General features: G+C 41.3%; 2 protein-coding genes across 9 annotated transcripts; one reads left to right on the top strand and one right to left on the bottom strand.

Annotated features, from left to right (window-relative positions):
• Positions 1 to 29,170: 29,170 nt before the first annotated feature.
• On the bottom strand, positions 29,171 to 89,027 carry LOC148031946 (GPI transamidase component PIG-S-like protein). Of its 8 annotated transcripts, none has more exons than XR_015691546.1 (14): positions 88,762 to 89,027; positions 87,765 to 88,623; positions 74,943 to 75,027; positions 68,806 to 68,895; positions 68,492 to 68,565; positions 49,809 to 49,893; positions 49,587 to 49,667; positions 49,388 to 49,518; positions 30,763 to 30,844; positions 30,529 to 30,576; positions 30,379 to 30,451; positions 30,071 to 30,174; positions 29,760 to 29,968; positions 29,171 to 29,628 (listed from the first exon to the last, which is right to left on the bottom strand). XR_015691546.1 is itself a non-coding variant. In XM_087682536.1 (14 exons), the coding sequence occupies exons 1-13, from the start codon at positions 88,907 to 88,909 to the stop codon at positions 29,855 to 29,857; spliced, it is 1,974 nt and encodes a 657-aa protein (XP_087538662.1). In that variant the 5' UTR covers positions 88,910 to 89,027; the 3' UTR covers positions 29,171 to 29,628; positions 29,817 to 29,854. The 8 variants fall into 8 exon arrangements, 5 of the variants coding, with proteins under 5 accessions (XP_087538662.1, XP_087538660.1, XP_087538657.1 ...); XM_087682536.1 differs by having other exon boundaries at positions 29,817 to 29,968; XM_087682534.1 differs by having other exon boundaries at positions 29,171 to 29,633; positions 29,817 to 29,968.
• A 32,524-nt stretch (positions 89,028 to 121,551) lies between these two features.
• LOC148031947 (serine/threonine-protein kinase-like protein At3g51990) lies at positions 121,552 to 123,433 on the top strand. The gene has a single exon (XM_087682537.1). It carries the CDS (start codon positions 121,856 to 121,858, stop codon positions 123,332 to 123,334), a length of 1,479 nt encoding a protein of 492 aa, XP_087538663.1. The 5' UTR covers positions 121,552 to 121,855; the 3' UTR covers positions 123,335 to 123,433.
• The last annotated feature ends 20,746 nt before the right edge of the window (positions 123,434 to 144,179 follow it).

Here is a 144,179-nt window from a genome sequence, read left to right on the forward strand (position 1 = left end):
GATTCATGTAATCTCAAATTTTCCCTAAATCCTATTGATCTCTAGCTCTTCATCTACAATCTATCTAAATCGCTACCTAAGCTTCACAATGGAAGAACACATGTAGAGAAATCCATCTTTGTATTAGTTTGTTTGTATCTTCTCTAATTTTCTTTGTAGTCTCTATTATTTGCTCAAATTTCGATTATTGCACCTTATTATTTTTACAAATGGCCTATATAACCCCTATTGCATCCATCATTTCTATGCAAAGCAGGATCTTTGCAAGAGGAAAATTTACATGAGAATATAATCCCCATTACATAAAAACACTGGACCTAATATTTCTCTATTTGAATCTTCAATGCTATCATTGCCTTCACATAGTAGAAAGAAAAAGGGTCACCAACATGACTAATGCAAAATGAAACCATCCAAATTGGCTACAAGTATATTTATGGCCTTTGTCTCATGCAATATCAAATGATATATATCAACACCTGATCAAAATAAAGATGTGTTCTGTGGAAGAACTCTTCAAAATGAAGGGTACCTGTGGATCGGTATTTTCCGTGTGTGTGTGTGTGTGTGCATGTGCGTGTGCACGCGTGTGTGTGTGTGTGCATGGAGAGAGAGAGAGAGAGAGAGAGCTTGTGTACCACATGGCACTAAAATCCCATGCTTAATATATAATATAGATCATGTGAGTATCAACTTGCTTGTTCTCAACACATTAGCACTACGATGGATGGGCAAGTGTTGTTTGTTCTATGTTGGAGAAGCAATATCTTATTCTACAGCTAAATGAGATGGAAGTGCAAAGTCAAGCAAACTAACAAGAAACCAAACTTCTATTAGCACTAGAACATCAACCTCAGCCACTATGAATGTTACCACTAGCTCAAGCACAACTACATGATCCACCACCATCTTCAAGCACCACCTACAAGCCAAGGTATAATAGGAGCAAGAGCACAACATAAGCCTGAGTACTATTGCTTGCAAGTGAGGTAAGATTAAGAGTTTAAAGAATAGCGTAGCAACAATGAAGGTCTAGTTGATCTAGAAACTAAAGAATAAGAAAATGTCACCCAATAACTCTAGGTTCCTCTCATGTATGAAATCTTTAGTTATTGCCCACATATTATTGCTTAGGGATTCATGTAATCTCAAATTTTCCCTAAATCCTATTGATCTCTAGCTCCTTCTCCTTTTGAACTTGTCATGAAATAATGCAACCAAGTTTGTGAGCTTGAGCTACAACATCGATGTATGTTAACATTGAATATCAACATGTGACAATGTGTGCACAACTTCACCAAACAATTTGATGACGATCATTGAGGAGCAACAACACATGATTAAAATGTGAGCACCACTAACTCATCTTTAGTGCCAATGTATTCATTTTGCAACTATCAATTGTGTGGACCTAATTAGGATTAGTTGATCTCTCTCTCTCTCTCTCTCTTTGAGTACCTGCCACAAGGACCTGCACCTTGTGGTAGCTACATTGAGGAGGCCTGAAGGTCTATTCTCAATGATGGCAATGGTAGATTTTATATACAATGAGGGGATGAAGAAACAAAGAATAATAATCATAAGAAAGGTTTACTCTCTTTGTGTGTGTGCATGCACAATCATGGAAATATGACAACTATGAGCTTATCTTCTAATCATACCCCTTGCACATGAATCACTTTTCTCCCTAAAAGTGAACTGTGGTAGACCCTTTTATGATGTGGCAGGTCTACCAAAGTTAAATCCTTCCTCCCTCAATTACCACTAACAACAAGTCAGAATTTCTCTATGATGCTACATGCTAGAGAGGATTCTCCAATCACTTCAATTTAGACATTCTTGGGCATGCATAATTGTTTGTCAAGCATCTTGCAAATGAATGAAGGCTTTGATTCCTCGTCTCCATTGTCTCTCTCTCTCTCTCTCTCTCTCTCTCTCTCTCTCTCTCTCTCTCTCTCTCTCTCTCTCTCTCTCTCTCTCTCTCTCTCTCTCTCTCTCTCTCTCTCTCTCTCTCTCTCTCTCTCTCTCTCTCTCTCTCTCTCTGTGCACGCATGCATGCGCGCGTGAGTACCTACACCTTGTGGCAGCTACATCGAGGAGTGTTAAAGGTCTATTCAATGATTCCAATTGTAGAGTTTATATGCGATGAGGGGATGAAGGAATGGAGAATAATAATCATAAGAAATGTTTACTCTCCTTGTGTGTGTGCACGCACAATCATGGAAGTATGACAACTATGTGCTTTAATATCTTCTAATCACACCCCTTGCACATGAATCACTTTTCTCCCCAAAAGTGAATTGTAGTAGACCCTTTTATGATTTGGTGGGTCTGTCAAAGTTAAACCCTTCCTCCCCCAATTACCACTAACAATAAGTCAAAATTTCTCTATGATGCTACATGCTAGAGATGATCCTCCAATCACTTCAATTTAGACATTCTTGGGCATGTGAAATTATTTGTCAAGTATCTTGCAAATGAAGTAAGGCTTTGGTCCACACGTTGTAACTAAGATTTCTCATATTTGAGAGCTACAACATAGCTTGATTGATATTGCATTCATGTATTGTTGCTATTGTTCATACTCTCTATGTTAATAATTCTTATGGAACGTGTCATCATCATCCTCTCTCTCTCTCTCTCTCTCTCTCTCTCTCTCTCTCTCTCTCTCTCTCTCTCTCTCTCTCTCTCTCTCTCTCTCTCTCTCTCTCTCTTTGCAAATATCGTGATTTGTGATACATGCAAGTTGAAGCTTAAGTCAGTCAATCATCATCATAATTTTGTGGGTCTTGCCATCTATATCTATTTTGTATTACTTTCATTGTATCTTCAAAGATTTCCAAACCTTCAAAGAGTAGCCCAAACTTGCAAAAACATAGTCAGGGAATGTGTTCTCTACCAACAAATTCGAAATGAGCCGTCTCTCTATTTAGGTAATTAACTCTGTGTGCGTGTGCGCGCGCGCACGTGCACACACATGCATGCAAATATCGTGATACATGCATTAGGAGCAATATGGACTCAAAAGGAGCCTTTAGCTTAAGAGTTTATGACTCTCCTAAAGACAAGAGATTTGAGCTAGACCAATAGGAGAGGGGGTGATGAATACATTTAATTCACTCTCTTCTTTTCCTTATCCCCACCACTCATAAGCTTTTCTCCCTTGATCCCCCCTCCCCCTCTTTTACCACTCCATGTGAAGTGGGTCCCATTGGGCATCCAAAAAGATGACCCAAATTTTAAAATTGTCTCTCCCCCTCCGAAAAGGGCTTTTCCTCCCTCAAAACCACTTCTTATGTCATGTATAGTCAAAAAAAGTTATTTTTGGTATCTCTTTATAAGAGATGCTTCTAGTTTGATCATTCTCTTACCTCTATTTCACAAATCTACTCAGTTTTTAATACTCACACAAACAATTATACAACCCCCAACTTCTCCCAGCCATAGCCACATAGCATATAGTTTCTCTTTTTCTTCCATGGTCATTCTCTTACCTCCATTCCACAAATCTTCTCATCTTTCTATGCTCACACAGCCATAGCCATAGAACCCTCAGCTTCTCCCAACCATAGTCACACAACACCCAACTTCTCTCTTTCTTCTAAGCATAGCCGTAGCCACACAGTCCCTAGCTTCTTCTAACCATAGCCACACAACACCCAACTTCTCTCTTTCTTTGATGATCATTCTCTTACCCTCGTCCTTAAATCTTCTCATCTTTCTATGCCCACACAACTGTAGCCACATAGCCCCCTGGCTTCTCCCATCCATAGCCAGACAACATCCAATTTCTCTCTTTCTTTCATCTCCATACCTGCCACCATTTTGAAATATTCTTACTCGTATTCCTCTCCTTCTAATTATTATTCTTCTCAAATCTATTTGAATGGCATCTATATGTTAGCAAAGGTGACCCCACAATTCTATAACAACTATCTATGTACACAACAGAAAGGATGAGCATGGAAAATGGAAAGGAGCATTATCAATAAGAATTCATGGGACAACGTCAATGGGTCCCATATCAAGTGCAAACATATGGCCTTCAATAGTAAGGCCTCATTGAGTTCATCATTGTGGTGTACTACAGAAGCATTGGAAGAGTAGAGTGCTTGTGCTTCTCAAGGCTCAAGATGGTGGTCTTATTGAACATACAAAGTTCTACATGTGGATCCGGATGAGACAATGATGATTGGAAAGTCATCATAATATCTTTTACATCGCAAGATTTTTTTCTATAATTTCATGTATATAGTGTCTACATCAATTGATTTGTATGATTATATTGAATTTTCCTTGTCCATCTCTCAATTCTTTGAAATGGTTGATTCCGAATGGGTGGACGCTTTAAACATTAAAATTGAAGATTGTATATAACATTCATAGTTGGCTAAAATTCAGGAGAGCTTCAAGATCAGCTGGTCTTTCATGTTTTGTACCAATTCACGTTTTTTATTATATCTTTAAGACCACTAATACGTATCAATGTCCCTTTATATTCATTTATAAGGACATAAGTGAGGAATTTCTTAATTCCAATTTTGAAGAAGGATGGAATGACATGAATTGCACAAAGATGACATCTTGCAGAGTGATAGTCTCCGGTGTTACCTTCCAATATGTGATTGCATGTTCATCATTGTCCATACGCTTTCATTACCAACGTTTGATGAAGAAAGCATGCCAATGGATTCCCTTGGAGTCCACTGAAGACATGGAACAAGCATATAATATTCAAATTTGTATGCTAGGTGGACACAATAAGTGATTGTTGAAGTCTCCTAAATATGCGAGAGCATCTTGTCTTCATGGGAAGTATTTGTATATTGAGAGCTTTAACTTTCGTATTTGTGATAGAAAGGTGAGCTTGTTTAATACTAGAATTTTTTTGTTTTGGTTAGGATACAATATTTCAAAACTTATTTAATTTTTCTTTTCTTTTTAGATGGACAAAATAATTGAGAAAATTTATATGGTATCAAGTGCTTTGTAACAAGTCAAAATTTGTGTGGAGACAAACGATGTATCAAAAATTTACAATAAATAGAACAAGGGACTTTTTTTTTCATTCTTTATATATATTTGAGATTCTCTAACATTGTATATTTTAGATTATTTTGTGGTTTTTAACTTTAAAAAATATATTTCAAAAAACTAATAGTTTTTTTAAAAACTAAAATTTTAAGTCCATTGCTTATAACAACCATTCACTTGGACTCATTTTCATTTTCTAACTCTTCAATCACTTCTTCTCTTCCAAGCACCCTTGTACTTATCTCCTAAACCCCTCTTTTCATGATGGATCACACTGCTACCATCTTCATGCAATTCCTTTAGGGCACAAAATTCACCAAGAGATCAGATCTCTACTAGATCTTTTGTCCCAATATCGGTATTACAACACAGTATTATGGCATGGTTCAAGCCTAAAATACCCTACCGAGTATATGAATACATATCTTCAAGAGTATACTATCGACTTTTAGGATTCTATTGAGGAATGGGTGCCTTGCAATTGAAGTATACAAATGGCATAGAGGCATTTCACAAACAACTAGGTCATTATTGTGCAAATCTCACCCTACCTACTTCAAGCACCTCACTTCTTGATAGGCCAAGGAATATGGCATTGATCAGCATGACATTAAAACTACCTCTCTTAGATGGCCGCCTTCATTTTGTTACTCAATGAAGGTGAAGGATCCCCCTACAGTCACAGTGGGTGTTGAAGAGCATATGGGAGGTTGCTGAAAGATCTCCCTAACCCAAAGCCTTCACCACTAGCCAACGCCAGAGAGGAAGTGAAGGCTGCAAAAGAGGTAAAAGCTCCAGATCTTACGATCATTAGTACTATAGTTACTGTGGACAAAACCTTGGGAAGTGGCTCACATAAGCCAAGAGGACACACCGTCTACCGTTGATGCAAACGGTCACATAGATAGCATGAGTTAATTCTTCATCGATGACAAAGAATTTGTGTTTCTCCATTATATGGAGAAACTTTTGGAGTGAGGGAGGATGGTGAATATTCACCATCATCCCTCACTCTCTATCCTAAATGTTGTTTCAAAAATGATGTGTGCTTTCACCATCATCCCGAATGCACACAAGATAATTTTTGTTAAAAAGGAGTTGATGAAGCGTGTTTTTGGTATACGCTTTCATGGAAGGGTACTATAACCAAGCTATTGGCATTGGAAAAGCCATAAGGACCAACCAGGCCACCATGCAAGAGAGCATCAAGGTTGGGTTACTACCAAAGGTCGAGAAGAGATGCAAGCTGGTTCATAAGAAAAGCAAGCACTTGAAAATGGCCTAAAACTTGTACTCTCTAAGTGTAATTTTAAAAAAAATCCTTATAATCTATCTCTCAAACATATTCTCTATTTTTTGTGTTAAAGTATCATAATATTAAAGTCTTTTACAAACCAATGTTATGCAGTATTCGTGTTAATATTTTCAAAGTATAAAATATGATAAAAATGTATTTAAAAACTTGTGGTGAAAAAATTTGTTGTTTCACAATCCATACAACTTAGTTTTGACTCAAAATGGCCAAAATAATTTTGAAAACGCCAAATGAACTGAGCAAGAAGCCCTTTTTATAAATTTTCATGCACTTAATCACTTGTATGACACATGCACATGCTAACTCATTGTTTAAAAAAGTAGAAATGCTAATTGGCGAGTTATGTCAATAACTAACCACTTATTCTACTTAATCATCAAGTTTTCAATTGATGTTGCAAATTTAACAATTACACCATCATACACAAATATAATATAAGACATTCAAGGTACAATAAAAAATAAAGGTTTTTCATTACATGAAGTTTACAAAGTGCATTGCTTTGCAATGTGTATTACAAAAACTCTAGGCCCTTGGCCTCACTAATCTCTCTCCCATGTTATCCTACCAGCTAATTGTATATCTCTCCGTATGATGGTTATCCACTTGGCATAAATTGTGCATAGATATGCATCCTCAAAAAGGGCAACATGGTATGCTTATGCGGCTTCTTGGGATAGCCTCCATTGCAATCCCTTGCATGCAAAATTGATATCTGTAGGAGTGAAGAATTTCCTTCACTAAGCATGCAAAGGATACTTTCTTGTGATCATCAAGTCTGTGCTCTTCTGGTACTTGTCGATCTCCCTAAGGGCTGCCATGTGATAGTTCTTTATCCATTTTAGCCTTTTCCCTCAAACTCGTCCAAATGGACCTTGCCATGATTGTTGCCATGTCCTTGTTGGTATTGAGTTTGGGGCTTAGGTGCAAGTTTCTCAGCAAGGGCTAGTCCCCTTAAGCAGGGAGGAGGAGGAGGAGGAGGAGGAAGTACTCTAGATTGCTTCATTGGTAGCCTAGGGCCCTTGCCACATGTTGAGTGACCCTCACTTGCATTTGCACTAGCCTCAAGCTAATCAATCCTACCTTGGGGCCTATTGATGTCAGCACCAATGTTGCTTTCATGATCATGGTCTCCACCTTCATTCATAGAAGCGTCACCCATTGTTCTCTGGCTTATTGTTGTCACATTTCATATTCTTACTTGCTTCATTCTCTTCAAAATGATCATCTTGCTCACAAGCTCTTTTAAAAGTCTCCAATGCCAATTTAGGGAGGTCCTTTGAGCCTTTGGATGGATGAGCGAGGGGGGTACTACAAGACAACAAGGTTGCACTACTATTGGAATCACCTTGCCGAATTGAAATTGGGGATCTCTATGCCTTACCATGGTGGACAAGTAAATACTTACCCTTGGCCAGAGCCTGGTAGTGTTGGGGGTAAAGGTGCCTCTGTCTAGCCACCCGTGTATTACTACATTGACAGTACCCGCCATTGCACATTGCAGGTGGTAGGCGCCCATCACCATCACTTTATTCTTTATTCGTTTAGTGACAGTTTGAATAGAGAAAGGCCCGATCACGCATTGTGACTGTTGGAGTCTCTTTCTTGCTCTTGCTCTCCCGACATAGCTCTTCCAAGAAAGCTTTGATCATTCTCACCTTTCAACTGGTATCAGAGCATGGATTCATGACTACTCAAGCTTGGTTCATGGCGTCTTCAGCTTCCTATTAAATCCCTACACTCATTGGGTCTCCTTCTCAGCAACCATAACTCTCTCGAGCTCCCGTCACTCCTCGACTTCCCAAGCACCTTTCCGGCCCCTTTGGGCACTCTCAGGGCATTCCAACAAAGGTATTCATTCATCCTCTTCAGGGTTTCATACTAGTTACAGGTCTACAGGTCTGAGCAGAAGAAGAAGCCAACACAATTGTAACTTGCTAGCTCCATATCTTGACACAGGCCTTTGTGGGGCACTCAAGGCTTGATGTGAGCCTTCCCTGGCAACCATTGAAGCCTTCTACCACCCTAACTCAACACCAAGATGTGATCAACATGCCCATATAATCAGCGTTAGTTTGCACCTGATCTACATTCCCTTGGATAGCTCATCTCCCGCTTGCTCATGTGTTGGGGTAAAAGGCCCTTGGGCCTACCCGTGTATAGTGACCGCTCATATTCTTTATTCATATATATATATATATATATGAAAGTGCAATAAGGCTATCATAACATTGTTAACAACACCTACATTGTGTGTGCTCTTCTCTCCCGCGTCTCTTGCATCCCTTTCAACTGGTATCAGAGTAGGTCCTTCGAGAGCACTTCCCGGCCTTCCCTGGCATCTAGACAACGTATCAGAGCTTGCTTCTCACTCAATTCTCAGCCATTCTTTGACATGAACAGCAGGGTTTCATGAAGAGGCAGCCATAGCTTCCATCATTGAAGCTTGTTCTCTTCACCTCTTGCTTGGACTTGTCCTAGGCTTGTGTAGGCCTATTGTAGGCCTTCATTGGGCTTTTTCTTATCCCCTACTCACCCTGATTTGGCCCCTCAAGTACAACAGCATGCTCACGTTTTAGTTGCGCCTGTTTGCAAAAATGGCTCAAAAATCACTCTTTTTGTCATATCTCGGGCATTCGGAACCTAATTCAGGCAAGGTAAGAGTCTAAGTTGGGGTTTTGGTACACTCCCGACGCGATGGTGATGTCGGATTCGCCAAATTCTAATGATAAAATATTCTGCAATAGATTTTAGGTCAGAGACAACATGTATTTGTATGCCTATGGCTTATGTGATACTTCTACTGATGTCTATACCAGATCACTTGTGGATGTTATGCCTCTTATATGGGATGCATTTGGAGCTGATTTAGCTCAGCCATTGATTGTTTTGAACAGTCCTAGATCTGTCCAACATAGGGCAGCCACCTATTACTTCAATTTTATGCTCACAGGTCTTGGCATTTGATGCTCGATTATGCCCGATTGGTGCATATACATACGGGAATGTATGCCTATGGTTTGCCTATGGATTTGAGCTTGGATTGAGCACTGATTTGCTCAGTTTATAGAGATTATATGCTGTTGGAAACTTTAGGGCTGAAGCTATTTATGCTATAGTTGGATTATGCCTATTGGTCACAGGGTGCTCCCGACTACTTGGTATGATGTGATGATGTATTTGGACTATGCCACATGTCTTGTTTATGCTTCGAAATGATTTTGAGCTAAGATTAGAGCTCAATTTGGGTTTGAATATCACTTCTTTGCAGCTGGCATTTCATCTATGACATGGTTTATGCCTAGGCTGCCCAGTACCGGGTTATGATTTCTTGGTGAATGCTTTATGCTTTGGCTGTGGATAGCAGTTGTTTGAGCTCGTCTCGACATTCATTTGAGTATTCCCTTGAGCAGTTGGACATTGACTTGCCTTTTTTCTTAGGACCTTGGATGCTATATGGGATTTGATGCTCTGATTATGGATCTTGGCTATTACTTGGATGCACTTACAGGTATTGAGTAGTGAACTACTCCCTTGTTTTGGCATTTTCCTATTGAGGTGTCATTGCTCGTTTGCATTTGATATGTGGGATACTTACTGATCAATGGACTTGGATAGTGCTTGGAATTTACAGTTATGGTCGTCCTGCTTCTCTGTTGTATGGCATCTATGCTATTTGGGCTGCTATTGCCCGTGTATGTCAGGGAGCAGTTGATCTTTATGGCTATCGGTATATGCACATGGTCTACTGCTATGTATTTTACAAAGCCTCTTACCTGGATGCTTTTACACAAATATTTGGGATTTTATTGGACCTTGATTCTTGCAGGTTTATTTGCCACCTGCCATTCTTGGTTGGACATGTATGTCAATACATGGTATGAGACACTGCAAAGTTATATATACTCCTATGTTTTGGGGATGCTTATGCATTTATGGCTCTGAGGCATGCTTATGCTTTTATGGCTGTGAGCTACAATGGTTGGATATGTCATGCTTTTGTCTGCTAGGCTTGTTTGTGTGGAAGCTTTTGCATCCGTGGTTAATGCCTTTGTGTTCTCCCCTTCTGGTTTGGATGAGTCCCCTTTGCAGTATGCTATGATGACTTCCAGCTCTTGTAGTCATGCAGACAGTCCTCTTGATGAGCCTGTTCTCTCTGATGAGAGTTCCCCTTATTCTTTGAGCTCCTTGGATGTATTGGACAGCCCTACCCATGCTATTACAGAGCAATTGTCCTCTTCTATAGGTTTTATAGGTTCTGTTTGCTTTCATTGTGGAAAGCTAGGGCATGTGAAGCGTAAATGCTTCAAGTGGATTAGAAAGCAGAAAAGATTGCACCGCACTAGACATGAGAGCAGAGTTAGTGATACAATAGGTGAGACCACTGTTGATAGTGGTATGACAAAAGGGGTATTAAGCATCAGTTGACCGCCCCCTATATCCCACCCTAGAATGGTTTGGTTGAGCGGATGAATAGAACCATCCAAGAGCATATATGCAATATGCTTAGCCATGCAGGCCTCTCACATATAGCTTTTGGGCTGAGGCAGTCGATACAGTTGTGCATATCATAAATAGATCAACTTCCAATGGTTTGGATTTCCAGGTTGCAAAGGAGGTATGGACTGGGAAACCTCTATCTTATATGCATCTACCTTGTAGTGATTTAGATTTCCAGGTTTGCAGAGGAGGCATGGACTGGGAAACCTCTGTCTTATGTGCATCTATGTGTCTTTGGATGTGAGGCATACTGCCATGTGCCCAAGGAAAAGAGTAGTAAGTTGAATCCTAAGAGTGTCAAATGCATTTTTCTTGTTTATGGAGATGCATGCGAGATGGGTTACCGCTCTAGGATTCACAGGTATGGAAAGTCATCCGCAGCCATGATGTAGTCTTCCATGAAGACAAGATGCATAGGTAGCTTGAGAAGATGATAGACATACGCATGGTTATATTATAGGAGGAGCCACATGCTCCTACATAGCCACTTGGACAGCCTACAACAATAGTTGGTCCACATGGCTAGGATGTTGGACGTGCAGCAGAGCTTATAGTGAGATGGTCTACTAGAGATAGACGTCCACTTGACAGATTTGAGCCCTCCATGCACTATTCCTTGGTTGCAGATATAGGAGAGCCTCTCACCTATGATGAGGCTATGCACAGGGGTGACAGTCACTCCTGGGAGAGGGCTATGCAATCTGAGATAGACTCTCGATATAAGAATATGACTTCAAGAAGGCTTTACCGTGCAAATGGGTGTACAAGCTGAAAAGTACCCTTGGAAACCCCATGCCAGCTTATAAGGCAAGACTTATTGCTAAGGGTTTTAAACATGAGCATGGAGTTGACTTTGATGAATTCTTTTCTCCTGTGATCAAGAGAACCACCCTACGCTCGGTTTTGGCCTTAGTACACATCTTGACTTGGACATGTATCAGATGGATGTCAAGACTGCATTCTTGCATGGGGATTTGCATGATGAGATTTACATGGAGCTGCCTAAGAGCTTTGTAGAACGTGGCAGAGAACACCTAGTGTGCAAATTCAAGAAAAGTCTTTATGGCTTGAAGGAGGCACCTAGGGAGCGGTATCATAAGTTTGTTGCCTTTATACAGTCAGCTCTAGCTATACCAGGAGTGCTATGGATCCGTGTCTTTACACGAAGAAAGCCTGTGATGGCTCATTGCTTATTTTGGTACTTTATGTGGATTATGTGGATGATATGCTGATAGCAAGGAAACCTCATGATGAGTTGGATGCTTTTAAATCTCAATTGAAGAAGAGATTTGAGATGAAGGATTTGGGACAAGCCTCTTACATTCTTGGTATGCACATTAAGCATGACAAGCATCAGAGACTATACCTCTCACAAAGGGAGTGCATTCATAAAGTCCTTGAGCGTTTCTACATGCAGGATATGAAGCCTATTGGATGTCCATTACCTTCTTATGTGAAGGTCTCAGAGGCCGGTTGTTCGCATACGGATGAGTAGAGGGCCGAGATGGCCAAGATCCCTTATGAATCAGCCATGGACAGTTTGATGTATGCCATGATAGCCACTCGTCCAAATATTGCCTTTGCAATTGGTGTTGTGGCACACTATATGGCTAGACTTGCCAAGAAGCATTGGGATACCGTAAAGGGTATCATAAGATACCTGAAGGGCATAGCAGATATGTGTATTTTCTATGGCAACCAGGATACAAGAATTGTGGGGTACACAGACTCCGATTATGCAGGATATGTAGATCGTAGGAAGTTTACTTCTGGCTATGCACACCTATGCTGGAGGTGTTGTCTCTTGGATGTCCAGGTTGCAGAAGTATACGGCTCTCTCCACCACAGTGAGGTCAAGTATGTTGCAGCCACCACTGAGACTTGCAATGCGACCATATGGTTGGATTGTTTGGTTCATGAACTTGGGATTGATGCTATACCTACACTACATTCAGATTCTATGAGTGTTATTCAGCTAGCCAAGAATCTGGTCTTCCATGCAAAGACAAAACACATTGAGGTGAGGTATCACTTCTCATATGTGTCGTAGAGGACAGGTCTATTGACCTTGTCAAGATCTCCACTTACAAAATCCTTGTAGATTTGCTCACAAAAAGCCTCACCACTAAGCGCTTTGCCTTCCTCAAGAGATTGATGGGCGTTGGATGAGATGACATTTTTCCTCATCCTGTTGTACATATGTACAGTACTGTCTTTTCTTTTTTCTTTTCACTCCTCACCGGAGAAAATTCGCCTTTAAGTGGGAGGTTGTTGGGGGTAAAGGCGCTTGCCTCTGCCTAGTTGCCTGTGTATTACTACACTGACAATACCCACCACTGCACACTGCAGGTGGCACGCGCTTGTCACCATCACTTTATTCTTTATTCTTTTAGTGACAATTTGAATAAAAAAAGGCCCGGTCACACATTGTGACTGTTGGAGTTCCCATTTTGTGTCTCTCTCTTTCTTGCTCTTGCTCTCCCACCACAGCTTTTCCAAGCATGCTTCGATCCTTCTCACCTTTCAGGTAGTGGATGTCATCATGTAGTTTGTTTGGTATAGGCCATGAGGTGGATTAGAAGATAAAAAGAGAAGACAACAATAGAAGCATGAAATAAGAATGAACTTAAAAATCTCTATTTATATGAAACCTAGGATTAGGGTTTAAGGGGGTTCACATGCAGTTTTACGTACGTGCCCATTTTGACCTTCCCCCTTTGCCTTGTCATGTGCCATGTTGCATGTATATCACTAAAGATGTGTTTTGCCACTTTTCCTTACTACGCACATGGATTTCTTCCTTGAGATATTTAGCCAATGCGACAGCATTAACATTCTCCAATGTGATGGAGTGACCAAAGGTACATCTATAAAACCAATCGAACATTTCTACAAAGTAGCTTTTCTTAATGTGCAACCACCTCCATGGCAAGTATTCTTGAATAAGTACCACGAGCCTTATAGTGAGACTTCTCCATACCTTGGGTACTCCAAATTTCTAAAGACCATACTTCTCCAAAATATATGACCCATGAGCATATAATATATATTGCAAAGGTATGGAGTATTAACATTAGATTTTGAACAATTATATAAATATAAAAGAATATGCAAGTATTAGAGTTGAAGGTGTACCACCTAGTGGGTGACATTGGTTTCTCCCCATGCATTGATAACTAGCTTTGTAAAATCATTGACCATTGTATAAAATTCAACTTGAGTGGAATGATATATATTAATGATTTTAGCATTGTACACACTATCTTATCAAACAAATGCCAAACTTTCACTTGAGCATTCTCAAGACTAGGATCCCTTTCCAACTCTATACTATATTTGCATAAATCTTTCCACATCTCCCACTTTAACTTTGATGGCTCGCCAATCATACTACTTAGGATCTTCGTCTCACTCATTGATATTTTATGTGCTACATCATAAGTAAGGCCTCACTTTTTCTAGTCCTTTTTAATCTTAACCTTGCCTCCATATACACCTAATAGATTTAATAACTACTCGACTTTCTCAATAGACGCTTTACATCTAGAGGGAGGCTTCTTGTGTATATATATATAGTTGATATGTAACTTCAACAGCTTGTCAAATATGCGCATGAGGCAACGCAAAGTACAAAAATGGATATTCTCAATGTTAATTGGAAATATGGCTTTCCAATTCTCATCAAGACATACCCTATTCAGTGGCACCTTTCTATTGCATGCCAGTGCTCCTCCCTTCCATGCAACATTATCCATGATCTCAGAAGGATTGTTTATTTCATGCAAAATGGGCAAGGCAAAGATACTGATGCCTTAGAGTCACAATTGAACATACACTTTAGAGTCTTAAGATCCCCACCCAAGTGCCAATTAACGTTGAATTCTCCAACTCTTTCCACATAGAGCTTCTCACCACTTGTTTGCTTAGAAATTATATTAAGATATGAAGTATGTTGAAAGATCCTAGAGAGAATATTATGGATCTTCTTAGACAATTTAGCTACTATTAGCCACCACCAAATTTTATTTTTCAACTACACACTCAATGGTCAAACAAGCATGCTATCTTTTATATAGGCCATTGTGTAATTCATCAATATAAAACCCACCCTCTCCAACTTGCAAACCTAGCAATTATAGTTGGAATGAACTTAGTAGAAACAAGTTTACTATATTACATTTGTAATACAAGTTAATACCTTCTTAGTATTGTACCTTGTAGAAACCAGCCATGGCACATTGTAACTTAACCAAATTAACAAAAAAATAAAAAAGTTGAATTCAAAGGTGGATTTAGCCTAGTGCTAGGGCCATTAGGATACAAGGAACCACCTACTCAAAGATCATTATTTTTCTTTCTCTCTAAACAATATTGGGAAGCATTTGTTGCATCTAGGCCATGCTTGCTATAAGGGGACATGCAAATCCACCTTCCACTTACAATTGCTTATGTCCCTTAATGGCTCCATTAGGGAATGCAAGGCAAGAGACGAAATGAAGTAAATTAAGTTTTTAGTATAATATTGATTTGGAAGAGTTAGAGAGCAAAAGAGAGCATAAAAAACTACGTAGATACATATATAATATGGTTAGATACTACTAGAGATGGAAAAAACCATATTTTGAGAGGGGAGAAAAAATATCACTTTTTGGGGTCATAATTAGTCTGACCTACTGATATGGCACTTAGGAGGGGTAACGTAGTATAAAGTGGGTATGTAACTATCTTTGCAGGGTCCCAAGTACCACATGTACAAGTATTCAAAAATATAAATTAATTTGGATTGCCTTTAATGTATAAAAGTGTATAGAAAATGAGTATTTCAACTTGCAATATGATTGGGTATCTTTTGAGTAAAAGAAACCCATTTTTTTAAAAGTCACTTTTTGAGTTTAAAAAACCGAGTTATTGATGTGCCACTTTTGGAAAAGTGGTGGTCCCATCTTCGAGGAAGAACTAATTTGGAGGGCATTTAATGCAAAAAAGTATATAAGAAATGAGTATTTCAACTTGCAATATAATTGGGTAGCTTTGGCGAAAAGAAACCATTTTTATAAAATATTATTTTTATTTTTTATGAAAAAAATAAATTTGAGTGATGTGGCTCTTTTGAAAGAGTGGTGGTCCCAACTTGAAGGATGAAAATGGCTAGTTACAAGGGTGAGAAAAAAGGGACCCCCTCCTTTCTAGGTAGGGTCCACCACAAAAGTGGGTGGAGCCTAAGAATGTAGGGAGGCCAAGCAACAAAAAGGCATAAAACGATGACCATTGAAGAGGAGCTAATCTAAGATTAAGGATTCCTAATCAATTTCTTATGAGGTTCTTTTTGAATCCATATTTCTCCTAATGAAGTTGAATCTTAAGTCAATCATTCTCATCATTTCATGGATATCACCATCAATTCATTTGTAGGGGCTCTCTCTCTCTCTCTCTCTCTCTCTCTCTCTCTCTCTCTCTCTCTCTCTCTCTCTCTCTCTCTCTCTCTCTCTCTCTCTCTCTCTCTCTCTCTCTCTCTCTCTCTCTCTCTCTCTCTCTCTCTCTCTCTCTCTCTCTCTCTTATATTGTGTTGAAACTGCCAACGGTGCTTGGTAGGATTGTAGGGAATTCGGATCGAGAGAGCCATATGAATGCTTATTAATTATGATTATAAGTGGGGAAGGGGAAGAACTATATTTGTCTCATTGTATAAGTGAAGACAACATTAGATCAAAGAGTTTCGGGTTAAATATTAACCTCTTTTTATGTTGTATTAGTATCTTTGTACAACTTAACTCAATAATAGATCAAAGTGTTGGATCTATATTAATGTCTCTCTATGGTACTATCTCTTTGTATAGATCATGGTTTATACTTCACAGGGATCTTCATAGAGATGAAGGTTTGTGGTTTATACTTCATAGACCTAATGAGTTATACTTCATTGGGATCTTCACTAAGGTAATGCTTTAAGGTTTGTACTCCATATAGATAATGGTTTATCTTTCATCAAGATAACGGTTTATACTTCATAGGGCTCTTCATAGAGATAGTGGCTTACTGTTTATCCTTCACATAGATGAATGTTTAAAGAATGTTTGTGTTTCATAGACAAAATGATGTGTGCAAATAACTTGTACTAGGAATGTGTGTAAATACTTTGTACTTTCAATGCAAAAGGTAATGGACAAGTGGAAGGTCTGGCTCATAATGAAATGTGGAAGTTAGCTACAAGTAATGGAATGTGCTAACTACTATGTGGCATGTGGCAATTGCTATGCTCAATTAGCATAGTATTTATTTTTGCATGTAGAGTGGATAGACACAATTCTTTCCTTTTCTTGCATGTGTTCTCACAGCATTCCAACAGCAAGATCACAAGTGGCACCTTCCATAGATAACAATTAGCTATTACAAACCTCTCAACTAGACTCGTAATTGTTAGATTTTCCTTCTCAAGATGAAGTGGTCCCAAACTCTCAAACCATACCCACCACAAATCTTGTTGTATGGGAATACATTACAATTGCTAATGCATGCAACTCTTTATGAACCACCACCTTCACAAAAGCCAACAAGGGTTCCCACTACCGTGCCATGGCCTCCTTGATTCACCTACTCCTTTGTCCACAACCTAAGTGACTCAAGAGACACAGCCCTCCTTGGCCACCCATACAACCGCTTCCTTGACAGAAGCTCCACTAGGCCAAAAAGAAAGTCCTCAGAAATTTGGTCCTTATTAAATATAAGTGTGCTACTTGATTACTATGGGTACAAGTGGAGTGACCTCAAATAAGTGAAAGAATATGAAAAAACAAAAATCATGAAAGAATTCCGAAAGGAGGCTTCCTTGGGGGTTGAACTATCGATACAAGAGCACCTTTGCAAAAATGTCAACTTGCTAAGTAGCACCCTAAGGTATCCCAGCTTCAAGGAGGCTTCTTCGAGGAGGACTTTGTGTCTCTAGATGTTGTGTCCTTGGACAATGAGGACATGGCTACAAACTCCAAGACTCATCCAAAGTTGCTAACAATAATGTGACGATGTCCAACCCAATGTTGCAACTTGCCAGCAAGTTTGAGAATAGAAGACTAAGAAGCGAAAGTTAATAGAAGCTCTAGAGGGTCTACAGTTATCTCTCCAGAACGCAATATAGGGACATTTGCAATTGTGTTTAAGGAGGTGGAGCTAAAGTGTATGGAGATGCAACTAGAGATTGTGGAGCTCCTGGCACCAACAAGAAACGACAAAACTAGATTGACATTCTTGTGGTGGATTTGGCCCATTTCAATACTTAGTTTGCAACTACTATTCCATGTTGCTAATGGTTTTTAGTAAAATTGTTGCGATTCATTTTTAGATAGTATTCCCATGTTGTTAGTGTTTTTTGATATCATTGTTATACTTCATTTGCAGCTAGTATCCTTTCCATTATGTTTTTGGACACTAATTTAATAAAATTTCTCAATGCTTGGAGTTCAAGATGGCTTTTTATGTGTGAAGTTTCCAACAAGTACCAAATGACAAATTCCATTTATACACCTTTGAACTAGAAAAAAGAAGTATCTCAACTCCTATTTCAATATATATTTTCCAAGTACAACCCAAAGAATATTTTCACTTGTTAATAAATATTTTCAATTCATGATATGGATTATTAATTTATATGCTCAAACTATAATCCAATGTACACTTTCAAAGTGTAGAAGAAGTGCCATGCCTTTACCACGAAATTGCATAGATAAGTAGAAACCTGGTAATGCATAAACATATCAGCATATCAATGTATAAACATATCAACATGTCAAGATGAAACTATTAAAGAAGCATAAAGAGGAGTGAAATATGGAAGAAAGACCCAAAGGAAGGAGATGACATTCTCTTTGAAAAAAGATTTGTGACACTAGCACAAAAAAAGTTCAGTAACATACTTCTTCAAAGAACAAGACCAACAATCCATTCCTCAAAGAGATTGCTCGATGTAGGTCTTGACCCTCTACATGTTCTAACCTTGTGATACAGCACACTACATCTACATTGTTCTACATGGTCTAACCTTGTAACACTCCACACTACATCCATATTGTTTAGGTGGGCATCAAAGTCATCCTCTCTAAAGTTGTCACTTGCGTTATCCAATAAAAGATTTTGGAGAACACTGTAAGCAACAATGTATGTTGGAACATGATCTACACTCACACCAATGTCTCTAAGAATCCATTATTGATTCTTCAGCATACCAAATGCATTCTCTATGCACACATGACCTCTAGAGAGGTGACAATTGAGAAGCTTCCAATCGCCAAAGCTACATAAAGCAAGTCAGGCCTAATATGCACTCCTTGAATATGAAGAAAAGGCGTATGCAAGACTTTTCACTCCTTGAAATTCTTGTAAATGGATTGAATCTCTCCAATGGCTCAGATCATTACCACCTCCTAGCATCACAACACAAACATCCCATATGCATCTATGCACATCACATACTACTTGAGGGAGGACAGGGTGGAAATGTTGTATGCACCAATATTGGGCAAGTATGTCCTCAATGTTGGGCTTCCTTGCAAGCTTAATATGGCTACCATTGATTGCCCAACATAGATTAGGGAAGAGAGTCAATGCTCGGAAGTTAGCAACTATGTTTCTAAGACAAACAAGATAGAGATGAAGCTAGAGTGTAGCTTTGCAGTAGAAAGGATTTTCGCAATTACATGGCAATACTTTCATACAATGGACTCATCAATCTCAAAGGTATCGATGATATGGTATAAGTGGAGTCGTTATGAGCATGGTGAACTACTGTACCACCACTCAATGCTCTCTCAGGTTCGACAAGGGGGACAGACCTTGTGTCACCATCACCTTCTGTAGGCCAAAAGAGCACCACAAGTCAAAGATGATGTTGAAATGATGCATATGGCATCCTGAAATGCCTACAAGATAGTTCATTGAGTGCATCAATTTCACAAAGCCCAATGTTTTGCTACACCTCAATCCAAAAAGTGTGTTGTTTTTGGAGAATATCCACCACTCTCAAAACTACGGCCATGCATTGAATGCAACTTGTAGAATGCATGGAAGAAGAATAAAGAAGTAGAGGAAGGTCACCAACAATAGTGCTATGGAATAAGCACTATGCACCTCAGGAAATGGCAACACGCTAATCAATTGCCATAGTTCCTCTTCACAATCCATAATCAGCGAAGTTTAGACAAAGAAAGAGAGAGAGGCAGATTGATTGGTGACCTTTGCGAGAGAGAGAGAGAGAGAGAGAGAGAGAGAGAGAGAGAGAGAGAGAGAGAGAGAGAGAGAGAGAGAGAGAGAGAGAGAGAGAGAGAGAGAGAGAGAGAGAGAGAGAGAGGGGGGGAGAGAGGGGGAGAGAGAGAGAGAGAGAGAGAGAGAGAGAGAGAGAGACAGAGCACTTTCATGGGAAAATAAATGTTATTTGGAACTCAAAAATAAAGAAAACATAAATCCTTGAGGCAGCTTATGATAATGCAAAAAACAGATTTAGAAAACAAATACAAACATGTTGAGCTGATGTGACTAGAGAGCTATTATGTGAGGACAAGGTAGAGAGAGAGAGAGAGAGAGAGAGAGAGAGAGAGAGAGAGGAGCACTACATGAATTGTTTGCCAAGCAATGTGCTTTAAAGAGGTTTTGGCCATTCATGGCCAAGGTGATTAAGTCGTTGTGTGTGTAGAATTGGCATGGGACTAGAAACCACCAATCTCTATGCATCCACTTTATGGTAGTTATTAGGTGATGTGCACCCAAACTAGGTTTCAAAGGCCTATTTTTTGCACCAAGACCTATTAAGTTGATTTGTGTAGTTTGTCATCTGCGAAGATAAAGATGACATTGAGGTAGTAAAAGTTCTAACCAGTGGGCACTAAGGGTAGCACATGATTGCAAAATACCTAATTAAGATTAGGCATAATACAATTGGAAGTAGTCAAGGAGTGGGATATTGATCAAGATGGGGATATCATCCACCATACTCCAATTGTATAACACCACCACCAGTCCTACCTCTGATGTCCCATGTCTCAATTGTTCCTCAAGACATGCCAGGCTACTTGGACTGACTTACTTCCAGTGTTGTCAATTAATGGACAAGAACAATCTCTAATTGATCTTGATGGAACAACTAGTGTCTCCCAAATTAGTGATGGAAATTTCTTGACTAGATATAGGAGAGGTCAATCAAACCAAATAGGCCTTAGCCAACTTGGTCCTAGTCAATATCATCTCTAAGACATGGTAGGATCTAGTGGAGCCCCACATGTCCATCAAGTTAGACTATGACTTGGAGTGCATGGTGAAATGGGTGGTTCACATGGCCCTCCATTACTTGTAAGAAAAGAGGGATGCTCAACCTATGATGAGCTATGCTCTCTAGAACTAGAAGTGGCAATAGTTGTTTAGATTGTATCACGCAATTGGAGTTAATAATGTTGGTGTATAAGATAAGAGCATTGGAAGGAATTGTGTGTGTGTGTGTGTGTGTGTGTGTGTGTGTGTGTGTGTGTGTGTGTGTGTGTGTGTGTGTGTGTGTGTGATTTTTTCCAATAGATATGACCAATGTACACACCCCACATCTATTAACTTAGGTCTATCAAAAAAAAAAATTTCAATACTAACTCAAATTTTGGACACCTTTGTATTATGCACATATGCAAATCTAGTTTTTAAACATGTCTAGGATTCCATCAATTCTAACCTAGTTCAATCAACCGAAAAATTCAATATCAACTCAAATTATAAGCACAATAGTCTTAATCTAAAACATTGTATAAAAATGTGTAAAGGCATAGACAAGCAAGTGCACACACACATGTGTGCACATGCACGCACACACACACCCCCCCCCAAAAAAAAAGCACCCAACCATCTTGGTAGATACCTTAACCCTTATTTTTCTATTTGGGCATCTTTTCCCTTATGCATATATGCATGTTTAATTTTTTAGACAACTCTAGGATCCAATCAATTCTAACCTAGGTCTATCAATAAAGCCGCTAAGTATTGATTCAAATTTAAGCACATTAGTCTTACCCTCAAATTGTAAAAATAAATATCTAAAGAAATAGAAGAGCATTCATTTCTAACAAACACAAGCCATGTGTTCATATAGGCAAGTATCAACTCCTAGCAAGTCCCCCCCTCCCCCCCAACACACACACATGCATGCACACATACACACAATGTGCATAGAACATAGAGAAGACAAAGCAAAGAAAGCCTCAAAGAGAGGAAGTGAGCTCCATAATCACTTAGTATGCACATACAAGGACACTCATACATGATAAAATACTAAAGGATGCTTTAATGCTTCATGTTTAATTTGATCCTAATACAATAATTATAACATTTCTTATAGTATAGGTGGATCCTTGAAATGATTTAATAGAATGGTATGCATTGAAATGGATTTTAAGTTGCTTCATGCTCTTCTTTTACATTGCCCACATGCACACATGCATCTCCTATGCAAGTGACACATATGTGTATTAAAAAAAGCCACAATGATACCTATGCACGAATACACATCACATGTCCAAACACATCTAGAGACACACAATCACATCAACATGTGTACATGGGATATCATGGCATGCATAAGAAAAGTACATAGTTATATTACAGGAAAGCACAACTACTTCCCTTTGCTCACAACTGTGAAGCAAGTGAGGTGCAACCTCACAAGCTTTGAAAGCCAACGAACCATACAACATGCGATTAGCAGGCCTAGTGGACTAGGCTAGCTATTATCATTTTATTTGTCTTATCATGCCCCTTATCTTACCCAAGCTCTAACCACATGAAGTCTAATTCTTAAATCACACACTTGCTAAAGATGTGCTACTCAATTATGGTAAATTGATATATTTCTAATCTAGGGTAGTAGCTGCTTCTATTGCGAGTAGCATCATGCTTCATACATATAATCATCTTTTTAAGTAATGTAAGAATGCATTCAAATTTTCTTTAAAGTGGAATTGCCTTGCAATGATATGGGACAACATGGTGTATTAACAAATGCTTAACAGTTCGAGTGTAGAAAAAATAGTTTAAAGACTTGTCATTGTATATGTGTGCTTTGGAAACACTAATCCCTATGCTTTTGAAATGAGATATCTTGTCAAGTCTACTATGGCTTTTTATACATGTGTGATTTTACACCTCTTCGATATACATCCCACAAAAGCATTGAAATAAATCTAAAGTCATCCACATTTTATAGATTTTCCTTGTGAATAAACATGACAAAGTTGGCCCATAACAATCTCTCAATATCAAACATAAAGAATAATCAAGGAACCCAACACTCCTATGAGCTTTTCTAATGGACGAGTATGTCAAGTGTTCTCTATAGCCAAAGAGTTCACAACACTTACAATTTTCAATCAAGATTGAAAACATGGTAGTAGACTAAAACCCACAGTTTAGTTTGTATCAAGCATTCCAAATTTTTTCTAGTTTTCCCAAATTGCTAGCATTGGAATTGCCATGCTTCATGTTTATCTATATAGTGCTAGCAAAAAGCAATGCTTACTTTCACATTACTTATATTCAAAAATATTAAAGTTTCAAATTGTTAGTATAGTTGATTAGCACTACTAAGTTACATTAGATAAATACTAAGCATTTAATAATGGAGTCATTTCCTTATGTCGATATCACATTTAAGCAATCAAAATAGTATTGAAATTGTACTCTTTTTTGAACCATTTTATATGAAAATGGAGAAATAGTCTAGATAACCCTTAAAATTATACTTTCAAAAGTGTTATTTGGAATTTAGACTGTTTTTCAAAAACAAGTCCTTTTTTGTGACTTTGAAGGGAATCTACTTAGGAGAAATGTGCAAACTGCCCAAAAGATTTGTACTTTTGTGTGTATCGAGGTCTCCCTCATAAGCTCTCCTATCGATTCCTCTTTGGTCTCATCCACGTGATTCCTCACAAGTCTCACCTTCCTGAGCCTCACCTATTTGATTGCTTTGGAGTACAATCCCACATGTAGCCTACATAAAAGGAAACTGTATTTGGCATCCCACACATTGTGTGCTGCACTCATTGTCCACTCACTCCTGGTCGGTGCTCCACTCTTGTCTCCTAATTGTTGTCAGCAATCTTGGTGGCTTGCTTTGGGGTGAGTCATGTGTGAAATGCATCATTATTGAGTTGCTTTCCATTGGTCCTCATTGCTCTTAGTAATGCTTCACCTTGTCTTGTTACTAAGTAAGTGCATGAGCTTGTGATATTACAAACAAAAAGACTCTCTTTCCCTCCCAACCTCTCTTGAGCCTAGCACACTTCCAAAATGGTATGAGAGCATTAGGCTCTGGATTCTTGATAGCAGCGAGGCTGAAGTACAAGAGGGGTATCGTGTTGTGCTTTTAACATGTTTTGTATTTGCATTTAGTTGCGAATAGGGAGGAGGGTTTTGCACATGGCATAGTTTGTGAGTTTCTAGCGAATGAAAATGGAAACTATGTTTGGATGGGTAGCTATGTTGAAAGCGCAGAAGTCCCACAATAGATCGTCGTGCGCCCGAGTTGTGAACTCACTCACTCACTGGCAACTGCACCATCTGCGTGGGCTGTCGGCGGGTCGCAAGCCCACCAACCTCGCAGTTGCTGCGCTGCCATCGCACCCCAACCCTACCAATGTACTCCAAAACAATCAAAAGGAGGCTTAGACTGGTCTTAACGTACGCATTCGCAATGCGCATGCCTGCCAGAAGATTATGTGGGAATGGATGGATGGATGAATATTTACGCCTTCTAGATGGCAGAGACCGCTAGAAAATTGCGAGGATGCCAACTTGCTTTAGTCAGAAACGAGGTGCTAGAGCAGTTGCTAGCTTCTCAACGTGGTGTTTCTTTGCTTGGATGGATTGACCTCCTTTCTTTTGTTTGAGACGTCACATGTTCGAATCCTAAATGGACCAGAGCCATTTGGGAGCTACTCGATGCCATTTCTATTCAACATACAACTTGATTCGACTCACACATGGATAGATCACATACTTAAGGGAAACTTTGATGGATACACAACTTCAACAAATAACATTAATCATGTTGATTAGGATTTTGAAATTCTAGCAAAGCATGGCATTAAAGCAACTCACTCACTCGGTGCAAGGGAACAATTTTCAATGACTGGCTCCATATTATCATCCCGGGCCAAGGTGTTTATTCAAGACCTATGGTGAGTGGTTTACAAAATAGGGACACACTTTGCCAAAAAACAATAATAGACACGACATGCTTCTTTTGCATTGCACATCAAGAGTCCCTTCTTCATAGATTTATCAGATACCCTGCAATGAATCTTATGTGGCTCCTATTCTCAACTTTGCAATATACTCAAATAACAAAATGAATATCTAACCCACTTAGCTTGATGCCTTTTACTTTAACAATTTGTGACTATCCTCTAACCAATGTTGATAAGTCTTCAGTATATTTTAATGGACACAACCCCATCACTTGATGCTCGTGAGCCACATATATATGTGATGACTTGCACAATCAAACTCTCATTTCTTGTGGGAGGTTTGCAAATCAGAACATTTAAATCTATAAATGAAATGTAATTGAGCTACCATAGGCCTATGTGAAATGAAAAGGAAGGTTGTAATTCATAACATTCAAGAATTAAGTAGAAATAAGAAACCTATCTGCATAAGAGCAATGGCTGAAAGCTTCCTTTTATGGTTCCAATCACACAATGTGTGAATCTCTTATCTACCCAATTGTCAGGTATAATTTAACTTTACAACTTATGGTAGAGCTCAAATTCAAAATTGACCTATATTCCCAAAATGCTTCAGTTAAGGTCCTTCTAAACCATACTAGCATTGTATAACAATGACCAATCTATAAACTCAACATTTTTACTCTACTAAAATAATTCTAAGAAGTTACATTAATTGAAATAACAGTACCACTAATAATTGGACACCCTCTCAACTCACAAGAGCATCAACTTGTGAGTTATCTGCCATACTTACTAATGTCGCTCTATCCACAAGTTTTATGTATTAATTTAGAGTTGGGCTGCAAATGACATGTATGAAGATCGAGTGGATATGGTAAGGGGAAGCAAGTGTAGGATATTATCGATCAAGAATTCACAAACATACAACATCATCATCATGTCCTAGCACATATTGGCTCCACCTAATGAACTTGTCAATCTCTAATCATTGCTAGATTGTAGATTATACTAACTTTAATGCTCACCCATCATCCTCATGCTCTTGTGTCTCAGTCACTAGATAAATGACCTCTATGACTCAAGCTCCAACCTATAGGGTTCTAGGTTTAGGAAGTTGTGTAAGGTTGAGGCCAAAAGTTGGAGGGTGGTAATAGGCTAACCTACCCTATCTACGAATGATTGAAAAAAGACTGTGAATTTGGTGCATGTTCCTGATGTTTAGACTAATGGATATGGATGCCTTTAAAAATGTTAAGGTCCTAGCATGCCTAAACTCGTGTACCCTAGCTCTAATCGAGAGTGAGTAATATTCACTACAAGATGACCCTCTAACCTATGAGCGACATGTATGTGTCTATGGTTGAAATACCTAAGAATGTAGATGGGGTGTCTATGAGTGGTGTGGGGTAAGTTACCCCACCCAAGAGTACGTGGTTTGGTGAGTCTCTACTCTAGGCGCCTAAAAGATCATCCTAAGGGACAATGACTTAGGGTTGATAATGTATCTAGGGTTCAGTTTGGTGACAAGGCATATATAGGTACGTAACTAGATGCCTCCGATTTTGGGGCATGGGCTTATTCAACTTAGCAACGAGCACCTGCAAGCTAGCTAGCAACTGATAGGAGATCATGGTGGTGGGTGTCTACAATTAATGAAGACACTTGACCCTTTTCTAAACCCAATTATAACTATCACAATATTACTCTATTTGGTTCATGGTATTACATTATTTTCCAACATTCCCAAACACTATTGAGATCTCCTTTTTGAGCTTGAGGCCACTCCTCTTGTAAGCCCACAACACTTGCTTTCCTAGCAAAAAGCTAATTTTTGAAGCTCTAAATTCCTCCAATCACGACTCCTCTAGTGATCCACAACTTCACTAATTGTTCATGAAATGATCCGTGTAACATTAACATCAAATTCTACCTATTGTATCTAGTCTTTTGCACTCCTCCATAGGGTTTTCCCTACACCTCAAAGAGGTGCATGACATTTTGAGGCTCTCTTTTACAAAGCCGCAAAGGGGGATACTCTTTAAGGGTATTTCTCGTCTCCTTGTTAGTTGTCATTAAAGGGGATGGTCAAGTGGGCCAACACCTATATCACCCAACAAGTAAACCTGCTAATGATAGGGTTCAAGTCTATGGCTTAAGTGAGAAAGAAGTTGATTTCGAACCGCACATTAAGTATTTGAGGTTTCTAGGTGCACATTACAGATTTTCTGAACCTAAATAGTAAGGTTTCTGTAAACTATTTAAATTTGGGTAAGCGGGCCAAAAGTTTGGACATACAAGGTAGCGGAAAAGGCTGGAAAAGTGAAATTTTCACCTAATCAAGTGTCATGGCAACATGCACAATTAGTAGAACTACTGCCACATCAAAGAGAGAATTGCACGATTGCTCCCAAATCCGCCATGATTGCTTGCATACATGCCGACAGCAACACGATATATACCAATTCACGACTGTTGCAAAATTGCACGAGTTTGTTGCCATGACACTTGATCAGGTGAAAATTTCACTTTTCCAGCCTTTTCCGCTACCTTGTATACATTTCTTATTTCTCTCTCTTGGTGGGCCAAAAGCAGTGAGCGAAATGTTGCTGCTATTTTTCTATCATTCGCAAGCACCAATTAAGGCTAGACAGCATTGTGTCCATTTCGAATGAGCATGTTCTAAGCTACTTACAGTTGCGGGATGCTTTGGACAGCGTAAACTTGTGTGGCATTGCCTGCAAGCTATGTGCAGCTCGCTCGCTCGCTCTCTCTCTCTCCTCAAAGGGCACCAATGCTGTTGTACAATGCTAGTTGGATTAAGTGCAGGTGCTTTTTCCATTTTTGTGCAGAGATTCCAAGCTTTCATGGCAGATCTAGTAAAATCTCATGCATGTGAGCCACGGGAGGTGAGAGCAGCTCGTCGCTAAATGATTAAGCAATCCACGGCCAATTTGTGAGAACAACTACCATAGAACAAGTTGTTAAGGATTGCTAGGGGTAAACCTCCCAAGTTTAAGAGCAAAATCATGTTATTTGCATCTAGTTGGAAAGACTCCCAATAATCTAAAAGAAATACTCAGGAAATATCGCAAGGTGTTCCAAGCTCTGGGGCCAATGTCTCCACTCCCACTTGTACACGTGCATGTACATGCACGAGGGCATGCATGGCCATGTGCGCATTCGTGTGTGTTATATTTGCTTATTGGTAATTTAAGTGCTTGTAGACTTCTTAAAAAGTACTACCATTAGCATGTCTGAAGGCCAATTTCAAGCAAAGAGATGAGAAACTTCCATGATTCTGAGGCAAAATGTCAAATGGGCCCACAATGCAATAATGAAGTTGGGCAATAATGCTTATTTATACAGCTTCCAAACCATGGGAGTTTAGCGTTTTTATCCTAGACAAAATAAGCGAGATGATTTTTCAATAGCCTACGTAGTTACAACCTCACTTGAACTATCAGAAAATGATTGAGCCTCATTTTGTTCTTTGAAAATATGGTTTTTGCCAAATCCATGACGACAATTGGCAAAGTGAAAGAGTAAAGTGGACCATGAACAACGAAACCAGATAGAATCACATGTGCTAATATGGAGAGCTGAGACAAACATATAGTGTGTGTGTGTATGGCACTGTGCAAGACTAAAGACGTTCGAAGGAGAGCCCTCAGGATCGTTTTTCACGGCACAGGAGAGGCCATCATAGTGCAACGCCAAACTAATCGTTTGGGCACAGATAGAGGCCCAGCGTGTGGTTATGAGGATGTCTAGGTAGTCATTCCTATCTCATCTTTGGTCAGCCCTTGAATAGGATTGCCACACTAGAATTCTCACAATCAGAGTGTGTACTGAGGGCAATGTCACAGAGAGGAGCTGATAAATAGCATCACTGCTTGGTTTCTTTGGTTACTAAATATATACACTCCAGAGACTCTTAAGATTTGGACAAAAATTGAACACGATCTCCATGAGTGGTGGCAGAGACTACGAGATGGGTTGGAGACTACAAGGAGGACTGGCAATTTTCTTAGGATCTGGGGTTCCAGCCCTTTCGCCCATTTTTAGCCACACATGATCTGGCTTCATAAACCTGCTGATTGGTTATTCATTAATGCCGCCTTGTAAAACAGTGCCTTTTTTGTTCTATATTTGTTATTTTTGGGAAGTCCCTTACAGACTAAAATTGGAACTTTTTGCCTTCGACTATCTGTGCCAAGTGGACTTCTTAATAAAATCACCCTTTTGTCTGGAAAACAAAAAGGAAGGAGACCCAAATTAAGGAAACTCATTTTAGAAAAAGTTTTATACAAGGACCCATATTGTCTAGTCATTTAGAAAGACATGCCACCTATTTTCCAACCAAGAGCTCTTTGACCAAAAAACTGACAAAGATAACTGAGCTTCTCTCATCAACGAGCTTTTCCACAAATATGCCCATGAAAATTTATGGCTTCTGGTTTCCATTCCCAAATTCACCACATCCGTGTTGGGCTATGCTAGCACTGGCTGAATCTGCCGCTGGTGTCTAAAGCCCATCAACAAGCTTTTCATCTCCGCAACATGATGCTTTTACTGCACTACTTTAAGCACCAACCCGATTCATGCAAATAAACCACAAGAAAAGATCCAAACATAAGCTACCAAGCATACTGGCATAACAAGCATGAATGTGAATTCTTGATTATCCAAACCATATAGCCTACCTTGCAATCATCTGGCTATTTTCAAATATAAGAGGTCAGTGAGACGTACAAAATTACCAAAGATACATATGGTCTACCCTTGATTCAACATAACACTAAGTGTCGGTAGTGTGAACACAAAGCTGGAAGCTTTGGTGTTCTCTTTTGTATCTCCTGATCTCCTTCACTGCTGCAAGAATGGTGTGCAGCAGCACTGGCACAAAAAATGGCTGTTGGATGCCCACATCAATTAATGAGTTACAGTAATGCTTGCTTTCTAGTCAATGCTCTCAAAAGATGGCATGATTGTCAACACAGATGATCATGGTTACCGTGTAGATAGCAAAATGATGCTCCAAAGGTAAATAAAGCAATGACATTATAGATGGTTGGAAAAAGGCCTCTTCAGCCAAAGCTCTGGCCTTTTGAGCAGCATCTAGAAAAACAAAGATCAGAAAAGGTTAACTACAGCTCCAACTTTACCTTCAATTTGTCCTTTGCAAGAAACACCATTTTCATAAAAGCTTACAGACTGAAATATGAGCTGTCAACTTACAGGTGTGCACTGTGAATGCCAAAAATGCACATCTCAGGGCACACATGCAGTCAAACCAAAAAGATGTGCTGAAAAAGGGTAGACCTGCGGCCATGGTGTAGGAACCCTGTGATGCATTCCCCTCAGCTGCTGTGGCAGCTAGCAGCGAGCTCCTAACCTGCAATACAAGCCAATATTCCAAGAGTGTACCATTCTGCTTGTCAATAACCTAAACATCTGAAGCTTGTGGGATACCTGATCGCCAATTTCTTCCATAATCACCATGTTAGGAAGGGATTGCACCTGCATACATAGTTTGATCAATAGCACTTACCATCTGTTCTAGGTTAGATGGTAAAAAAGAGCAAATCTACCAAGAGTGATCAGAATAGCATGCCAAAAAGCATGCTCGGAACTGTCTAAGCAAGATTACTTTAAAATATCGTAAAACTTTAGAGTAAAAGCCAACTTGTAAAGATTTGAAATCACCAAGCGAGAAAGGGATCTTAATGTCGACGCAAATGAAACCACATCAGCTGCTGCCCGTCTACGTAGCATTACATCCAGCTCCCTACGATACCATGAACAGCTGTCTGTCAGCTCGCAATTGATGCAATGAATCAACACTACATGCAGAATCAAATTTCTACGAGTGTTTAGCATATGGAGTTCAACAGTTTCAAGAGGTGTATCTATGGGGAGATGCAGATTCTGGGAATTGCGCTCTCTTACCAAAGACTTCAAGACTAAGCCATATGTAGACTGCAAGAATGCATGAAATGTAGACACAATGAAACCTCCTTCCACTTAGACTAAAAATAGAGCTTACTCGGTCCATACTAAAAAAAAAAGGCTCACTCAACACAACCATTTGTTTACAATTGCAAAAGCTCTATCATACTGTTCAGCTGAAAATTTTGCATATGGCCTTATGGTCGTTCGATGGCGACCCATGCAAAAACAAGCTGTACCTTCTCCTAGTATAACCTTGATACAGGAGGTAACAGTTCTTATTTTAAGTTGACATCCTTCTAAATATGATGGCTTGAGTATCTCCGAATCACCAAAATCATGTTATGTCCACTCTTAATGCACATTGAAGGACCTACTCTCATCTTAAAAAATACATATGCCATGCAGGTTCCTCATCAGTTCATGACCAACGTGACATGATCGCTGCATTATTCCAAAAAATCTGCAATCCAGATTGACCAATCATATCTTGTGAGAGCTCCCAGGCAACAGCAGAAAAAGGCATTACACTCATCAAAGATGGCATCAGATGCTTCATTCTGATTCTACTTGAATCTCCAGACAATTACACATGAACCCTTTAAGAAGCAAACCTTGGTCTCTAGGTGTGAACTTGCCACATATTGGGACTATGAGGCAATCCTGATCATGATGCACCAATTGCCTAAATGGCACAAAAGCAAAGATGACTGTTAAAAGCCATGAATTGGCTAGTCTCATCATTGAGCCCCTCTAAGATTATATGGATTGCCCAATGAAATAATCAATGAACATGATCCTAAGTCCCTTAGCCAATTGTAGTTAATGGACTTCCAAAAACTAGGGATCTACTTATCTACATCCTGCTCGGAACACATTAATACTGATACATAGACCAAAAGAACAAAATCAAAACATGGAGGGCCTGTTACATGCATGTCTCCGGTCATCAATCGAAGGAGTACTATCTTCCACAGCATATAACACTACTAAGTAGTTGGCTTCATGATACAACAAGTTCATGCTTGTCTACTCTTATGAGCCACAATCTGTCAGACTGAAGTGGTGCGGAAGCATATGACCAAGGCAAAGAGTGAACAGAGAGAGAAGAAAAGAGAGAGAGAGAGTGGAACACAAAAAATCTGCAATGAAGAATGCTGTATAAGGAAGCTGATATATACACGGGCGCAGGGTGTATGTCTGCATATGTCTCCACCTCGAAGATCTCACAATCTGTGAACCTCGAGGCAATCTCCACGATCAGCAATCTGGAAACCTGTGATCCGAATGACCGAATTGTGTGGAGGTTAGGTAGAATAAATAGCCCAAAAGAAATGCCATTAATAATGCAGGTCGGCTGCATTAAATGCAGCCAACTGCACAAAATCTGACTGACTGCACCTACTGTGCAATGTGGCACCTGTGCTGACTGCCGCCTGCTGACATCACCTGTGTGGCCAGACTGCTACGTGTCCTGCCTGCTGCGACTGCAAAAAACTGCTCACAAATGTAGCTGTCTATCTAGGGAATGCCAATCTCTAACACCCCCTCTCAAATCCTGGATAGGGCAGAAGGCTAAGGGATATGGAGTGCTGTCGAAGTAAAGCCTGAGGAAACGCCTTTGTAAACAAGTCTACAAGATTGTCCTCTATCTTGCAGTAGACCATATTAACAGTCTCATCCAAACGCTTGTCCCGAATGAAATGGTACTAAATCTCGATGTGCTTCATCCGAGCATGAAACATAGGGTACCTGGCCAAGGCAAGGTAACTCTCATTATCACACTAAAGAACAGTAGGACAAGTCTGTGGGCAGCCAAGCTCCTCCAAGAGCCTGCGAAGCCACACTGTCTCACATGTGGTAGAAGACACCGCCCGATACTCCACCTCAATCTAGGATATGATAACTGTGGGTTGCTTCTTCCTATTCCATGAAATAGCACCAAAACCCAAGGTAAATCAATAACCTGTCATGGACCTCTGATGATCCACATCGTCAACCCAATCGGAATCGCTCCATCTTGTAAGTACCAAGTCTACATCACCTGTACTTGTTGTATAATAGATCCCAAGATTAGGGGTCCCCCGAAGGAACCTCAAAATCCTCTGAGGAGCAGCCTGCCAATGCACCATCTCGGATCCACTCATGAACCCTGCCAGCACACCTACAACATGACATAAGTCAACATGAGTATTGAGAAGCCAGATTAAGGAACCAACCAACTACTTGTAACGAGTAGCATCCGCCAAAGGAGAATCGGAATGAGTTTAGCCTTCCAGTTTGGATCCGTGGGATCATAATAGACTTACATCCCTCCATCTCTCACGTAGTCAAAAGCTCCAGCACATACCGTTGTTGGGAAATAAAAATCCCCCTCGGAGTCTGATAGATCTCATGACCTAGAAGTCCCATATTCATCATCTCAAACTTCTCATGAAGCGCTGCCTTCGCCTACTTAACCATCTGGGCATGGTCACCTATCACAATCAAGTCGTCCACATAAAGGACAAACAACACACGACCTCCACCTTATGTGTGAGCATAAAGCTGGGATTCGGCCTTGGAACATCAATACCCCAATCTCTCTTGGAGAAACAAATCAATCTTCTCATTCCAAGCACAGAGAGCTTGCTTAAGACCATAGAGAGCCTTCCTCAACATGTACACCTTACCATCAAAAGAACCAAAGCTTGGAGGCTAATCAACATAGATCTCCTCCAACTCCCCATTCAAGAAGGCAGACTTCATATCCAGCTAATCGACCGGCCATCTCGTATAGCTAGCCCAGGCAAGAACTGCACGAATAGTAGCCATCTGAGCCATCTGAGTTGTAGGGGCAAAAGTATCATGGAAATCAATGCATGGGCATTGTGCAAAACCTTTAGCAATAAGACAAGCCTTGTGCTTGTCCAGTGTGTGCCATCATTGCGGTACTTGGTCTTGAAGACCCATTCGACTCTAATTACCTTCTTATGAGCTGGCTTAGGCACAAGGTACCAAGTGCCATTTCTCTCAATCGACTCTACCTCCTGCTCCATCACGGGCCACCAATGATCATGCTCTAAAGCCTCCTTCACTAAGGTGGGCTCACGATCTTCCATGGCATGAATCATCAAACAGTAATTAGTGTACGCAAGCTCAGTGTGGTGTGCCTAGTTTCTCCGAGAACGCCGCGAGCCATCTTGTGGTTGCCACTCCTCAAGGACCCCCTCAATCCCTGCAACACGAAGAGTATCACGTGCCCAACGAGGAGGAGACCGGATCTCTCCTCGTCACTCTCCATCTGCTCAAGTCTCGAGAAGGTCCATCGACTGCTGCGGCTCAACCAGTTAGTTTGGTGGCTAAGAAATAAGCTCCTCATCCAAAGAAGAATCCTCAAGAGGCATGGGCTCCAGAGGAATAGTCACTGGCATTCAACTATCTCCGGAATCTTCAAGAACGGGGTGCTCTTCACCCCCCTTTGAGACTGGAACTTCCATGAACCAAACATTACAGCTCATATAGATATCCCGGTTAATAGGATCATACAATCAGTAACCTTGAGACTATGAGCCATAGCCCACAAACACCTATCTTTTAGAAGCCACATCAAACTTATCACACTGGTTTTCGGGATGTGAATATAGGCATCACACCCAAAGATCCTAAAATAAGAAACATCTGGCTTAGACCCAAAATACACCTCATAAGGGGTCATACCAACAACGAAAGTAGGGGATCAATTAAGAATGTGCACTACAATAGTCACAACCTCAACCCATAGACACTAAGGTGTCTGTCGATGCTCCTCCAATATGCCATTCTCCAAAGGGGTGTTTGTGTTGACAGACTCCTAGTGGATACCATGATCTACACAAAAACGAGCAAGCTCATTAGAAACAAAATCTCCGCCCTTATCCAATCATAAGGTATTCAGTTTCTGGCCCAATCAGTTCTCCTCAAAGAGCAATCAATCCATGAAGTTGGAAAAAGCCTCCGACTTTAGCTTCAAAAAATAAGCCCATGTCATTTTACTATAATCATCCACAATTAGCATAAAATACAAGCTCCCTTTAAGGAACTCTCTCCTCATTGGTCCACAAAGATTAGTAGAAACAAGCTCAAGGGTGATGAAGACCACCTCGAAGCCTTGTTGGGAATAGCATCACGAGTTTGCTTCCCAAAAATGTAGGAGACACACGGCTACTAGCTCACCACAATATCCAACAAACCTCAAACAAGCTGTCCCTTAGACACCTTCCGTCGGTAATCATAGTTAAGGTGGCCAAATCGAGCATGCCAAAGCTCGAACTGTGTCTAAGAGATAAAAAGAAGAGAAGTCAAGGCAAAAGAAAACCACAACTTATAAACTCCATTCTCCTCATAACCTGAGCCAAGGACCTATCACAATCCACAATCAAGAATCCAAAAGGAATCCACATCAAACTCGACCAAGAGGCTGAGGGCACGAATCTTGTGTACCAAAAGCAGATGATATCGCAAGGCCGGCACACTAAGCACCTCAAATGTATGGACACCACCCTACCCATCTAGAATAAGATGCATGTTACCCCGTCCCTAAATAGGGATAGAAGAACTAACACCAATGGAATCTGGCCATGTGAAGGCCGCAGATGAGCAACAATTGCTATAGAAAAAGTCATGTGTCATGAGGAACGACTGTCAAAAATCCACTCCTGATTGTATGGGGTTGTCAACCCAGCATCAAGGGCCTTCAAGCTCGATGTCTCAACCATCTCCAAGTGGAGGAAAGCAGTTGATGAGGGAGCAGCTACCGCTACAGAATCCTTCAAAGATTTCTCCTTCTTCTCCTTTTCCTTCTTCTTCTTTTTCTTCTTCTCCTTGTCAAGTCAATCCTTCTTCCGGTGACATGTCTTGCCACACAGATGTGACAAGTGGACTCCTTTTCCTTGTCCTTTTTTTATTTGTCCTCCTCCTTTTTATCCTTTCCCTTCTTACCAATGCCTTCGATGTAGAAGCATTGGTCCCTTTCAACTACTCCTCTCGGTCCAACACCATGAAAACCAACTCCTCCGGACGAAGAGTCTTCGATCGCCCTCAGGCAATCAAGGCAAAATAAAAACCACTAAAACAAGGCGATAACTAGAAAAGAAGAGTTATCGCCATGTCTTCAGAAGTAATCATCTTCCCTGCATTTTGTACATGCATCTAAAGCTACCTTAGCTTGTTAATATTCTCCCGCATAGAAGATGCCTTGTTGATACTCATAGTCCTCATCTACACTTCCAAAGAAACTTGTTTCATGACAGTCATACGATTGTACATCTGATCAAGCTCCAGCCATATCTCCCAAGACACAGTCAAATGCTCTATATGAGAGATCACAGCTATAGTGCATGACAGAAATAAAAACGAGCGAATGTGAGCATTTAGTTTATTCCAATGTGCTTTAGCCTTTGCCAACTCCAACACTATCACTTGTAGAGACTCTGGTCTTGTCTCACGAAGAACAATGGATAGCCTTTGTAACAAGCTTTGCCAAATTATAGGACTCCAAAATGGCAAGCATCATAACACGCCACATGTGGTAGTTCTCGCCATCGAGCTTTTAATCAGATGTAAGAGCCGGTAACATGGGCACCTTTTGATCCATAATCGCCTGAAACTCTATCTTGGCCTCAAAAGACATCTTCACCTTAAATGCTTGCACCAAACACAAAAAGAAGCCCCCTCTTAACTCTGTATGCAGGCTGCTAGGACTCTTCGCCACTCATCCCGCTCCTCCTTCACCCGCCGGAGGCAATGAAAAGGTAAAATCTGCACTTAAAGGCCCAAAGCGTAACCTTCTTCTTTCTCAAACAGCAAAAATCAGCAGTAGCTTCAACAATTTGTGCTCCTTTCTCTCACTCCCATGCTTGCCTCTGCCTTATTCTGATACACAGCCCTCCTGCTCACCCTTGAACACTGAAAACGCAGCCTTCTGTCGTGTTGAAATCTCCTCTTCAGGTAGGTACCCCTAGGCACCCTTAGTCAGTCCTTCAGGTAGGTCCACCCTTAGTCAGTCCTTCATGTTGGACTGGAAGGCCACAGCTTAGAGAGTTTGAGTTCGAACAGGGGCGTATGAGTATGACGGCTGGAGAGAGTGTGAGCAGAGTGAAAGTACGAGAAGATAAGAGTGTACCAACAATGTGATGGTACATAAAGAATAAAATGTATTTATACTTAGGGCACGTAAAGGGTGCTTCACATGTACAATGTGTGTGTACTATATACACGGAGGTTACCGGGCCTTTATATCCATATACACGGAGGTTACCGGGCCTTTATATTCCAACAACCTTCCACTTAAAGGTCCGATATGAACCTCTAGCTAACCAACTCCCACTAGTCGAATGCAATGCTCGTGTTGAGCTCTGCTTAGACTTTTAGTGAGAACATCTGCAGGGTTATCTTGTGTTTTAATCTTGGTCAATGTGATTTGACCATCTTCTAGAATCTGTCTGATGAAGTGATATCGCACATCTATATGCTTTGTGCCTGAATGATACATGGCATTCTTAGCCAGATACACTGCACTCTGGCTATCACATCCCAAAACTTCAATACCCATAGACATGCCGAGATCATCTGCAAGTCTGCTCAACCATATAGCTTCCTTAGAAGCTTCAGTAGCTGATATGTATTCAGCTTCAGTGGTACTCAGTGCAACAATGTTTTGCAACCTGGAACACCAAAAAACAGCCCCACCAGCAACTGTAAAGACATACCTACTGGTGGACCTACGAGTGTCCAAGTCACCTGCCATGTCTGCATCACAATAACCCTGCAAACTAAGTGCACCCTGCCCATAGCAAATACTTTTTCTTTGTGTACCCTTAAGATATTGAAGAATACACTTGACATCCTCCCAATGTGCTTTGCCAGGATTTGACATAAACCTGCTAACAACTCCCACTGCATGAGCAATGTCTGGACGAGTAGCAACCATAGCATACATAATAGAGCCACAAGCTAATGCATAAGGAACTCCCTTCATAGCATTTGCTTCCACATCATCTTTCGGGCTGTTGGCTTTGCTAAGCTTGAGATAAGGAGGTAAGGGTACCCCAAACTTAGCTTTAACCATGGTAAACCTGTCCAATATCTTTTCAATGTACTTTTCTTGAGATAAAAACAGCAATTTCTGCATTCTATCTCTACGAACCCTCATGCCCAAAATATGCTCTGCATTCCCCAAATCTTTCATGGAGAAAGCTGATTTCAGCTGATTTTTGAGAGCACCCAAGCTAGTCTTTCTTTTCCTAGCTAGTAACATATCATCCACATATAAAACAAGTATTATGGGGCTGCCATCTGTATCCCTTTTCATGTACAAGCAATGATCTGCATGGCTGCGTGTAAAGTCATGAGATAGCATAAAAGTATCAAACTTTTTGTACCACTGCCGTGGTGCTTGCTTCAGCCCATACAGGCTGCGTTTTAGCTTACACACCATCTATTCTTTTCCAGGAACTACAAAGCTCTCGGGCTGTTTCATGTAGATTTCCTCATCAATGTCACCATGCAAGAAAGCTGTTTTTACATCCATTTGATATAGCTCTAAATCCAAAACAGCAGTAAGAGCAAAAATCACACGTAAAGTGGTCATCTTTACAACAGGTGAGAAGCCCTCTTGGAAAATAATTCCTTCCTTTCGTGCATAACCTTTGGCAACAAACCTTGCCTTGTACTTGGGTTTCCCATCAACTGTCTTGACTTTGTATACCCATTTGTTTGGAAGTGGCTTTCTTTCCTTTGGTAATGACACAAGATCCCAAGTATCATTTGCATATAGAGATTTAATCTCTTCCTGCATAGCTAGCTCCCACTTACTGCTGAACTCACATGACTTGGCCTCTTTGTATGTAAGAGGCTCACCCTCATCTGTAAGCATTACATAATGCAAAGAGGGGTCAAACCTATGTGGTTGCCTTCTTACGCGTGTAGACATGCGTACCCAATGATCAACATTGTCAAGAATTGGGTCTACATCAGGAGGTATATTATTTTCAGCATTCATTTGCTGTTGTAGACTATTTTCAGCATGCTGTTCATGCTGTACAGCACCTTCATTTTCATTTCCAGCACCTGCATTTTCATAATCAGCAAGCCTATCTTGCTGTCCATGACCTCCTTGTGCTTCTATTTGCTATCCATCATCATCTGGCTCAAAAGTAACCCGCTGATCATCAGTTTCAGCCTGTGGTACAGCACCTTGAGGCTCATTTTCTGAAGTTATGGGTGGCTGTAAACTCTGAAATTTCACCTTTTTCAGATCTTCATTAGAGGCTAAAGAGCCTTTCAGCAATTTTGCCTCGTTAAACACAACATTACGGCTGCGAATAATTTTCTTGGACTGAGATAACCACACTCTGTAGCCAAATTCACCCTCATCACCATAGCCCATGAAAATGCCTTTGGTGGATTTTGGGTCAAGTTTGTTCCTTAGCTCATCCCGAACATGTACAAAAGCATCACAGCCAAATATACGTAGATGGTGATATGAGGCCGATTTGCCAGACCAAACCTCCTCAGGAATGCCGTTATTTAAGGACCTATTTGGAGAACGGTTGCAAATGTGAACCGCGGTTTTGAGTGCCTCTCCCCAAAATGCATGAGGGAGATTGGCAATGGACAGCATGCACCGCACTCTTTCACATAAAGTCCTGTTATATCTTTCAGCCACTCATTTGAAGGACTATAAGGGGTTGTAATCTCCCTCTTAATACCATGTAAGTCACAAAATGACTTAAATTCAGTCGATGTGAACTCACCCCCATTATCAGTTCTCAAGCATTTCAGCTTTCTATCTATCTGAGTGGTCATAAATGCATGAAAAGTTTTAAAAACAGCAAACACTTCACTTTTCTTTTTCAGCAAGTACACCCAAATCTTCTTGGAACAATCATCAATAAAAGAGATAAAATATGCAGCACCACCCAATGATTTCATGGGCATACTACATACATCAGAATGCACTAAGTCCAAGACATTGGACTTACGAGAGACACCAGGGTAAAAGGATTTTTTTATTTGCTTTCCAAACTGACACTCATTACAAAAATCAAGTTTAGAGCCTTTTCCATCAACCCTCTTCAAAGAGGTAAGAACATCAAGTCCTTTTTGGCTCATATGGCCTAATCTCTTATGCCATAACTCCAAGTGGCTGCAAATTTCAGCAACTGCAAGAAACTTGCCATTCAAGGCTATGCAAACAATACAATGTGCCCTTCTTGGTTCCTTTTGCAATCAGCATGGAACCCTTTTTTACTTTCCACAAACCACCACCAAACAATGTGGTGTAGCCATGCAAGTCAAGCTGACCAACAGATAGTAAACTCTTTTTAATGCCAGGCACATATCTGACATCTTTCAATACAAGTTCTTGACCATTGTCTAAAGACAAGTGTACAGTGCCAATCCTATCAATGCTACAAGCATGGTTATTTCCAAGGTACACCTTTCCATAACTGCCTGCATTAAACATAGCAAAACACTCCAAGCAAGGAGTTACATGGAAAGAGGCACCAGAGTCTACAATCCAAGTCTGAGTGACACCATCATCAACTAACAAGAGTGCATCAATCACATCAGCCTTGGTAATCTGCATATCCTGCATGTGATATACAAGGGCATCATAATCAATTGCACATAATACATCAGCCTCTATATCTGAAAGCTCCTCTATGACCACACTGGAGGCCACATTGGCCTTTTCTTTGCCTTTGGATGTCTCCAATGCATCTGTCTTTTCTTCCTTCTTCTTTTTATCTCCTGCATTCTTCTTTCTCTCTTGTTCCTTCTCGTAGTACCTACAGTCAGGTTTCTTGTGGCCCTTCCGACCACAATGATAGCAAGTGATGTCACTCTTATCCTTTCCTTTACTCTTGCTCCTGTTTCTCTACCCTGCATATGCATTTTTCTTTTCAGCCCTGCCTCTTACATTATAAGCTGAGTTGCTGCCTTCTCCACTAGACATACGCCTAATTTCTTCATTCAAGATAGAACTCCTCACCCCATCATATGAGAGCTTGGGGTTATTGTTGAGTGAAACCACCAAGGTTTCCCACGAGTTTGGCAGTGTCATGATCAAAAAGATCGCCCTCAACTTATCATCAAAGTCCAAGTTTGCATCTCTGAGCTGATTTAGAATCCCTGTAAGTGCACTCAAGTGCTCAACTGCAGGCTTTGACTCATCCAGTCGCATATTCACCAACTTGCGCATTAAATCCACCTCATTAACAGGTGTGGTGATTTCATAAGTAGTTTTCAGCTTCTCCCATATTGCATAACCTGTGTCTAAACCCTTAAATGTCTGTCAGAATGTCATCAATGACACCCATCTTTATGTAAGCCACAGCCTTTTTATTCACTCTGGCCCAATCTGCATCAAACATTAGTGCACGCACTTATCTTCCTGCAAAGCATCCTCACAATCCTTCAAGAACAAAATGCCCTGCATACGGTCTTTCCAAAGGTCAAATCCATGACCATCAAACCGTTTAATCTCCATCAAACTCTTGATGTCTGAACTGGAAGAAGTTGAAGCCATTTTATCATGAACACAAGAGTAAATGCACTAATCTACGGAAGCACAAGCCGAACCAGTAAAATACCCTGCTGTTTTTCCTCAACCAGAAATGAATCTCTGCTGTTTATACATTAACCACCCACTGCACGGGCAAAAAATGCGGAAATTTACCAAATTCTGCGCAAATCCCCAAAATTTCAAGTCCAAAATTGCATGAATGTCAGCCAATTTGACCCAGCTGAGTAAAGCTTTGCCAATACATTAAAAGCCCCAAATTTCCGGGATCCAATGTCAGGAATTTTACCCAAGAAAGGTAAAATTTCGACAAAATTTGCAAAATCCCCAATTTAATTGAGGTCACTGCACGCGATATCTGCAATTTCTGACTCAAAAGTCATTGACAGGCATGAATGATGCTAAATCTGGGAAAATCCCCAAATTCTATGGCCCGATTTGCACAGATTTTGAAGCTGTGCCTCTGGTGTGTGAACACCCACCAAGACTAATGAGGGGATTAGAGAAAATTTGGTTTGTTTTGAAAAAAAAAAAAAACACGAAGGAACTAACGGGGGGGGGTTCTGTTGAACCCCGTCGCGTCACGTCTGCCCGCCGAAATTGCCCGCCTCGTCACATCTGACTGACGCATCACGTACTACCCGCCAAGATGCCGCCTATTGTTGGACTTGGGGAAGGGGTCTGTTGACCCAATGTCGACCTGCCACACGTTATGCCGTGTATGTCTGGTGCAAACTGGTCATGCTTATTCAGCAACGTGATCGCCCGACTCCATTCTCGTCACGAACTCCAGCCGAGCTGGACACGAACTCTAGCCGACTGCACGCCTGTCGCGAGCACCCGCATGACCTAATGATCTTGTATCGTAAGCTCTGATACCAATTGTTGGACTGGAAGGCCACAGCTTAGAGAGTTTGAGTTCGAATAGGAGCATATGAGTATGACGGTTGGAGAGAGTGTGAGCAGAGTGAAAGTACGAGAAGATAAGAGTGTACCAACAATCTGTTGGTACACAAAGAATAAAATGTATTTATACTTGGGGCACGTAAAGGGTATGTTCACATGTACAATGTGCGTGTACTATATACACGAAGGTTACCGGGCCTTTATATCCCAACACTTCAATCCTCTCATACCATGTTAGCGTGAAGTGGTGTGGAAGCATATGAACAAGGCAAAGAGTAAACAAAGAGAGAAGAGAGAGAGAGAGAGAGAGAGAGAGAGAGAGAGAGAGAGAGAGACACACACACAATGGAACATTGAAAATCTGCAATGAAGAATGCTATATAAGGAAGCAGATATGTACACGGGCGCAGAGTGTATGTTTGCGTATGTCTCCATCTTGAAGATCTTACAATCTATGAACCGTGAGGCAATCTCCATGATCAACAATCTAGAAACCAAGAATGCCGATCTCTAACACAATCACCGATTGCCATTGGACTCAAGCAAGTTAAAATGCAGTCCATAGTCAACTTCTTGCATGATATCCGAGAGATGTTAACATTTGCAATAAATAGCATAAAAACAGCCTAGATTGAGTTGCATATTATGTCAACCAGCATGGCACTCCTCAAGAGCTTAGGAAGGCATGCGAGTGTATGCAAAGCACCATGTTTCCATGTAAGTCGTTTGAAGATTCTTGGCATAAAATGAGCAAACAGCGTCAATCAAGAAAGTTCCACGCGTGGGGGATAATACCCTATATGTTCCACTTGAACCCAAATCTGTTCTCCACTATAGGACTAACTTGGCCACTTATCTTATATATCTAGTCAAGTGAAAACACAAGCCAAAGACAAAGGCAACATGGAAGTTGGTTGGCTCACTCAGGACTTGCTTGTTGACTTCATTGCTAGTAATATCGTTGAGGATAGCAATCATTCTTAAGGCGGAAACATTACATGCTTCGACAACCAAGATGAGCGCTTGAAGCATCGGTCACAACCTTGGGTCAGTAAATGATAAAGCCAACCTTAGGCTAGTGGTTCAATGGCACCACCATTCAGCATAACTTGCAAAAACGCATCAGCACTAATAATGTAAACAAATAAGACATAAGTGCTCCAAAGCCCATTGTGTGCATGAGTTCCACAAGGAAAGACCAGTCCAGGTAGTCAAACACTTTTTCCAAATCTAGTTTAACCAAGACCACCTCCTGATTGGAATACTTTCCATAATCAATAGCCATATGCACATTCAACAAATTGTGCAAAATATTTCTCCCCTTGATGATTCCATACTAATAGGGATGCGCAATGCCAAGGAGGTGCCTATGGAGAAGATTAGCCATTGCCTTCAAGAAGTTTTTATAGTAGCATAAGTCTCAAAGAACTCATTAGTGAATCCCAATTAGGACTTTTATCCATGGGCAAGTGTAGCAATACATCCATAACCTCACCCTCCCCAATATCAGCCTCTAGGGAAACCCAAATGTCATGCGGAATTTGATCTCTAACCAAGAAATAAAGAACCAAATGGGCATGCAAAATCTGCTCAAAAGGTGCCTTGGTGGACCCAAGAAGCTCTAGAAAATAACTTCGAAACATATGCACAATGGTCTATGGATCTATAACCATTTGACATTTTGCATGGTCCAACCATGTTTTCTTGAGCAAGAGATGTATGTAAGCTTCGAAAGTATTTATGAGACTGACAAGAATTACCTTGCGAATTCTCAATCGGGTTTGCAATTTAACCTGCTGATAAGATCTCAACTGAAATTGTTTAATAAGAGCAAACAACTCCCCTACCAATGAAAGCAAAAAAGTATCATCTTGAGGATTGAGTGTAAAGAATGAACCAAGGCTAGTAATTTCTCTACAACCTACAAAGACTACCTACAAAGAGAAGCATGATAAATGTTGTATTGGAAGGCAACCCTCTGCACATTATAAAATCAATTGTTCAAAAGAGTGACTACCCTCAAACAGGAAGCCAATCAAGAATCTCTCAAGCAATTACCCCATAAAACCATCAGAAACCTTATATTTCAGGCAAGGCGAGTTGAAGTGTAATGGTAGCTTGCCTAGAATTTGAGCAAAAGGAGCAACGGGTTATGCGAGCATCAAAACTGCAGGAGAAGTGATCTAACAAAGCATATTATTACACCACTCTAACAAGGGTGATACTTATTTGTTGTTTCCTAGCTAGTGTTTCCTTTTAATTTATATTTTCTTTACTCCACTAGGGAGACATGACAGTTCCTTGAACTTCAAACGTGTCTCTTTTTGTCTCATAGACTGATATGGCCTCTTGTAGACGTTAATCTCTCTCTCTCTCTCTCTCTCTCTCTCTCTCTCTCTTTTTTCGTAAAACTCTCTCTCTCTCTCTCTCTCTCTCTCTCTCTCTCTCTCTCTCTCTCTCTCTCTGTGAAGTTTGAAAGAATAAATTTAAATATTCACAAAAGGGCCTTCCAGCCAACCAAGCACACTCAAAGACAACACATGGAGCCAAAAGGCTGCAAAAAACACACAGCCATAAGAATCAAAGAAGGGGATCACAAAGTGGACACAACCAGGGTGGTGTGGATGATATCCATTCATGAAGCAGCCACCCCTCTTAAGGATCACACGAGCCAAAACCATGGAAGTAATTTGCCATAATAACAATCCTTAAACGCGGCCCATATGACCATGCATACATGAGACCGAATCAAAAATGAATGCTCTCTCTCTCTCTCTCTCTCTCTCTCTCTCTCTCTCTCTCTCTCTCTCTCTCTCTCTCTCTCGTGAAGATAATTGAATTAGATAGTGAATATTTACATCAGACCATCAGGTCAACATTCTGTCTATAGCAATTATTTTCTATTACATCAGACCAAGAGGTTAGCATACTCTGTCTCTCGCACTCTTTGTGTAACTACGTAACTAATATTTACATGAGGCCTGCAGGCTATCAGAACAGCTAGAACAACCTATTACATGAATAGTTCTATCAGATCACACAGGAGTAGTTGGAGTGGAGCGAACAATCGCCATCCAGGGAGCAATAATATCCGGAAGAACCAAGTCCGCTGACATCATAGAGGAGATTTGCCATAACACTATTCCTCACACACGGGCCACATGCCCATGGATGCCCGATGCTGAATCAAAAATAAAGGCATTGCGAGTACGCCATATATGCCATAGGGCTGTCCATCTAAGGAAATGAAATAGGCAGGAACAATCTGAACTTAAAGAGGGCATAGAGGACATATCTCCCATAATCCACGAACAAATTGATAGGCGGTGCTAAGTCACCGAAGACCAGACACGGGAAATGAAATTCCACATCTGTAATGCAACAGGGCAGGAGACAAAGAGGTGAAGCAATGTCTCATCACACCCAGTGCAGAAAACACAACGTCCAACAGAGATCTTTCGGGTGCGGAGCATTTCGCCCGTTGGAAGCCCCCCAATGAGCAGCCGCCACATGAACAATTTTCCTTGATAAGGGACCTTAGACTTCCAAAGCTGGATAAATCTTTCCCGCCACTTCTAATTATTGTCCCTACGATGCCATAATCTATTCACTTTCCCCATGACCCATCTCTTGGCATCCACCATCTGATGATATATCTGATTAGCTGACCTTTTCCCAAAATCATCTGGAAGCACAAACATCCAATCACGCCAAGGATCCAATGGCTGTAATACAGGCAAAGGAAAAAATCTCTGAAGACTGTCCTGTATAGATGACCAAATGTCCCCGTATCCACGAGGCAACCGAAAGTACTGACGAATATGCCTAAAGGAATAAAGACGGGCCTTCTCTCTCTCTCTCTCTCTCTCTCTCTCTCTCTCTCTCTCTCTCTCTCTCATACAGATTGCTGAAATTAAAGAGTAAGCAGACGTACAAGAGGCCATCTAGCCAACACATGAAAGCCATATTCACCATTGGGAAAAACAAAACCCAAAAAAAGTCAGTGGTGGAATCCAAGAAAGAGAAAACTTGTTGAAGTCCTGGAAGAGTAACAATATCTTGCACCATCGCACACCAATAGTAATTGAAATTGTGCAAATATTCTCTAACCATGGAGCAGCCACATTCTGGACAACAAACCGTGTTGATGTCCTAGAAGCTACTTGCCACAACAATAAGCCTCTAATGCAGCCATGAATTCAAGAGGCAAAGTCAAAGATAGAAGTATTTTCACTACGCCAAATATCCAATCCAATGCAAGAAATGAAACAAAGGAGAATGTTGCACAGCAATGTGTCAATTTGGGGTAATCTTCACAAGACCCATGCATGATTAGCAATTCATTTAGATGTCAAAGAAATCCAAATCTCACACACATGCACACACACACACACACACACACACTCAGAGAAGAAGAAGAAGATTGAATCAACTTCAAAGAACCTTTCGGCCCATCATAAATCTCCTCAACAAGAGGAGCCCGCTCTTGTTCATAATCAGCTTCCTTACACAAACCATGACATAAAAACAATGCCTCAAGCCACGCCCGAATACGCGCAATAAGGAGAGTTCTGCCTGTAAAATAGAAGATGGCAGCCTGCTCATGGAAGGCCACAATTTTCTACAACACATTTATTCACAATATTTGTCCCCAAAACTGCCACTACGTGCTCACCATCCAATAAAGCAGATGCCTTTCCTTTATTTGCATGAATGTGCACACTGATCAAGCTCTTGGCTTGCGCTAGCATATATTGGAACATGTCACCCTTCTCCTATAGAGGCGGACATGTATCGGGCTGTGTGAAGTCCAAAGTGCTCGAGCCAATCAGATCAATTGCTAAGTTTCAACACTTGCCCACTTCATCTCCTTCCGCATCCTCGTGAATGTCCTCAGCCCAAGATTCCACATCTGAATCCACAATATGTTTTTCCCCAACCCAACCTATACGCTGATCAAGGAAATCCATATCGATGCCACAAGAGGTATACACATTATCTACTTCTCTGGATATGCCCTGACCGAGAATGCCTTATGCAGATTGAACCTGAATAACTCCAGTTTTTGTGTTGCACACCTGCCCGTCAGCCCCAAAGCACACCAATTTCAGGACTGTAGACCATGCTAGTATGCTGATAACGCAAGCTTCCTCCTGATTGTCAGTCTGCACGGCAATCTACCCAGGATCACATGCTGGTCTGAAATGCTCTCTCTTTCTTTCTATTTTACATAAAGGATAATTGTATTAACTACTAAAACATAATCTCAAAAGTATAGCATGACCAAGAGAACAGTGATACAGCATGAGCAAAGGTACAAAGGGACTAGATGTCCAGCAAGGGAACCGAAGCAACGACCATGTACCAAGAAAGTAAATCCTATCAAGGGAGAGTATCTGCCAGTTCAATCATGTCAAGCTGCCAATGAGGGCCTCTCAAGCGGGCTATATAACTCTACACTCCCGAAGAGGAATTGAAAATGAATGCATTACTCATAGTCCATATGAGCCTACAAGCCCCAAAGCATAAAAAGTGAAAGAGCACTTTCGTATCGGGCTGCACAGGTTCCGCAAACTTGGGATGTCCAAAAACCCTGCCCTTGGAAGCATCGATAGCCCTACCACTTGAGACTAAATGGTTGACAAGAGTGACCAAACTTTCCTTGCCACTGGACAAGAAAGGAACTGATGGCGAGGTTTCCAAACAACTCACAAAAGAAACAGCAGCCATTGAAAATCTGACGTTTGGAGAGTGCAAAGGCAAGAGGAACAGCACCAATCAACATTCGCTCGATGAAAACCTTGTATTTGAAAGGCATTTTATTGAGACAGCTTGAGGTAACCATAGATTTCCACCAAGTTTCACCTCTATGAAGAGCCCAAGTCTTATTGCCCTTCTGCACAAGCCAATCCTTATCGCGTATAAGCAAGTGGTATATTTGATTCACTGAAACACAGCCCAAATGCAGCCAACCATCAATCATCCAATCTTGCCAAAGGATGTTTTGGTCCAAAAGGGAAAAAGGCTGCATGGCACGTAAGGAGGTTGAGATGGAGTCCCATAAATAATGATAGCCTCTAGGACCACAAAAGTAGGGTCATACTAATCTGGAAGACATTTCCTATGTGAGAAGTTTCAAAACAGCCAGCACTTCGGCTCTCAAGGAGTTTTCTAGCTCCTGATCTGGAGGTGGGACCGGTTTCCAAGAGTGGACCGAATGATTCAAAAGCATGGAAGATTTAAGATGAAGAAGCTGTTCAGCATTAACCACATGCCACCATGAAGCAGAAATACTAGTGTTTCCATGCTTAATACCTTGTCTATCAAGGGAAAACCTACCAATTGAAGAACAACTCCCTCTCTCTCTCTCTCTCTCTCTCTCTCTCTCTCTCAGGTTGCTGCCTGCAGTCCCTTCATGACTGTCTGCAGGTCAGCCCAAGTTACACATCCTTGCAGGTCAGTCCAGGTCATGCACAGCAGAATGCTGGTTGCAGTTCTTGACACCTGCAGTCCTGGATGATGACTGCCTGTCCAGCCCTGCCCACTTGAAACTTGTCGGTCTACCAGCCACATCATTATGTCTCTGGACGACTGCTCTCTCTCTCTCTCTCTCTCTACATGAGAGACCCACTCGGATGAATACCTCAACCTGTAGGCATAAACACACACCCACACCCATGTATAGGCATGAACACACAAGAGTTCTCTAATAATATGGAGCTTTTTCTTCATGGTTTATCAGAGAAGTGATCATCTTCTCTACATACATCAATAGCTTAATATACTGCACAAGAAAATGTTTTGGTTCCACTGAAGGTTGATAACCAAAACCATAGTGACATTCTCATATACTTCATGAAAGAATGCTTCTTACAGAAACAGATCCCTCTCCTTAATAGAACCATAAAGTCTAGCACATCAAGTCATTACCATTCAGAAAACCCGGTATCACTGGCAGGAAGACAAACTATTCCTTGCTCGACGTCCATGAATGGTACAGATGGCAAGCCAAACAAAGTGCGAATTTGTGCAATAATAACTTGCATAACTGGCTCCAGATCCTGTCAAACCATCTACCAATGAGATTTTCATTGGTGCATGGAAACTCAAAAAAGTCTTCAAATCTTACCTCCACAGCAAGATGATGAAACAATGTTTTGGAGGATTTGTTACATGTGGAAGGATTCCAGATAATGACACCTCCCCAACTCTACATATCACAATAGTGCAGTTATATAAATAGCATTCTTTCTGTCAAAAGCAAACTGAAAAAAATCAAAGTACTTGATTGATGGTCAATTGCGGACTGAGTATAATTTTAGTTCAAATGGTAGGGACAGAGTGATAATACTGGTGAAGTAAACCCGTTGGTACTCGATAACATCCCATCTGGATACTTCAACTGAAGTGGGCATTCAAGCACAGCTGGAACATAGCTTCAATGTCAAGAAGAAATTATTAATGTAACCAGCTGATATCAAAGAGTAGAGACATCTATGTTAACAACACCTATACTGCAAATATTCCATATGCAAACAGTACATAAAGTTGAAAAACTGCAAGACACTAGCATGCACTCATTTAATCATCTTAGGAAAACATAAGCTGAATTGTGGAGACACACACACACACACTCACTCACTCACACACACTCTCTCTCTCTCTCTCTCTCTCTCTCTCTCTCTCTCTGTAATAGATAGTCGTATTAATCACGAAAAAAATACAAGATTACATTATTGGAAGATGCAGGATGACTCTAGGCCATCATGCATAAACTCAACTATCTTTACAAGCAACTCCCTCTCTCTCTCCCTCCCCCCCCCCCCCTCTCTCTCTCTGCAGGCAGCCCCTGGCACACATGCCGCAGGTTCAGACCTGCATTTTCTCCAGGCAGCCTTCCCCCTGGATCTGCATTTACAACAGGGCAGTCCTTCACTGCTGGGTGGCTCTTTAAGAAGCTGGGCGGCCTGTTTCTCAGGTGGACAGACTTCTTTTTTGCTATGTTTCACTACAGGGACCATTCTACTAACTAGGGCAACTTCTTTTTGGTGCTGGGCAGCCTCTGTGTCAGTTGAAGCCATCTATTCATCTACGTTTACTGCTCCCTCCTGCTCCACATCGAGTCATCTCTCTTACCTCAGATACTCCCCATCTACACTGCTATCCATCAGCCCTTTCTGATCAGCACACTGACGAACCCCATATAGGTGGAGGATATTCCAGTTGCAACATATTCTTTGTTTTCTTGTAAGTACTTCTTGAGGGACATCTGTAGTCGACGTGTATGCTATAGGGGATTGTGTGGTTCGGGACAATTCAAACCAACCACCATCCTATATCTCTTTCCCACTATATTCTTGTAGGGCTTCAAGTCCCCAATTGGCATTGATGGCATCGCCTGAGTAGGTGCGATGCCCTACCCTCCCTACCCGCATTCAACAAGCTTGATGGGACAAACTACCCTCCATGGTCGTGCCATATGGAGTGCCTCCTCAATGACTGAGACCTTTGGGATTTTCCTACTGTCCCTATACTCTGACCTACCCTGGATCCTCATGATGATGTAACCGCAGATTTGATAGCTTTATGGGATTGATTAAATGCCAGAGCCTGCTCTTTTATTTTTTTGAGTGGTACAAATTTTGTGCTCATGCATGTTAGACGCATCCGCACCACCGCATAGATTTGGAGGAGATTGGTATCTCTCTTCCAAATCCAGACATTTGGACATCGATTATCTCAAGTTGAACCTACAACTTTTTTCTGTCACAAATTTCCCTATGATGAGGGATCACATCCACAAGATGATCTTGCATCCCTTGGTACTAACATTTCTTTGGAGGACCTAGTTGTAACACTTCTCACATCTTCCATGGCTGACATATGATGCATTCTACACTAGTCTTCTCACTCCTTATAGCCAAGAGACTCTCACTTGGGAAGAGCTAGTCCCATTGGTGCTTCAGAAAGATGCACGTCACAATGCGATAGATTCTTACAAAGCCCATGCACATGGCCATGCTTATGCGTTTTTCTCTCCAGGTATAGGACACGCCAAGCAAAAGAAAGAAAAGAGGAAGAAGTTGGAGTCATCTTCCGACTCTGATACAAATTTTGTAAGAAAGCATCGAGCATAATCCACGTGTCCTCATTGTGGAAAGACCTCACACCCTAAGGAGAAGTGCTAGAGAAAACACCCTCACCTTTGTTCGCGAGCATCTACATCGAAGCCTGTCTACCTCTACTTCGTCACATGCTATTACCACCGAGTCTGTGTTTTTATACATTTATCAAGCGGAGGAGCCTTCTTTGACCGTCTCATCTTCTAAGCAGCCTTGGTTCATGGACCATGGTGCATCAACCCCTATGACTCCGCGAGGTGATTTGTTGCAGGATCTCCGTCGGTCAGAGGGTATCATCACTACCGGTGACATCTCTTCAATGCCTATTAGTGGTGTCAGCACCTTGCCTCTATTGCTGAGGCCCTGACCATCCCTTGAGCTCCATTTCAACGGCCCTACATGTTCCGGACTTGGGCTTCCATCTTCTCTCAAATTCTGGCCTCCATTTCCCTTCCATTGTGCAAGGCCCTCCAAGACAGCTTTCTATTGCCACACCCATTCTTGCTTGTGTAACCTTTATCCTACAGGTTCCATCCCATCCCCCACCATCTCCTCTAGTGGTTCCCTCATACCTCCCATCCCTTTCCGGGGGGAGGCGATATTGGTAATGAGGCTGTGGATTTCCTCGCCTTTTATGCTTCAGAGGGAGCTTTCCAAGATTGTGAGGAGTTTCTTCAGGGTTTGGACTCTACTTTGGGCCTTTCCTTTATGCAAGGACCCCTTTTCTTCATCATCGAGCCACCATCACCTACCACTTGATCCTTCATCCCTGTTGTTTCTATGCAACTTGCGGTGCCTTGGATAGTCCTCACTATCATCTCCTAGTTGGATCAAAGGCTTGGCTCGCCCATTCCCGATTGGAGTTTTCATGAGTGATCTGTTCAAGGCCTCTCCGTTTCCATTGTCCTTTGGTGGCCTTCCGCTTGATTAGATTTTTCTATAGAGAGGTGGTCTTGCTTCTTAGCTGGCATTCTTCATCTACAAACTTCTCTTCCTGCCACCCTCGGCTCCACATCGTCTTTGGCCTTCTACTACATCCAGGACCTAAGAGGGGGTGTTAGCAATCGTGTGTATCTTGTGTGGTCATCTCTTGCCTGTGAGCCTCAGTCTGAGTCAGAAGAGGACATTAGGAGCTTTGACATTGTATTTATCTATCATTTTATGTGTTTTAGACACTTTAGATAGAGGACACATTAGTGCATTTCTTTTGGGCGATTTTCGCCCTATTTAGGGTTTTGCCATTGTTTTCCTATAAATAGGCGGCGTGCCCTCCCACTCTCATTATCCATCATTGATCCTACATGATCAACCAATTCTCCTCGTTCTCTCATCCCCTTGCTACTATTGTTTGGCGCCCAGATTGATGCGTAGAGCTACGTGTTGGGCCTGACTGTTGCAGCCTTGTACCTTTAGCCATTGCAATCACATTGTTGATTCTCTCTCCTACATTCTCTCTGTCTCCTCTCCATGTTCATTTTCCTCTTTCTATTGCACACTCTCTGAAAGTCATCACTCTTCATGCAGATTTCAGCCATCAGTCCCCCCTTTCCAATGGTTGTCCAGCCCCTAGCAACTGCTGCCACTCATCAAGCGATGTGCTCCCAACTGCGCCAGCCACCTAGCACCTTGACCAGGCTGCATTTACTACTCATCAGCTGATGTCATTATTTGTCGCCATTTTCTTTGCCCTACTGCGTGTGTTTTCAGGTTCAGCAGGCTGCCATGCATCAGCATCCACCTTCCTCAACTTCCAGATCAATTTCCTTCACATCTGGGTGGTCACACTGCTGCGTTTTCATTTCCAGCCTGCTGCCCTTTCACTCTCATCATCATCTCAACTTTGACTTGTGGTTACAGACCTCAAGATTCGTCTTTGGTGAACATCACTCTCCCACTCCCCTTGTTGCTCTGCCTTTGAGCATCTGCACACTATCATTCATTTACAGCATTCATTCATTCATTTTAGAGTTCTCTTTCTTCTCTATTTGTGTTTCTTATGTTACTATGTTGGTGTTTACTGCATTCTCGTCTAAGTGCCCATCTTCCTCATCACAGCTAGACCCATTGTCAAGTTTGTATAACCCTTTTTAATCATATGAAACAAAACTCTTCCTTGTTTCTTCCTTTAGTGTGCAAGATCCAGATCATGAAAGGTTTGATCATGTTGACTTCAATGGAGGAGGCTCTAGATTCATATATACATCAATAGGTATACTTTGCACTGTATCCTCTATTTCTTTTAAGTATGGAGTTGGCATTTCTAGTTCACAATTCCCTCCCATCCCGCCCTCTTCTGCCAATTCTTGTTAATTTGCTTTCAATAGCTTAGGATTAATTTCCACAACTACCAAGCACACTAGGATTACGATCATATGTTTTCGTCCCTAGCACTTTTACTTTTTCAGCACCACAAGTTAGCTACCCATAGGTGAATGTCATTATGCACCCCAATACATTGTTAGCAAGAATGCCACCCATTAACGATGTTCCCTACACACACCTACAAGTGAACACATTTGTTTATTCTTGGACCTGTGTTGGGAATCCCCTTCACTCCCCTTGGAGAATGCACCACCTACTCCCTCGGCCTATCAGAAGCAAGGGTATCCATCCTCTACATATGATGCGCCATCACACACTCCATGCATCACTCCTACACATGGATTTCCATCTCTACCTAGAGTGTCCCTATCTCCCCTCCTTGGACTACTCATGCAATTACCATGCCCATGCCAAATCAATCCCCATCCACTTATAGATCAATTGTACACACATCACACATACATGGTGGGCACTTGGGTTCATTCCCAAGTATATTCCACTCCCCACACTACATATCTTACCCACCCTACCCATATTATTCCTCCCTCAGTATTACCACTCCTATTGCTACAACCAAGAATGCCTTTGTAGACATGACTAATTTCAACTGGTCACATTTCACCTGATACCAGCCTTCCTTGCGTAGATGGGAGGTAATTCCCTGATTACAACTTAGTTACAACAGTACATTTATTACAAAACTAAGAAATGTAAATTAACTTGCAATCTTGGACAATGGACACCCTGTTGGCCCCAAAAATGGCGCCCCTTTCGGTATTTATTTAACTTAATTGAAGAAGAAGAAGATGTACAATGGGATTCTCCCAATCCCTTTCAGTATTCCAACTCCCCCTGCTGTCCAAAATGGCTAGCAAGTCTTCAATCTGATTTGCCCCTTGACTGGGACAGTCATCTAGCCTTCACCCTCTTTGATGGAGATGAAAAATGCCCCAAATTCATCGATTTGCCAGTCGCTCCACCTAAATTTGACTGCAAATAGCTTCAACCTTATTGAATCCAAGTCTTGGAGCTTCCAATTTCTGCCACGCTTCCCAAGGCTGCTGTTAAACCCCAATTTTTGCTGCAAATTAGGGTTTACAACAAAGAAATCTGAAATTTCTTAGCCTCTGGTGATCTCAATGCTGCAATCTTTGGAGCAAGGCTGTAGAAAGGCTGGGAGATGAGAGAGAATGCCGAGGAGAGAGAAAATTCAAACTTCCTTTGTGAAGAACTGAAGAAAATCTATCATTTACTGCCAGTACCCTATCTCAACAGCTTGTAGATGCAAATAACTGAAGAAAATCAATCATTTACTGTTGCTGCCCTATCTCAACAGCCTATAAATGCTGTCACCTGCTGTTGATCGGTCTTCTCTTGCCCCTCGCTGCCTCAAAAGATCCTCCAATGGCTGCAAATCAGACCAGCAACATCTCCTCCCAAGCTGAATACACTAAAATGCCTCTCTCCAGCATCTAAAGACGTTTTTCAGTCTTGCATGGGCATTTCTGACAAGCGGCAGTCTTCCCAAAGGGTTTTTCCAACATTATCCATATTTAAATATTAATTTTCAGTCTTTAAATACTAACAATTATTTTAATAATTATTTCGGTGCCCTGAAAAATAATCTGACTGACCAATAATTAAATTGGCTAGGCAACTTCCATTCTTGAGTGTCTCTGCACCATCTTCGTCTATCAAATTGGCATTAGGTGCCATTAAACGCCACTTCTCTAGTGTCACACAACTGACACTTGTGGCTAAATGAATGACCTAGGCCAAAAATTGGCACCAAATACCACCAAGTACCTGTATGGCATAGCTTATAGTAACTTTTTCCTTTGACATCTCGTGATTGTCTCGGATCCCGGGCTCGTAAATTTAATCTAAATCTAGTTACACCTCACATGTGCAACATTTACTTAACCGTGTGATTAAAAGTTAATCCACATGTTAAGTGAGGTTTCAAAAATACATATCCTTATGACATCACCACTTCGACTAACCTAATGCAACAAGTGCTTAAGTCATAGGGTCTTTGGAACCTATTAGCTAGTTTAGATTCTATGTTGAACCCTCAATTGGCCCACCCTAGCCAAATTCGTCAATGGAGAGCTCGAAATGCTACAGCAAATGTCGAGTTAATACAAGGGGCTTCTTGCATTCCATTCTTAATTACAACACTTTTCCCCCCTACCGTCCAATCATTGGAGTCATCTCCTTGATACCTATATGGCGAGAGATCAAACCCAATGTATCAATCTCCACTATGAGCTACAAGACTTTTCTATTAAGGGGATGATTTAAAAGTCAAGTTGGTTGAATATAGGTGCCGGGTTTGCCACCACTAATGGCTCACCAAAGTCAAATGATGATTAGGTCACATTATATTAAACAAGTTAGCTTTTAGATTCTTCCAATTTATGCAACACATCATTTAGTTGCCCAAATTGATAACCTTCTATGAGTTTGAATGCAAATTCTTGTATTACACAAGGTTGCATGACCAAGTCTTTTTCCCATTTTCATATTCCAAGGGGGCTTTGATAATAGCTTCTACAAAGGGAAACATCAAAGGTGGCAAGAACTCTTCGGCTAGGAAGACAACTCAAAACAAAGATGCACCCCTTCCTCAAACGAAACCCAAGAAACTAAAGAAACCAAACCCATCTTGCAACAACTCTCTTTTTAAAAAAAAGATTTTGCACACACTACTAGCATTCAAGCCATATAGACAAGGAGTATCATACTCAACCCCAAGGTCTTCCAACCAAGAAACCATAGCAGGCCACGATTGTATCTATGGACAATAATCTCCCTCAACAATCAACATGGCTACGTTTCCAATTAATGCACCATCTGCTCCTTCTAGCACACATGCCACTAGACATGTAGCATATGAACAATCCCCTCCTCCCTACCTTATAGGTCCCACTTAGGCCCCTTTCCCCACCTTGACATGATGCTAGCCACACACTTAGGCTAGCATCATTTGAATACTCTAGGTTAGTCCAACTTTTTCTTAGCACTCTTAGTTCCTTGGGCTAATGAGTCTGACCCATAGGCTACTTTGTCATTAGGCTACTTAAGCTTTAGGATTTCCTTCCTTTGTCTTCCGCTGCATTCACACATTCTCATATTCATTACTCTATGATTCTTTCATTTTAGATTTATATTTTGTCCTGAAGCATCTCACTATGAACCTCTATTTTTGCATATTCTAATCTCTTTTTGCAAGGTTTTGTAGGAATTAACCATAGACATGTCATAACTTTTAAGTGAGAAATGCATAATCCTCCTCAACCAAGTTACCTCTAGCATCACACCATCCGAAGACCAAGTGGTTGATGTTTCATTGCTAGTGCGTGTCAAATTTTGTGCCCGTGGGTACATGTACAACAGAAATTACAACTAAAATTTGAGACTTCTCATGTAATGTGATGTATTTGTCCTTGGAACAACTATAATCAATTGTGGAGTGTTGTAGCACAAGGTTTGGTGCTTTTGAAAAATTATTTGCAGGTCTGAAATTTCTGCTTTTACGTGGTCATTTATTACTGGTTGGTACTTGCTTGTACCTTGGTCACTTGTGTGATTCTCCGCACTGGAAGTAACAAGAGGCGATATCCTCCTCCTCGTACAAAGGTAGGCTCAATAGTAGTGGGGTTAGCCTTCAAATCCTTAGACCCCTCCTTCTTAGGCTTCAATGGGATACTTCTACCAACACTTTTCCTTCGTATGAGTGCCCTTCCCACAACGAGCGGGTTAGCCTTCGAATCCTTAGACCCCTCCTTCTTAGGCTTCAATGGGATACTTCTACCAACACTTACTCCTCCAGATGAGTGCCCTTCCCACAACCAGGGCACTTGGGCTACTTATTTTCCTTCGTGTTCTCTTTCTTATCATCCAATTACTTTACCTTTGGCTTCACCTTCTACTTCCCTTCTCAACCTATTGCGAAATCCTTAGTGGAGGCGAATCCACTAGCTCCTACACTTTGAGTCACTTGTCATGCTCCAAAACTAGTAAGGCAAGCTCCTTGCAAAGAAGTCTCTCTCACGTCCTCAATGTAAGAAGACTAGTATAGAACACATCGAATCATTGCCATATCCTCTCAAGATATAGTTCTCCCGAGGTATGCAAGTTCATCCCTCATGTCCTCTAATTTGTTAATGTGATCCTCATAGAAGGAGAGTCATCAACACTAAGCATCTAAAGTTTCTTCTCAAGAGAAATCCAACAAGCAAACGTCTTTTGACGATACAAAGACACAAGCTTCTTCTACACTTCTGCTGTTATCTTCAATCTACAAACATGCACTAGGATAGAATCTTGTAAGCTCATGAAAAGGAAGGATCGGACTCAAGAGTTGAGTAGATCCTATAGGGCTGCATGATCCAAAGGACACTTGGGCAAGTAAACAACTTTCCCACAAGGAACAATATCCAGGCAGCTCCTGCAAGCTCCGTTTTTTGTCTTTCTCTCTCCTCACTGCTGTCTACATCAGATCCAGCTTCTCACTACTGCGTTTGCTGGTGTTTGACATCTGGAGGTTGCCTTGCTACGATTCGGGATCCATTCGGAGTACGACACTCTCCAGCTCATTACCCCTGCCCTGATCCTAGAGATACAGGAGTTCGAGGTTCAATATTCATTCACAGCATAGTGTGTTTGTTGCATGAGCATCGTATTATTAGTAGTCATATCATTTCATTTATTCACTATGTTCATTGTCTCTAAGTTACTCTAACCCTAACCCTAACTGTGTTCTTTTTATCGGTCTGTGCTTTGTCATACGGTTTCTGTTTATGTTTCTGGGTTAAGGGTATTTTTCTTTACAGTGGCAAAGCTCAACGGGATTCTTCACACGCATGGTGCTTCACCATAGACATCCATGGAAATACTTTTGGGTCTTTTTCTTGAGTGGTAAAACAAAGCTCACCCTCAAGCCTAGGGTTATGCAAATCCATTTCACCATTTTGTCCAAGAGAAAACATGCTATTGAGACCAAATCTAAGGCTCATACACTTGCATAGACACATCTATCTTACAATCCATAGATATAGAAATGCCTCAAAAGCATGCTTGCATTCTAAGATGAAGTGCCACCCCAACTAGCCACGCCTAAAACAATGCCCAACAAATGTGTCCCCCATTTCAATTCATAAACCAAGGCCTGTAAACCAAGAGCCTCAAAACAAATTTTGATGGAACAAGCTGTCACGAGGACGTGAAAATTTGATGCTTTACTTATGTTTAATTGACATTTGATTAAAGGATTAATCAAATGTGCAATTAAAATATGCACATGTGAGGTGCAAGCTACTTTCTCACAGTTGAAGACCGAAGGACCCTGTGAAAAAGATGGGCGTCAAAGGCAAAAGTTGTAACAAGTTACACTTGTTAGATTCTAGGTGAATTTTGGTGTCAGTTTGCCCCTGGGACCATTAATTGGCCATTAAGTGTCAGTGGTGACACTAGGGACTAGGCATTAATAATTAATTCTGAAAATTAATTAAATGGCTGAAAATTGCTGAAAATGGATTAAGAAAGCTGCCACTTGGCAAAACTTTCCCATGCAAGTGGGGGAAAAGCTAAATAGGGCTAAAGAGAGAGGGGAATCTCGTTTTTTCATTTTGGAGCTGTTGGAAAGAGGTGTTGGATTGTTGCTGCCAGCTTTTGGGGCCAATTCCCAGTCATTGGAGACCATTTTGATGATGGAGATTGCATAATCTTGACCTTGGGAAGCTGACAATTGCTGCTGATACACTTTCTCCTGAAGATCACAGTCTATGATACTCCTATTGTTGTTGGTGCATCCGTTTGGGGCTGGTACAGCAGGGCAGCAACTGATTTTGATCAATTCTTCGCGACAAATCTCAAAATTTTCTCTCTCTACAGCATTCTCTCATCTCCTTCAGTCTATGCTCAGCCATTCTCAGTAATTCTCAGCCATTCAGAGGAAATCTCGGCCATTTTTGGTGGGCTGATCTATAATTTTTGCAATAAACCCTAATTCACAGCAGAAATTAGGGTTTAGCAGCCACCTTGGATCCGTGCCAGAGATTGAAAGCTCAAGGGACTGAAATCAGCAGCTGATAGTTGAAGATTATCAAGGGATTTCAGGAGCCAGCCCATCCCGAATTGATTTGGGGCAGCATTTGGCCAGCCAAGGGTCAAATTGGAGAAGAAGTCCTGGGTGAAACAAGCGGCAAATGACCATAAAGGCTTGCTGGACATTTATGACAGCAAGAGCAATTGGTTAGTAGGAGGAGATTGAATAATCTCAAGTTGTACTCCTTCCAATTGAATGAAAGCTAAAGAAATACCGCAAGGGGAGCCAATTTTGGGGCCAACAAGGTGTCTGCTGTCCAAGAATGTTATGGTAAAGTGTGTATTTCATTTTATGTGCATTTATTTATTGTTGTAATTAACTCTTAAAACAGGTTATCACCACCCATTCCAAGAAGGAAGGTTGGTTTCACGAGCTTTGCATGTATCCCACAATAGACATGCTTTGTTTTTATTGGGATGCCATTTATCCAAAACTTGTCTCAATGAACGCAAGACCAAAGGAAGAAAACGCCAAAGATGTGAAGGGAAGGGGCTGCCACGGAACAGCATTAAGTAGTTATCCATCCAAGACAAAGGAGCATGCTGCATTATCTAAGCACAAGCTTCAGAGGTGCAAAAGAGGATCTTAAAGAATCCTTTGCATCCATCATAAATTTCCTCAACAAGAGGAGCCTGCACCTGTCCATTACCAACATCATTATGCAATTCATGACGTGAAAGCAAGGCCTCTAGCCACGCAAGGATACAATAGGGGGATTTTGGTATGTGAAACAGAAGATGGCAGCCCTCTCATGGAAAGCTACAATTTGTTACAGTACAATGTTTGTCCCCAAAACTACCACTGCATGTTCTCCTTATGGCAAACTAGTTGCTTTTCCTTCATTTGCATGAACATAGTCACTCATCAGGCTATTTGCTCGTGCAAGAATATATTGAAACTCATCATGCCTCTCCTATTAAGGAGGATGAGAGCCCAACTGAGAGGCCTCTAAAATGCCTAAGCCAAAAGGATAGACCACCAGCTTTTAGCACTTGCCTACTTCCATCCTCTTCACCATCATCTTGAAACTCCACATCCCTTGATTCCTAATCTAAATGTACAACATCTTTCTCTGTACCAACATCAATGTGCTGGTCGAGGAACTCCATATCCACTGTAAGATTTAGAGAGGATCGAAGCTTAGCACAAAGTGCAGTAGACACTGTGAGAGTGAAGCACAACACCCAATGCAATAGACTGAAAAAGTGTAGACAAAAAGTACAAGGTACAACCCTTAAACCTTAGAGTTGTAAGGGGTATTCACACCTGAACACGATAAGTGCATGTAAGTGTGTGACATAAGCACATACAAAATAAGACAATAAGTCTGGGGAAGAAAACCTCTTGTACCGAGAGTAAAAAGTGCCCAAGTGTCCTACTGATCACCGACACTCCTATGTGAGCATAGGCGTAAGTGAGGCGTAAGTGAAATACCCAACAAGTCCCCCTTGGAGTGAAGAGTGATCAAGAGTACAAGGATCATCAGCCACCAAAGGAGATCAAATTTAAAGCATTGTGAAATGCTTCAAATTTTTCATGAGAAAGAGCTTTGGTGAAAATGTCTTCCACATTACTAATCGTAGGATAATAGACAAGGCTAATATCACTTGCATGCAGCCTCTCTTTGACAAAGTAATAATGTATCTCAATGTGTTTCGTGCGGACATGAAACACTGGACTCCGTGCCACTGCAATGGCACTCTGACTGTTAGTGAACAAAGTAGTCTCCGTAACAAATACATCTAGATCAGCTAGCAAGCGTCTAATCCATACGCATTCAACTGTGGTAGTGTAAGATGCCTGGTATTCAACTTCACATGATGATGTGGCAATAGTGGATTGTTTCTTGCTAATCCAAGATATGCAAGATGAGCCAAGAAAGAAACAATTGCCACTAGTGGAGTGACGTGAATCATAATCACCAACCCAATCAAAATCACTGTAAGCATGTAACTACAGTGGTCCCCCATTGGCATAAAGCAATCCAAGAGATCTAGTACCCTGCAAGTAACGAAAGGCACGCTTAACAACTTGCCAATGTGACATGCGTGGCTCATGCATATATCTGCTCGAGGTTGAAACTACAAACTGTATGTCCGGCCTAGTATTGCATAGGTAAATAAGGCATCCAACTGCTGGAGCATATGTGTGTATATCAGACAAATCATTGTCATCATAATGACAACTTTAGTCCAGGTTCCATTGGTGTACATATTGGCTTGCAATCCTGTAACCAAAATTCTCAAGAAGTTTACCAATGTATCTTGATTGTGATAAACTAATACCTCTAGCATCATTTATGAACTAAATACCCAAGTAATAATGCAATGACTCCAAGTCTGGCATATCAAAAGTTTGCTGCAAATTTGAATGTTGAAATTTGACCAGCATGTGTCCCTATAAGCAAGAGATCATCAACATATAGACAAATGATCAGCATGGATCCCCCCTCTTTACATAGGTAAAGGCTAGACTTAGATGAGCTGTTTATGAACCCTTGGCTAAGTAGAAAAGCATCTATATTTGCATACCAAGCTCTAGGAGCTTGTTTCAAACCATATAAAGTATTTTTCAGCTTGCAAACCAAGTGTTCGGATCCTTCAACTGCAAAACCAATGGGCTGCTATACATATACTTCCTCATGAAGTTCCCCATGTAAAAATGCAGTTTTAATATCTAACTGATGCACAGTCCATCCATAATGGGCAGCCAAAGCAACCATAGACCTGATGGTTGTCATGTGGGAAGTAGGAGCAAATGTCTCCTCATAGTCGATGCCTTTCTTCTGTGCATAGCCTTTAGCTACAAGCCTTGCCTTATATTTGTCAATGGATCCATCTGCATTCCATTTCAGCTTGTAGACCCATTTTGTTCCAACGGCTTTCTTCCCAAAGGGCAAAGACACTAAATCCCATGTTTGATTCTAAGTGATAGAATCCAATTCAGCTTGCATTGTTGCCATCCAATGCACACTCTGTTATGCATCCTCAAAACATTCAAGCTCCTTATCATCTCGTGTGCTTGCTGCCATAACAAACTCCATGGTATGTGCAGTATCATGCATACGAGCTTGCCTTCTAGTACAACCAGCCATGGGTGCATCTAGATGACTATCTTTCATAGTCTGTAAATACCATCTAGGCATTTGTCTTGCCTCCTGACTGTGCATAAGCTCTTGCTGAATTTCAGTTTCAGCACCTTGCTGAATATTCAGATCAGCCAATGGCTGATTTTCTGCATTTTCCAATGGAGCAGCTGGTTGAACATTGAGTTCACTTACTGAAACTCCAACTGAATCACCAAATGTAATGGGCAGCAGCCCTTCAAATACATCACAGGCAACCTGATAGGCGTCTAAACCAGCAAGAGACGATTCTGATTTTTCATCAAATAGTACACCCCTACTGACAAACACCTTTTTAGAGACAGAATCATATAGTCTGTAGTCTTTGCTTTCACTACTATATCCCACAAAAATGCATTTGACAGCCTTGTTATCCAACTTTTTTTAGAGTACCTGTGGAATGTGTGCATATGCAAGACACCCAAAGATACGAAAGTGTCCAACAAAAGGTTTCTGGCTGTTCCAAGCCTCAAAAGGTGTAAATTTTCTTTAACACTTTGGTGGGGCATCTATTCAAAACATGGCAAGTACACATGACGGCTTCCATCCAAAAACTGTGTGGCAAGCTCTTTGCTTTCAGCATACATGTGGCCATCTCCATGAATGAACAATTCTCCCTCTCTGCAACCCCATTCTGCTGTGGAGTATAAGCAGTAGTGTACCGATGGACAATGCCCTTCTGCTTCAAAAAAGAATTCAGCATAGAGGACATGTATTCCCCCCCTCGGTCCAAACAGAGAGTCTTAATTTTACAACCAGATTGGTTCTCAACAAGTGCAATAAAAGCCAAGAATGCATCATACACTTCTGACTTTTTTACTAAAGAATAGACCCAACAAAATCGTGTAAAGTCATCAACAAAGTCACAAAATAGTAACATCCTCCCAATGACTTTGTCTGCATAGGCCCACAGACATTTGAATGCACTAATTGCAACCCAGCTGTTGCTCTAAAAGCAACATCACGGGGAAACAAAAACTGACGCATTTTTCCCAAAATACATCCTTCGCACAAGTGCTCACGAGGTCTCTCCAGAAGAGGTAATCCATCTAGTATCTGTGTACGTTGTAAGAGCATCAAGCTACCAAAGTTCACATGCCCCATCCGAGCATGCCATAACTCTCCCTGTATCATAGCAGGAGTGAGAGTGGATGCCAAGTATGCTGACTGATCAATTGAAAGAGCATCCAACTCATATAACCCATGGCATAAAGTGCCATTCAAGACCAAAGTCATGTGTTCTTTGTCTCTCACCATGCATCTATTATCATCAAATGTGACCTGCAATCCACAACGTGCCAAAGCAGAAATAGAGAGCAGATTCTTCTTTATGCCTGGCACAAACAAAGCATCCTGTAGGCGGAGAATAGAGCCATCAATGGCTATGAGCACAATCTCCCCAATACCTCTAATAAGGTATGATGCATTGTTGGCACACTATACAGACTTCCCAACTAGAGTTGTACCAACAGAAGTAAACAAATCTCTGCTAGATGTAATATGCCTAGAAGCACCATTGTCAAAAAACCAAGTGCTTGTATCCTAAGAAGAGCTAAATGCTCGATCTGATCAAGAAGTGTCATAACTGCATGTGGAAAGGCAATAGTCCCTGTCTGCAACAAAGGATGCAGACTCGGTAGCAGTGAAAGGAGCATCAGAAACAGACATTCCTAACTCCTCCTTCTCCTTGGCGATGCGCTTTGTGTACTCAGTGAGGTAGTCACTAGTGGCTTGGCCTTTTGCAATAATGGCATTTGTCCTTTTTGGCTTGCGTGCCCTCTTGTTTTTTACTTCCCTATGAGGTACCAAAAGTCCCAAAGCTCTGCAGAGCATTCTTTATTTGGTTGCCTTTGCCCTTCTGTCTAGCCATAAAAGCCTGCTCATAAGCTATGGCATCCACACCACTATTTCTTCTTGTTTGCTCCTCTTCTAGAAGCAAACTGACTAACTGAAGAAAAGTAATCAGCTGTGTGGCAATCCTCATGGTGAGGTTTAAGGCCGTATGAAAAGCCAAGTACGAAGGAGGTAATAAGTTCACTGTAGTGGATATCATTTGTACATCTAAATAGTACTCATCAACATTCACAAGTTGTTCACGCAAGTCCTGAATTTTGTTCAAGTGATCCTGAATAGAATCGCCCTCATCCATTTTCAATGTCTCTATCTCTTTCTTTAAGAAAGAGATGTGAATCTCATTCTTACCTGCAAACATCTGCTCCAAAGTTTGTCAAGCTTCTCGTAAAGAAGCTGTTGAACGAATATGGGGGATGATGAACCGCTAAACTGCCAATGCAATCAGCGACAAAGCCTATGCATCCTGTGTATCCCATGCTTTTTGAGCTGCTGATCTTTGGGGAAGTAGTTGAAGTGGAGCAAGCTGAGGTGCCCGTTGTCCACATCCTCCTGGAGGAGGAGTAGCTGGAGCCACAACTCAAGGCCTAACTTCTTCTCCACTGACATAATCCCAAAGATTTTTCACCACAAGCACATTCTTCATCATGAAGGACCAAAGTGAGTAGTTGTTTCCATCCAATCTGTCCTCCTCGGATACATAGGTAAAGACATCTCCTCCTTGATTTGCCATGATAATCAATTACCAAAAGAAGCAAAAGAGTAATGTCCAAGCTCGACTAAACTGGAAATCTCAAAATTTCCAAATATTACAACACATAACCTGCTGCAATTAGTACACTCGGGTGTACACTCTCGAAATTGTCTGTAATGCACGCAGTCCAAGGTACATTCAGCGTTCAGCAACACTGTATTAGCAAAATCCCCAAAATTTCTTGCCCCAAATTTGTCCAAAATAGTCTATCATTGACTGAGACTGCAATACATGTGCCAATGTCCGCAAAAAAAGTCAAATGCCCCAAATTTTCTAATAAATTTACCCAGAAATTTGCATTAACCGTGTCTTTGACAGTGTTCAAAATTCTGTGTCTAAAGCCCTCTCGTCCAAATATGAATTCTAGAATGAAAAGGTAGATTTTTTTTAAAAAATACCTGTGAAATCAATCGATTACTCAAGCTGGTGGCCACAGGCACAGGTATAGGTGCAAGCAGAGACAAGCAACGCAAGTACAGGAACCAGGTGGCGGCGCAGGGACCAAACGGCGGTGCTAGAGGCAGACACTCGCGCGAGGTTCAGCAGTCTAGCAGGCAGCCGTTCTCAAGCGCAGACGGCGTACGCCTGAGATCCAAGCAAGCGGACGGCTTGTACATGGCGGCACAATGCAATGCACACGGACGATGGCGGGCATTCAATTTGGCGGGCAGCGCTGCCAAGACAGGGCCACAAGGACGCGTACAGCAGACTGGCATGGCACAACACAAGGCCTAGCGCGTGCAGGATCAAGTGCTGCAAGCACTGTAAGTAGAGCTGACGAGTTATCTGACACGGGTATAAGCTACAGATCGTGGTGAATCTGGCAAGGACAATGGCGACAAGGGGCAAAGTTGGACTGAGCAAGAACTTTTCTCTGATGCTAAGCAGAGTTGAGCCTAACTAAGCAAAACCTAAGCTGAGCTAAACAGAGCCAATGCTCTGATACCAAATGTGAGATTTAGAGAGGATCGCAGCTCAACACAAAGTGCAATAGACAGTGTGAGAGTGAAGCACGGCACCCAATGCAATAGACTAAAAAGAGTGTAGACAAAAAGTACAAAATACAACCCTTAAACCTTAGGGTTGTACGGGGTGTTCACATCCGAACACGATAAGTGCTCGTAAGTGTGTGACATAAGCACATACGAAATAAGAAGTCTAGGGGAAAAAACCTCTCGTACCGAGAGTAAAAAGTGCCCCAGTGCCCTACTGATCACCGACACTCCTATGTAAGAGTAGGCATAAGTGAGGCGTAAGTGAAATACCCAACACATACCACCAAAGATATGGATTCATGTAAACCATTTGACCCAACTTGTAACCTTTTGTGAAGCAGAAAATCAAGTGTACATGCTGCTATTTAAAGTGAACAGAAAATAGGACCCCAAAAACCACTCAAAAGAGGCTGTCCTAAATGACCTCTCGAATTGTAACTTTGATGGCAATTCTGACAACTAACAACCCCAAAAGACAGGTATAACTGCAATACAGCTGTCAAACCCTTCTTTCTGCCTCTGATTATCACTAAGCTAGAGAAGATATCCATTGTCCCTGTCATGTCACACATGAGATCACATTCAGCTGCACAATGGGGTTTTGCAGCAGAGATGATGCACGGGAGGAGATGTGCAGCTCGCTCTCTCTCTTTTTTTTTCGTAAAAGCTCGCTCTCTTTTTTTTTTTTCGTAAAAAAGCTCGCTCTCTCTCTCTCTCTCTCTCTCTCTCTCTCTCTCTCTCTCTCTCTCTCTCTCTCAGAATTCTACCGAGCGCCAACTACCATCCCCACCCCTGATCCCCCACCAGCCCCACTGACCTCCCGGCCACAGGGGACAACCCTAGGAATAGCCATGGCAAGAAACAAAGCTCGGCACCCACGCCCAACCCAACCCTGCCCCCGCAGGAGGCACATGTCGAGGATACAAGGGATACTATGCCGCCACCGGAGGACCCTGCCCCACAGATTCAGCCTCTCAATGTTAGATAGACCCATGAGAGACATTTTAGGATGACCAAGCTCCATGAGCAGTTCCACACCATACTTGGAACACATATGAATTGTACCCAGCCTACATACCACCCTGTACCTACTCAATTGGTTTATCATAGCATTAGATGGTAGCTTTACTAGGACCTGGAAAGTTTCCCATGCATTTTGTATATAACGTTTTGGTCTCATAGACCACCTTGGTCTTTCATAGACGTTAATATATCTCTCTCTCTCTCTCTTTTTTTCGTTGAATCTCTCTCTCTCTCTCTCTCTCTCTCTCTCTCTCTCTCTCTCTCTCTCTCAACAACAACAACAAAAACTGACAAGGCATTTCAGGTGTTTCCTCTAATGAAGGCATTTGGGGCTTAGGCTGAGTTACTCAAGGATGCTCTTGCTGATTGATTATGTCTTAAACAATTCCAGGTTCTACAGGGGGCTCGTCTTGTGCTGACAGGAAATATTTCTGATATTGAAAATCGCTATGTGGTTTTGTGGCATGTGCTTTCAAGTTAACCTTCTACTCACAAAGAAACACATGAACCAGCACTTAGATTGGCAGACACAATTGGACTGAGGATGAGAATGAGAGAGGATTTCCAACACCCAAGGAAAGACAAGGAAGCCATCTATGGTCAAGGGCCACCAGACAACATATTATCAGTATTTAAGGTGAGAAAGAATATCCAAATATTATGTTCAACTGGCCCTCAGATTGTAAAGCAAACAAATGATCATCCCAACTGCATGATAGCTGGAAAAATACATGGCAAAATGCAAAACTTTTGATCGTCCAGCCGCTGCACTGGAAGTGTCCAAATGCCATTCATTTGCATTTACCTGCAAGAATACCAACAGGACAACTTATTGAAATATCATGGACTACACATGTACTACATCAAACAAGTGTTACAGGCTGTGATCCTGACAAGCTGCAACAGCCTTTCAAAATGCCCGTAGTCAAGAAGAAAGGGGACTGTATTATGATGTTTCCCTAATAAATAAAAGGAATCCAAAGTGTAGATGCAAAAAATTTACACCATATCTCTTCTTTAACTCTCTTTAGGTTGCAGAACTCACAAAAAAGGGAAGATCTTTCGAGTAAACCACATGTTTTTGTAACTTCTGATCCCAAAAGGATCGGACAGCATTGGGAGTGTAATATAGTATCTGAAAAAGATGCCACAAATGAATGAAAATATAATTTTCTGTGTACCTTGATCATAATTGTTGTTACACAGGGATTGGACATTTGTCCTACTTATACAATGAGAATAATATCATAGAATTCATGTTGGCATTAATTCTAACTAAATCCAAAGAGCAATGAGAGGATAGACTACTGATTCACGAATTCAACACATGGTTGACTCAGCCAGAGCTTTTCTGAACCTCATTAGAACTTAAATTTGACTTCAAATATAGAAGTCTCGTGCTATCACAGCTAAAACATATTGCCACACAGATTTATTGTTCGTAACATCTATGCCCTAGAAACTAATGAATTAACATGTGCAACCCTATCAAAACGAATGTCTCTTGCAAATTGCAACTCTGAAAAGCCATGAGTACACGTCACCAGCTGATGGCTACTCCTAAAAACACCATTTTTTCAAGCTCACACAAGTTTAAACAGTGGAGAGCAATTTTCCAGTTATATACATCAATCGTAGCATGCATTCTATGACACTACAGAATACCCAGTAATACATCACAACCTCTAATGGCATAATGTGAAAATCCTCACTGTCCACATATGACTGCAAATGAATACGAGTTTTCCAATGACAGGGATGACTGTCTTTGCATGTCCACAACAAGCAAAATAGTCTCACCCATGGGACCCATCTCATCATCTCTGATGCCTTGGCTGAAATGAAGTTGGGACAATCACCTACAGCAATGAAAACTAAAGCATGTTGATGTCAAGAAATGATTGCGTGGAAGCAAACCAGAGAGATAGTAGGGTTTGTAGGGGGGAAACACAAGAGTGTGTACAGCAAACATTGAGAAGAGAAGAGAAACTCAAGAACCACAGATGACAAAGCAATCAATCATGCTAAGTGAAGTGAATTTGATACAAGGGAGTTGTAGCTCAAAGGATGCCCTAGAGCAAGGAGACTGCTGAAGAAGCCTCTGAGTCTACAAACACAGGTGTGGGACTGACGCAAGCTGCTAGAGAGTGATGCCAGCTGATGTGGATGGTTTCATGCTACCGAATGCAAGGTCCAACGGCCACTGATGCTAACACCTATTGGAGGTGGAGGTCTCCAGATACTAAAGGATCCACCAAGATGCCAAACGCAAGGTGCAAGGCCTAAAGATGATGTTGACAAATGAAGGTGACCTCCCTAACAACCAAACGCAAGTAGTTGGATGATGCTGGAGCCAGTGCACTATCGCGCGATGATGGAAGGGGCAAAAACTAACAAACGCAAGATCCACCAACCTTTAGAGATGATGATACCAGCTAAGGATGTGACGCTAGGTGGAAGAGAAGCAAACAGGAAGCCAAACAGACTCCACTGCCTATGCAGGAAGGGGTGGAGATGGTGAAAGGAGAGAGGAGAGAGGAGAGAGGAGAGACAAAGGTCCCATGAATGAATGAAAGAGTGTGTAGTGGAGTGGTGAATGAATGGGTAGTGCCATATATATATGGGCACAAACAGTCTCGAGTCTTGCCCACCACTAAAGTCTCTCAAGTGGCACTCCAACTCTCTCGTGAGGCACCTAAAGCCTTTTTTGGGGCTAGAAACAAAAACCAAAATTTGGAATAAACAAGGAAAACTATATTGAATGATGTAGTTTCTCAACAATTGATCACTAACTTTGCCCCATGCACGGCATAGCTCTCCATCTGATTGCTCACTAACAAGATCATGCACTCATCCAATTGAAGTTTTAACATTCTTGTGCAAGTTTACCCTCATGTGCAAATTCTTTATTGTTGTGCCAAGAACTCCTTTTCAATGAGGGTTCCAAATCATACAACCATTCTCTACCCAACAAAACATGTGGTCTAGCCATTCTCATTTTTTGGAAATGCAAGGTAGCTTTGTAGCCATGTATTTCTATCATGATTGATTGCACAACGATGAAATTTTGCCTTGAATTGATATACTCTCACAATGAAGTACCTGCCAAAGGCTTGAGGAAAGGCTCAGATGAAGATTGAGAGAGAAAGAGGGAGAGAGAGAGAGAAAGAGGAAGGGGGAACAACTAACATGGTTGGCCTTGATACTGTGTTCGTGGATCAACTGGAGGCTACAGCTGCTCCGGATTCCCTGGCTAACAATGAAGAGGAAATGGTTCCATGCACAAAAGAAATGGTACCTTGTTCGGATAATCAGCTGGTAGGCAAACGTCCTAAACATGCTTCCGATGAACCTATGGGCTTCGCAAAGGCTTCTACTCCGGTGCATACTCTTGTCCGCTCTTATACCCAAGCAGCCACCATCTCCAAGGAGTCCCAAGTGTCGGATTGGGAGCACTTGCTTGAATTTGCAAACACTTTGTTGGGTGATTATGTTCACCAAAACCTCTCTAGTGCCATATACAAGGTTGAGGAAGATGTTGTGGATACTAATGTGGACATTAAGGCTATGCTGCACTTACTTTTTGGTTTTTATGAAAAGGGCATCATATTGTTTTTCAATTCTGATGCTTGCCCAAATCCGTCAATGGCTGGTCTCTTTGATGCAAGCTAACTGTGTGGATGAAATTTTTGTGAGCCCTAGGGGCTCTTGTGAGGTGCTCTTGCATTCTCTTCACATGCATGATACTTTATTGGCTAAGCTACCTTCGTTTTTCAATCACCACTTGGTACACATTGTGCCCTAGCACCCCTTGGTAGATTTCCAATGTCTACTTCAGCATAAATGCCCCATCTAGGTGGAGGTTGAAGCTTGCCCAGCTGTATATTGGCCTTTGTTAAAGGTTGACATGGCTGCTATTGGCACAGTTTAGGTGCCACCAACCTTGCATGATGCTAATCGGAACAAATTATGTATGTTGTGGGATACCGGCAGTAAAAGGCCTAACTAGCTGCACATAAACTGCTCCGGTATGCGTCCATTACTCTTTCACCTCAAATGGGGGCACCTTTGCAGGCCATTTCTTTTCTTGTGGGAAATCGGGTCACTTTATGTCAGACTATCTAGACAAAGTGGATACAAATGTTGCCCCCATGGGGAATGCAAACATATTAGCTAAGGAGCCAAAGGTTAGCCATTCCTTTTCTTGTAGGCAATTGCATCACTTTGTGTCTGATTGTCCATACAAAGTGGATACAAATGCTACCCTATGGGGGATACAAACATGTTTCCTGAGGAGCCGAAGAATAGTGAAACCCCTCTACAGAGGACCATGGATAAGGGCAAATAACTTATGCATTCAGGTGATCAGTCAGCACCTGCTTGGATAGAGGTGCATTCGAAAAAGACCAAAAGCCTCAAGGCTTAGCCGTCACAAGTTCAGCCTCAAGGCATTGGCAGATAAAGTCCAAGGGAGATGTGGCCAACCTCCTACCTAATTCTAATTGTAATACTACCAATTGCCACGCGAGCTTGGAATGCCCTTGCAATGGATGTTATAAAGCATGATATTTAGTCATGGCTTTCCATCAGCTTCGGGTTTTACATTTCACTCGGCTCAATATCTGGCCATGTGGTCTCGATTGGACTCCTTACCAAAAATTTGCAAATGCAAGTGTTGCAAAGCTATGCCTTCTTAGATTATTTCCCTTTGCAACTTGATATGATCAAGCAACCAGTGGACACTTTCTAGTGTCTTTTGCGCTTCAACTCATCCTTTCTAAGTCATGCTGTTTTTAAACAATACATGAGCCAACTCTTGGAAAAGTTTTTGTGTGATTTTCCATTGGAAGGTTTGGTCTCCTTTGATAGACTGCTTTCTTAATGTCCAGATGGTGGCAAGACACTATACAATTTACCATAACTCGTTTACAAGGAAGTGTTTGCATGCTATAGAGGATATTCTAGGCTTTATTCATCTACTATTGCTTGATTCTCCCCATGATACATTCTTAGTTTTGTTATCGGCAAAGCTGGCCAAACTTATACAAAACTCTCAACTACGGTCTTATCAGCAAGCTAAGCTCCAAGATTTGACTGATGGCCTTCGGAATAGTTTTTCTCAATCTCTAAATTTTTTCAAGCTTTGCATCCATCCCCTACAAGAGAGAATATGGTGAGTTTATAGAATGCAAAGGGTCACATGGTTACAAACCCCCAATCCATTGTATGTATCTGTCGGGACTACTTTGCAAATCTTTTGGGTTCTCAGCAAGCATGCCTCCCTCAAGTTACTCGTGCCCATGCAATCTTTTGTGCCTTGTCAAAGAACAGGTTCCACATGATATGCAAGCTACTTTGGACGCTGATATTCGTGAGGATAAAGTTATGGATGTCTTGTTGCAATTGGCCCACGATAAAAGCCCTCGCTGGGATGGTATTACCAATGAATTCTACATCACTTTTGGCCAAACCATTCACAGCAATGTGTCTGCAGGTTTGGGATTCAAGCAGCATGCTTTCATCATGGAAAGAAGGAGTCGTTAAGTTGATTCCTAAAGGTCCCAAACCTTTGAAACTTGTGCACTGGAGACCAATATCCCTAATGGGCACCATGTATAAGATCTTTGCAAAGGTATTGGCAAATCGTCTTCATGATAGAGTTTTCCCATCACCAATTCATCTCTTGTCCTTTTGCCCAAAAAATTTGGCTTCTCCTTTCTAACATTTGGCTTGCTGTGGTGGATGCCAGGATGTGTCCTTTTGATTGGGTTTTTGATAAGTCTAAGCATTATGGTCTGCTGCAACCTCACATGAAGATTCTATTTAACTTTCTCATATTCTAGCCCTGCTAACATACTTGGGTCATGCACAATGGATTCCTTTTTTATGCTGCCTCGAGCATACAGAATTATATGGCCAAGCTTAAAGGACTTCTTCAGTGGCAACTTGATCTTATTCAGCATGCTGATACTTTGTCTTTAGAGGATTCAGTACCTTGGCATCGGGCCATCTCTTCAATGAACCTGTCCTAATTTTTGTACTCCTTGGTGTTCCTTTCACATGTTGCTTGTAAAAGAGAGTTGAGCTTGTGCACAATCACCTAGAGTCATCCTGCATCTTCCAATTTTTTTCGTGATTAATACAAGTACATGTTACAAAGAGAGAGAGAGAGAGAGAGAGAGAGAAAGAAGCTTCAAAATTGGCTGCATGCAAGTCACCATAGCTGGTCTATAGCCTTAACATGATCAGGCAAGTCACTATAGTTGGTCAAAAGCCTTAACAAGATTCTGCATGGGCAGGATGAGAAGGAAAGGCAAAACAGAAGCAGCTCACATTATTTTCCCAAATCACAAACGACTCGGATACTGATCTTATGCATGCAACATTAATGTGAGTATTGTTTACTTGTCCCATCCTTAAAACCATAAGCATGGCCCTTGCAATACCCACCATACCTATGCTTTTTATGGTTCCCTGTGAACAATATACATGCATAGAAGCATGCTGGTGCTTAGCTTCTGAACAGTGCTCCTAGCAATGTTACTTCTATGTTTTGACTGGACTGGCAGGTCTCAGAACATCTTTTCTCCTACATGTGCAGTAACTGACATTTTCAAGTTTCTATCATTGTCTGAGATTGATGGAGTTATACGCCTAGCTTCTTTCACATGGCTGTCTCAATTTGGCAAATAGATTCTATAGTGAAGATGGTGGCCTATTTTTTGGAAGAGTACCTAATTCTAAAATTATAAACTTTTTTTTAGCTTTCCTCCTGCTTTTTTGAAAGTAATGTGAATTCGCCTAGCAGATCGTTCTATCTGTGATAGAAGAATACTGTAAAATTTGGAACAGATCAAATTGCTCTGGCTTGTCAAGAAAAGATTGCCATATGCCTCTTGAAAAGTTACAGTTGACTACAGTGACTGAAACAAAACTCAAATTCAAGGTTAGATCCTAGTGACAAGGCTCTCTTCAGGTGCATCTATTAACACCTTACTCCTGCCTGTTGTACTAAAAAAGCCAGCCAACTTTCTAGATTGAGATATATATTGTGAAATTCAAAACAAAACATGTTGCTCTAGCTGGTTAAGAGAGAAATATATGGTATAAGAGAGTCATTGCATTGGCAACAACCGAACTTGCACAAGAGAGTTAGAACCTGGAGATAAATCAGTGAGTAACCTGGCTCTCTATGGTTAAGTGGGCAATTGGTCGAAGAGCCCTCACTACAGGCGATAAAAACTGTTTTTCCAACGCCTCAAAGTCCCTGCATGCAAAGCAGCAAAACATCAAAAATCTCATAAACAGGCATGGCCACTGTCACAAAATCGTCAATTGAGACATGATGCAGAAATTTTCAAAAAAAAATTAAAAGTACATATGTGCAGAAATCAAGCGCTATAGACTCATAAGTGATATTCCACTTACATACTCTGCATTAAGATCACTTACATAAGATCTGCTGAATTGAATACATAAAAGTACAACCACACTGCTACAAAATCCAAGATTGAGCATAAATCTGCTCTGTTCCAACTAATGGGTGGTATGTCCTCAAAATTTATTCCCAAGGTTGACTGCTTTACAGCAATCATTTTCGTTAGATTTTATTTATTCCTGAAAAATAAGCTCAAAAGTTATGCTTTTATGCACATAATCAAAGATTGCAGATGAACATTTCTATTCAAAATCATGGGTGTCAATATTTCATCACAGTTTGTACAGAGGTGATAGCATAGTGCATAAGGAAAGGTAATATGTACAATACAACTCCATTTATTTACTTCAAAGTTATATTTCTTCTCTTTTTGTGTTTTTGCATTTTACATGTTTGCATTTTTGTCTAAGTTATTGTGTTTTAGTCATGTTCATACTTAGTGTTTTCTCCGCATAAACTCTAGCATATCTTCACAATTGTTGGAAATGGAGGAAGAGAGAGAGAGAGAGTGAGTGAACAAAAGACAACGAGCAAGAGTGGGCAACAATTCCACACTCAAAAGATGCAAGTGCTAGTATGATAGAATGAAAGTACAATAGGTCTTAAGTAAGTTAGACTTATCTCTAACTCAACTAGAGTTAATTTAACCTTAGAACAAACTCTAGAAGTGGTGACACAACTTATTAATGTAGTTGTGTTCACACTACAAACCAACTAACTAAGACATTGGGCACTACCCATAGAATTGGCAAATTCTAGCACCCCTGTGCAATGCCAATGTGGTGGAAGTTTGGGAAGATCAATCGCCAAAGGGTAGCAAGTTTAAAGACTTCTAAAAAAGCCTCAAACTTGTCACAAGGAGGTGCTTTGGTGAAAATGTTTGCAACGTTCTCTTGTGTAGGGACATACATCAAATTGATCTCTCCTACATAACATCTCTCTCTAACATAATGGCATTGTACCTCAATGTGTCTTAGAGAAAAGAAAGAGAGAACACAATACAGATGAGAACTCAGATGTATGCTCAGGAAATGAAATCCATATATCAGACACAGGATTGTTGCATACAACAGTAAGTCACTGGCTGCATGGGCATTGGCACCGACTCTTCTCTCCACGGGACCTCCAAGTGGTAAATTAACTGACTGAAGAGAAGCAACCCAAAATATATAGGCATGAATAATGCCATAAAGTATGTCAGGTCGGCCAGCATTAATGCTGGCCAACTAGCAACAATAAATGCTATAAAGCATAAAATACTACACAATAAAAATGCCTAAAATATCTACATAATGTGCCCAATCCACAATACATGCTCAGACTCACACATGAGCTAACATACTCTGCTAACATGGCCAAGCTGGCCATCATTGTCTACAACAATCTAGCGCTTGTTTCCAATCTACCACACACTATTCAGAGCTAATTTTAGCATGCTAACTGTTGCCGCTGATATTTCCTGCGTTTTTAGTCTTTCTCTCTCCTACAACCTGCGTTTGCTATTTTCTCTATTTTGCAACCAGTGTTTTTAGTATTTCTCTCTCCTCACCTGCGTTTTTAGTCTTTCTCTCTCCTACATTACCGTCTGCATCAAATTCATACTTTCTTCGCTACATTTACTAGTGTTTGAAATCCGAAGGCTTTCTTGTTGCGATTCAAGATCCATTTGGAGTACGACACACTCTCTAGCTCATTACCCCTACCCTCATCCTTGAGATACAAGAGTTCAAGGTATATTATTCATTCACTACATAGTGTGTTTGCTGCATGAGCATTGTATATTCAATAGTCATATCACTTCATTCATTCTTTGTGTTCATTGACTCTGAGTTACCCTAACCCTAACTATGTTCTTCTATCAGTCTGTGCTTTTGTCATACGGTGTTATGTGTTTTTGTGTTAGGGTATTTCTTCACATAGTATCAGAGCCAAGTTCTCTAAGAGAAACCTAAGCATTGATCTAAAAGCTCTGCAACAACGCCCTAAAAAAAAAAAACAAAAACTTCATAGTTGATTCCATCCACCATTGCAGGACTTGGTAGGCCATTGGGCAACTGCCATGCAACCCTTTGTCCGATGCTCCAGCCTCTCTGGGGTAATCACTTGAGCTCCCTTGGTAAAATAATCATCACCTTTTTAGTCTTAGTGGGCCACTGGGCAGCCGATGCGTACCCTTTGCCCGATACTCTAGCTACTTTGGGATGGGACACCTAGGAGTAAAAGATTTTTTTTTTTTAAGGACTTGGCTAGCCTACTTCTTGTGGCACTATTGTTAGGCCTAAAAGGGGGTGTTGAGCTAAACATGCATTAGCTTCAGTTAAACAGCCCCAAAACATGCTTAATTAAGGAAGAAACATTATTTATTTAAAAAGAAATACGTTTCTAGAGAGTGTTTGTATCCCATAAGCACGAACCCACTTGGGAGGGCCCAAACTTTCTATAAATAGATATGTTGCCCTCCATTCAGCCTTAATCTCGTTTTTGCAAATTTCAGGTATTTCAGCTTATTGCCTACACCCCAAAAGCCGAGGACATCGCAATCCAAGCTGGCCATTGCTGTCTACAACAATCTCGCGCCTGTTTCCAACCTACCATACATTGTTCGGAGCTAATTTCAGCATGCTGACTGCTGTTGCTGGTTTTTTCCTACGTTTTTTATCTCTCTCTTCTGCAGTTTGCATTTGTTGTTTTCTCTCTCCTGCAGCCAGCGTTTTTTGTCTTTGTCTCTCCTCACTTGCATTTTTAGCCTTTCTCACTCTTGCACTGCTGTCTACATCAGATTCAGCCTTCCCTCGCTGTGTTTGCTAGTATTCGACATCCGGAGGCTGCCTTACTATGATTCAAGATCCATTCGGAGTATGACACACTCTCTAGTTCATTACTCTTGCCCTAATTCTTAAGATACAGGAGTTCGAGATACAATATTCATTCACTACATAGTGTGTTTACTGCATGAGCATTGTATATTCAATAGTCATATTAATTCATTCATTCTCTGTCATAGTTGTCAGGTACGAAAAGTACGGTATGGTACGATAAAATACGTTACTAAATGGTACCTTAAGATTTTATAAGGTACGGTATGATATTAGTACGAAAAAAAATTAACTTCATTATTTTGAACTATAGATGATAGAACAGATGTTTAAAGTCTAAATAGCAATGCTATTGGAGTATATAAGATGAATACTTGAGGGTAACACGCCAAAACCTCTATGGCATATGCTGCATGCGTAACATGCGCTACAACTTACAAGCACATACATAGGAGTGGATACATCATACATGAATGATTATACAAATAAGAGGCATGTATGCTTGAGAGAGAAGGTTGAGAGAGAGAAAGAGGCGAGAGAGAGAGAGAGAGAGAGAGATGAAATGACATGAGATGCTTTATTAACGTCTACAAGAGGCCAAAATGGCATGTGAGACCAACAGTTACCAAACAAACCACCAAAGGTTTTGGTAAAAGATTTATGAATTTTGTTATGGTTTTGTTTGGCATTGCTAAGGCTAAAGTAGCTATCGATAGTACATTCATTAATTCGTGTACTCTCAGAAGGTACATCAGGCCAAGCTATCCTCTGGCCTAGTTTTATTAGCAATGTGTACTAATGCTTTGGGTTGAGTGGTGCAAAATGAGCTGTGAACAAAGGTAAAATCAATAGGATTAAGCTACTTGATGATTCTCAAATGGTGCTGAATTTATTTATTGATGACACTAACATATTGTGAAAAATGATGGGACATCAATTAGAAACGTTTGGAACTGCTTGAATACCTTATGTATGGCCTTTGGCTCTAGGATAAATCATAACAAAACATGTATGAGGAGTCTAATCAAGCTTCCACCCCCTTTCTTGGTTGATCAATCAAGGCTACAAAATCACAACCACCACCACAACAACAACAATCAACAAACCCAACCCACCACCAACAACAACAACCACGCCACACCAAAACAAAACAAAAAAAAGCTTGTTTTTTGGTACAAATTTGTATGGTACGGTACGGTACGAACCGTATAGTACAAACCAGTTCGTACTAAGTACGAGCGCTGCCAAAGATTAGTTTCCAGCCCCTTTGCATTTCTTTTTCAATGGCTGGAGGACTTATTTACACCTGACAAAGGCGATTAGCATTATTATTCTACGATCTGCATTTTATGTGGCCACCAATATTATTTTATTGCTGGAAATGCAGTCGGCTCTTTGCATTTCTTTTTCACTAAGTTTCAGGTGTGTTCACGCTGCCAAAGATCGGTTTCCAGCCCCTTTGCATTTCTTTTTCAATGGTTGGAGGACTTGTTTACACCTAACAAAGGCGATTAGCATTATTATTCTACGATCTGCACTTTATGTAGCCATCAGTATTATTTTATTGCTGGAAATGCAGTTGGCCAGCATTTTAGTGGCCAGCTTGACCAAGTTAGCCAAGTTTTGACATTTCCTACTACTTATAGCAGCGTGATTTGGTGGTTGTTATCATTCACACGTGTTCTACAGATTTTGAACAGCACACTCCAACTTCAGCCTCTCCTCCATTTCCACTGCTGCCATTTGTTATCGAGAGGGTGGTGAGATGGGGCAACCGCGCCTCATCTATATGTCTATAAAGATGCACAGGATCCAGAGAGGGATATCCCTGACGCATCGACCAAAGTCTGGCACGTACAAATCCTGGAGCTGGGATTGACATCCAAGTTCATGATGGGCTGGTTACTTGACAGAGAGCAGGAGGCTTTCGTCTGGAGCTCACATGAGGGGACACTTTGGAAGTTTTGGCCGAAGGCGGGGATTCCATGGTCACATGTTCAGAGACATGTTTGGCACATTGGTCTTGTATGTCCTGAGTGACATAGGTGGCATCACACAGAGAGCTACTATGATTCTTCCCTATTTTCAAGTGATGTTGTTATGATCGACATCGACATCAAATACTCTCCGAGGCATCTTGATGGTGGGCTGGCCACTCACTGCTTGGATATCCATGGTTCTTTTGGTGGTTCTATGTTGTATAGTTTATGATTCCCCCTCATTGTACTATTGTATTGTATCAAATCACCCCTGATCTGAGAGAGGGTGTTAGCAAATTAGTCAGCTCAGGTGTGAATCTGTGTTGCACAGGCTGTGGCATTTCATGTAGTATTTTTATGGCATTTTCTAGTGCCCTTTTAGGGCTCGGGAGCATTTAATGTTGGCCGATTGCATTTATTGCTCCCCCCATTTTATGCCTATATATTGCTGGGCTCCTCCTCCTCTTTGTGTACTTCAGCCATCATTTGTGGATTCTTCTGAGGAGAGAGGAGCCGGTGCCAGGGTGCCCACACAGCCAGTAACTCACTGTTGTATGCTGCTGTCTCGTGTTCAATATGGATTCCGTTTCCCGGGCATACATCTGAGTTCTCATTTGTATTTGTGTTTATTCTTTTTCTTGTCTTGTGTTTCAGCAGTTTATTTCAGCATGTTGTTTATGCTTCCATTGCTGCACCACTTCTGACACATTCCTCATCATTTAGCATTCTACAAATTCTGTTATATGTGTTGTCATGCACTTTGCGTTTTCTATGTTTGCCATACCATTTCTTTACACTAAGATGTCATGACAAGATTGATAGGCAACCAATCACTTGGAATGTGCAAATCAGGGATACGGATGGCTTGCAACATGGTGAATGCAAGCATAACCAATCAGTAATTTGGGAATCTAGCCCTATCATTCAATTAGATTTTTATGAGATTGGCCAATGAGAGAGCCCTATCATTCAATCAGATTTTTATGAGATTGGCCAATGAGGTAGCCCTAGAGCAAGTGTTGGGAAGTAGGAGAGGAGTGAGACTCACACATGCAATTGATATGATTTCTTAGAACCAACTTGGCCCCTACATAGAGAGCCAGTTCACCTAGGCATTGGCTAGCTAGCAAACAAGCCCCCAAGCACATTCTTCACCGTACAAGAGGGTCACAAACTATTGGTGGATAGAGGGCAATAAGAGTTGGCTTTCCCTGACCTTTGGTGGAGGAAGATCCATGTGAATGGACTGTAGTAGAAATCTTGGAAACTAAAACTGTACATTGCCAAGGACATTCACGAGCATAGGCTTCGAAAGTGGAAGGCTATGGCTTGGATAGGCTGGGTTGGAACCATACAGGTGGAGCTGGCCAAAATCATTCATCTTGCAAGACTCGTGAGTTTCCTCTCTTATATGGCACAAGTGAGCACTATCTAGACACATTCTAACGCAAGCAAGGAAGACTAGGCTCCACCTAAGTTGGCATTGAGCAGGCAAAGCATCACCAAGCCTTTCAAACACACATTCTAGAATCCCCTTTCAACCAGTTGACAGCCATAGAGGATCTGTGTCTTCTTGTGATTGGCTGTCCGTGAGATTCTTGCAATTTGGTAGCTGGCTGGTACAAACACAATTGAGGAATCTACCAATGTTATGCATGAATCGGTAGTTGGCTGGTACGAACACAAATGCTAGAGCCCAATTTGGTAGCTGGCTAGTACAAACACAATTGAGGAGTCTGCCAATGCTATGCATGAATCAGTAGTTGGCTGGTACAAACACAAATGCTAGAGCCCCCAACATCTCTATCCGAAATCTAGGAGCTCACTAGGTGAAAGGTAGAGCCCGAGTGGATGCATACAAGCAAAAGTAAGAGCTATGGCTAATGGAGCAAGCAAGAGAGAGACACCGTATGTGGGAACTCCAACAGTTACAATGTGTGACCGGCCTTCCCTTATTCAATAGTTACTGAAAAATAAATAATAAAGTGAATAATGGGCACCTGCCACTTGCCATATACAAGTGTGCAGGTACACTGTACAATGAATAAATGTGGGCGGCTAGGCACAGGTGCCTTTACCCCCAGCAACCTCCGACTTAAAGGTGAATGTACCTCGATAAGAAGTGAGAAAACATAGAAAAGTACAATATATATATATAGGGTACAACAAGATGGAAAAGACATCTTCTACGCCCATTAACCTCCTAAGGAAGGCATATTGTTCCACTGAGAGACTTTTAGTGAGCAAATCTACAAGATTCGTATCTATAGAAATCTTGACAAGCTCGATGGACTTGTCTTCTACCACCTTCCTAATGAAGTGATAATGCACCTCAATATGCTTTGTCTTCACATGAAAGACCGAATAATGGACCAAGTGAATAGCACTCATCGGATCCAAATGCAATGTAGGAATCATCGTTATACCAAGATCTACACACAAACAACCTAAGTATAGGACCTTCCAGGCCTCATTGGTTGCAATATACTCAACCTCAGTAGTAGACAAGGCTGTGCATTTCTACACCCTAGACATTCAAGAGATAGCAACTCCAACATAGATAAAGACATACCCAAAGGTGGACTTCCTACTATCTGTAGTATCCTACATAACCTCAGTCAATGTAGCCCACGTATTCTATATCCCCGCTACCATAGCAAACGCACATATCGGCCGTGCCTTTCAGGTATCTCATGATACTCTTCACGGCATCCCAATGTCACCTACCAAGCGTAGCCATATAAGGTGCCACCACCCCCACTACAAATGCTATGTCAGGACAAGTGGCTATCATGTTATACATCAAATTGCCCATTGCAAATACATAAGAAACCTTGGTCATCTGAGTACAGATAGTCGGCCTAACCTTTCTTCATATAAGAAGGTAAAGGAGAGCCAATAGGCTTACCATCCTACATTTGTAACAGCTCAAGTACTCTATGTATACACTCCTTCTAAGACAAGTAGAGAAGTCCCTTGGAGTGATTGCACATAATACGCATACCAAGTATATGTGAGGCCTATCCCATATCCTTAATCTCAAAGCTCTTCTTAAGCTAAGTCTTTAAAGCATCCAACTCAACATGAGCACTCCTAGTTATAAATATATCAACAACATAAAGCACCAAGATAATAAGGCTACCATCACGGGCCTTCTTCGTATATAAACACAGATCCATATCACTGCAGGAATACCCTTGCAAATGCATAAAAGCATCAAACTTATAGTATCACTCCCAAGATGCCTATAAACACTCTTCTTTAATTTGCACACTAGGTGTTTCTTGCCTTTCTTCGCAAAGCCCTTAGGCTATTGCTATAAATCTCATCATGGAAGTCCCCATGTAAAAAAGTCATCTTCACATCCATTTGATAAAGATCCAAATCCAACTGACCAACCAAGGCCAAGACTAAGCATAGGATAGTCATCTTGACTACAGAAGAAAAAACTTCATCGAAGTCAACACCATACTCCTGCTTAAAACCCTTTGCAATCAATCTAGCTTTCTATGCTGGCTTAGGGTGACTAGGGATACTTTTCAGCTTGCACACGCACGTGCATAGCCATGCACATCTCCCATGAGGCAAGGAAATTAAGTTCCATATACAATTTTTTTATAGCAAATTAAACTCAAACTGCATAGCCCTCTCGCATGACATAATCCATAGAGGGCTCATAGCAATCAGGAGAACGTGAAGCTCTAGAAGAGCTTCTCAAAGCTAGTTATAGGGCTTCTATGATATGTCATTTTTATCCCATAGCGTGATCCTGTACAATGGGCAGTTCTTGGGCCACTACATCAATTGTATGTTGTCTAGCTACTTATACTATAGCAGGAGACTCCTCTTGAAAGACCACTCTACATACCTCAACTACCTGCTTAGGCTGCTTATGCAACTTCTCCTCATGGAAAATCATATCATGGTTACAAATAACCTTCTGAGCCTATAGATCCCAAAAGGTGATAACCCATCTCACTTGCATCCCTATTTTTAAGAAATATGCATTTAATAGACTTCAGATACAACTTATTGCACTTGTCTTTGAAAATATAGCAGAAAGCCTCACATCCAAAGACTTGCAAATGAGCATACAACAGAGATTTTCCGAATCATATCTCCTCTACAACCTAACAACCAAGAGGAGTGCACGGAAATCTATTAATGAGATACACAGCAATAGTAAATGCCTCACCCCAGAAATACTGCAGTAAGTCTATCTAATTAAGCATACTACGGACTCTTTCTCGAATAGTCATGTCCATATGCTCTACAATACCATTCTAGGATGAGCTATATTGACCGGTCAACCAAAGACAACTTACATTCACGAGACATACTACAAGATTCCTCACGAGGCTGAGACTTGCCCCAGTTCGGCTGCAAGTCTCTACCATGGTTACTATTGCCATTACCACCATTTCTATCTCTAACAATTAATGCATGAGAAGTGCAAGCTGCATTAATATTCTTCTTTTTATCTCTTCTATCAGTAGAGAAATCTCTACATCATTGCATTTAAAACGACCCTCGGGGAAATGAGCACTCATAACAGAACAAAAGGTATCCCATGACTTACACAATATAGCAAGTAAAAACAAAGACAATATTATCTTCAAATTGAATGCCTTGCCATACAAGCTCGCTAAAAATGGAATGAAACTCATTCAAATGAGTAGACATAGCCGTACCCTCCTCCATACGAAGATCCAAAAGCTTCTTCTCTCAATACAACTAAGATACAAGACTGTACTTGTCAAAAATATTACAAATTCTTTTCCATAATGCATAAGTATCACCCTCTATGTCAATGACATTAAAATATGTCTACTTTGATAATAACAGAATGAGTGGATTTGTATAGCTCATCAAGTTCTGCCCAATTCTCTGCATCATAAAGCTCAAGCTTGATGCCCTCTAACTTCAATAGTTTAGCCTACCTCTTCTACACCAAGACTTGCTATATCTATGTCTTTCAATCTTGAAAGTTACTGCCATTAAGTTTTTTAATATTAAAGATAGCACTATCAACTCATGAACCTACCACAATGACTACAAATAGCTGTAGATGACGAGTATGGGCTGTTGTAAATCTAACAAAACAATCCCAAAACTGATCCAAAAGGGCAAATAAAAGGGTGGAGACAAATGCGGATATAGCTGTCCATAAACTGCAATCAAAAGAGTGCCAAAACAAATTGTCTGCTCTCCAAAAAAATGATTAAAGACTATAATTGCAGCAATGATGAAATAAAGACAATAGTATATATAAATCCAACTATAGAAAAATAGCCAAGAAAGCAAGCTCCCACTACTAGGAATATCCGAGTAGCAATCTAAGATATATAAAATGCAACTAACAGTGTAGTAACCATGTATCAACAATTGACAAAGTATACAGAATCAAATCAGCCCACAAGCAGAGGTAACTATATCCAACAACATACAAGAGAGCATATATACGAACCAAGAGTCCCATTGTATCAAAGAACCAAGCTCTGCCAAGTAAGTACAAGAGTCTCCCACTGGAAGCAAATCTAGAATGCAAAGTGAGCAAGCAAAGCTCAATACATACCTATCAAAACATCCGAAAAGCCCAAGCACATCACAAATACATCTAGGAGCATAAGTATCCAATGAAGCTTCAATATCTATAACTGAGTAAGCATGGAAGCTCAAAGCAACTGACCAAAGCCCAAGTACATCAAATATAGCTCAAATCCAAGTGTCAAAGCATGTCATAACCATATCCAAGCTCGTAAATCAATATTAGATATAACCGTAGGCATGTAGGATACCTGAAATACCATGTAGACACAATGGGCATTCAAAGCATGAAGCTCATTGTTATATACTTACTATCCAAATTGTTATTACAACAATAAATACTTCAATGAGTGATTGAGCTAATCAAGCTCTAATCAATCCAAAAGCCTTTCCGGAGCATCAATGAATCATTTAAGCATTGCAAACATTTCCCATAAATACTAGTAGAGCATAAACCAATCAAATGCTTGCTGTCCAAACCAAAACTGTTCTATTTTGTGTAAAACAAAGAACTGAAAACTGCACAAAATCAACTCTATGAGTGCTTAGCCTTGTAGCTCTCGTCATGCTCTTCATTTCTAGCTATAGAATACCTGAATGTGATATCATATACAAAAGTTATAGCCAAAATATGAAAATGTTATCGAGCTTCACGATTTCCGAAGCATGCTCTATATCTACTCAAAATGGATAGAATGGCTACTTCTTAACTCAATAAGCACTCAATAGGGCTCAACTAAGCCTTAGGAAGCTTGTCGACAAGCCAAGAGCAACCTAAAGCAAGCTGAGAGAAAGGGAGACATAATGCATACCTCAAGAGAGAGAAATAATGGCTGCCATGAAACCTTAAGCTAAAGTTTTTTCATGGGCTGAAGCAAATGATCAGTGAAGCTCCACGAGTCCAACCTCCGATACCAATAGAAAGGTAGAGCCCGAGTGGAAGCACAAGCGAAAGCAATAGCTATGGCAAATGGAGCAAGAAAGAGAGACACCATATGTGGAAATTCCAACGGTCACAATGTGTGACAAGCCTTCCCTTATTCAATAGTCACTAAAGAATAAAGAATAAAGTGACAATGATGGACACCCGCCAACTACAATGTACAGGTGTGCAGGTACAATATACAATGAGTAAATGTAGGCGGCTCGACACAGGTGCCTTTACCCCCAATACTAGGAGCCTATTAGAATGGCATAGCTAAAAGGATCATTGGTAACTAGACTTCAGCAATGCAAATCCCTCAATGCGCACTGCTTTGATAAAGCTTTGGTAGCTCCAATAAATGTTTTGTGGGCCACCATAGCATGTTCTTTACACTACAAGATAATAAACCCAAGTAGTGCTACACCCTTATGAGGTCGCAGACTTTTCAAGATGATGGCAACAACAACGTGAAGTGGCGAGGATGTGGTTAGGGGCGAGGGTTGTGCTTTTCTAGTGGTTTGAGGATGATTTGTCAAGGAGAGAGCTAAGAGATGAGAGAAATAATAGCAGAATAGAGAGAAAATAGGAGAGATAATGAGTGATAAGGAGAGAGAAAAACTAGAAAGATTGAATAGAAGAGAGAGAAGTCATGAAAGCTAAGTGCAAGTAGATGAGATGAGAGACAGCAATTGTATTATGATAAAAGACATCAAAATTTACATGTTTCACACCTTTTATACCTATGTTAGTGTGACAAGGTATTATCAATAACTCTCTTACTAATACATGTATTCCTAGCTCAAACTATATATTCTTTGGTTGACTTTGGAGTGATACAATCAACCCATATTTTATTTTAGCAACACACACACACAAAGTCACTAACTAATCCACTTCGGAACTGATGCAGCATTACTGCTGAACCTCTGTCATGCACTGAGCTGCTTTGAACAAATCTGCCAGAAGTTGCAATGCAGTATAAGCTTTAAAAAACCCAGCAATTATAAGGACCCAATAGACGACAGCAATCAAGGCAGCATATTCACAAACAGTAATCAGCCCAAGCACTGGCCTAGAATGTCTTTGATAAATCTACTTAGTAAGCAACCTCACATTACTTAATAGCTCAAAAGGACAAAGCTGATAACAATGTCAAAATCAAATTTATAAGTTGGACCAACAAACTCAATTACAACTTCTAGCAAAGCTTGAAGGGAAATAGGATTCCATCCCAATAAACTGAAACTCGTCAAACTTAGCAACCAATATAGAGCATCATAATAGGATCTCAAATCTTACCAATCAAATATCCAATCATTTGGTTCAGCATTTAGTAGGCTAAATGAAAGAATGGCCTTCCCATCAGCTGCAAGCGGCATGGCTTCACCTCTTTCCTCATTGGAAATTTTACTTTGTTGCTCATTGCTCCCTCCATCCATGAAATACCTAACAGCTATCTCACTCATCAACTCTAACTCAGCATCCACTGCCAGACTGTCCCTGTGAGACCCTATGATCCAAGCATGACGATACTTTCCAATCACTGCCCTTGCCTTGAACTGCAGCACTTCAGATGCATGTCCTGAGTGGACACTGCCAATCATCTGCTTTTGTTTCTCAAATGCGTATTCAGAAATACCACCCCACAAACTGTCAACACTCAATATCGTGTACAGCCCCCCCCTACTGACCTGCTCTCCTGAATGATTCGTAAAGCCAGCAATGCCACTTCCACCAGAATAGTTGCTGAGAAACTCGTCAACAACCTGATCACCTTGGTCCACCACCAGATCAAAGAGAGTGGATTTTGCGAGGCCGCAAGGCCAAACTGGAACACCTTCAGGAACTCCAAACTGCAAGCACTTGTCCCTGGAATCCAAACTTGCCATGAGAGTGTATGATGAGTGACATCCACTACTTGTATTATGACCCCTGATACGATTATGCATCAGCTTTGATAGCGTCAATACTGACTCCTCCAGGGCCTGCATTGTAGATTGATCACTGCTATCTAGATCCTTTTCTCTGGTGAAGAGGAAATGAAAGTAACACGGGAATATAAGGGAGGAAGACGTCACATGTGCAGTGTGCGCTTCAATCGTGGTAAAGGGAAGCGAAGTTCGGAAGATTTCAGTTGACTTCAGCCAAAAAGGAAGACCTGCAAACTAAATGGATGAAAATCAATCTCTCTCTCTCTCTCTCTCTCTCTTTTCGTAAAAGGCTCTCTCTCTCTCTCTCTCTCTCTCTCTCTCTCTCTCTCTCTCTCTCTCTCTCGCGTTGAACAAGAACATATTACCAAAAACAAAAGAAAGCAGGATTGAGAGGACCAAGCATAATCGCTTGATCCCAGGCCTCGTGGTTCTACGGGACAGTTCTTCTTTCTTGCTCTTCTGTGCCTCGCCTTCAATAGCCGCGACTGCTTCGTGCCCGTCGCTGACCTCCATTAGAAGTTGCGAGCTTCAATTCACCCAACGATTTGGCCTCTCTCTCTCTCTCTGTCTCTCTCTCTCTCTCAGACATTAATATATCTCTTTCGTTGAATGCCACTACACTAGGACTGTCGAACGCTTTTAAAAAAACTACACTTGTCTCTTAGGCTGGTTACGCACGAGGTGATAGATGACTAACCTCCACCCGGACTGTGGGCATGCATTTTTTGAAATTGGACATGGGCATCATACTTTTACACACCAAATAGATACAGTTTATAAAAAGATAATAAATAATAATTTTATAAACTTTTTGATTGGTTGCAAATGTAAAAAGTGTACCCTTGTCTGCCACTTTACAAAATGGGCGGGAGAGACTCCCCGTCCAAAAGTGGATGGGGAGTTCAACTATTTAGCACGTAAATAACAGGTCATCATGTCCTCTCCAGTGTAAAGGACTGTGGACGCCCAACCTTTAAATAAGTGTTTTGATTGATTAAAGCTTACAAAGTGGGCGTCCATCATTTGGTTTGTAACTAGCCTTATACTCGTCGAAGCCCTTTGAGCTCATGAGATCACTCAAACAAGGTGTCCTGTGTCCCCCTTTCTCTTCGCGGTTTTTGCTAACTAGACCCCTTTGCAATTCAATTTGGGGGACTACCCATGCAATGCAAGGGGGGCTTTCACTTTACCATCCCTTTTACCTTAAAGGGCTCCCCATTCCCTAATAAGCAGCACTTTACGGTTCCAATCTTTATTGATGACAACGTCTCTATTTTAAGAGCTCCAATCTTTGTTGATGAAAATGCTTCTATTTTGAGAGCTCAATGGATGGATTCTTGAAAGTCTATGAAGATTTTGCCAAATTATTGCCGTCGCTAGTCAACATTTAGAAAATCAAGTTCATTTCTTTGGGATGGGGAGGCATCCTTGAATAGGTGCATTGCTATGACTTTGGAGTAGTCCATGCTAGGCAAGTAGTTGGAAATTTGGGGTGACATATCAAAATGGGTCTTTTCTCAAAGCAACAAGTGGAATGGTTACCTAAGAACATAAAAACCATACCACATCAGCTACATTTATTGGGTTGATCTTGCCTTTCAACAAGACCACTTGGTCTAAATGTTCAAGGCTTTCTTATGGCAAAAGGAGAAAAAAGGCCCTCTACCAAATCATTTGGGATGCCCTTACCATTGAAAAAATAGATCGAGGGTTTGGGTTGGAATTACTTCAAAAAAATCATAGAGATTGTGCCTTACCCTACTTAAAAAAATATATGGTTTTCAACCTTGGATGGTGCTTAAGAGATATTTGATTGCTAATGCAATTGTTTCAAGTTCGGAATGGCCTAGTCAATGGAGGTGCAATAAGAATTAGCTAATCTCAAGTCACTCAAACAATGGTGATTGCATGGTCTTTTTTACTCAATGAGGGTTCATGGCCAAAGCAATAGAGCCACAAACCTGACCCATCACTACTTGCTAGCATTTGGCTCTCTCCCTTCACCTTTAATCCCCCTACAAGCCCAACCTAGGAGAATGCCAAATTAGTAAAAGTGTTTACATGAAGGGCCTCAAGCAGCAATGGAAGGATATATGGAATAGAACCACCCACCAATGGGAGGATTTAATTATGATTCAGCAATGCTTTGGCTTCAATGAGAAAGAAATACAATGGATTGTGAGGGACATAGAGAATCAAACCCAATTAGCCAAGTTCTTATATGTACATTGTGCAAAGGTGATCGAAGGCAAGGGAGGAAATCAATTTTGGGATTGTAAAAGAAGCAAGGACATTGTGAGTCCCTCACCAAGGGTTTTTCTACAATTCTGGACTAGTGGGAAGAGTAATATATTGATTTAAAAATAATATAAAAATGCATATAAAAGATGTTATAAAGGGGTGTGTGCATGTGTATGTCTCATTTTGCCATACATTGAAGCCTACAACATTTTTCTCATGTTGCCATATGTCATGAGATAGCCAACTTCCAAGGGCAAAATGTTTTTTTTTATTTGATTAGGTAGAAAGAAGGGAGTATGGATGGGTGATGGAGGGTTGATAACATGATGTTAGAGTTGTGTCATGTGAGGTATAGTGGGGGTAAGAAGAAGGCAATGAAGGAGTAAGGTATCATGTGATTGTATGAGGTGTTGTAGATGCCTGAGTGTTTGTGTCTATTATTTGTAATAAATCACATTTTATGGAAGTTCCTTGAGTTGGCAAATTCTTATTGTTTGCTAACAACTAATCCCTCCTCTCATTCACTAGCATTGAAATAGTTCCCCCTAATTACCTCTCTGTGCGACCATATGAGAGTGGGGTTAATCCTCCCCACTATCCCTACTACACTCTTGCATGACACAACCCTTAGAAAGTGCATGAAACTCTTAGCAACATACTATAAGAGGAGTTGGACAACTCGCTCTCTTTGTTTCTGTGTGTGCATGTGTGTGCATGTGTGTGTGTGTGTGTGTGTGTGTGTGTGTGTGTGTGTGTGTGTGTGTGTGTGTGTGTGTGTGTGTGTGTGTGTGTGTGTGTGTGTGTGTGTGTGTGTGTGTGTGTGTGCGTGCGCGTGCGTGCGCGCATGCACGTGCATGCGTGCGTGCGTGCGTGTGTGTGCGTGTGTGTGTGTGTGTGTGTGTGTGTGTGTGTACACGCACGCACGTGCATGCGCGCGCGCGTGTGTGTGTGTACGCGCACGCACGTGCATGCGCGTGTGAAGAGAAAAGGGAGATGAGATGGTGGCACACAAATAGAGAGAGAAAGGGGGACCTCATAGGACACATCTCCTACTAGCTATAGCACCATGCCAAGAGGTTGGAAAACATATTTTATTGGTGCACATAGACTCTCACCCTTGACACATGTGCTAATTCATCACAACTCAAGTTGAAGGCTACCTATCAACTTTGATCTGACTTAGAGGCACGTCTATACCCAATCAGTGTCTAATCATTGCAATAACTTATCTGAGAAATGGGTATATGTTATGTTGATTTTCTCTGTGTGTAGGAACCTATCTAAGAACCTCTCAATACTCTTCCACAATGAACCTTTGCTCCAAACTCCCCTCCTTAAGCTTAGTTAGCCACCACACGAAGCAAATAACAACGTCCCTCACCTCTACAAGTGATGCCCATGTGTGTAATGATCTGGGCTACAATGTCATGTATTGCCTCTTTGTACCCCCTGTTATAGAGCATAGATGGCTTCTTAATTAGCAACCAATACTCTATCTATGTGGTTTCAACACTCTCTTATAAAGTGTTTCTAGAGATTCCATCATCTCTAGGCTAGAAAGAATGAGCACGTCAAGTGTTTTGATGCTATGAAATGCCCTAATGGCATCCCTTGCTTCTATCACAAGGATGCTTCGAACAAGTGTTGCACAAGGGCATCCATCCTTAGGTTCTCTTGATAAACAAACCATCTTATCTAATTCATAAGGTTAATGGTAAAATCATCTTATGAGAAGCGGTTGGGGTGGTTCAAGCTAGATTGTTCAAGGAAATTTATCCCAAAAAGCATGTGCATTAGACCTACTCAATGTTGTTTTTGGATAAAATTTAGGCGCAAAGATTTCTAGTTTTTTTTGCATGTACTTGATGGGCTGTCATTAAATCTCGACCCACATGGTGATGTGGCAGTCGGTTCCATTCGGTGAAATGGAAGACCCCCCTTTAGGACCAAAAGAGATAATGCAACAATCCCCGCACCACCCACTCGTGGCTTGTCTACGGGATATCAACCTATAATGTGAGCCATGCTTGATGAGGCATTGTGAGCCTTTTCCTTGAAAGCCTAAATAGGATTATGATAGGAGACTAAAACGTGGATAAGCTAAGATGGTTTTGTGCCTCTTCATAGGAAAGATCTAGATGATTTTAGCAGCTAGTTAATTTATGAGCCTTGTGCGGAGAGTCTGGTGTTTCTTGATGAATATTATGAGTATGAAGGTGTGATCACATCAAATGCATAGAGTTATTTTATATTTACAATCTCCAAAGAGTTGTCCTTACCAAGGAGTTATCCTCCTAATGTGAGAGTCATTAAGTTGTAATGTGGACACATATTTATACAAACTCTTATGGTTTACATTATGAGCATGGTGTAATACTTTTTCCCTTGCCTGAAGGTGCTAGATTCTAATGCTTCTAGAATCTAACTAGGTGTAAAACTACTCGTTGGTAGTGTGGGATGACTTTCTCTTTTTGTGTCCCTTCCTTCTTCTAGGTCACCTTCAATCTAAAATTTGAAGGTCCTCTAGATGGTTGGATTCTCGTTAAGTAACACTCTCAGACATATAGTCACAAAAATTGTGGTGATCTCCGCAATGATGCTTCTATTTTCTTTAATGAAACTATTAAGCCTTACTAGGTTTCATCAAATGCATGTTTCAATCTCACTCTTCAAAAGTTCCTTGTTAGTTTCTCTTCTTCTTTATTCTTCTTTCTTTATTATTGGATTTCTTATTCTATTAATGATCCTTGTAAACTTACTCTTTCATTCTTGCTTTGGGTCCTTATGATGGCATTCAAGGGAATTGGGTTAGGTTCCTTAATCATCTCTATTTAACAACCGCAAGGCACAATAGCTTTGATTAATACATTTTTCCTAAGATAATGAGGGTACATGTATGATGCCACACCCAATGAATCTTTGATCTACCTTATCAACTCAATTTGCTTCCTATTTTTTAAGGCATGGTATAGAGTAAATATGGCTTGATAGTCCACACCTCCAACAAGTGATCTCCTCCTGAGGTTCTCCCAATATTCTTATACTATTGCTTTCTACAATTAAGACTAGGATGGGCGTGTTTTTTTAATGAGGAATGCATTCTCCTTTTATCAAAGGATATATAAAGTTCATGCACACATACTTATCTATCTGCTCCTCCACATGGTGAACAAGAATGTCACATGGAGGGTGTATTGCAAAGGGATAGGTGTCCTAGGGATGCTCAATACCTTGTTCTATTTGAGGTACAATAAGCCCTGATTTTAGGGGAGCTAGCAAGGATAAGGGGATCACTCTTGTAGAGGGCATCTCCATTTGGATAACAATGAGTAGGGTATGACAAGCCCCTTGGGGCTCAACACGCTAGAACATTGTATTGATATCTACTACTAGTAGCACAACCCACAAGTTTTTGGTCTCATGGCAATATGATAGTAATCGACTACTACCACAATCAACACAATGGATGGTCCATTTATAATCATTTCTAGGTTGTCTTAACCTCTCTACTAGCCTCATCAATTCTCTAACTTTGTTATTTATGCGTGGCTATCTCTTAACAAATGCTTGCACTTTCTTGGCAGATACTTGTGGGTACTATACTTTAATTATAAATAGACCTTGAATGCACATGATATAGATAATATATATATCGAGAATCCCTTGAGGCTCATTCTAGACCTTTCCTCCTCCTCCTCCTCCTCCTCCTTCATCTCATCTCCTCCTTCTCCCCCTCCCTCACAACCATCTCTGTCCCCTTCCATCTCCTCCCCTTCCTTGCCCATCTTTGCCCCCTGTTGTGCCTCCCGTAGAGCCCATCCCCATCGTTGGCCACATCCCCCACATCCTCAACCGCTATGTGTACTGCCACCTCACCTTTGTCCTCCCTACACACATCGCTTGGCTAGTTAACGGCCACCAACTGTCCACTTTCCCTCCTCCCGCCCACCACCACACTTCTCTATATATAGGCCATCGACTCAAATTGCCTTTTCAAAGACCTTGTCATGCTCCATTGGTCTAGGCTATAATTATGCTTATTGCCTTATATAATGGTTTGTCTCAAAGATCATTCATTTGTGGATAATCATGGGTGGATTCCTCTTATCCTTGCTCGGAATTTACAAGCATTTGTAAGTCAAACTATGAGCTTGTCCTTTTGGCTAGCTTCTGAGACCCTCTTTTGAAGAGATCCTTGAGCATAGAGAAGCTCACCTTTTTTTACAAACAATGAACCATTTTCTTCCCTTTTCCCCTCGACAAAGGCCAAAGCCACTACTGCTTGCTTTTCCATATGTGTGAAGCCATTGGCTTCATAATGCTCACATTAGTCTATGAATTTATAGGGGTCATCACTCAATTAATACTTGTCTTGTCTCTTTACTATTTGTAGAATCTTGGCTTGCTCTTTGAAAGTAGTGCCTATTCTTAACCCATTCAACAAACTTTTGCTAACTAATGCAGCACTCCTAGTATTCAAACACTTATATTGCATCTATCTATGTCATCTTATTGGATGCCAATATATTGGTTGTTGATATTGGATGTTGCATTGCATTATATTCATGTCTATCTCTTGCAAGGCAATGTAATTGTTGTAATTGTGTTCTAATGCTTGTAGCATATCTATGCTCACTTCGAGTAACATGGACTTTATGTCTACAAACACTTACGATATCATTTGTACTCATAGAACACATATTGGGATCACCATTGTAGTGGACAACCTAAGAAAACATGAAAAGAACTAATTAGTATTAGTTCTCAAATAATTTAAAAACGCATATAATGCCATTGTAAAAGAGCACATCAATCTAAAACATTGGAGTCTCTTCAAAGGCAACAAAAAATGGCTTCAAGAGATAATATATCCAAGAGTTTGAATGGATTTTAGGATGAACTTGTGCAATGATTTGTTAGGGTTAACATTGCAAGAATTTTATTGAGACAAACTATCAAAGAGAGCTTGCATATCAAGCGCAATACACTTTGTTGAAAGGAAGTTCTATTTATTGTGAGTAATAAACTCACGAGAGAGAGAGAGAGAGAGAGAGAGAGAGAGAGAGAGAGAGAGAGAGAGAGAGAGAGAGAGAGAGAGAGAGAGAGAGAGAGAGAGAGAGAGAGAGAGAGAGAGAACATAGAGTAGTTAAAAAATATATTAAATATCTTAAAAACTAAATCAACAAACATTAACAAAAGCATAGTTGAAGCATGTATTGAAAAAAACATTATCACATGTATTTTCAAAATTGAAAATCTAAATAAAAGGTAAACTATAAATTTGAAACATGAATATTGATGAAATAATAATATTATTATAAAATAAAAACATAAGAGAGAGAGAGAGAGAGTGTGTGTGTGTGTGTGCACGTGTATATATCCATAAGTGTGTGCATATTTATTCATCATAAAGCCAAGATTGAGAAATGATTATATTATTAAAAATAATAATTTTCTTAAAATTATTATATTTATATATTTATTAAAATATCATATTAAAATAATATATTTTAAATATCATATCAATATTAAAATAAGTAAATAAATAAATATGATATCTACATGTTATAAATATAATAAAAGGGCATGTATATATGTATGTGTGAGCGTGAATGCATATCTATGTATATGTATGTGCATATTTATTCGCCATAAGACAAGATTAAGGAACCACCGTGGACGAAAAAAAAGAGAAAATATAATGTAAAAAAACGACAGTCACCATGCATTAAAAAAAACCCAAAGAAAGCACAAAGAAATGACATGATTGGAATAACAAGAGTGTGTATAGATGGGGCCAAAAAAACTAAGAAAAATAATATATCAATATGATAACTTATTGCAAGATCACAATAATACATATGTCATAGACAATACATGAGAGATTTTGCAAAAAATGTAATATAATCTATAAAGCAATAACCCAACGTAGTAGATAATCATTAAATCAAAGTTATGATTGCCTTGTTTCTTATGCTCAAAACTTAGTTGAAATGCTTTAGTTCTACAAACTCAAGGTTTACTGTACAACTCCTTGAGTTGATCATTTTAGATCATTTGGAACCTATTTAAAGACCCTTTGTTGCATGGTTTTGACGCTTTTAGCTTATTAACAATAACTAGAGGATTGTCTTGACATAGTGTCCTATGTAGCTTGCTTGCTTTGATCTTAAAATCAACTCTTCCACCCCATATGCTGAAAGCTCAAGTAATGCACGCCTAATACTTTGAGTTGGCTCATTTTGACATCCTAGATTCATTTGGAGACCACTTAAGCACTTGGATCTGGTCCTACTAGCACCCAATACATTCTTTAGGATGGTGCCCTTATGTTGACTACTTCTTCTTGCTTAGAAATACCACTTGATATATGTTTTCATGAATTCATGTTATAATACCTCAAGTTGATCAAAGTTCACCACTTAGCATCATCCTATGAAAGGCATTCTACTGCATAGTCTTGAACCTTCATCTAACAAACTAGCCATGGACACTATAGAGAATAAAAGCCTTGGTTTCTTGAGTGGAAAATCTTCTAGAAAGCATCAATTTTGTGAGCTTGATGTTGGTACCCTAATTTCTTGAGTGGTACCAACATCATTCAATCTCCTTGTCTTAGAACCCATAACCCCTTGGAACTTGGAGTCAAAAATCTTGACATCTTGATTGGATAGTGAGCACCGTAAAGACTTGAATTAGTAATATAAAATCACCATATCTAGCTCATTTTTACCAACTTGAGGTATTAAGAGGAAACAACTCATGCTTGTGGAAGAATCCCAAAGACTTTATCTTAACTATCAACAGTGGAACCACCTTGCTTGGAGCCACTTGTGGACATCACCTAGAAGTCTTCTTTCCTTGAGGGCCAAATACAACTTTGAGCTTAAATTGAGTAGACTTACTCTTTCTTTTAATTCTACCATAGTCAAGGTATTCCTAATCCTTGAGTTTCCACATCAAGGTATTACTAATTGCATCTTCTCGAAAGCCTAAAAACACCTTACATGCTTCATTCCAATGTCATCCAAATACTAAAAGATTCAAATACTTGTGAGATGACTTGATAACCAAGCTATCTTTCTAGTTGCAAAACCAAGAGGTATTAAAACTTCATAAGCATGGGAATATTGGGACTTTTGGAGCCACAATGGTGTTGGGACTTCTAAAACCATGTACGTTTCAATTTCAAGAACCATGGTAGTTTCTAGAACCATGGGATATTACTTTTTGGGAATATTTTGCAATAATCTAGCCTATTGAGAAGCCTTCAACTTGATATGGATATAAGAAGCTAATCCATCATCCCAATTCTAATAACTTGAGGTATTGCTTACTCTTGAGCTTAGCTTATGCATTTGGATCTATGCCAACTACATTAGCATCAAATCTTGATAGCTTGCATATTAAGTTCAATAACTCTCTTCGATCTAAAGCGTTCATCCTACCTAACAAGAGGTCACTCCCTACTTGTCTTGACCTAAGAACATGACTTTGGCAATTCTAGCATAGTCAAATTACCATTTCTTCTCGAATTGACTCCATTCCATTGCATTTTTCCTCAAATTGTAGCCATTTATTTGAGCTTTGTTGGTAATAAGTAAAAAAAGGATATATATTGATTCATTGAGAGGTCCTTGTTGAGCCAAACAAATAACACTTAGGTTCAACAATTTAATAAGAGGGGATTGATCCTATGGCCTTAGTGGTGCTTTTGGAAATGGGTTACAAACGTTATTCCAAAATTAAGTGTTTATTGTTTTAGATATATTATTGCTCTTCTCGCAGCATTGATGACTTGATTGGGACATCTTGATTTTCTAATAACACTCTAATGTCAACTTGCTTGAAGATGCATGCAATAATATATATGTTATGCTATGTCTACGAGTGACCATTTGATCAACTTGGGCTTTAGACCTAGAGAAGTGCACATGTCATGGACCTAGTTTGAGTATCCAATGCCATGGAAGAACTTAAGACTAGTTTCTTACCTAACTATATTGAAATGGCTACAATCGAGGGTTGGGATTGTTGTAGTTTCACTTTTTAATTGGACTTAGTAGTGGCTTGTCTAGTGGTTCTTAGCTTGATGATAGTCAACAATGGCTGTTGTGGTGGATCCTTGACTACATTGGAAGTAGTAGCTTGTTGTACAACATCCTTAGGAGAGATGCAAGTTACTTGATGCTATTATTTTACTCTTCTTAGGTAGCATCACTAGTATCCTGAGTTAGTGGCACAAGGCTAATGTTGTTTTAGTTCAAATTTCCAAATTGGTTTAATATAGGCTGACATTTCTTTCTTTGATAAGCAAGAACCATGGGTGGTTACACATCTTGATTAGAAGGCTAAGATGTCTTATTTTTGTATATAGCAATTGGCTCTCTAGTTGCCAATTTTTTAGAATTTACTTTTTTTTGGTTCTAATTTAGCTTTTTGGGTCTTTGGTTTGGCATTGCTTTTGCCAAATGTCAAAGTGTAATAGGTTTAGATATTGGAGGAGTTAGCTTGGATGGTCTTAGTAACTAAATTCATCTATTATATGGCGGGGATATTTGGTTATTATTTTGGTAAGCTTAGGAATAACCATGATTTTGATTGTAATATTAGGCATACACTTGGTGCTTTTAAAAAAAATTTAGAAGAAATTGGTCAGGAGTGTTTTTCTTTGTTTTTTGTTCTGAAGTAGTTCCTTGAGCACTTATTGACTCCCCTCTCTATAAATCATTATTGAGCATGACATAGAGGCTTTGGTTTCCTTCTAAGGATAGGCCAATGTGCCTTTATTGAAACTGGTAAATATCTTGACCTTGGGGAGATTAAGGTGGTATTCATTGGTTAAGATTTACAAGAGCTCAACAATGGGACATGAAATAGATATACTTATTGTTTCAAGAGCTCAATACACCTACAACAAAACCATGTCTCACGTAATTGGCTTGTACTCTTGCTCGAAACCATCTTAACTCACACACACACATGCACACACACACACACACACACACACACTCTCTCTCTCTCTCTCTCTCTCTCTCTCTCTCTCTCTCTCTCTCTCTCTCTCTCTCTCTCTCTCTCTCATGAAGAAAGTTGGAGATTCAAAGATATAGTAGACTCACCTATTTACCTTAACTACACATTGCATTCCAAAAAGGTGGAAGGCTCATCAATGGTCCACAATTCATGGCTTGCATTTCAATCGACTCCTTCAAATCTACATCGTGTGGCTAAACTACTAATAGAAGAAGAAGGAAAAGTTGATGGAGAAGAGCATCTCTTAATTTTTCCCACTTTATCTCTCTCACAGTCTCCCTCACACACTTCCTCTCACTCAATATTGTAGCCCTTTACATAACTATATTAAAATGGTTGCAATCCCTTAGGAGAGATGCAAGTTACTTTCACACACAAGCAATGATAGTTAAGTGCAGGGAGATAAGTTTGGGTATGACAGGCTGAGCTCCTCAGGTCCTCCTTCCACCACACGTCTAGAAGTCATGTGACCATTCCCGCCTCCAGGTGGAGGGCATGCAACCCTCATTACCTCCATAGGAAGCCATGACCAACACATCTGACGGTGTAGATGGGGCGTTGTCCCCTTCTAGACACCTTTTTCCTTTTCGGTCTATCCTTTCGGGGACGAGCCCTGCTCCACTCCATCACAACCAGTCCACATTACTTAGCATAAGCCAAGATCTACTAATGGCTAGAATACACCCCGCAGTCGAAGAAGTATGAATATCATCATGGGGGCCGCCTCTCTACAACAAACACTGCATGCCTCACCTCACCCCTCCTCCTCATATGCACTTGATAATCCACTGGTTAATCCCTTTCATGCAAATAACTCTATCCTGCCTCAAAGCCTGACCTTGGTTCACATTTTGTAGATTTCCCCACAGTAGCCGTCATGGAGCACAATGCAGCTGGCATGCAAGGAAGCTCTCCTCCGTAGAAGGAAGCATAAGGCACAAGCGCCTCCACCAGAGCGACATGTGCCTACCCTTAAGAGGTATGCACCAAAAAGAGGCCCTAAGGGGCATCGTCCCAGATGCAGGTCAAAAAATTTCGAGGCTAGGAAAACAAAGGCTCAAGGGAATGCCTGAGGAGTGGCAACCCTGGCCGTGTAGACCCGCACCAGACACTCAGGCACATGGTACTCAAAAGAGGAGATGGCAGCTAAAGACAAGAGAAAATTTGATGAATTATTTAAAAGCATTCTTGAAACAACTACGGCCAAGGATTACACAATTCGGGTCCCAGCCGATATCTTTCCTGCCCAGCCTGATGGGAGCCCCTCACCGGCATAGCCCTAGTCACCTCACCACTCGAACTCACCCCGCCTCATACAAAGAGAATAGCCCCTATGTTGTATAAGTTGCTTAACAAAGGCCATCTTGCCATAACTTTTTGTCCTTAAGTGGTTAAAGGGGCAGGCTCCCCAACTGTACAAACCTCTCGTACCTACTACTAATACATGTCACGTCTTTAACAAGCGCCGATGATATGCATCGCAGTCAGCACCATAGGATTTTGATAAAGTAATATATTTTTGTGTTGCATCTTTTCATTATAATTGATGCATGTGATTTGCATATACTCTCACGAAGTGTCAAGTGGATGCAGGACGACACAGGTCTTTGTACAAAAGTGTTCAATGCCCAAGTCACCGCAAGACCACCAACCTCACAAAGAGCCATGACGAAGCCACATCGTCGAAAGCGAAAATCACCCTTGCTGATTTCCCACATCGCATGGCCCAAAGCATGATTAGTAGTGGCCACTCTCTCTTTCTGGGTCAAACTCTACACCTGGCACTTACGACAGCTGTTACCTCAATTGTACCAACATCGCATATTACAAAGAGGTTTTGCAAAATCTCCATTGTATCTCCCCATCTCAACAACTGTTCCTCTAGCAACAAGGCTAGGACACAATCATCACTATAATATTCATTTCACAGCCTTTGAATCTTGACATTTTCCAATCCAATTGAAGGCTGATAGCCTCAACGTATTGCAATGGTTATACTCATGTTATTCCCAAAAAAAAAGGGAGGAAAGAAAAGAAAATAAGAAAAAGAAAAACAAAAGGAAAAAAAAAAACAGAATGAAAGAAAGAAAGGAAAAAAAAGCACTCACAATCACAGCACGACACCTAGGGGTCCTCAAATTAGGTACGCCTAGTGACCTTGGTCGGCTGGCTCCATCCCTAGTTCCCTAGCCCTCTACACATCCCCCACAATTGTTTAGGGCACATCAAGGGCAGGACATACCTAGGGAGCTTGTCTCACTTATGGTTAGACTTGTCACCCTGATCCATTTGCACGATTCCATTTTGCACTCCGCCTTAATACCATTGCAATCGATCGTGGTAAGTACCGCACGAATGGCCATGAAAAGTACACCATACTCATCGAGCAAGCCCAGAGGCTACCAACTACCAAAAGTTCGGTATCAATGTGTTCAATTATGCTACATCGTGCTGTCACAACGCAAAGGATGTCTCATACACCTTCATGTGTACTTCTCCTCAACACGGACAGCTTTGCTTCATCCACACATTGTTACGAGGAACCAGACCTGTGGTCTTCTAACTACATAATATCTAAGTATGTACGAGTACTCACATCATATCTGCACCAAAATATATACACAGTTTGGGTCCTCAAGTGCGGGACAATACTCTCAGTTTGCTTAGAGTTCGACCTGTCTCCCAAACTAATCGAACTACGTCTTGTGCACAATAAAAAAACTAGCACTACCCCGAGGGAGAGACCACATATGAGAGGTTTTCAATTGCAGGTATTGAAGACTCCAACAAAAGTGTCGTTCTCCCTTCATCAACACTCAACTCTAAATTCTTATCATTTATCATCATGCAAGCCCACCAAGAATCGTTGGCCGCAGAATCCCTGGAACATCAACACCTGTGCCAACCCATGAGTGCAACTCCTAGCCCTATCACCAATCACATGCCCCCAATGACCTTCATCTGCACCACCACCAAAACTCCTCCACGGCAAATCACAGTTGTCCCTTCCACCCACGTCTTCAGTGGCATACTAAAGCTTGCTACCTACGACGATGAGTGCCATGGGACTAGCACTCATTTAGGAGAGGGTAATGTTAACCCTCAAACGAACAAGGTGGAAAAGTCGAAAAATCTAAAGCAGAAGACAAGCCCAAGGCAAAAGCGAAACGAAAGGTGAAGGTGCGCCAAGAAGAATCAAGAAACACAAGAAGTGTGAAAAAGTCCTAAATCAAAGAGAAAGGCGCACAAGAGAAACGCAAGTTAATACTTGTGTAAAAGAGCGCAAGGCGCACAAGGATTTATTTTAAAGAGTGCCAGGCTCTCACCCATGCAAATTGTAAAGGTAGATGAGCGGTAGGAAGAAAGCTAGGAAGATAGGAGGGCAATGGGAAAAAGGGCCTAGGCTACGGCCGGCCATGTAAAAAAGGGGATAAGGGGATGAACGCCCAAAAGGGATTTAGGGTTTTGTATATAAAGTTGAAAAGTGAATGAGAAGCTCATTCTTGTGTGTGAAAAAAAGTAACTCTCCCCTTCTTCTTCTTCTTCTTGCTAGCTTGAGCTTGTGCTTGAGAGAGGGTGTGAGAGTGTGAGGGAGTGAGTGTGTGAGGGTGAGGGACCGGGGAGGAGAAGCTCTCCATCTCCTCCTCTCTTCTTCTCTTCTCTTCTCTTCTCTTGTCTTGCTCACGGCAATGGAGCTTGGAGCGTGGAGCTTGAGGATGGAGCTTGCTTGAAGCTTGCACTTGGATCGTGGAGCTACCGGAGTGTGCGAGAGAGGAGGTAACTCGATCGGCATAGAGGTGAGCTCACTACACCTGTAGATATGGATGGTACATCGGCTATGTGAGAGGTAGCCATTAGTGCTTGGCTTGGAATGCTTGAAGCAATAAGCGGTCCGTGGGTCTTGGCAGTTGAGTGAGAGATCCCACGTGAGCTTTGTGTGCTCTGGTGTTGGCCTTCGGATGTCCACATGGACATACACACGTGTGATACTATCAGCTTTTGATCAAGCTTCATCATACACTTCATCTTTGGTTCATTGGTCAGATGCACCATCTCCTTGGCCAAATCTTTGAGAGATTTCTCCTCAAGCCTAGGCTTTAGGTGCCTTGAAAGTGCTGGAGGTGTCACATTCCACAAGGGGCATCGCCACGGCCAAAGGCTATAATTGTTGCGATTCCTAATTTGAAGTAGTAGCAGCTAATTCAGTGGATTGCTACTATTGGTAGAGTGCGGTGTCAAGTCCTTAGGTAGATCAGAAGTGGTTGTGTCTTTTGTTGCCCTTTGAGCATTCACTTGTACAGATCGAACATCAGTTGAGCTAGCCACGGTAGATTGCATAGGCATATCCCTATGTTGAGAATTAGGGGTGTTGTCATGTCCTACACCTTGGACATTTGAAAGCTCAGATGGAGATAGAGATTGGGATTGAGTAGCTGCACCTGATGATTATTGTTGTGCTTCATGTGTCCATCAAGGGAAAGAGGGTGTAGGAGATTTGGGACCCCTAGGTGGACTTGACACTGGTTGGACGTTTTGCTCATTGCTATTTGACGATTCTGCCATTTGCTTTGTTGAGCAATCAACCTTATCATGAGCAACATTGTGCCCGTGATTCTCATCATCCTCTTGGGAAGTCAAAGGCTCCTTGGATACTAGTGGTCTTTGTGCACACCCGACAATTACATCTAATATCTACTTGTTAAGCATGCTAGGATGAGGATCTATCTTTTGAGCAGTCATGTTTGGTTTCTTGACTTTAATTGTGAGGGGCTCAGTTACTTCGATGTTATTGACTTGAGGCTGGGATTTTCGTTTAGATTTTCTCCTTCACTTCTTTGCTTTTGATACAATTTGGACTTCAGCTAATAGAGGTGGTTTACCAGGGGGCTTTGGTATCCAAATCCATCGATTACCTGCGTAATACCCTTGAGCACGTAGCAACGCTTTGGATATCCATCGCGGCATTGTGCTGGCTCCCCATCAATACCTTTGTTTGTAAGGCTTGGGCTTCTTTTGTGGTCTTCTACGATATTTGTAAGTCCAAAGCCTATCCTTGGCACTATCTCCTGACCTTCTTGTTTCAAGCATGGCCTTGCTCACTAGTTCTCTATGTTCAATGTGCACTTCTATCAACTCTTTCAATAAGTCCTTGCGCTCGTTACTAGGCTTGCCTATATGTCAGAACATTCCTTGTCTTTCCCTCGAGGTTTAATGAGGCCACCCTTGCTAAAGGTTGTGATTATCCTCACACCGATAGTGTCAAGTGTATCCTTTGTGCTATATAATCGGCCTAGCACTTCATCACCCTTTTAAAGGGTCTTTCTAGGAGGGTTTCCTTTCCACAATCAACACTATTTGGGGGAACATGGAATAAGATAGGCAAGCTTTCAGTTTCAATAGTTATAAGGATTTTGCACTTCCCTATAAGTGCTTGTGGATGTCCCCCGTAAGGATTAAGAGTTGCATTAGCTGGTATGAGCTATGGTTGGTCCAATTGAGTCCATGATTCATAGGTTAAGATATTGAAATCTGCTCCTTTGTTAATGAGAGCATTGATACTTATGTTCTGTTTTTAGGGTGAGTTTGTTCCTGAGATAAGTAGGCGGTACTATGTCTTCATCTTCCGAATCTTGGCTTATAAATTCAAGCCTTCTGATACCTGACTTTGAGTACCCAACTGCATAACTAGATGTGGATTCTCTACTAATTTCTTGGGTCATCTATGCATTGCCATTCAAGGTGCATCTATCATTAAGACTGTCATGTTTAGTCATCCTCGTAGTTGTAGCTTGATGTTGCTGCATTCCGCTTTGACTAGATGCAGTCCAAATGCAACCTACACAATTTTTTGTACATTGGCCTTTTTGCTCTTTTTGGCTAGATTGGCCCATTGAGATTCTAGGGTCTCTGTTTATATTTGTTCGGCGGGTATGGGCTTTTGGTTGTTGTTTTGCAAGTGAGAATGTATGCTTGTGTAGATCCATCACTACACTAGGATCTAATTTGAAGGACCTCTCACGGCACACTTTTTCTCTCTAGCTTACTTGGCGGAGGTGCAGAGGGGGCATAGCCCCTTATGCGGGGTTTCAGGGGGCCGTTGCGCTAAATATTATGCATGATTTGAAGGACTGCTTGTAGCCAAATTTTGGACTACTTGCTCTAGATTTTAGCCTAGTGATAGATTTATGAAGTGTTTTGGGCTCTATATGGTCTTTGGGTTAGTTTCAGGGTCCACATGTTAAAAATGTGAAAAAATCCAAAATCGACCTAGCATGTCCAAATTGTAGGGGCCAAATGTCCGATTTGGCCCATCTGAATGGTCAAGGGCCGAATACAATTGGTCCAAATATCAAATTCAGTCAGTGCAAATGTGTGAAAGGGAGCGATGGATCAAAGGTTGGACTCGAGAGCTATGGCGGGAGAGCAAGAGCAAGAAAGGAAGAGCCTAGAAATGGGAACTCCAACAGTCACAATGTGTGACTGGGCCTTCCTTTATTCAAATTGTCACTAAAAGAATAAAGAATAAAGTAACGGTGACGGGCGCCCGCCACCTGTAGTGTGCAGTGGCGGTGAATGTCAGTGTGGTAATACACGGGCGGCTAGGCAAAGGCACCTTTACCCCTAACAACCTCCCACTTAAAGGAGAATCTGCCCCAGTGAGGAGTGAAAAGAAAAAGAAAAAAGACAGTACAACATGTACACATGTACAACAGGATGAGGAAAGACGTCATCTCATCCCACGCCCATCAACCTCCTGAGGAAGGCAAAGCGCTCTGTAGAGAGGCTTTTCGTGAGCAGATCTGCAGGATTCTGGTTAGTCGAGATCTTGACAAGATCAACAGATTTGTCCTCAACAACCCCATGTATGAAGTGATACCTCACCTCAATGTGTTTCGTCTTCGCATGGAAGATCGGATTCTTGGCTAACTGAATAGCACTCATAGAATCCAAATGCAGTGTAGGGATAGCATCAATACCAAGCTCACAAACTAAACGACCCAACCAAATGGCCTCCTTGCAAGCCTTAGTGGCTGCAACATACTCGGCCTCAGTAGTAGAAGGGGCCGTGCATTTCTGCACCCTAGATATCCAAGAAACAGTACCTCCAGCATAGGTGAATACATAGCCGGAAGTGGACTTCCTACTATCTGCATGTCCTGCATAATCAGAGTCAGTGTATCCCATGACTCCTGTATCCTAGCTGCCATAGCATATGCACATATCTACAATGCCCTCCAGGTACCTCATGATACCCTTCACGGCATCCCAATGCTTCTTGCCAGGTGTAGCCATATAGCGTGCTACAACACCAACTGCAAAGGAAATATCTGGACGAGTGGCTATCATGGCATACATAAGACTCCCCACTGCGGATGCATAGGGAATCTTGGCCATCTCGGCCTTCTGCTCTTTTGTCTACGGACAATCAGCCTGTGATACCTTCACATAAGAAGACAATGTACAGCCAATAGGCTTTATGTCCTGCATGCGGAAGCACTCAAGGACTCTATGAATGTACTCCCTCTATGACAAGTAGAGGAGTCTCTGATGCCTGCCACGTGTAATGCGCATACCAAGTATGTGAGCGGCATGTCCCAGATCTTTCATCTCAAAGCTCTTCTTGAGCTGAGTCTTAAGAGCATCTAGCTCATCATGAGCTTTCCCTGCTATCAAGATATCATCCACATAGAGTATCAAAATAAATAAAGAACCATCACGAGCTTTATTTGTGTAAAGACACGGATCCATAGCACTCCGGCTGTAGCCCTGTGATTGCATAAATGCATCAAACTTATGATACCACTCCCTAGGTGCCTGTTTCAAGCCATAAAGACTTTTCTTCAATTTGCACACTAGGTGCTGTATGCCAGGTTCTGCAAAGCCCTTAGGCTGCTCCATATAAATCTCATCATGCAAGTCCCCATGTAAGAAAGCTGTCTTGACATCCATCTGGTATAAATCCAAGTCAAGCTGAGCAACTAAAGCCAAGACTAAGCGCATGGTGGTCATCTTAACCATAGGAGAAAAGACCTCGTCAAAGTCCACACCATGCTCTTGCTTAAAACCCTTTGTTACCAATCTAGCCTTGTATGCCGACTTGGGGTGTCCAGGGGTACTTTTTAGCTTGTACATCCACTTGCATGGCAAAGCCTTCTTGCCCATAGGCAAGGAAACCAAATCGCAAGTGTCATTCTTATGTAGGGAGTCTATCTCAGACTGCATAGCCCTCTCCTAGGAGCGAGTCTCATCCTTGCGCATAGCCTCATCATAAGTGAAAGGCTCTCCTGCATCTGTAACCAAGACATAATGCATCGAGGGCTGAAATCTATCTGGTGGACGTCTGTCTTTAGTAGATCGTCTCATGGCAGGCTCTGCTGCCTGCCCAACTGCATGTCTAATGCCCTGACCATGAGCATCTACTGCAGCTGTAGGCTGTCCAATTGACTATGCGGGAGCTCTCGGCTCCTCCTGAAATATGACCCTGCGGATCTCAACAACTCTCTTAGGCTGCCTATGCATCTTGTCTTCATGGAAGACTACATCATGACTACGGATGACTTTCCACGCCTGCGAATCCTAGAGATGGCAACCCATCTCACCTGCATCCCCAAAACCAAGGAAAATGCATTTGACACTCTTGGGATCCAGCTTACTTCTCTTCTCCCTGGGCACATGGCAAAATACCTCACATCCAAAGACACGGAGATGCGCATAAGAGGGAGGTTTTCCAGTCCATACCTCCTCTGCAACCTGGAAATCCAAACCACTAGAGGGTGATCTGTTTATGACATGCACAGCTGTACTAACTGCCTCAACCCAAAAGCTCTGTGGTAGGCCTGCATGGCTAAGCATACTATGTACACGCTCCATGATGGTTGTAATATTCCACGTTTTAAAAAAAACGAATCGGATAAATGGAATTTTTTTTAAAATTTCCCCCTACCCCTCCACCCGACTGACGAGCTGGAGGGGGAGGGAAATAGTAGGAGCCATTAAGCTCCTTGTTGGAGCCTTATGGAGGGAGGGGGGACATGCGTGTTGACACACAGGGGAGGAAAGATCCCCCTCCCCTCCACTATTTAATGACGGGCCAGAGATGAGGAAGGAGGGGGGACGGAAGGCTTCTGCCGCCTGCTGTACTGCCAGGAGAGGCCGTTCGTTAGTCGTGAGGGAGAGAGAGTCGACACTCTGGTGCACGCCGACACGTTGGTGCTGCCGAGGTGCAGCTGATCACGCCGCCAAATTCCTACACGACGTCGCTTCGCCGTGGCCACGCCAGTCGACAGAACGCCATTACGGCGTTGAATTTCCTCCCCCTCCTGCCACGTAAGAAGCCATAGAAGCTTCTGAGGGGAAGCTTCTAAGGGGGCTAGCTAAGGCCCCTTTCACCAAGTATGTGAGCGGCATGTCCCAGATCTTTCATCTCAAAGCTCTTCTTGAGCTGAGTCTTAAGAGCATCTAGCTCATCATGAGCTTTCCCTGCTATCAAGATATCATCCACATAGAGTATCAAAATAAATAAAGAACCATCACGAGCTTTATTTGTGTAAAGACACGGATCCATAGCACTCCGGCTGTAGCCCTGTGATTGCATAAATGCATCAAACTTATGATACCACTCCCTAGGTGCCTGTTTCAAGCCATAAAGACTTTTCTTCAATTTGCACACTAGGTGCTGTATGCCAGGTTCTGCAAAGCCCTTAGGCTGCTCCATATAAATCTCATCATGCAAGTCCCCATGTAAGAAAGCTGTCTTGACATCCATCTGGTATAAATCCAAGTCAAGCTGAGCAACTAAAGCCAAGACTAAGCGCATGGTGGTCATCTTAACCATAGGAGAAAAGACCTCGTCAAAGTCCACACCATGCTCTTGCTTAAAACCCTTTGTTACCAATCTAGCCTTGTATGCCGACTTGGGGTGTCCAGGGGTACTTTTTAGCTTGTACATCCACTTGCATGGCAAAGCCTTCTTGCCCATAGGCAAGGAAACCAAATCGCAAGTGTCATTCTTATGTAGGGAGTCTATCTCAGACTGCATAGCCCTCTCCTAGGAGCGAGTCTCATCCTTGCGCATAGCCTCATCATAAGTGAAAGGCTCTCCTGCATCTGTAACCAAGACATAATGCATCGAGGGCTGAAATCTATCTGGTGGACGTCTGTCTTTAGTAGATCGTCTCATGGCAGGCTCTGCTGCCTGCCCAACTGCATGTCTAATGCCCTGACCATGAGCATCTACTGCAGCTGTAGGCTGTCCAACTGACTATGCGGGAGCTCTCGGCTCCTCCTGAAATATGACCCTGCGGATCTCAACAACTCTCTTAGGCTGCCTATGCATCTTGTCTTCATGGAAGACTACATCATGACTACGGATGACTTTCCACGCCTGCGAATCCTAGAGATGGCAACCCATCTCACCTGCATCCCCAAAACCAAGGAAAATGCATTTGACACTCTTGGGATCCAGCTTACTTCTCTTCTCCTTGGGCACATGGCAAAATACCTCACATCCAAAGACACGGAGATGCGCATAAGAGGGAGGTTTTCCAGTCCATACCTCCTCTGCAACCTGGAAATCCAAACCACTAGAGGGTGATCTGTTTATGACATGCACAGCTGTACTAACTGCCTCAACCCAAAAGCTCTGTGGTAGGCCTGCATGGCTAAGCATACTATGTACACGCTCCATGATGGTTGTAATATTCCACGTTTTAAAAAAAACGAATCGGATAAATGGAATTTTTTTTAAAATTTCCCCCTACCCCTCCACCCGACTGACGAGCTGGAGGGGGAGGGAAATAGTAGGAGCCATTAAGCTCCTTGTTGGAGCCTTATGGAGGGAGGGGGGACATGCGTGTTGACACACAGGGGAGGAAAGATCCCCCTCCCCTCCACTATTTAATGACGGGCCAGAGATGAGGAAGGAGGGGGGACGGAAGGCTTCTGCCGCCTGCTGTACTGCCAGGAGAGGCCGTTCGTTAGTCGTGAGGGAGAGAGAGTCGACACTCTGGTGCACGCCGACACGTTGGTGCTGCCGAGGTGCAGCTGATCACGCCGCCAAATTCCTACACGACGTCGCTTCGCCGTGGCCACGCTAGTCGACAGAACGCCATTACGGCGTTGAATTTCCTCCCCCTCCTGCCACATAAGAAGCCATAGAAGCTTCTGAGGGGAAGCTTCTAAGGGGGCTAGCTAAGGCCCCTTTCACCAAACCCCCCCCCCCCCCCCCCCCCGCCCCCCCGATTTTAAACCCCCCCTAGGATTTTTTAAATTCCCTTTTCCCCTTAAGCCCCTCCCTTGACTTTGGGAACCTACCCCCGGTTTTAATTCCCCTAAGCCCTTTTTCACCCCCTTATAACCCTTTTAACCCTTTTTCAACCCCCCTCATAACTCTTATTTTCCCACAACTCCCTAAGCTTTCTTCTTAATCCCCCCGTATCCCCATTATTATTTTCCCCCCCGAACCTAAAAATCCAAACCATCGTCATGGCCTCGGATGGTATCCCGTAAGGGAGAAATAGCCGTGAGATAAAAGATAGGGAGGGAAAGTAGAGGGAGTGAAAAGAAGGATTGAAGGAGAAAGAGTGGGAAAAAGATAAAAGAAAGGGAAGGAAGGAGAATAAGTGCTTTCTATTCCTTCTACCCCAATTCAAAATCCTCCAAGGGTTCCTTCCGTGGTTGCAAAACCACACTCACCCATAAACTTTTTTTGATCCAAAGAGATGGTGGAATTCCAGAAGAAAGAGGAAAAGGCTATCTCACATTCGAACTACGATGCCGTTGAAGAAAGTCCAAGGTGTAGCTGCGGGAGGGTCATCTCCCGGTATCCATGTGGATATCTCACCCCAAAACCAGGTTTTTCTTCTTGGCTTTAATTCAGTTTTAAGTCGATCATGCAAAGAAAAATTGTTAAGGATAGGATATATTTGTTCGAGTTATTTCTAACGAAGGAGTTTAGCTTATGAATGACAATGTATAGAACTTAGCTTTCTTCAAATTGCATCAAGCATTATAAATTATGAGCAAGATTAACCATTTACTATAGTAGTATATTTTAGTTAAATCCTAAGGTGTAGAAATTATATCTTGCACCATTAGTCTTATTCCTTTCACAACGAATCATTGTAAATGGTTAAATTCATGAAAGGTTTCTTTCGATGCTCAAATTACTAGGAAGTTATCTTTGCTAATTACACATCTTAGCAAGGCAAATGTTATTATTTGGCATGAGTTCATCTGTAAGGAAAATGGAAGTAAAAATTAAGCTATATTGACTGGGAAGTAAATTGTCACAAGGATAGCAAAACCGTGACAAGACGATTAATGTTACCTTCCGAAAGATAACTAAACCAATCTAAACATAGAAACCTTCATACCCTAAGCACTTGACTACTTTCCTTACTGTAGGGACAATAAATTCGTAAAGATAAGGAACTAGGGTTTGTCCCTAAGGTTCTTAAAAGAAGAAACCCTAGGCCTGACATACGAATCTAAACAGATTATTCCATCGTAGGACTTGCACAATAGGTACGAAATCATTTAGTCTTGTGATTGATTCACAAGGAGAAAGGGTAAAAACCCTCATCAAGGATGGTAGATCCCTACGCAAGTTATCTTGCAAAAAGACGTATTTTTGGATATCCTTCTAAATAAGGAAAGTTGTAAACCAGAAATTAGCATATCCAAGGAACTTTAGGGTTAACCAAGTTGGGTATGCCCCACTCCGGAATATAAAAGATCTTGCCAATTTACAAGACACCTTGGGAACGAGTGCTGATACACTCAAAAAAGGAAAGAACACTTCCTTAGCAGTTTGCCAAACAACTGGGTTGTTTAATGGAAATGTTTGTGCTTGCTAGAGATTTTAGGGCTCTGTTTGAATTATGAATTACAAATTAAATGAGTACCTATACTTCAGGTTAAAGGCCTGAAGGAAGAGACAGTTTCAGTTACCCCCGACTACCTGCCTAACCCTAACCAAGGGGGTTGTTCACCCTGCCGGGAACATGGATCGAACCCACCGCGAGAGGTCTCTCCATTGAGCTCTACTTGGAGTAGGAGGATGCTTGGGTGCTAGGGGGGGCTCTGGCCGTAAATCCCTCGCCTTCTGGGTCCTGCACAAGAGGCTAACGTAACTCGGGATTGGATCTCGAGGCCCGCATACTAGTTGACGGACGGAAGCTTGGAATAGTGATCCCTGAGGATTACTGGATAGCCTTCGGGCGGATTATGGACAAGCCTACGGGTGGAACTCCTTGTATTTCAAAGATAAAATGATGAAATGTAAAGAAAGAACTTGCTTGATATTGTTTTTCTATGTCACGTGATAAGATTACGTGAAAGAACCAGTGCTTAAAGGGATTAATTAAAGGAGCTGATTGTTATATGTCAAATTAATGTGTTAGATAATTACATAACTAAAACAAACCGAGGAAAGTGCGGAGAATGGGCCATGGGTCCGTCCTACGGTTGGGTGGTCCCGGTTAGCCGGGAACTTTTCTCAAAAATCTCGAAGAATAGCGGAATGATCATCATCATCAAAACGAATAACGAGAACGATGACCTAAAGTTACGTCTTACCCGATTTACACTGTTTTAGGGGAACGGAATGGGACTATGCCTTATGGCAGAGAGGTTGAGCTTTGCATCCCTCTCGTTTCCCATTCTCCTTGAACCAAGTGCAGTGTGAATCCGCTTCAGACCTGGCATTTCTGCGTAAAGTAGTTCTCTCGGGTTTGACGCTAGTTGCTGTTAGCTAATGACCAAACAGGAAAACCCTAATTCCGGTCGATCCTAAGTGGGAAACAGCCAAGATACTTCCGCTACGTGGAAGACACGGGAAGACCTAGATCGCAAACCCCGTAACATTCCTTGGGAGTGCCGGGCAGAGTTTTCTAGACATCCTTTCCGATGGACTGCTAAGACGTGTCCTGGATGATACCAGGGGACACGTTACAATGGTTCTATTCATTCACTCAGCCAAACCATTCTGAGGGGGGGGTGTAGGGGGTGGTCAACTCACGCTTAATACCTCTCTCATTACATAACTGCTCAAAAGCACGTGAGACATACTCACCCCCATTATCTGTCCTTAAGCATTTTAGCCTATACCCAGACTGGTTCTCAACCAATGCAAGCCATCTCTGAAACACAGCTAAGACATTGGATTTTAGCTTAATGGTATAAGCCCAAACTTTTCATGAAAAATCATCTATGAACATAACAAAATACTTTGCACGACCCATAGACTGACAAGGCATGGGCCCACAGACATCCAATGTACCAATGACAAGGGCTCACTCATGCGTGGCCTACCAGACTTCTTATACGTAGACCTAGTCTGCTTGCCATAAAGACAATGCTCACATGAATCAAAACATGCATAATCAAGGGGCGGTAAGTACTGCAAACCAAAAAGTATTTTCATTCCCTTCAAAGACATATGGCCCAAATGGGCAATGCCAAAGAGATACATGTGGGATAGAACCCACAGACAAAACATGATCAAGGGAAGAAGCTGATACAATCAAGGGGTAGAGACTGCCAACCTTGGCACCTCTCGCAATCACAAGTCTGCCACAAGTGATCTTCCATGTAGAGTCTCCAAAACATACATGATATCCTGCGTCATCAAGCTGTCCCAGCTAATATGAGACTGCGTGTCAAAGCAGGTACATGACATACATCCTACATAACAAAACTGCTGCCAGAAGGAAACTGCAGCCTAACATCACCAATGTCTACAATATCAAGAGAGCTATCATCACCCAAGTGCACAGAACCCGAAACAGTATGGTATGAATGAAACCACTCTCGGCAAGGTGTCACATGAAAGGACGCACCTGAGTCCAAGAGCCAACACTGTGCATACATAGAGTGTATCTCTGTCATCTGCGAAGCACTAGAAGAGGCTGCTAGGATATAATCATCATCATCAACATTCTCAGGCTGCATAACATTGATCTCTTCAATTTTAACACTGGACTTTGTAGGTACTATGTTGCGATCAGAAGACTTATCCTGCACTTTGTCTTTCCCCTTATCTTTGTGCCTTTCATTGCGCAATTCATGGCATTGTGGCCTAATATGGCCCTTTTTCCCACAATGGTGACAAGTAACATCTGCATTCCTGCCACGAGATTTGCTATGTGACTTCCCACGGGACTTGGACCGAGATTTCTGAGAATCTTGTCCACGGCCATTACCACTGCCATGCTTTTCATATCCATCATTCCTGCCTCTAACTGTCATAGCATGAGACACACGAGAGGCATCCAAATTCTTACGATTAACCTCTTCCTGCAGAAGAGCACTCTTAACATCAGATAATTTCAAGGTAGCAGTAGAGGCACATAATGCAGTGCGGAATGCATCCCATGACTCATTAAGAGTACCAAGCAAGAAAAGAGGAGTGATATCCTCTGCAAAAGTGATGTCTTGCAAAGTCAAGTTCTTGAGTATAGCATGGAACTGGCTCAAGTGAGCAGACATAGTCACATTCTCCTTCATGCGCAGATCTATAAGCTGCTTCAGCCAATACATCTGATTCGCTGGACTTTTCTTGTCATAGAGATTTTATATCTTTTCCCACAACTGCCATGCACTCTGTTCTTTCTCAAATACATTGTAGTGAACATGTTCTGTGAGAGACAATACAATGGTGGACTTGCATAACTCATCAAGCTTAAGCCATTCCTCATCTGGCATAGTTACAGGCGGATGCCCGCTTAACCTCAAAGATTTGATCTGCGATTTCTGTACCAACACCTGCCAAATCTGGCTCTTCTAATAAGAGTAATTCGTACCATCAAGCTTAGTGATGTTGAAAATAGCATGATCAGTGGGGACGAACTTGGAGGCTGGAAGACTGTAGACAGTTTAAAACTGCTTGCTGTTTACTACAGAAAATGACCAAAAAATTGAGGGAAAATGGCAAGAAAAGTGGAATCAAAGCTGATGCCCACCAAGTACTAGTGAAAGTACATCATTTCAAAGTGTTTCAGCATGAAAATCTCATGTCAGTCCATACATATGTGCTTGCTATAATAAATTTCAGATTTCAGTAAAAGAGAGCTAACAGTGCCAAAATCGGATCCCAAGGCAATCAGATACTACCAAGACCAAAGCCGGCATCATAGGGGCATAGCATAAGCATATGACAGTCGATAAGCATGAATCCAACACCCAAGTATGTCATACAAACATCTGCCAGTGAGTAGGCACACCCCCAGTCAACGGGGCAAAGTGTTCCTGCCATTACCAAAACTTGACACAAGTAGGTGTCAGTTCACAAAGGTACGGATCCAAAACTGAGACTTAGCTTATAAGCATACAGTGAACCAAGACATATGATGTATCATCCCAAAAGGTAAGAAGTCCCAAAGTCTCAAGCGTTTGTAACTGCTCAATGGCATGTAACGGCTCAATGCAAAAAAGTACCACTTGCTCAATGTTTGATAAGTATTCAAGAATGCTGCCACTGGCACAAAAGTCATATGTATGAGCTCAAGAGCTCAAGCCAAGGCAAGACACAGTGCCAATGACATAAGTCCAAGACAATACATCAATAGTATATCCCGAACATGTAGGCAGTAGAGCATCTGTATGTAGCATCTGTAAGCATGTAAGGCATCAAATACATCCCAATCCAAACTCTGACAAGCCAAGTAGCATCCAAGACTACTCCAGATAATCCAAAATGCATCCAAGGTGGAGCTTCAATGAGCACTCAAGCTCAACATATGCATAGGGTAATCAACTGTGACATGAGCATCAAACCGTAGGCAACGGGTATGCATAAACCCAAGAAGCATCACTGTCAAAGTATATACCAATGTCAATAAGTGCAGACTAAAATAAGCTTAAGCTTCCAAAAGCATCCGGATTCAATAACAAGCTCAAAATCATCCCTCGATGATCAATACATCATAGTATAATCCAAGACATACATCCAGAACCAATAGGCATATGTCAAAGCATGAAAGATAGCTTCAGCCTAAGAGTATTCAGCATGCATTTACTATTATAAACTATGTATTTTCAACCCCAAAATTAGGCCAAAATCATAGCATTACATGTAGCTTCAATCCACTAATCAATCGGAATGCAATAGGCATCAAACCGATTATGTAGTCATGCCCAAACAAGCATATGCATACAAATATATGCTGTCTAAGACTTAAAATCTATTGCAGAAGATTATGTCATCAGAATTTGGCAAATCCAACATCACCATCGCGTTTGAAGCGTGCAAAAATCCCAACTTAGACTCTTAAGAACCTTGCCTGAATTGGGTTCCGAATGCCCGAGATATGACAAAAAGAGTGATTTTTGGGCCAGATTTTGAAACAAGCGCAAAAAAAAAGTGAACTGGTTGGGGGTTCTACTGTCCCACGTGTCAAGAATGGGGCCCAAAGGGGACACAAATGAGGGCCAAAGAAGGCCTATACCAAGCCTCAGCAAGCCTTGATAGGCTGGAAGCAAGATTCAGGTGAAGGAAGCTCCAAGAGGTGTGAGCTATGGCTGTCCACAACTTGTTTACAGCCTGTGAGACATGAGAACTGAAGTAAAACCTGAAGAAAATGATGAAATACCTCTGATGTAATGCCCTGAAGGTGCCCAACAATGCCAGGAAGTTGCTCGGGAAGCCGGGGAGTGATGGGAGCTCGAAGGAATCGGATATGGCTATCGGGAAGGAGACCCAATGCAAATAGGGAGTCGATGGGATGCTAAGAATGCCACAAACCAAGCTCAAGAGTCGGAAAGCAAAGCTCTAATACCAGTTGAAAGGGAGCGACGGATCGAAGGTTGGACTCGAGAGCTATGGCGGGAGAGTAAGAGCAAGAAAGGGAGAGACTAGAAATGGGAACTCCAACAGTCACAATGTGTGACCGGGCCTTCCTTTATTCAAACTGTCACTAAAAGAATAAAGAATAAAGTGACGGTGATGGATGCCCGCCACTTGCAATGTGCAGTGGCAGTGACTATCAATGTAGTAATACACGGGCGGCTAGGCAGAGGTGCCTTTACCCCCAACAATGTGGTTGTCTGAGGGCCGAGTGGTTTGTCGGAATGGATTTGGGCCAAACGACCGAGGGCCGAGTTAGGTGGGCTGAATGCCAAGTTGGTCCGAATGGTCAATTCGGACGAGGCAAGTAGTGGGTGTCCAAGTGATAGTGGGCCGAATGCCGAATACAAGAGGGCGAGGGCCGATTCTGGAACTCAGCCTAGAATCAATGTCACTTGGATGGGCCGAACGCGGTGCGATTTTGGCCGACACAATAATAAATCACTTGAATCACATGATTTAGGTCACGACATATCACACATATCTCCAGGTCAAAGCTATGGGATAAAGGGGAAGAGTTGTATATACTTGGAATAGCAAATAAACTCCAAAATGCAAATCGACGAACAAATTAGACCCTCTTGTCCTGTTATGACAGCAGAAACCCCAATGCTTGTTTTTCCTTTTTTTTTTCTTTGTTTTTTCCTACCCTAATGCATCCAAATCACAAAGCAAATACCTACACTACTCCAACATGCTTTTCCAAATCAAAAAACCAAAAACTTACTTGCTAAGGAGATCAAATACTTCTTCAAACTCTCTCACTTCCTACCTATCTATCTCAAGCACTGGTTCAGGAAAAACCCTACTTCAGTACTCGATTCAAAGCGTGCAAGCACTCAAGGCTTGAATCTGTTGGTCTCAACAATGGAATGAAAATGTAGAGGCAAGCTCAAGCTCAACCACCAAGACCCACATACCGCTTATTGTTCAAGCGTTTCAAGCCGAGTACTAATGGCTACCTTTCACATAGCCGATGCACTATCCATCTCTACGAATGTAGTGAGCTTATCTCCATGCCCGATCGAGTTGCCTCCTCTCCCAAGCACTCTAGTAGCTCTACGATCCAAGTGCAAGCTTTAAGCAAGCTCCATCCTCAAGCTCCACGCTCCAAGCTCCATTGCCGCGAGTAAGAGAAGAGAAGAGAAGAGAAGAGAAGAGAAGAGAAGAGAAGAGAAGAAGAGAGGAGAAGAATGAGAGCTTCTCCACCATGGTCCCTCACCTTCACACACTCACTCCCTTATACTCTCACACTCCCTTGCGCAAGCATGAGCTCAAGCAAGCAAGAAGAATAAGAAGAAGAAGAAGAAGAAGAAGAAGAGGAGGAGGAGAGCTACTTTTGGCCGCACACAAGAATGAGCTTCTCATTCACTTTTCAACTTTATATACAAAACCCTAAATCCCTTTTGGGTGGTCATCCCCTTATCCCCTTTTTTACATGGCTGGCTAGGCCCTTTTTCCCATTGTCCTCCTATCTTCCTAGCTTCCTTCCTACCTCCTATCTACCTTTACAATTTGCATGGCCGGTACTCTTAAAATAAATCATGGTGCGCCTTGGGCTCTTTTACAAAAGTATTGACTTGCACTTTTTCTTGCACGCCTTTCTCCTTGATTTAGGACTTTTTTGCACTTCTTGTATTTCCATATTTTTCTTAGTGCGCCTTTGTCTTTCGTTTCACTTTTGCCTTGGCCTTGTCTTCTGCTTTAGATTTTTCGGATTTTCCACCTTGTTTGTTTGAGGGTTAACATGACGTTTCATAGCCTAGCATGAATGGTATCATGTCTCTTTCATGAATGACCATATACAAAAAACTTGGGTTTGCTAGCATAGAGTTGCCATCCATTTGAATTTGGGGGGAGGGGGGGGGGATAAGTGTACATCTTATTCGGATTTGCATGGCATTGAACAATAGGTTTTATACACGAACACAATTGAGCAAAATGGTATTGTAGAGTGCAAAAATCCCAGCATTATAGAGTTTGCAAGGGCTCTCTTGAATAAGAAGCATATGTGTATATGTTTTTGCATAGAGGTAGCACAAGGCGTAGTCTACTTTATGAACAAGAAACCCACCACAACAATGAATGATAAGACACTTCAAGAGGTGTATTTATGGAAGAAGCTAAATTTGTCATGTTTCAAGTATTTTGGTGTATTTGTTATATGCGTATTCATGATGAGAAGAGAGAAAGTTGGATCCAATATCAAAAAGTGTATATTCATTGGGTATGCTTTTGGATCAAAGGGCTATAGATGCTATAACCTTTGTAACATGTAAGCTACACATTAGTTGAGATGTGGTTTTTGATGAGCTTTCTAGTTGGTATTTACTAGTGTCACCATGATGTGTTTACTGATACATTTGGTCACCAATGGTGTGACTACAATAAGTTCTAGTAGCCCATGGTCCGAGAGAATAAAATCGTATGTTGATGGTCAAAAACACATGCTCTATATTTGATATTTCATTAGTAAATCAAACCACTTCTTTTGAGTTTACAAGGTTCAAATAAATGAGAAACAACCTAGAGTATCGCACAAGAGGAGCTATGTTAAGCAGATAGTGAGATATATATTGCACTATAGGGTTGATCTAGAGCCCAGAAGCTTTATTCCCTTCTAGATGCTAATTGGGCAAGAAGTCTAGATAATCGCAAATCTACATCAAGATATGTCTCTTTAGTCTTGTAGGAGCAGTAGTCTCATGGATCTTGAAGAAGCAACTTGCAATTGCATCATGATGAACAAAGGTTGAGTATAGAGGGGCAACAATTACATCATGTGAGGATGTGTGACTATGCAACTTAATTGAGTAGATTGGCTATCATGTGGTGGATTTGGTACCTTTTAATTGTGATAATATTAGCAACATCACGTAGCCAACAATCTTGTGTTTCATGTGAGAGATTCACTACCATTTCATCTAAGAAGGTACTTACCAAAGATGCTGGCCTAATATCATCTGTCTACTACAGGCAGTTACTAAGTCACTACCTTGTGAGAAGTTTGAGTACATCCAATATGCGATGGGAGTACATGGCTTGAGTGATGCAAGCTCAAGCACTCATCCTCCTCACTATTAAAGATAGAGGGGGAGTGTATATATATATGGCACACACAATGCTAGGGTGTATTCAATAGCCATTCTACATAGGTGGATCACTTGTGCACATTGAATAAGTGGGACAACTTACACCATCTCTCGGTAGTGTCTGTGTGTGTATTGTTAATGTATATAAGGTAGACCTAATTCATTTCAACTGAAGCACACAAAAACAATAGAAGAGAGCAAAGCCCAATAAGCTTTTCTTGATGTAGGAGATAACCTTATGTTTTGGTGGCATAGAACTCCTCCACACTAGCCCTTATATTAAAAGCTTATTGTGACGTTGTGCTAACTATTAGTGTGTGGTTTGTTCATATTTGAGCTTATCTTAAAGCTTAGCATGATGTTTTGTTAACTGTCGATAGTATCCCAAACTGTGTTCATCCTGTACGATAAGAAGACTTCAATGCCTCTATTCAATTTATTGCTATTGTGCTGGCTTTACAGAACATACCTTTTGCTCTTTTGTCTTCTTCATGAACAAATCAGAACATGTCATGCCTTTTGATGTAAGTGTGCTATTGAAGACCATGACTAATTATTATCTAGTCAAGTAGCAAGTGAACATCAAACAACAAGGATGAATTGAGTGTGAACCCATGGGTAGGTTGAAGGGACATAAGTACTGAATCAACTCTGGTAGTCATAAATAGGTTGAAGGCATTATAACTTTATCTAGAGCATGGACTCCTTAGTTGGCATAATAGGGAGAAACAAGTGGTGGATTGGTTGTGGGCAAGCGATAAGGAAAGAATTGTGTCCAAAAAAGGTTTTGAAAGCTCAATACATAAACAAGATGCAAAGGTCAAAACTAGAAATGACAATCGTAGCCGGTTATTGACAAGAATAGCCATAGGAACGGGCACTAGCATGATGCATCCATCCCGTGCTCGTGTGAAAGGCAGCAAAGCATTCAGCAATCTGGTGTGAATTTTGAAAGTGTCGTCGCTCAGTGCATCAAACGCAAGTCATGAGCCTCCTCCAACCGGTCAAGTTCTTCTTTCACTTACCTAGCGCTAGCGCTCCTGTGCCGGCGAGCGGCGACCATTTATTTGACAATCTCTCTCTCTCTCTCTCTCTCTCTCTCTCTCTCTGTGTCTGTGCGGCTCCGGTAGCCCGTATTGTTGTTGGTGCATGCAGTCATATCCATCTCTCCCTCATCTCCCGGTGCTTCGGCTGCTTGTGAGAAGAAGAATTCTTCCACATATTGAAGGAAGCTAGGTATCTATAGCCATGATGGGATATCTTTCTTGTAAGATGGGATCGTCCGTTGTGACCTGCGAGTCGCATAAGAAGGAGAAGCAGCATCCATCGCTGAAGGTGTTCAGGTTCAAGGATCTGGAGGCCGCCACGGGGGGGTTTGCGATGGAGACGCTTCTGGGGAAAGGCAGTCATGGATGCGTGTACAAGGGGGTGCTTGCTGACGGGATGCTTGTGGCAGTGAAGAGGCCATCGATCGGTCGCCGGATTCTTCAGGACGAAGCCGCCTTCGACAATGAGATCCGCATCCTCTCCAAGCTCAACAATCCTCGCCTTGTGAGACTGGTAGGTTTCTCTCACGATTCCAAAGAGAAGCTTCTGGTTGTTGAGTTCATGCACAATGGTACCCTCTATGATATTTTACATCATGCTCCGGAACCCCTCAGCTGGTCCAAGCGTGTTCATCTCGCCCTGCAAATAGCCCGAGCAGTATTGGACCTCCATAATTTCTCGCCGCCCATCATCCACCGTGATATCAAGTCTTCTAACATCCTGATTGACAGGCACTGGAATGCAAAGCTTGGGGATTTTGGACTTGCACTTTGTGGTCAGCAGGCTGGGGCTCTCATGCCACCTGCTGGCACCCTTGGTTACCTTGACCCTGAGTATACAACACCTGAAATGCTTAGTACAAAGAATGACGTGTTCAGCTTCGGCATCCTGCTGCTAGAAATTTTGAGTGGCAGAAATGCTATTGATGTACATTATAACCCTCCAAGTATATTGGATTGGGCCATTCCACTCATTAAGGGTGGGCAGGCGATGGCTATTTGTGATCCTAAGTTGCAACCACCCAGAAGCATGTCGGCATTGAAGCAGCTGGCCACACTGGCTGCTCGATGTGTTAGAAGCAAAACCTCGAGACGACCTGATATGGGTGATGTAGTGCAACAATTGCATGGTATTTGCCGAAGGATCTGCTACCCGATGTTGAATGGCATCACTCTTAAAATGAAAAGGAATATGATTGGAGGCCAGAAGAAGAACGTCCTGCTTAAGGAGCCCAAGGCTCCAGCAATAGTGCATCCAAAAATGTTGAGGGCAGGATGCCCGAGGAGTCCAAGGGTTTGTGATGGAAGTCACAATTCTTCCGGAGGCAGACTAAGAGATTTGAAGTTTGAAGTAGAATCAACCATTGAACAGGCAGAAGGTTTCGATGCACTTGATAGTTGCAGCTATAATACAGTATTATTGCAAGCACCACAAAATCAAGTAAAAGGTTTGGAAGTTGAACGGACATGTCTTGTTGACTTGTTTAGAGAACCTGCACAGTACGTGATTGGTACTGTTGTCGAACATTCACATAATCAATCAGAGAATCTTTGTCTAGGTGTCAGTCCTGAAGATGGACAGTGTTGTTCAGATCTTAAGAATCCAAGCAAGGATAACGAGGATTGCAACCTCTCTACTCCTACCATAACTATCTGGGGAAATGATAATCCCCACTTATGAAACTGACTAATTGTGTCACATGTATTTCTCAGCGTGTTTGTTGGTCATTTCTTCATTTGTTATATGCCAATTTTTGATTCAAATAAAGCTTGTATCTCAGAACTATCAGTCAGGCTCACACCTTTTGGCTGATCAAATCAGATTGTCCATTAATTTATTTGTTACATCGAGCTGTGGCCATCATGTTGTTTGCAGTCTCTGGTTTCCCCTGGCTGTGCAGATGTTTAGTCATGTATTTGGATAGGTGATTGCGATGTGCTTTAGCTGGAGGAACAGAATAGTGTGCCAGATGGTTGGAGTTTTTCTGGTCTCAATGCAAGGGAGTTTTGCATGCCTTTTGCTTTACTGTAAATGAGCTGTCCAACTGATCAATGCACAATGTGCTTAGGGCAACTATCCTGTCTGTCTGTGTACGTAGGTCAAAGATTAATTTTAACATGTTACTGATGTTATCTGGTCTCAATCCTTTTAGAAATATGTCCAGGTTTGTTATGATAGAACAATGTGTGGAGTCATTAGACAAGATGTGATTGCGAGTTTTACAAGCTAGATGATATTTAACATGCTTGCTTTTTCCAGAAAAGCTAACGGGTGTCTTTGGGATTAGTTTAAAGTCATTGGCAAAAGAAGGCAAGTTGCGAAAGCAACCCAGGAGAAGAGTTTTTTAGGGGTACAAAGTGTATGAAAGGTGAGGAGTCTATTGAGCGAACAGAAAGGGTTTTAATGTGTACAACATTTCCTGATGAAAGCAGTGTGGGTCAGACTGTGTGGCATGTGCAATAGTGTAAAACAAGGGGGACACTTGACATCTGCTGTTGCTGAGAGAATTTTGGCTGCATGTGAGCTGAGGCAGTAAAGGACACTCCTCTGCCGAGCAAGGCTTTAAAAGTTCCAAACAGGCCAGTCCCTAGCAGATATGCAATTCAAAAGCCACACAATACAGATGTCTGCTGCAGGTCATGAACTGCTTTCAGATGCCCAAAGCAGACAGGAATGGGCCTTGTATGACTGTTGTTATTGTTTGTCAAGTATGTGACAGGTCTCAAATTTAAATTGCAGGTCTCCTAGGCAGAGGTGCACTGCACAAAAATTGCTGCCAGTGGTTGGGGGAGGCCTTGTGTGGTGACATCATTGCAAAACTGATTTGGCAATGGCTAATCAGATTAGAGTATGACAGAACAGGCCGGCTGTCTCTATTAATCATCCAAAAGTGAGAAGGAAAGAACGGTCAGCCTCGAGTGACTCAGTGGTGATATAATCTAGGGGGTGATTTATAATGTTGAATATGTCTTTGGCTGTTATTAGAGAACCAGTATTAGATATGAACACACAATTGCCCCTTTCGGAAGAAGAAAAGCTGGAACATATGTCCTTACGTGGAACCCTTGTCGAACTGAACTTTGATGCAAGATCCCCTTTAAAGGGATGAGTAAAGCAATGTACATAAAGCAATGTACATTTATTTGGAAATCATGTAGGACGGGTAATTATCCTCCAAAATGGCTGTGAGCATCTACCTTGGAGGGCCAATTCCTGAACTGGAGGGAGCTGCTAAGAGGCTTCTTTGCTTGTTCGTGGTATCTCATCTTTCTGTATTCCATTCCTCATGCAATGTGGGGATTGTGAAGAGAACATTCTAGGGTAGGGCTTGCTGAGAAAGTGCAAAATGTGTATGAACATGACTAACAACTGGACTCAAAGAGAAACTCAAGGAACAGAAACACAGATTGTTGGATGGAGGAACGACTCAATGAACTGAATGATACAATGATACAGCAATTTCTCAGGCTTCCAGCACTGCCCCCACTTCTGACATGGTACCAAACTTCATGTTTGGATTTGTGGTGATGGTTTCTACTGCTGTTTGTCTACTGCTGTTTGTCTGCATTTATCCTGTTCTGTGGCTGCTTTACCCTGCATTTGACAGTTGCAACCTCTTTCCAGCCTGGGGGACACCTTTTTCTGAGATGACTTGTTTCCTGCACTCTCCAGCCTGTGTTTGACAGTTTGCATCCTGCATTTTTAACCTAGAAGCTGTGATTTCAACTTTTTCCACCTCCACAGGGCTGGGCAACTACTTGACTGACTTTCCTGCCTAGAATCATTGTGTTTTTCAGTTTGAATGCTGCATCATGATTCATTACCTGGCCTTGGGTACTCTCTGCCTGTCATGAGTTTTTTGTCCATGTGTTTTCCTGTCTGCAATTTTTGTTTGTTGTAGCTGTCACCTCTTAAGATCTTTGGCTCAATAAACCTTTGATTTCAACCCTTTTTTTGATGTTTTGCTTTAGAAAGGGTCCATGTGTGACCACCGGTGGTGGTGTTTCCACACTACTTTCTCAAGTCTTCCAATTGTGCCTCTACCTCCTCATATGAGATACCAATGTCATGGATAGTGTCTTGTATAAAAGGTGAAGGGCATGAATACATCCTCTTTCACCTTCTAGCCTTAGGGGTGATCATCACTCCTCCCAACTCTCTGGTGCTAGAGAGGGGAGTGAGAGAATGGTGGTGGAGCATCCAAGCCCCATTCATAGGCAAGTGTAGTAGATCTGAATTGAGGCTTTCCACACACATTGAACTTTGGTAGGTTTTGAAATCTTGGAGTTGGGATTGAACATCTAAGTTCATGATGAGTCATTTTGTTAGATAGAGAGTGGGTGTTGCTTCTAGTTTGAGCTCACATGATGGGATACTTTGGTAGTTTGGTCGTAGTCTAGGGATCCATGGTCATGATGTGTTGGTGGCTTGATCACCCATTAGTATTCATGGTCCTCTTTGAGAGTCCCTGTTGTATAGATAGTATGATGAGTAATTATCATTGTATATTGTATTGTACCAAATCATTGATGATTTGAGAGAAGATGTTAGTTGATTGTATATCTCATAGGGTGACAATTTTTATTAGTGGGTAGTTATCTTTTATTACCAAAGATTGTGTAGAGTGGCCTCCTTGATTTTGGGTGCTAGCATTTACTAGTTGAATGGTATTTTTGGGTGCCCAATTTTAGGGCCACCAAAATGGTCACCCACTTTGGTTATTCTTTTGCCTATTTATAGGCATGCTCCCTCCTCTTTCATTCACTTAGTTGCTTCTTGGTGGAGAGGGAGATTGTGCCCATTGCTGTTGTTAACATTGAGCCCAAGGTTACATTGTTTGGTGTCTTGGTATCTGGGTTCCATTTCCTAAGCATTCTCTTCTCGAGTTTTTTTCTTCTTTGCAATGCTTCTTTTTGTGTTGTGTTTTTGGAGTCTCTTATGACAATTTCTCATGCTTCCATCATTGTCCCTACTTCTAATGATGGGCAACAACTACGTGGGATGCAGAGTGGCTGGACAAGTCTCCTATTTATAAAAACGTGAGACAATCAAATGTTTAGAGTTGCACTCCATCACTCTTGGGTTGTGCTCAAGCACTTTAGGTACTTTTAATGTTTGAGTTTTGGGGATGTTTAGTGAGTTGGCAAAGGGTGATTAATGTTAACCCACACTTTGTCACTTAACACACCCTCTGAGCTAAAAAAGTTAAGCCAAGAGGGATCGCAAAGCATAGCTTGCCAAGAGGTCTCCCTCCAAAGCAATGAGGGTAAACTAGGGACCATAACTAAGACTGAGGTGATGAGAAATTATCCCTTGTTTACCCCAATAGGTCCCATCCCAAAGTAGCCAAGGCATTAGTCAATGGGTCCATGTTGAATGTTTAAGAACATACCAAGACTGCAAAGGTGATAGTAAACTTTCCTCCAAAGCCCAAATGTTTTATTTGTTATGGTCTTATATGTATATTTTCTTTTGATTTTTAATCCTTAGATTTTGTTTAGGGAAGTAAGTGTTGGCGGAACAAGGGATGGCTAGCTCACATGACTATTGATAAGGAGTACCTTATTACTCACAAGATTGCTAAAGATGAGAAAGCAATGGCGAAGATGGTGGCAATCCAATGGTAACAATTTGAAATCAATGGATGCTACTTGGGATTGTTGCTCTATGGTGTAAAAAACATTGTGTTTAAGGGGCTCACACAAATACAAGTGTCCTACTCCAAAGTACATAAGAAACATGAACACAATGCCTATGCAAAGGGAGTATGTAAGGACATATGATCATGCAACAGGATCCACTTGAGTGGTGCCCACATAGGGGTCTTGTGTAACAAGTGCCCTTTCAAAATAAGTACAAGTTACACATGGATAAACAAGTGGGGACGTCAGTGACAAACTAGACCTAAAAAGTAACATTGAGAAGAGACAATCCTCCTGCCAAGTTGATGCTAATGGTGGAAGAAGAGCTAATACATGCTCCTCTAACTTGATATGAGAGGGAAGGATTTCTTTGAAGGTTGGCACGCAAAAAGTGGAGTGTCAATTGATTGACTACCTTTGTAAGGAGACCAACGTAGTTCTATGTAGATGAGACAAACTCCAGCTGAATGGTTCCCAATTAAACTTGCTCTTTGGAGAAGTGAAAGTGTACCCCCACATGCCTTGTCTTGGGGAAGACATTTAGGTCTTTGGCAATGGTGATGGCACATTTGATTATTGATGAAGATGGGGATAGGTGAGTTAAGATGGAAATGCATTTCAGTGAGGAGGGACGAAGTTAGAGGGCATCAAAGGTGGCATTACAAAGAGCTTTATACTCCACATTCGTGGAAGAAACTAGAACGATGGATTGCTTATGGCTAGAGCAATAAACTAGAGTTGATCTAGGGGCAAATATATCATTGAGCCATAAAATTAAGGTTTTATTAAACCAATAATTAAGTCTCTTTAAAGTAGTCCCAAAGAACAAAATGCTAGAATAAAGTAGATGGCTCATTTTTTGTTGTATGTCCAATGCTCTCCCAATCCTCTAATGCTATCATGTATATTTGTTGGGTATGGAGCTTAGTGTATACATAGCATGCTATGGTGGATGGAATTCCATGGAAATGGAAATGGAAACACACAGAGAGAGAGAGAGAGAGAGAGAGAGAGAGAGAGAGAGAGAGAGAGAGCTCTTGCAAGTACAAACAAATTGAAAGAAAGATTGACAATGATAGTTGAGATATGTGGATGAAAGTACAGGTGATAGGATCTGAATATATAGACTAACATGTGTTGCTAAACCTTTGACCCTTATGTAAAAGGTGTTCACACTTAAATGTGCAATTTAACAAATAATAATAAGTGTTTGAGGATAAGTTATGGGTGACTGAAGTTGTGATATGAAACATAGGAAAAAGGAAAAGGAAATGCCTTACCTTGAAGTAGTATCTAATCTTGTACAATGATTTTGAAAAGGAGATATATGTAAGTGAGAGAGATGCATTGTGAGGAAGATCATGGTCTATTGAAAAGCTCAAGGACTCGAAGTAAGGCATGGTTTAGAGGTACATGTGCATGGCCCAGAGGTTGATCAAAAGCCAATGTGGCTCAAAGACATTGGGCACATGACGTTTCACACACAATAATGTGTGGTCACACACGAGGATAAATAAATCTAACAATGTTTAGTGCGTGAAAACTGGAAACAGATTGAGAACCAAATGCAAAAATCATTCCAACAAGGTTGGAGAAAGAGTTACATGCCAACAACATACTAGTGGCTATCTATGCAAAATGCAACTTGCTCATAGAAGCATGACAAATGTTTGACATACTGCAATTTAAGCATAATGTCCTATAAACAACTCTACTTGCAGCATATGTTGAACATGGCCATCATGAAGAACTTGTCATATGTTTTAATCACATGTAGCTAGAATGTGCATCAAGAGATGGTGTCACATTCATTCTCTACTTGAGAGCTTATGAGAACATTGGAGCCTTGGAAGCGAGCCAGCTATTGCTGGGTGACTTGTTTGCAAGTGTCCTTTGGCCTTGGCATGATACTCCTTGTCGACGTGGCTTGTCTTCTAGCAATGGGTACGACACGATTTTTCTTGGGTACATTGTGCCACCACTTCTTAGGCTCTGCTTGAGGGGAATTGTTTTGTGGAGCATTAGCTTTTCCTTTAGACTTAGATCCATTACTTGACTTTCCTCTCTAAGAAGCAGAAACTAGAGCATCTTCCAAAGAAATTATATTTTTCTTATGAGCTTGATCTTGTAACCTTACAAAGCATAAAAGCTAGGATTCAAATTCATAGAAGGAAGGCATGTGGGGTAAGGAAATGATTTGTTGAAAAAAAGTGAAATAGTTTGGAGTTAACTTGTTTAGGGATAAAGAAACGTGATCATCCTCGAGCTTTTGAGTATTAGCAGTGCAGAATTTGGCAAGTAATCACCTATATTTAGCGAACTTGACTTTGAAGTCACACCCTTCTCAAATAGAAAATTGTTAAGGCTTGACATGATTACTTTTGCGTATCCTATACTAATCAGTAAAGTGAGCCTAGAGGTTTGATACAAGAGAGGGAAGTGCTCGAGTTATGAGTGAATCTTTGGCATCAATCTCTACTTGAGCTCCATAACATCTGCCATAACATTGTGAGTTTATCATAAGTAGAGTAAAGGTAATTGAGAGAAAGAAAATGAAAGGTAGAGCACGAGTGGAAGCACACAAGTGAAAGTAAGAGCTATGGCGGGTGGAGTAAGAGAGCAAGAGAGAGAGACAATGTATATACAAACTCCAACATTCACAATGTGTGACCAGCCTTCCCCTATTCTTTAGTCATTGGAAAAATAAAGAATAAAGTGATAGTGATGGGTGTCCGCCACCTGCAATGTACAAGTGTGTGGTCATGGTGTGTGAAGTAAAAATAGAGGGTTGTATAGACACATGTGCCTTTACCCCCAACAACCTCCCACTTAAAGGTGAATGTGCATTTAGTGATGAGAGAACAAGAAAATATGACAAAGTACAAATGTATATAAAGTACAATAGGATGAGGAATAGATGTCGTCTCATCCTATGCCCATCATCTTCCTAAGAAATGCAAGACATTTCACAAAGAGACTTTTAGTGAGTAGATATGAAGGATTCTCGTGAGTCGATATCTTAACAAGCTCAATAGACTTATCCTCTACCACCTTCCTAATGAAGTGAAAGTCTACCTCAATGTGCTTTGTATTCACATGGAAGATTGGATTCTTGGCCAACTGAATAGCACACATAGAATTTGAATGTAGTGTACGAGTAACAATAATACCAAGGTCTACTGCTAGATGGCCTAACCATAAGGCCTCCTTGCAAGCCTCAGGTGGTTGCAATATACTTTGCTTGAGTAGTAGATAATGCCATGCATTTTGGCACCTTGGACATCCAATAAACATCACCTTCAGCAAAACTAAAGACATACTCAGAGGTGGACTTTCTACTATTTGCATATCCTACATAGTCGAAGTCAATGTAACCCATGACTGTAGTATCCATAGCAAATGTACATATCTACAGTGCCTTTTAAGTACATCATGATTTTCTTCAGCATCCCAATGTCTTCGGCTAGATGTAGCCATATAGCATGGTGTCATAAGTTCCACTTCAAATGCTATGTTAGGGTTAGTGGCTATCTTGGCATACATCAAACTACCCATTGTGGATGCATAAGGGATCTTGGCTATCCCAACTCTCTATTCTTTGAATGGGGACAATTGACCTGACACGACTGACCTTCACATGAAAAGGTAAAGGACAGCCAATAGGCTTAACATCCTGTATCTGAAATCACTCAAGTACCTTTTGTATGTGTACCTACTGTGATAGGTGAAGTAGCCCCCTAGAGCAATGGTGCCTAATAATGCGCATACCAAGAATATGTGAGGCCTGCCCCATGTCCTTCATCTCAAAGTTGTTCTTAAGATGAGTCTTCAAAGTATCAAGCTCATCATAAAATCTCCCAACAATCCACATATCCATGACATAAAGTACCAAGATAATGAGGCTATCGTCGTGGGCCTTCTTCCTGTATAAACATGGTTCCATATCACTGTGACTGTATCCTTGCGAATGTATGAAAGCATCAAACTTATTGTACCATTCCTTAGGTGCTTGCTTAAGACTATAAAGACTCTTTCTCAACTTGCACATTAGGTGTTCCCAACTCTTTTTTTGAAAGCTGTGCGGCTGTTGCATATAAATCTCGTCATGCAAGTCCCCATGTAAGAAAGCCATCTTAACATCCATCTGATAGAGATTCAAATCTAACTATGTAACCAAGACCAAAATCAATCATAGGGTAGTCATATTGACTACATGAGAAAATATTTCATCAAAGTTAACATCATGCTCTTGCTTAAAATCCTTAGCGACCAATTTGGCCTTGAATAGTGCCTTGGGGTGTCCAAGGGTACTGTTCAACTTGTACATTCACTTACATAGCAATGTATGTTTCCCACTGGGCAAAGGAATCAAATTCAATGTAAATAAGAGGCTTAGTAGAATCTATCACCATAACATAGTCCATGGAGGGTGCAAATTGATTAGGCTGACGTATATCTCTAGTAGATCATCGCAAACAGGATGTGTAGCATGTGCATCTTGTCTAACATCATGATCATGGGACATTGGAGCATCAATTGCAGGCTATCTAACTAGATATATGGGAGCAATACGCTTCTCTTGAAATATCACCCTGCATATCTCAACTATTTGCTTAGGTTGCTTATGCATCGTCTCCTAATGGAAAACAATATTTTGGCTACAGATGACCTTTCTAGCCTACGGATTCCATAGGTGATAGCCCATCTCACTTGAATTCCCGTAACCAAGAAAGATACTATTACGGCTTGGATTCTATAATCTATTTGGTACTATTTCATATCTTAGTAATTGTATGCATTTAGGTTTATGGGATTAGTATGTGTAAAGTGACTTAAGCTTTCATATGATGTTTCACGTGAAAGTTAGGGCGTAGGTCAAAAACGTCAAGTAGGATTATTCGAGCAGTGGTTGTATGATCAAGAATGAAATATAATGGGAGACAACACCTTGAGATGGCTGCTCATATCTGATCCTCTTGTTCTTTGGTTGTTCCTTGAATATTAATGGTGTCTATTTCAAGTTATTTTATCAAGAATGGTCGTGATGACAGTAAATTGCGTGATATCTTTTTGGATAGCAATTCTGCATTCATGAATGTGATATGTGTTTCATGTTTGAGTACGTTACTTGAATATTCTATGCTGTAGATAGAATAATTGATTGGAAAAAACACACTACGCTAAATATTAGAGCCCCTTTATTGCTTCAATTGAGATCAACCACCACAAACAACACTTAATTTTCAAGAATGACATACAGACATATAGTAAACACAACATAATTGTTCACAACAATATGCTGTCCTAAAAATTGCAGATCAGATATTTTTTATCTTTGAACTTCATGACCGCCTTTTTATATGAATATGCCATCCTAAAATCTTGATATGACGGCTTCATCTTGAAACTCTCAAAATGATTTGAGATCTGAAAATTTCAATCTGAATTAGAAGCAAGAACCTCCAATTGGAAGATAAAACCTGAACGATCTGCCTTGAATCCACAACATTGAAAACTTTTGAAGAGATCGAATTCTTAAAAAATAAGAACTTCAAAATGTCCTCCTTCAAACAATGTGACTATAGGATGTGTCTTATGCAGAGATGACGTGATACTTGCAACTTGAAGAAGTGTGAAAAAATGCCTAAAGATGTAAAAACGCCTTGAATTTTTGAAAAATCTTGCTACATTTTTCATAGTAACTCAGAGACAATGAACACAGTGAATAAATGAAATGATATGACTACTAATAATACGATGCTCATGCAGCAAACACACTATGCAGTGAATGAATATTGAACCTCGAACTCCTGTATCTCTAGGATTAGGGCAGGGGCAATGAGCTGGAGAGTGTGTCGTACTCCGAACGGATCCCGAATCGCAGCAAGGCAACCTCCGGATATCGAGCACCAGCAAGCGTAGTAGTGAAAAGGTGGATCTGATGCAGATAGCAGTGAGGAGAGAGAAATACTAAAAACGGAGCCTGCAAGAGAGAGAAATATTGAAAACGTAGCTATGACAGCTTGCAGGAGAGAGAAAGACTAAAAATGGAGCCTGCAGGAGAGAAATATTGAAAACACAGGTAAGACAGCTTGTAGGAGAGAGAAATACTAAAAACGGAGCTTGCATGAGAGAGAAAGACTAAAAACGCAGGCAAGATAGCCTGCAAGAGAGATAAAGATTGCAGCGACTGCAGACATGAGAGAGAAAAAAGTCACGGCGACAGCTGGAGCCTATAAACGCAACAGTTTGTTGGCATGGCAAGCTGTACGACAGCAGTAGTGCAGATGAACATCAGTCAGTCGCCATGCAGAAACAACAGCAATCAGCGTGCGGAGGGCTGGAAACAAGCGCCAGATTGTAGGGAATAGTGATGGACAACAAGGGCTCAGATGTCCTTCGTGACCGGGATATGGGTAGCAAGCTAGTAATACCTGAAACCTACAAAAACAAGATTGTAAAAGAGTGGAGGGCTGGTTGCCAATTTATAGAAAATTAGGATTCTAGATCCTCTCCCACTTAACTTTCTCGATCCGCTCCTTGTTTTAGGATTTTGGCTAAAATAAGCCTAAAATAAGTATGTTTTGGGGTTGTTTAAGTGGGTAAGTGCATTTCTTAGCACAACACCCCCTCTCAAGCCCAAAATAGGGCGAGAAAAGTAGGCCAGCCTAAATTTTGATTTACCCCAAGGCGTCCCACCCCAAAGGAGCCAGGGCATCGGACAAAAGGTGCACATCGGCTGCCCAGTGGCCTACCAAGACTACAGAGGCGATGGATATCTTACCAAGGGAGCCCAAGTGATCACCCTAGAGAGGTCAGGGCATTGGACCAAGGGTGCTCGTCGGCTACCCAAGGGCCTACCAAGGTCTACAAAGGCGGATGGAATCAATAATGGACTTGTTTGTTTTGTTTTTTTTAAAATAAAATAAAATAAAAAGTGTTTTGAAGATACATAAGTAATATAGGGGCAGTGATCGATTAACTGACAGATAGAAAAAGATAAATAGAGTTTTAAACCCAAGTTATTCACAAAATTAGCAAGCCAATCCCTCGCACTGACAAGGATAAGTGCCTAAGGATGATAAAAGTGAGTGTATGTGTCAATCATGTGTTGAATATGTGAGAAGTAAAAAAAAACGGTGGGCTTAGCAAGACAAGCAAGCAAGGGTAGGGAAACCGCCTTTAGGAGAACTGCCATGTGTTATGCTATGAATATGGTGGATCCTAGAGTCGACCACTCCAAAAGACCGAAAATGGATAAATGTGCACACATGCATGTTGACATGAACAGAATGCCAATGCATAGGGTAATGCAAAGGGAGATGCAAGATGTCATGCTCATGCAATATGCTATGCAACGGTGCCACTAGGAGAGTCCCCTCGTAGGGAAAGTGTTCACTTGTCCAAGTGCCCTTTTACAATCAGGTCATCCTGATAGTGCGGATTAAGTTACAAATGCCCATAATACAATACAAAAGAATAAGTGAATGTAATGTCTAAAAAACTATAAGCATCATCACTATCATGATCAAGAGTAGGAGCCGCCCCCTCTCAAACTAGAAGGGAAAGCAAGAGGGAAGCACCCTCTCCCCGTCAAGCTGAAGAAGTAGGGGAGGGTGTACCCAAGCTAATCCTGGGTAGTAGGTACTAAAGAACCGGTCGGTTGACCGCTTTGGTCAAGATATCTGCAAAATTATCTGATGAAGGCACAAACTCTAGGCAAATAGTGCCTAGCTCAAGCTGCTCTCTGGAAAAGTGGAAGTGGACTCCCACATGTCGTATCCGTGGTGTGATGATCAGATTGCCCGCAAGGGCAATGACACTCTGGTTGTCGCAGTAGACAACTATGGGAGAGTCACATGGAAAATGAAGCGCCGCAAGTAAACTCCTAAGATAGATGGCCTCGATGGTGCCATCGAAGAGAGCCCAGTACTCAGCCTCGGCCGTGGAAGCCGCCACCGTGTCTTGCTTATGGCTGGACCAAGAAATGGGAGCTGTACCCAAGGTAAAGAGGTAGTCGCCCCATGGGAACGCCGAGTGTCAGGATTTCCTGCCCAATCAAAATCAGTGTACCCCTACAAACATAAACCAGAACCATATGTCAAGCCATAAGAAAACGTACACCACAAATAATGCAACACACGAAGACATGCAATCCAACGTGACATCCTAGGTGCTGTGAAATACTGACTGAGTATGCTAACTAAGTAAGCTAAATTTGGCCTAGTGTGAATTAACCAAATAAGTTTTTCTACAACAGAACGATAGGTGTGTGCATCGAAGGGCTATCCTAGGGTATCCTTCGATAAGTGGACAGTAGGATCAATAGACGTGGCCACTGGTCGTGTCTAATCCCAAGTGTATTGTTTCACAAGCTGAAGTGTGTACTTCTGCTGTGACACAAAAATACATCCTCCAAAATGAACTACCTCTATTCCCAAAAAATAAGACAACAAACCAAGGTCTGTCATTTCAAATGTAGCTTTAAGCTTAGCCTTAATTTTCGCTATGGCAACAGAATCTAAACCTGTGATGAGTAAGTCATCAACATATAGCAGGATATAGCTAACCCCCTCTGGAGTGGATTGAACATATAAGTTCGGGTCATATAGCAGGATATAGCTAACCCCCTCTGGAGTGGATCGAACATATAAGTTCGGGTCATAAGGGGTAGAATGGTATCCATGAGTCTATAAGAACTCATCTATTCTATGGAACCAAGATCGCGGCGCTTGCTTCAACCCATAAAGAGCTTTCTGCAAGCTGAATACCGTCTCCCTAGGGTTCCCTGAGGGAAAGCTCGGTGGCTGCTCCACATAGACTTCCTCCTCCAAGTATTCGTTCAAGAAGGCACTCTTGGCATCCATATGATGTATTGGTCAGCCGAGTGAGCGGTGAGCGCGAGTAGCAAACGAAAGGAAGTCAACCGTGTAGTAGGGGCAAAGGTCTCTGCATAATCAATGTCGTGCTTCTGTCGAAACCCTTACACTACAAGGTGAGCCTTGTACTTGTCTAAAGTCCCATCAGCTTTCGGATCCGCCAACGTCCAAGTCTCATTTTGGTCAATACTCTCTAGCTCCCTTTCCATGGCCTCTTGCCATTGAGGGTGCTGAAGAGCCTCTTGCCAGGTATTCGGCTTAGAATGCGCTATGTAATCAACTGTAAACAGCGATGCAAATGATGCTTGAGGAGCAAGCCGGGCAGATCTTCTAGGTCCCTCGGGAGTGGAATCCGGTGGTAGGATCCTCGAATCCCACACGGTCTGCTGGTACCAACGAGGTAACAGGTCTTGCGAAGGGGGCTTGGGAGGTGAAGAAACTACGGGAATGTCAGGAGCGGGAAGTAGACCAGGCTCAATAGGCACAATCTCTGATGATGTGGAAGAAGGAAGCGGATCGGAATCCGGTGCAGAAGACTGCACAATATCCCTAAAAAATAAGGAGATCAGCTTGGGGAGTAAGCTTTCCTATCTTGTCATCAGGCGTGTGTGTGTACGCACGACACCCGAAGACTTTAAAATGGAAAATAACAGGCCGAGAGCCAAAAAATGCCTCATACGGGGTCTTCTGAGGAAGAGCTGCAGTTGGGCACCGGTTGAGGATGTACACTGAAGTGGTGGGATGGGTGGGTTTTGAAAGTGAGGTGTATGAGGTGCATATTCTTTTTGTTCATTTTTATCATTTAAAGACTGAAAATGAAACTGTGAAGATGATGATACACCATGTAATGAAGTGAAAGGAACACCAAATTCATTGTGATTATGTGAAGTAGACGGAAAAGAAGGAAGGACAGAAGAAGAGTTACCTGGCTTTTTCTTATAATCCCCGCAACGTGTGTTAATATACAATAATTGATCCTCTAGAGGACCTTTTCTGTAGTCAACAGAGTGGACTCTTTCTTCCACATGATCTCTACCAGTGTATTGCAAAATAGAAGAGGTAAAAGAAGGCACAAAAGACGAATCAAAAGTATCTTGTACCGGAGAGGACGGAAGAGTCTGAAAAAATGGAACATACTCTGGATCTTGCTCTCTAAGAGGGGGCCCCATCCCTGATGGAGGTCTCGATGGCCCTGCAACATCATCAGACTTACGCGCAATATTTGAAGAGTAAAATCCATGCATATCTTTATTTAGAAGCTTTTCTTGAAGGGCAATCCTTCGGTCGAGCTCCTCAATCTTCTTTTGTCGATAGGCTATGATCAGTTTATATTCCTCAGAGGTCAACTTGCCTATCTTTTCTTCCATGTACTCATATGTTTCTCCCACCATGTTGGAACTTTGTGGAGCAAGCTGATTGGCCCACTCTCGCTCAATTCTCGGTATAGGCTGATCTAGAGACTGAATCGGTATTGATGTGTTCGAAGTCATTTGAACCTATTGTTGTTCTTGCTTCTTGCGAAGAGCTTTCAGATCAAAGGCCTAGGTTTCTCAGAGAGTACCAGGCTCTAATACCATGAAAATAAAAATACACTTACACAGAATTATAAACAAAAGCCGTATGACAAAGCACAGATTGATAAAAAGAACATAGTTAGGGTTAGGGTTAGAGTAACTCAGAGACAATGAACACGGTGAATAAATGAAATGATATGACTGCTAATAATACGATGCTCATGCAGCAAACACACTATGCAGTGAATAAATACTGAACCTTGAACTCGTGTATCTCTAGGATCAGGGCAGGGGGTAATGAGTTGGAGAGTGTGTTGTACTCCGAACGGATCCGGAATCGCAAGAAGGCAGCCTTCGGATGTCGAACACTAGCAAACGTAGTAGTGAGAAGCTGGATCTGATGCAGACATTAGTGAGGAGAGAGAAATACTAAAAACGGAGCCTACAAGAGAGAGAAAGACTAAAAACTCACGCAGGATACCTTGTAGGAGAGAGAAATACTAAAAACAGAGCCTGCAGGAGAGAAAGACCGAAAATGCATGCAAGACACCTTGCAAGAGAGAGAAAGACTAAAGACGCAGGCAGGACAACCTATAGGAGAGAGAAAGACTGTAGCGACTACAGACAGGAGAGAGAAAACTGTCAGGGCGGCATCTAGAGCTTGCAAATGCAGCAGTTTGCTGGCGTGGCAGGGTGTACGATAGAAGTGCAGATGAATAGCAGTCAGTCGCCAGGAAGAAACAACAACAATCACGTGTGGAGGGCTGGAAATAGGTACCAGACTGTAGGGAACAGTGATGGACAACAAGGGTTGAGATGTTCTCCGTGACCAGGGTGTGAGCAGCAAGCTGGTAACACCTAAAACCTGCAAAAATGAGATTGTAAAAGAGTGGAGGGCTGGCTGCCAATTTATAGAAAATTAGGGTTCTACATCCTCTCCTACTTAACTTTCTCGATCCGCTCCCCGTTTTAGGTTTTCGGCTAAAATAAGCATGTTTTCGGGCTGTTTAAGTGGCTAAGTGCATTTCTTAGCACAACATGCCTAAGGTGATGATGCCATAAAGATACATGTGGCATGTCAACCACAGTCAAAATATAGTCAATAGATCTAGATAGAAGCAAGGGGGATAGAGGTTGCATGCCTTGGCACCTCGACCAAAAATAGGATTCTCATAGGTAATCTTCCACTAGAATCACCAAAAGTTACATGATATCTTACATCATCCAACTATCCAATACATAGTAAGCTTTTGGTCAAAGCCGAAACATGGCATATATAATGTAAAACAAAAGTGTTGCTTGAAGCAAAGTACAATCTAATATCACCAATGCCAAGTCTCATGGAATTTGTCATGTTGTGATAGGAATGAAACCAATCCCTAATGCGGGGTAATATGGACAGAAATTCCTAAATCAAGCAGCTAAGAAGTTGCCAAGATGTAATCATGATCAAACTCAAGCTCCAAGGCATTTATCTATTTTCACACTGAACTTCTTCGAAACAATGTTGCAATCATCATACTTATCATGCACTTTGCCCTTGCCTTTCTTCTTGCACTTATCATCGCACGTCTTACAGCACTATCACCTAATATAACCTTGCTTCCCACAATAATGACATGTAAGAGAGGCCTTACGACCATGGAACTTACTATGAGATAGCCCACGAGATTGAGACCTGTGTGAGTCTCTATTGCGGTGGTCTTTACCACTCTTATTATCATGTCTGTCTGTAACAGTCAAACCATTAGAAGTAGGGATTGCATCCACATTCTTTTTGTTTATCTCCTTTATGAGTGAGGCATTCTCAACATTCTAGGGTTTCAAAGCAACATTGAAATAAACATATTTTAACAATGACAATATAAGAGTGGATTTATATAGCTTATCCAACTCATCCAAGTATCCTGTTCAATGCCTTTGAGCTTTATGCTTTTGGTTTTCAAAGGCATGGCCTCCTTCTTTTGAACCATTACTTGCCATATTTGCATCTTCCAATAGGTGAAATTTGTGACATTAAGCTTGTGAATATTGAAAAATAGCAATATTATATGCAAAACTAGCCATAATAATAGTATACCAATGTAGAATCCAAGAGAATGGGTTGCTGTAAATGTCTACAAATCAGCCCCAAAGCTTGACCAAAACAAGGGCAAAATAGGAGGAAATACCAAAGTATATAGCTTTCCACCAACTACAAGCAATAGATTGCCAAAGTACAATATTTGCTTTCTAAGACAATGTTGAAAACTATAATTATAGCAATGCTGAAATAAGGACAATAATATATGGTAATCCAATTGTGAGCAAATAGCCATGAAAGCAAGCTCCCACTACGAGGGATATCCATGTAGCAACCACAATACAACTAATGCAACTAACAATAGTGACTAAGCATAGACTACTAGTACCAAAGACTATCATCACAAACTCAAAGTGTTAATAAATCATACATCCCATAAGTACATATATCATTGGCAAACTACAAAGTGTTAATCCAAAGCTCTATTGCTAATAGCAAGTAGCTCCAACTGAAGCAAATTTGAATGTCAAATGAGTAATATAAGCTCAAGACATCAAGTACATGACCATCCAGAATCCAAGATACATTCGAGAGCATGAAACCCAAGTTAGTCTTCAAACCCATAATATCAATAACTAAAGCAATTGAAGCATAAATCCAAGCTCCAAAGTTTCCAATGCAGCTCAAATCTAAGTAATAAAGCCATCCATAATCATATCTGGATTCAAATATCAATTATAGATATCAATACATGTAAGTGGCATATCCAAATAGCATCAAACCTCAATAGACATAAAGTTAATGTTAATAGCTTGCTATCCAAACTATTATTAAAGCAATGAACTCTACAAAATTAAGCTAATCAAGCTCTAAACAATCCAAGTAGCATCACAAAGCATAATCATAATATCTAAGCACCAAAATAGCATCATTGAGGCATAAAACATGCATAATGGAGCTCACTATTTGTTGTTCAAACTAGAACTATTCTTTTTTGTGTGGAACACAGAAGTGACAACTATACAAAACCATCTCTATGAGGTAAAATTTGTAGCTTTTGTTGCGCTCTTTGTTTCTAGCTATAGAACACCTGAATTTGATATCGCATGCAAAAGTTAAGGCCAAAAATACAAAAGTGCTACCAAGTTACCATACTTGTCTACAACTTCTACACCATGCTTTGTATCCACTCAAAATGGATAGAATGTTTGCTTCTCACCTCAATAAGTACTCCATATGTGACCTCCACAAAAGTGGCATATTTGGTGACATTATTCAAGGTTTGACATGTAAGAGCTAACTTGATCATTTTTAATATTCCAAATCATGTTTTACTTCTTGTACACCCATCTCTTTCAATATAAGAGTAAATTTCCAGCTTATCAGTCATGTGGTTGATACTCTTGTAGATGCAAAGTCCGTGATGACCAAAATAAAGTGTGCCAACTTGGATCTCAAAGGTACGCTTTGATTTTGTATATCTCTTGCTTGAGAGTAACTCTCCATGCTATAAGATTCCTTACATTGAGAGAGAGAGAGAGAGAGAGAGAGAGAGAGAGAGAGAGAGAGAGAGAGAGAGAGAGAGAGAGAGAGAGAGAGAGAGAGAGAGAGAGAGAGAGAGAGAGAGAGAGAGAGAGAGAGAGAGAGAGAGAGAGAGAGAGAGAGAGAGAGAGAGAGAGAGAGAGAGAGAGAGAGAGAGAGAGAGAGAGAGAGAGAGAGAGAGAGAGTGTGTGTGTGTGTGTGTGTGTGTGTGTGTTCAAATATAAAAATCCCTTCATAAAGAACCATATGTATTTAAGAAAAAAGTAAGATTTTAAAAGAAACTTAAATGATTGTAAAATTGGAATAGAAAGACTTGTAGATATAAAAAAGTTTTCTTAGTTTCCAATAAGATGTTCACAAAGAAAAGAGAACCTCTTTATCTTCTTTTCTTTTGTCAAAAAGCCTTGAGTTGCTACAAGTAGCAACTACTGGTATTGCATGTCTAAATTTTGTACCTGCATCCATCCATAAAAATTATCAAGAGGTAAGAACCTAGGACGACATTGTGGGACTACACTTGTCAATGACTTTAGACACTTGTTATTGATGTCCACGATAACATTAATCACATTTCTTAGCAAACCCTATGCTTTAAGTAAAATTCAACTAATAAATCTTAGGTGGTTGTAAAATAACCACCATCTGTAAATATTACAACATAAAGTGCTTAACTCATGCTTTATAGATTAAAATATGAGGTGGCTTGTAAAATAACCACCATTTGTAAATATTATAAAGTGTTTGAATCAAACTATCTAAGCATACTTTATATTTTTGTTGCAATAGTAACAATTTGTAAATTAAACAAGACACTCTTAGTATCCAATTTGCAATATATACTTAGCATTTACCTTATAGGGAGGCATAATTATTTGTCATTATTATGTATTTGCATCAAAATATGTAATGTGATAGCTTACAGTCTTGCTGTTATGGATGTATTATCCATTCAATACAATTTAAATTTTATGAAACTGTTATTTCTTTTATTGCTATACAAAATGATAAATACCCTTTGGTAACCTGACGGCTATCATAAGAAACGAGGGATCAATGTGTTACCATAACTATTTTGGTAGTTTGCAACATAAAAATACATTCATGAGATCAGAGACAAGTATTTGGTTTACTAAAAAAAAAAACTATCACGAGTAAGATTTTTCTAATAAAGTATGCTTGAGATAAGATACATGTTGTTTTTACAAATTCTTACATCCCCAATGGGGTAGGTAGAGAATAACATACTACAGAACATGCTACAATACTTAATTAGATCCATTAGAATGGTTTAAAATAAGTGATGCATAGCCATTATTTCTTAAGTTACAACAATTATAGTAAATACATAATGCATTCCTTGGATAACTTACATGCAACTTTTAGCATAGTGTTGGGGGTAAAGGCGCATGTGCCTAGTCGACCGTGTAGTTATACTAATGGTACCTACTATGAAGCGGGTATACAAGTTGAAAAGTATCCCTGAACGCCCCAAGCCTGCTTATAAGACCTGATTGGTAGCTAAGGGTTTCAAGCACGAACATGGTGTTGACTTCGATGAAATCTTTTCTCCTATGATCAAAATGACGACTCTACACTTGGTACTAGCATTGGTTGCTCAACTAGATTTGGACCTTTAGTAGATGGATATAAAGACAGGTTTTCTACATGGGGACTTGCATGATGAGATTTATATGTAGTAGCCTAAGGGTTTTGAGGAAAAAGGCAGGGAGTACCTAGTATGCAAGTTGAGAATGACCTTAAGCAGGCACCTAGGGATTGGTACCACAAATTTGATGCTTTTATGCACACAAAGATATAGCCATAGTGCTATGGATCCATGCTTATACATGAAGAAGGTGCATGATGGTGGCCTTATGATTTTGATACTCTATGTGAATGATATGCATATTACTAGGAGAGCTCATGATGAGCTAGATGCCTTGAAACCTCAGCTCAAGAAGAGCTTGGAGATGAAGGATATGGGACACGCCTTGCATATTCTTGGGATGTGCATCACGTGCAATTGCTCTAAGGGGCTCTTTTATCTATCGCAGAAGAAGTATATCCATAAAGTCCTTGAGCACTTTCATATGTAGGATGGTAAGCTTATTGGATATCCTTTATCTTCTCATGTGAAGGTTAGTTAGGTTGATTGTCCACAATCAACTGAGCAAAGGGCTGAGATGGCCAAGATCCCTTATCCATTCATAGTGGGCAATTTGATGTATGCCATGATAGCCACTCGTCTTGACATAGCATTTGTAGTGGAAGTGATGGCACATTATATGGTTACACCTGCTGGCAGGCGGCATTGCAATACTGTGAAGGGTATCATGAGGTACCTTAAGGGCACGACAGATATGTACATATGTTATGGTGGCTAGGATACATGAGTCATGGGGTACACTAACTTTGATTATGCAAGGCATGCAGACAGTAGGAAGTCCATCTTTGGCTATGTCTTCATCTTTGCTGGAGGTGTTGTTTCTTAGATGTCTAGGGTGCAAAAATGGATTGCTCTCTCTACTATCGAGGCTGAGCATATTGCAACCACTAAGGCTTGCAAGAAGGCTCTATGGTTAGGCCCTCTAGTAACAAACCTTCATGTGACTGATGGGATCCCTACACTGCATCCACTTTCTATGAGCGCTATTCAATTGGCCAAGAATCCGGTCTTCCATGTGAAGACAAAGCACATTGAGGTGCACTATCACTTCATCGGGGAGGTGGTAGAGGACAAGTTTGTTGAGCTTGTCAACATCTAACTAATGAAAATCCAATAGATGTGCATGGTAAAAGTCTCTCAATGGAACATTTTGTCTTTTTTAGGAAGATAATGGACGTAGAATGAGATAATGCCTAGCCACGTGTATTAGTTACACTACCAATATTATCCACACACCTATACACTATAGGTGGCCGATG

This window comes from Lygodium microphyllum, chromosome 8 (genome assembly GCF_053477565.2).
Source record: "Lygodium microphyllum isolate KBCC chromosome 8, Lygodium_microphyllum_v1.1.10, whole genome shotgun sequence".
Classification (NCBI taxonomy): domain Eukaryota; kingdom Viridiplantae; phylum Streptophyta; class Polypodiopsida; order Schizaeales; family Lygodiaceae; genus Lygodium; species Lygodium microphyllum.

Bases quoted from the DNA above. Each gene is read 5' to 3' on its own strand.
- LOC148031946 (XM_087682536.1), bottom strand. From the start codon at position 88,909: ATGGAGGTCAGCGACGGGCACGAAGCAGTCGCGGCTATTGAAGGCGAG. The intron at 49,668-49,808 runs GTATTATCACTC...TGTGATATGTAG, and splicing joins CCAACGGGTTTACTTCACCA to AGTTGGGGAGGTGTCATTAT. The intron at 30,577-30,762 runs GTGATTTCAAAT...CTATGTATGCAG, and splicing joins TAAGATCCCTTTCTCGCTTG to GTGCAATCCCTTCCTAACAT.
- LOC148031947 (XM_087682537.1), top strand. From the start codon at position 121,856: ATGATGGGATATCTTTCTTGTAAGATGGGATCGTCCGTTGTGACCTGC.